The sequence below is a fragment of the Pinus tabuliformis genome, chromosome 3_1, assembly GCF_031772625.1.
Source record: "Pinus tabuliformis cultivar Carrire ecotype Pingquan chromosome 3_1, CPIR1, whole genome shotgun sequence".
Taxonomy (NCBI): domain Eukaryota; kingdom Viridiplantae; phylum Streptophyta; class Pinopsida; order Pinales; family Pinaceae; genus Pinus; species Pinus tabuliformis.
Window position 1 is genome coordinate 223,113,402 of NC_142301.1, and position 144,179 is coordinate 223,257,580.

Genomic DNA, 144,179 nt, shown 5'->3' on the forward strand with positions numbered 1-144,179 from the left:
GACCTTCTCCAACCAGAGTCTGCCCTTGCTGTTCAGAATTCCATATACGTGACTTCTCCTCCATAAAACAACGTATGTACGCGGATATGCTTTCTACAACACGCACACGTCATACACGCGACTTTCCCAGCATAAATCTGCGTATATACGCGGATATTCCTTACATAACTTGCGTATACCAACTTTTCTGTAGAAAAGACAAGCTTCAACAGCAGGATGAAGCATCAACTACTCCCAGCTTTTGTCTGAGATATTCAAAAGTTTCCCTGGGCAGTGGTTTTGTGAGAATATCAACAACTTGTTCCTTAGAAGGAACATACTCCAACTTGACCTTCTGCTCAAGCACTTGTTCCCGAAGAAAATGGTACTTGATTGGTATGTGCTTGGTCTTTGAGTGCATGACTGGATTCTTTGAAATGCTGATTGCACTTGTATTGTCACATAAGATAGAGACTGGTGAAGTGCAAGTGATTTGAAAATCCTGCAAGGTTTGCATCATCCAAAGAAGTTGTGTGCAACAAGATGCCACAGCCACATATTCTGCTTCAGCTGTAGATAAGGCAATCGAACGTTGTTTCTTGCTGAACCAAGATACTAATCTGGAGCCCATAAAGAATTCACCACCACTTGTGCTCTTCCTGTCATCCACGCTTCCGGCCCAATCTGCATCTGTATAAGCATGAAGTGTGAGATCTGTATCTCTAGGATACCATAATCCATAATTTTGTGTCCCTTGAAGATATTTGAAAATTCTCTTCACTGCCTGAAGATGAGTCTCCTTTGGATTTGCCTGAAATCTCCCAACTATTCCGACTGCATGCATGATGTCTAGTCGGGTACCTGTCAAATAAAGCAAACTCCCAATCATGGATCTATAAGTTGGTTGAAGAACTGCTGTTGATTCATCATTTGCACTGAGGCTGCATCCTGTAACCATGGGTGTACATACTGGCTTTGAATCTTCCATGCCATACTTCTTCAAGATCTGCTTGAGGTACTTGGTTTGAGACACGAAGATTCCTCCTTCATTTTGTTGGATTTGCAATCCAAGAAAGTATGTCAATTCTCCAAGTAGTGACATTTCGAATTCTTTCTGCATAACCAAGGCAAAGTTTTGACTCATAGTCTCTTCATTGCTGCCAAAGATAATATCATCTACATAAACAACAAGTATTAGCAATTTGTTATTTTCAACTTTTATATAGAGATTGCTATCTGCTGATCCTTTTGAAAAGCCTTGTTGGTGAAGATATTTGTCCAATCGATAGTACCAAGCCCTTGGAGCTTGTTTGAGACCATAAAGAGCCTTTTTCAATCTGCATACAAGGTTTGGATCATTCCCAAGAATGAAGCCATCTGGCTGCTCAATATATACTTCTTCTTCTAAGTCTCCATTCAGAAAGGCTGATTTCACGTCCATTTGAAATACCTTGAAGTTTTGAAAGCTTGAGAGAGCAAGGAACATTCGGATGGCCTCAAGTCTTGCAACAGGAGCAAATGTCTCTTCAAAATCTATTCCTTCTTGCTGCGCATACCCTTTACAAACAAGTCTGGCCTTGTTTCTAATTACTTCTCCATTTTCATTCAATTTATTTTTGAAGACCCATTTTGTCCCTATGACATTTTTATCTTTTGGTCTAGGAACCAATTCCCAAGTGTTGTTCTTTTCGATCTACTCAAGTTCTTCATCCATTGCTTTGACCCAGCATTCATCTTTGCATGCCTCTCTCACACTTTGTGGTTCAGTGGAAGAGAGTAATGCCAAATAGCTTGAAGCTTCTGCAATTCTTCTTCTTGTTTCTACTCCTGCTTCTTTCTGCCCCACAATCTGAGATTCTGGATGATTCTTTTGAACATATCTGGATGGAGTCTTCTCTTCTATTCTTGTCTGCTCCTCTGGTTCTTCTTGAGGTTCTTCTTCTTCTCGAGGTTCTTCTTCTTCATCATTCTGCCTTTGAGGGTAGCCTTCATCTTCTTCAATGTCTTCATGATGAACTTGCCTAGGAATATATCCCTTCTCATCAACCACTACATCAATGTTGTCAACAATTCTGCCAAGTCTTTTATTGTAGCACTTGTATGCTTTGCTATGTGGAGAATAACCAAGAAGAATGCCTTCATCTGCTCTTGGTTCAAGTTTGCCAAGTTGCTCATCAGTATTCTTAATATAACATTTGCTCCCAAAGATTTTGAAGTGCTTCACTGAAGGAGTCTCACCACTCCAGAGCTCATGAGGTGCTTGAGTGAAGTTTACTCGGACATTTGTTTTGTTAAGAATAATAACCGCAGCATGTGCAGCTTCACCCCAGAAAGTTGCGGGAGTACCTGATTCATCAAGCATATCACTAGCCATTTGTTGGATTTTTCTGTTCATTCTTTCCACCACCCCATTTTGCTGAGGAGTTCTAGCTGTAGAGAATTCTCTTCTTATCCCATGTTCTTCACAGAAATCGAAAAATTCGTTTGAGGTAAACTCCCCACCTCTGTCAAATCTGAGGCACTTAATTTTGTGTCCTGATTCATTTTCAACCAAGGCTTTGAAGGATTTGAATTTTTCGAATGCTTCATCTTTGTGCTTCATAAGCCCCAACCAGACAAACCTGGAGAAATCGTCAATGAATAATATCAAATATTCTTCTCCTCGAGGTGTCCTTTTCCTAAATGGACCACATACATCTGTATGGACTAGCTCAAGAGGTATGCTGGCTGATCCTTCCTTCTCTGGAAAGTTAGTTCTGGTTTGCTTCCCAAACTGACAAGATTTGCATATAGTGTTGTCTGGAATTTTGATATCTGGAAGACCACGAACTGCCTGATATTTGCATGCTTTCCTTATTTGTGAAAATCTTAGATGCCCCAACCTCCGATGCCATAGCCAGTGTTCATCATCCTTACTCAAATAGCATTGTTGTGGTCCTTCTTCAAATATGTATAGATTATTTGGAGTCCTTCCTTTGATCACTGTTTTACCTGTATCAAGATCACGAACACAACATCCATTTGATCTAAATATTACCTCTGTTCCTTGATCCCACATCTGACTGACACTCAGAAGATTATGCTTCAATCCATCAACATACAAAACATTTCCAGCTTTGACCTTCTCTTTCAATGGAGCAACACCTTTTCCTTTTATGGCTGCAGAGATATCGTTTCCAAAAGAAACTTTCTTCCCCTTTTCTAATGCGGTATATGACTCAAGCTTTTCTTTGTCCCCTGTCATATGCTTCGAACATCCGCTGTCAATGTACCATAGACTTTCTTGACCTTCTGCATAAAAGGCTATCCCACATCTTTCTGGTTGCGGTTCCTTTATTCTCCATGTTCTGACATTTGAGGTTTTTTCCTTCAGTGTTGTCTTCCGGAACCTGCTCCTGCATTCAGAGTCTTCATGACCAAAGTTATTACAAATAGAGCATTCAATTTCATTTTCAAGAACCGAAAAGTTGTTATAAGTCCTTTCATGGTTCCAGTCATTCTCCCTTGCTTTTGAGCTTCTCTAGTCATGATTGTCTTGTAGGCAACACATTGAGCTGCTTTGTGACTGAAGTTATGGCAAGAAAATCATTGGCCATTAAAGAAACTTCTGCGATAATCAGATCTATCATCCAACCGATTGTAGCTTCTATTCACATTCATTCTTGGAGCAAATTGGGAAGATTTTACCTGTGGCTGATTGTAGCTTCTGTTTGTTCTTAAGGCAGTTTGTCCCCGAATTTCTTGATGGTCTTTATTTGTTCTTGAGGTAAATTGTCCTTGATTCACCTGATGACTTTTATTTGGCCTTTGCTCGCTTCTCCTTGCTGCATCAAGATAACTTTTAGAGGTAGAGGCTTGAGATGTTTCTCCATTATATCCAAGACCTGTCTTGATCAGAGGAGATCGCTGCACATTGATAATCTCATCCAAGGTTTCAGATCCTTTAACAAATTTAAGATTAATCGCTTTTGTTTTCTCAATCTCTTTTCTAAGACAAACAATCTCACATTCCAATTTTTCAAGATGTTTTTCCTTTTCAGCTAGTTGACATTGTAGAGAATCAATAATAGCACTCTTCTCTTCTAAGCAAACTTTGAGATCTTTCATTTCTTCACAAAAGCCTTCTACATCTATAGCATCCACGTAGTCATCATCTTCAAAAGCCATTAAAAGTTTATATCTATTACCTTGTTCATCTTCATCACTATTTGAAAGACCATCACTATCTTCATGAGTGTAATAGCTTTTCTTCTTTTCATTTTGTTTCTTGTTCCATTTAACAGGTTCCTTTCCCTTGTCATTCTTATCTTTGTGAGGACATCTAGCAGAATAATGACCTACTCTTCCACAAGCAAAGCATTTAAAAGGTAACTTACCTCTGAACCTTCCAGAACCCCTTTGAAGATTTCTGACAAAATTTGATTCTTCTTCTTCATCTTCTGGCATGTGACTTGCTTCATAATAATCTCCTTTGCCTGAAGCCTTCAAAGCAGCTTCTCTTCTGTCTGATGGACCTCCCTTTCTCATTTCATAAGCAGTTAGAATTCCATGAAGCTGAGACATAGTAAGAATTCGTAGATTTTCCTTTTCTTCTATTGCAGACACTTTAGATTCAAATTTGGGGGACAATGATCTTAGAACCTTTTCAACCACAATAGCCTCTTTTATTGAATCTTCACCCAAGTTTTTCATGCAATTAACAATCTCATCAACTCTAAGGAAATAGTTAGCCACACTTTCATCATTATACATTCTGAGAGTCTCATACTTAATCCTGAGAGTTTGAAGTTTAGCACGCTTTACCTGTTCGTCTCCTTCATAGCTCGTGACAATATTGTCCCATATTTCTTTTGCAGATTTATAGTGCATTACCTTCATGAATTCTGATTGGGATATACATCCCAATAGAGTACTGACTGCTTTCACATTTGTTTCATATTTCTTTTTCTCATCTGCATCTGTAGGAGTAGCTGAAGGAAAAGTGTAGCCTGTCTCTACGATGTCCCAAACTTCTATACCGAGAGATTGAAGATAGGCAGTAACTCTTACCTTCCAATAATTGAAGTTTGTCCCATCAAAAACCGGTGGCCTGATTGATGCTTCTCTCTCATCGTTTCTCATGATGAACGATCTACCTTCAAGCGATCAAGCTTCTCTGAAGGACCTGCTCTAATACCAATTGTTGGAAATAATACTGAGAGTGGGGGGGTGAATCAGTATTATCAGAAAAACTTTTTCATTTTATGCTCAGAAACATATACGCTACTTCAGTTAAGTGAAACAGCGTGTACACGCTACTGTGTCTAAAGAAACCAGCGTATATAACAAGAAAACTTATGATTCAGTAGCTTATCTTCAGTAAATACATCAGGACATTATTAACCATGATAGTAAAACAGGTGCAGTATAACAGAACAGATCATCACACAGAAAACACACACATGAACACCATGATATAAGGTGGAAACCCAATGTGGGTGAAAACCACCTGCTGCAAGTTGTCTCTATCTTTCTTTAATATGAAACTTCAGTTTACAATCTTTTGTACTGGTGCAACCTTATACCAGTACGCAGGCTACAACCTGCTGAAGGCTTCAACCTTCTCTCGTTCTCTAAACTTCCTTGGAAGGGAGCTCCAACCCCCTTTGCTCTTGTACTAGCTAAGATACTAGTACGTAGGTGCTGGCCTACAATCTTCCTTCCTTCAGGTACCACTTTTCATACATTTTCAGACTGGATATTCCTGAAGCACAACATTACAATCTGAAGACCACAATTCATTCAACTTTCATAACAGATCATTGAAGCACAAAACAACCAATACTAGCATCATCAATCTTTGAATCACTGAATCACTGAAACCCTGTCAACACCAGTCACCAGAACACAGAGCAGACTACAGAACTCTGCAATAGCAGTCAGACCCAACTGCAACCCCAAAAATCAAACTTCAAAAGATATACGCTACTTCAATGAGAGAAACCCGCGTATACACGCGCTTTTACCAAAGACAACCTGCGTATAGATCTAAAAATAAATTCTCTTAACTTACAGCTGTACCAGACATCAGTTAGACCCAGAACATAACATTGCGTCAGTATGCAGATACGCATAATCAACCATATCATAATAGTGCATTTCAAACCATTAGATCCTGATCTGTCCTTAGATCTAGTCTTCCATCAACCGGTGTGATCTGTCCTTAGCTTAGATCAAGCAACCCAGAACCTGCATACCAGATCTCTTTCTTTTTCAGATATTCAAGACTTTTCAATTGTATTTGCCTAATGATCTTCTTCTCCTTATATAGCCTTAGGCCTTGCTCAATATCAAGGGCCAAAACCATAGAAATCCAATACCATCAACTTCAAAACTAGGGATCAACACGTCTGACGAGATACTTTGGTCCAAAGACATAGGCTCAAGTACCGAGGACTAACTACCACGGACCAAAGGGAAGCTTCTCGACATGTACGCCCTTTTCTGTTCATGAAGTTGTGTGCATACGCGACTTCGTATATAGCGGACCCGCGTATCCGCGACTTAGTATATAGCGTACCTACGTGTATACGCAACTTGGGCTTAATGAACCTGCATATATGAAATTTCTCTTCATACTTATAGTCTGGACTGAGATATGTCATCAAAGAGAGTTGCCATCAAGGACAACACCTGTATCGTAGCGCCACACCTGTGCCAAAATGCCAACAATCTCCCCCTTTGGACTTGATGGAAACCCCAAGATCCTTAGAACCATTCTCCCCCTTTGTCATCAAGGGCAAAGGGTTATGCTCCCCCTCAGTACATGCTGATATCTCTGCTTGGTTGTGCTGAAACATGCTCCCCCTGACTGTAAGCAATATCTGCAAAAGATGTTCTTCAAAAGAACCAAGACCTTCCTATCACCAAAAGACTCAATACATATATCCATACTCCAAGAGGGAATATATCAGAAAGTTACATATAACAACCAATTATATTACATCATTCATCCCAGGCATAGTGGGGAAACCAACATAGGTCGTTACATGACCTTGACACCATAAAAGAGATAAAAGAGATACATGACATAGAGACAACAAATCTAGACCAGGACTTATGAAAGTCACAAGCAGCATCTGATAAACATCTTTTAGATCAGCGACCAAGATTTCCTTCTGAGCTCCTTCTCCTAAAATCAACAACAGTTGTGTACTAGAACCAAAAGCATCTAAATGCCAACAATGCTTTATGAGACTTTAAGTTGTTCCCCCTGAACCTATGCCTGCTGCACCCCCTGAAACTGTGCCTGAAAAATTCTGGCATACCCATCTCAGACCTTCTCCAACCAGAGTCTGCCCTTGCTGTTCAGAATTCCATATACACGACTTCTCCTCCATAAAACAGTGTATGTACGCGGATATGCTTTCTACAACACGCACACGTCATACACACGACTTTCCCAGCATAAATCTGCGTATATACGCGGATATCCCTTACGTAACTTGCGTATACCAACTTTTCTGTAGAACAGACAAGCTTCAACAGCAGGATGAAGCATCAACTACTCCCAGCTTTTGTCTGAGATATTCAAAAGTTTCCCTGGGCAGTGGTTTTGTGAGAATATCAGCAACTTGTTCCTTAGAAGGAACATACTCCAACTTGACCTTCTGCTCAAGCACTTGTTCCCGAAGAAAATGGTACTTGATTGGTATGTGCTTGGTCTTTGAGTGCATGACTGGATTCTTTGAAATGATGATTGCACTTGTATTATCACATAAGATAGAGACTGGTGAAGTGCAAGTGATTTGAAAATCCTGCAAGGTTTGCATCATCCAAAGAAGTTGTGTGCAACAAGATGCCGCAACCACATATTCTGCTTCAGCTGTAGATAAGGCAATCGAACTCTGTTTCTTACTGAACCAAGATACTAATGTGGAGCCCCATAAAGAATGCACCACCACTTGTGCTCTTCCTGTCATCCACGCTTCCGGCCCAATCTGCATCTGTATAAGCATGAAGTGTGAGATCTGTATCTCTAGGATACCATAATCCATAATTTTGTGTCCCTTGAAGATGAGTCTCCTTTGGATTTGCCTGAAATCTCCCAACTATTCCGACTGCATGCATGATGTCTGGTCGGGTACCTGTCAAATAAAGCAAACTCCCAATCGTGGATCTATAAGTTGGTTGATGAACTGCTGTTGATTCATCATTTGCACTGAGGCTGCATCCTGTAACCATGGGTGTACATATTGGCTTTGAATCTTCCATGCCATACTTCTTCAAGATCTGCTTGAGGTACTTGGTTTGAGACACGAAGATGCCTCCTTCATTTTGTTGGATTTGCAATCCAAGAAAGTATGTCAATTCTCCAAGTAGTGACATTTCGAATTCTTTCTGCATAACCAAGGCAAAGTTTTGACTCATATTCTCTTCATTGCTGCCAAAGATAATATCATCTACATAAACAACAATTATTAACAATTTGTTATTTTCAACTTTTATATAGAGATTGCTATCTGTTGATCCTTTTGAAAAGCCTTGTTGGTGAAGATATTTGTCCAATCGATAGTACCAAGCCCTTGGAGCTTGTTTGAGACCATAGAGAGCCTTTTTCAATCTGCATACAAGGTTTGGATCATTCCCAAGAATGAAGCCATCTGGCTGCTCAATATATACTTCTTCTTCTAAGTCTCCATTCAGAAAGGCTGATTTCACGTCCATTTGAAATACCTTGAAGTTTTGAAAGCTTGAGAAAGCAAGGAACATTCTGATGGCCTCAAGTCTTGCAACAGGAGCAAAGGTCTCTTCAAAATCTATTCCTTCTTGCTGCGCATACCCTTTACAAACAATTTTGGCCTTGTTTCTACTTACTTCTCCATTTTCATTCAATTTATTTTTGAAGACCCATTTTGTCCCTATGACATTTTTATCTTTTGGTCTAGGAACCAATTCCCAAGTGTTGTTCTTTTCGATCTGCTCAAGTTCTTCATCCATTGCTTTGACCCAGCATTCATCTTTGCATGCCTCTCTCACACTTTGTGGTTCAGTTGAAGAGAGTAATGCCAAATAGCTTGAAGCTTCTGCAATTCTTCTTCTTGTTTGTACTCCTGCTTCTTTCTGCCCCACAATATAAGATTCTGGATGATTCTTTTGAACATATCTGATGGAGTCTTCTCTTCTATTCTTGTCTGATCCTCTGGTTCTTCTTGAGGTTCTTCTACTTCTCGAGGTTCTTCTTCTTCATCATTCTGCCTTTGAGGGTAGCCTTCATCTTCTTCAATGTCTTCATGATGAACTTGCCTAGGAATATATCCCTTCTCATCAACCACTACATCAATGCTGTCAACAATTCTGCCAAGTCTTTTATTGTAGCACTTGTATGCTTTGCTATGTGGAGAATAACCAAGAAGAATGCCATCATCTGCTCTTGGTTCAAGTTTGCCAAGTTGCTCATCAGTATTCTTAATATAACATTTGCTCCCAAAGATTTTGAAGTGCTTCACCGAAGGAGTCTCACCAATCCAGAGCTCATGAGGTGTTTGAGTGCTATTTACTCAGACATTTGTTTTGTTAAGAATAATAATCGCAGCATGTGCAGCTTCACCCCAGAAAGTTGCGAGAGCACCTGATTCATCAAGCATAGCACGAGCCATTTGTTGGATTGTTCTGTTCATTCTTTCCACCACCCCATTTTGCTGAGGAGTTCTAGCTGTAGAGAATTCTCTTCTTATCCCATGTTCTTCACAGAAATCGAAAAATTCGTTTGAGGTAAACTCCCCACCTCTGTCAGATCTGAGGCACTTAATTTTGTGTCCTGATTCATTTTCAACCAAGGCTTTGAAGGATTTGAATTTTTCGAATGCTTCATCTTTGTGCTTCATAAGCCCTAACCAGACAAACCTGGAGAAATCGTCAATGAATAATATCAAATATTCTTCTCCTCGAGGTGTCCTTTTCCTAAATGGACCACATACATCTGTATGGACTAGCTCAAGAGGTATGCTGGCTGATCCTTCCTTCTCTGGAAAGTTAGTTCTGGTTTGCTTCCCTAACTGACAAGATTTGCATATAGTGTTGTCTGGAATTTTGATATCTGGAAGACCATGAACTGCCTGATATTTGCATGCTTTCCTTATTTGTGAAAAGCTTAGATGCCCCAACCTCCGATGCCATAGCCAGTGTTCATCATCCTTACTCAAATAGCATTGTTGTGGTCCTTCTTCAAATATGTATAGATTATTTGGATTCCTGCTTCCTTTGATCACTGTTTTACCTGTATCAAGATCACGAACACAACATCCATTTGATCTAAATATTACCTCTGTTCCTTGATCGCACATCTGACTGACACTCAGAAGATTAAGCTTCAATCCATCAACATACAAAACATTTCCAGCTTTGACCTTCTCTTTCAATGGAGCAACACCTTTTCCTTTTATGGCTGCAGAGATATCGTTTCCAAAAGAAACTTTCTTCCCCTTTTCTAATGCGGTATATGACTCAAGCTTTTCTTTGTCCCCTGTCATATGCTTCGAACATCCGCTGTCAATGTACCATAGACTTTCTTGACCTTCTGCATAAAAGGCTATCCCACATCTTTCTGGTTGCGGTTCCTTTATTCTCCATGTTCTGACATTTGAGGTTTGTTCCTTTTGAGTTGTCTTCCGGAACCTGCTCCTGCATTCAGAGTCTTCATGACCAAAGTTATTACAAATAGAGCATTCAATTTCATTTTCAAGAACCGAAAAGTTGTTATAAGTCCTTTTCATGGTTCCAGTCATTCTCCCTTGCTTTTGAGCTTCTCTAGTCATGATTGTCTTGTAGGCAACACATTGAGCTGCTTTGTGACCGAAGTTATGGCAAGAAAAGCATTGGCCATTAAAGAAACTTCTGCGATAATCAGATCTATCATCCAATCGATTGTAGCTTCTATTCACATTCATTCTTGGAGAAAATTGGGAAGATTTTACCTGTGGCTGATTGTAGCTTCTGTTTGTTCTTAAGGCAGTTTGTCCCCGAATTTCTTGATGGTCTTTATTTGTTCTTGAGGTAAACTGTCCTTGATTCACCTGATGACTTTTATTTGGCCTTTGCTTGCTTCTCCTTGCTGCATCAAGATAACTTTTAGAGGTAGAGGCTTGAGATGTTTCTCCATTATATCCAAGACCTGTCTTGATCAGAGGAGATCGCTGCACATTGATAATCTCATCCAAGGTTTCAGATCCTTTAACAAATTTAAGATTAATCGCTTTTGTTTTCTCAATCTCCTTTCTAAGACAAACAATCTCACATTCCAATTTTTCAAGATGTTTTTCCTTTTCAGCTAGTTGACATTATAGAGAATCAATAATAGCACTCTTCTCTTCTAAGCAAACTTTGAGATCTTTTATTTCTTCACAAAAGCCTTCTACATCTATAGCATCCACGTAGTCATCATCTTCAAAAGCCATTAAAAGTTTATATCTATTACCTTGTTCATCTTCATCACTATTTGAAAGACCATCACTATCTTCATGAGTGTAATAGCTTTTCTTCTTTTCATTTTGTTTCTTGTTCCATTTAACAGGTTCCTTTCCCTTGTCATTCTTATCTTTGTGAGGACATTTGGCAGCATAATGACCTACTCTTCCACAAGCAAAGCATTTAAAAGGTAACTTACCTCTGAACCTTCCAGAACCCCTTTGAAGATTTCTGACAAAATTTGATTCTTCTTCTTCATCTTCTGGCATGTGACTTGCTTCATAATAATCTCCTTTGCCTGAAGCCTTCAAAGCAGCTTCTCTTCTGTCTGATGGACCTCCCTTTCTCATTTCATAAGCAGTTAGAATTCCATGAAGCTGAGACATAGTAAGAATTCGTAGATTTTCCTTTTCTTCTATTGCAGACACTTTAGATTCAAATTTGGGGGACAATGATCTTAGAACCTTTTCAACCACAATAGCCTCTTTTATTGAATCTTCACCCAAGTTTTTCATGCAATTAACAATCTCATCAACTCTAAGGAAATAGTTAGCCACACTTTCATCATTATACATTCTGAGAGTCTCATACTTAATCCTGAGAGTTTGAAGTTTAGCATGCTTTACCTGTTCGTCTCCTTCATATCTCGTGACAATCTTGTCCCATATTTCTTTTGCAGATTTATAGTGCATTACCTTCATGAATTCTGATTGGGATATACATCCCAATAGAGTACTGACTGCTTTCGCATTTGTTTCATATTTCTTTTTCTCATCTGCATCTGTAGGAGTAGCTGAAGGAAAAGTGTAGCCTGCCTCTACGATGTCCCAAACTTCTGTACCAAGAGATTGAAGATAGGCAGTAACTCTTACCTTCCAATAATTGAAGTTTGTCCCATCAAAAACCGGTGGCCTGATTGATGCTTCTCTCTCATAGTTGCTCATGTTGAACGATCTACCTTCAAGCGATCAAGCTTCTCTGAAGGACCTGCTCTGATACCAATTGTTGGAAATAATACTGAGAGGGGGGGGTGAATCAGTATTATCAGAAAGCTTTTTCATTTTATGCTCAGAAACATATACGCTACTTCAGTTAAGTGAAACAGCGTGTACACGCTACTGTGTCTAAAGAAACCAGCATATAACAAGAAAACTTATGATTCAGTAGCTTATCTTCAGTAAATGCATCAGGACATTATTAACCATGATAGTAAAATAGGTGCAGTATAACAGAACAGATCATCACACAGAAAACACACACATGAACACCATGATATAAGGTGGAAACCCAACGTGGGTGAAAACCACCTGCTGCAAGTCGTCTCTATCTTTCTTTAATATGAAACTTCAGTTTACAATCTTTTGTACTGGTGCAACCTTATACCAGTACGCAGGCTACAACCTGCTGAAGGCTTCAACCTTCTCTCGTTCTCCAAACTTCCTTGGAAGGGAGCTCCAACCCCCTTTTCTCTTGTACTAGCTAAGATACTAGTACGTAGGTGCTCGCCTACAATCTTCTTTCCTTCAGGTACCACTTTTCATACATTTTCAGACTGGATATTCCTGAAGCACAACATTACAATTTGAAGACCACAATTCATTCAACTTTCATAACAAATCATTGAAGCACAAAACAACCAATACTAGCATCATCAATCTTTGAATCACTGAACCACTGAAACCCTGTCAACACCAGTCACCAAAACATAGAGCAGACTACAGAACTCTACAATAGCAGTCAGACCCAACTGCAACCCCAAAAATCAAACTTCAAAAGATATACGCTACTTCAATGAGAGAAACCCGCGTATACACACGCTTTTACCAAAGACAACCTGCGTATAGATCTAAAAATAAATTCTCTTAACTTGCAGCTGTACCAGACATCGGTTAGACCCAGAACATAACATTGCGTCAGTATGCAGATACGCATAATCAACCATATCATAATAGTGCATTTCAAACCATTAGGTCCCGATCTGTCCTTAGATCTAGTCTTCCATCAACCGGTGTGATCTCTCCTTATCTTAGATCAAGCAACCCAGAACCTACATACCAGATCTCTTTCTTTTCAGATATTCAAGACTTTTCAATTGTATTTGCCTAATGATCTTCTTCTCCTTATATAGCCTTAGGCCTTGCTCAATACCAAGGGCCAAAACCATAGAAATCCAATACCATCAACTTCAAAACTAGGGATCAACACGTTTGTCGAGATACTTTGGTCCAAAGACATAGGCTCAAGTACCGAGGACTAACTACCACGGACCAAAGGGAAGCTTCTCGACATGTACGCCCTTTTCTGTTCATGAAGCTGCGTGCATACGCGACTTCGTATATAGCAGACCTGCGTATCCGCGACTTAGTATATAGCGTACCTGCGTGTATACGCAACTTGGGCTTAATGAACCTGCGTATATGAAATTTCTCTTCATACTTGTAGTCTGGACTGAGATATGTCATCAAAGAGAGTTGCCATCAAGGACAACACCTGTATCGTAGCGCCACACCTGTGCCAAAATGCCAACAAAATATCCATAGATGATAAGATGGAAAACATTCTCACCAAGCCTCTATCAAGAGCAAAGTTTGTATACTTCAAAGACAAGCTTGGTGTGATATAGAATGTCTCCCTTGTTGAGAGGAAGGATTGATGTCTTTGTAGGATCGAGGAGACCATCTCCTAAAACTATAGAAGGACTTAGCTAGGTCATGTCGATTTTAAAAGGGGATATGGATACATTCACCTGAGAAGCCATAAGGATTTGGCTGATTCATACAAATTTGACTATGGGTGAATGGTCCAAGGAAATTAAAGGATTGGACAGATCTTCTCCTAAGAAGCTAAAAGGATTTGGTTGGGCCATTTTGATTTGACTCGAGGAGGTAGATATAATTCACCTGAGAAGCCATAAAGGACTTTGGTTGGGCCAATTAGTTAGGGGTGAATGGTCCAAGGGCAAATATTCTCCTCATAAGCCATAAAGGACCTTGGCTAAGTCATGCTAATTTTACCAAAGGATATTGATAAATTTACTTTAGGAGTCATAAAGGAATTTGGTTGGTCCATGCTAATTTTCGAAGGGTAAATGGCCCAAGATACCCATATTGCCTACTCCAAGATGGAGTGATCTATAGACATGCATGTTAGGATTCACATTTCCTACTCCGGATGGAGTGATATATAAACATGCATCAACATAGCAAGCTTATGAACTTTTCTTATGAATGGGAAATTTTAGCTAAGGGGAAATTGTTGCATCCAAGGAGAATACCTCCCTTGCTAAGAGGGAGTTGTGTTTTTGTGTAGCATCAGGAGGTATTCCCACATGCCAAAGGTCACCTAAGTTAGCCTAGAAGAATTACGAAAATTAAAATTTTATTTTTTGGGAATCATGTAGGTTCAAAAAGTCAAGTCATCCCCACCATGAAAGGGTGTTTCTTATGGTCAAAATTCACCCATTTGACTTGTATCTACGAATGTTGTGACACTTCACTTTGACCATTCATCACATAACATCCTCTCTCTTCTAAGCAGTCACACATGTGAATAGATAAAGGCTAAATTGACTGAAAATTGAGTTTGAATGAGTTTGACTATTGACTAAAATTGCCCACAGTATGGATATGACCACTAGCTGAGTTGACTGCAATTCCGAGCTTGACTGTAGGTCAAAATGTTGACTATTGACAAGTGTTGACTTATGCTTTTTTGGATGGTTTGATTAGTGTTGACTTGTTGGATATTAATTGGGTTTGATTGGTATTTGGACTTGAATTTTGGCATAGATTTATAAACAAATTTGGATTTTTAAACTTTGTTGAAGAATAATTTCTCCTAGAAGAAACGTTGTTGGGTTTTCTCCCAAGTTTCAGTTTCCTAGGGAAAATTTGTTGTCTTTGTTGTGCATGACTATCTCTTTATTATCTTACTATTTTCACTACATTTATTGTTGATATTTCCTTTATACATTTTCTTAATGATATTAGTGGCATAAGATAAATTGTTAAAGATCATTAGGTAGTAATTATCATATCATAAAATTGGCTTCTATTGTTCATCTTGTATAAAATTCAATACCTTGTTTTTCTAATGCACACCCTATCTTGGATATCATTGGTCTATTGTTGTTATTTCCAATGTATTGTTGGTGTAAGTGTTGATAATCCATGGGTTGTAAGTTCATGTGTTTTAGGTAGTGCATGTTATATGAGTATGCCTTTGTTGTCGTTGTGACAACCACCCTCCAAAATTTTGCTTACACTTGCATTTTGGAGCCTACTGAGGAAATCACAATCTATTTTCCCATGGTAACTTCATGGTAATCTAATGTTTTGCAAATTATTAAGTCTTCTTTTAAGTGCCAAAGTCATTTGCTCACACATGTTTTTTCTTTGATGAATTCACAAATAAACATCCTTCTATGCAATCCTAGATAGGCATTGCAGATCTCTTGAAGGTAAATCTTGCACAATTAGTAGTAATAGTGACTTTGCAATCCATAAGCATGATGCACTGCATATCACATGATGACAGTCATTGCGCACTCTCCATTGACAATCTTCCTCACTTCGATTGCAATTGTACTTCTATTTCAGCGAGTTTTCTCAACTGTTGCTTTGGCACACTTTTTTTTTGCAAGTGTCACTTTCAAATATGTGATTGTTGTTCTTGCTTGCTTTCACTCTAACAAGTGTCATTTTCATGTTACATTTGTTCTGGCATGTGTCACTTTCATTTTCTTTAAGCCTTTGCAAGTTTCTTTTGCAATTTTCTCTTACTTTCGCAAGTGTCCTCTTGTGGTTGGGGAAGTGTCACATCTAGTCAAAGGGAGTCATTTGTACATTCTTGAAGGGTAGTTCTAATGAATTCTCCTACACTAATGTTTTCCATCTATCATAATGGCATGCTTTACACACATTCCCCAAGTTTTATGCAATGTTCTATTGGTGTCGTCATTGTCGTTGCAAAGTGTATCATAAGTGTTGCACTTGGAGGAGGATGGCGTTTTGTCATTGCATTAAGGGAATCATGTTGATTATGAGTGTTGAGTATTCAATGTTATGTCATTGATTGTTATGAGTGTGTGATCATGTTAAGGTCCTACCTTGGTTTCACCTCTGCCTCACTAGTCCCACACTTAGTCAAATTCTGGAAAATTTTCTACCTGGCCAACTTGGACCCTCATAGCCCCTCTGAACTACGCACTGTGCAATAATAGTGCTCAAATGTTGCCTCCTCCTCCTCATAATTTCAAAATATTTCCTTCTAGTCAGTATTTCACTATGCATTGTGCAATTTCAATCAACAATTTCTCTCTCTATCTATCTAACCTATGAAACTGTGCAATCCAGTGGCTCAATATCTCCTTTGAATTGTGCATTGCACAATCTCAGTGAGAAATCACTTCCTGTTTTCCTCTTTGACTTGCTCTACTGCACACTATGTAGTCATTGGCCTCCCTGTGTTGTGCATTTCATAATCACAATGATAAAGCCTTCCTCATTGTCTCACTAAGTTTCCCAACTACACATTATTTTGCCTCTATCTCCTAGAACTGTGCATTGCACAGTTTCAATGAGAAAGCTCTCATTGTTGTCTTCCCAACTCTCTCAAATGCGCAATATTCCTTCTCCGACCCATAGATGTTGTGCATTGCACAATCACCCTCACTAGAGCCTCACTCTTTCCTCTTGGAATTCTGCACTTCACAATCCCTAACCCTCCTCCTTAGCCCAATACCTTGTTTTGAATCAACCAGTGCATTGCATGAAGAAAGTTAGACAAGGAGATTTCCAAACCAATGGTGTCTTATCATGAGTGAATTTCATCTGCATGTACTAAATCTTAACATGAAAATATTATGTTCAAGGAGGATGTGAAGGAAAACATATGAGAAGACACTTGTGAAGCAGGAACCATGAAGGAGTCATCGAGCAAGAAGATGAAGGGACATTAGCTTATGGCAGAAGATCAAAGATCAAGATTGCATGAAGACTCCATACTGATTCAATACCCTTTGGAGGGTGAAGATGAAGAAAAATGTAGATATTTCATGAAGATGAAGTACTGAATAGATCTCTCCCAAAGATCAAAGACAAAGCAACAAGAGGAACAACTTGGCATTGCCACCTCATTATGAAGTCCATGTTATTATTCTCAAGTTGTGACTTAAGAAAGTGTCATCATTGTGTCATGTGTGTCCATGAGTCTTTCCACATCATTTGTGGATGTAATGATGTAATTATCAAAAGGAAAGGACAAAATTCAACGCGTGGAAGTCCAAGAGTCATATGTGGAATATGAAAAGTCACATAGTCATATATGGATAAAAGAGTCTTTAGGAAAAGTTCAAAAGTCATATAGAAGTCCAAAGGTCATATTAGAATTCCAAGAGTCATGAGGGTAACTCAAGAGTCATAAGGGATATGAAAGGTCATCCCTCTTGTTATAAATACACCCTCATAACTCAAGCAAATGGCTTTTGGGAGACTTAGCCTTTGGAGACCTAGCCTTGGCTTCTCTAGCTTAGCATAAAAGAGAACATTCTTTGGAGAAGTAAGAAGTGACTTAATGTTCCATTATTGGAGCTAGTGGATCACCCTTGTAACTATGTACTTGGATCTTTCACCTAATAATCAGAAGTTCGATGAGCCAACACATTTTCATGCATGTATTGTGAATATAGTAAGATTATTCTTTACATGTTTGCGGTATGTGTTTTGTTCACATGTACTAAGGAAATTCAATTATTTCGGTGGCTTTGGTACTTATCTTCTTGAATGTGTGTTGTATTTCACTTATTTATCATTGTGTATATGTGAAATACTTCACTAGATAACTAACGAATCCCTTCATGCGCTTGTGTGCCTCTATTAGGATAGTACAAATATATCTATTTGTGACCATTTTAGACATATATTATGTGATGTGAGATCATGATGTTTCTTATGTATATACTTTTATATGTATTAACATGAAAGTTATATAGTCCAAATATAGGTATACAAGTTTATGTTAATAATATGCATTTTAGAGTATATGATTTAGCATTCATATATGATTTTGTGAACTGATATGTATATAATCCCTATAGGGATGTTGTCATTATGTTCATACTTATGTACACATATTAATGAACTAAACTATAGCTTATGACTCTATGGGAGCCTAGTGACAATAGTAATTAGGCTATCAAACTTTTATCGTGTGATATGATCCTTTTATGTTACTTGGTGATTGTATCATGCAAGATACATGGGGATATCCTAAGAAAGTTAATGGACTTCAGGGAAGGGTGTTCTAGTGTGTTTAGGGGACAAGAAACACAAACCCTATGATGTGAGTATGCTAGGATATTCTAGTTTGTTGAACAACAAAAACCCATAGGATTGGTGGAGTTTGTCATTAAGTATCTTCCAATGGTAGTTGGATAAAAAATTGGAGAATTAAGGTCCTATTTTTCCCTAGAAAAATTAGATCAATAACTAATATCCTTACTATAAGATAAGAATAAATGGGTATTTTCTAGTTATTGCTCCATTTGAATTGAGGATCCATGCCATGGCAAGCGTAAATGGGACAACATAATTGAAAAGTTGTTGTTTAGCTCAATTTTTTTAGAATCTCAGACTAATGGTCCATGTGTCTTTGCTTTGTGGTTATACAAATAGACATAAACATTATGTGAGAAGTATAAATGCAAGATATTAATTAGACAACCTAACAATAAATACTAAGTCCTTTCTTCTTACAAAATAGATTTTAGATATAGATATGTGAGGATACTAAGAAATGTCTACCCTAGTAGTCTAGGTAGGAAGGGAAAGTGCAAGAATGAAAAGTTTCTATTAGGCACTATACTCTTTTATGTGTAAACTAAGATAATTTCTTGAAAAAACAAAAGAGGGAGTTGGCCTACAAGAGAAAAAGGTACTACATACCATACAAATAAGAATAAAAATTAAAAAACCGATAGGATTGAAAATTTATATATATCGATTTTGAACCTATTGGTTTTGTAATTCATATTCTTATTTCTCAATTAGGTCTAGCCTAGGGAATTGATAGGAGTGTTATCCTCCCAGTGTAGGACCATTTCCCACAAACATGTTGAATCAATTTCTACATTAAAACCAAAGTCATAGGGTTCATCAAATTTTACCCTCTAACTTTGAAATTTGTCGAAGCTCAACCAAAAGGTCAAATTGTTTAAGTTCGATTCATGAAATTCATTGATTTTAACATGAGCTATCCAATTCTAGTAATTTTCTCTTGTTATTGGTATCAATTTGTTAATCATGTGGAATCTCTCTAGAATCCTACAACTAATGACACAATGTTTTACTTTACTCAAATGCAAATAGACACCACCAAGATATTTCCCTCTAAACAACCTACTAACTCTGACCTATGCATTTCTTCCTTGCCAACAACTTTCTAACTCTAGCATTTCATTCCATGTATTAAGTTTCCTTCTATGTTGGTTGGTCTATCTAATTGTAGTATGTAACCATGTCATTTAGGTTATACATTTCCCTTTCTGGTGTGTATTCATTCACATCTTGACCATAGATGATTTATATGAAATTTTCTTTCATAAGTATAATGCACTAGTAGTAGCTTAGTAACGAATTCCCTCTTTTCATAAAACTTTATTTTCATTTATATGGAAATTGGAAGTTTCATTTTTTTAATTTTTACAAATTGTAATTTTTTTGTGTACAACTCCATCGCAATCCATTTCACATAGTCATGGATCTGATCGATTCTAGCTAATTTTAGAATGCAACTATTTCATTAATCCTTTGCTTATGCACAAACAATTGAAATCTAGGTTTTAGAATAGTTTTGCAAGAAAATATTTGTTTCTTGCACCATCATGCATGTTCTTTGATTTGTTATGGTCATTTCATGAGATTTTTGACAAGTGACTCTACTTCTTCTAGAGTTTTGAATCATCTACATTGATTCATTAGTACTCAAAACATCCTTATGTATTTCTAATTAGCATGGTCACAAGTTTACCCTCTGTGAAATGTCAAGGTTTTATGTCAAGTTCGCTCTTTGCCCATATTTATTTGCTTTGTTTGTTCTTCTTGTTATTTTTATGTAGCTCTCTTTACACTATATGAAATTGGGAGTCCAAATCTTCTAAACACTTGTACACTGTAAAATATTTTAACCTTGTAGCTCATCATTTCATACAATTCACAAACATTTCACCTGGCTACTCATTTGTAGGTTTCAAATTAATTTTTCTAAGAAATATTTCTTGATCCACCAAATCTTGCAATCTTAGGTGTGAGTCTAAGACAACCACAATTGATTTAAAATGATTTTTTTTTGTTTTTTTTTGTGTAGAGAAAATATTATTATTTAAACTTGGATGCACAATTCTTGAAAGGGTTTAATAAATAATTTCTAAAATTCAAGTTTCTTACTTATCGTATCATATGCATGTATGTCATCATATATTTAAAATCGTTGTTGGATTGTTCCATAGGGATTTGCCCCCTACACTTCCCACGTCCTCAAAATGAGGGAGAGTATTTAGAAAAACATTTTACCACCCCGCATTTTGCGAAACTAAGTGAAATACACAAGAAAATGTTTTGCCAATGTACGGGACATGTTTCACAAAATTGGGGACTTCTGGGCAATGTGCACCCTTATGGCCCCCAACCTCCCCTTCCCTGTTACTGCATCCACCAAACCTAACCCCCCTAAAAAAAATAAAAATAAAAAACCATTACAAAATGATGAATTGTTATGTGGGATATTTTTTTAATAATTTTAGATATGGGGTTTCTTACACTATCCCCTCATCCCCATGAATTTACCTAAAATTTTAGGGTTTTCTCTAGACATACCCGTGTATGTTTCCTCTCTCCCACACTTATACATCTTAGAACTTGGTGGAAAACTATGTCTTTGCATTTCTTTTATACAATATAAAGAAGGATATAATAATAATAAATGTTATATTAAAAAAAATAAAAAAATTACAACTATTGTTTTGACATACAACATTAAGATTTAAGCATAAAATGAAAGCAATGTTTAAAGTAGAACATCACATAAAAATGTCTAGACTTGAAAGGTAGGACATCAAATTCCAACCATGCATAGAATGGCCTTGTTTAATAACAATTTATCATTTTATTTTTATAAACCATGAATATACTAAAATTTTCTACATTTGAAAAGTAGGACATCAAATTTCAACAATGCATAAAATGACCTTGTTTAAGAACAAGATATCATTTTAGTTTCGTATTCTAGGAATATACTAAAGCTTTAGGAAGCTTGATAAAATAGTTGTATACACTAAAGGATAATTGAAGAATATGAGAAGGATGACTAAAGAATTTGAGAACGAACAATTGTGTACATTAAGAGATCAACTAAAGAATTAAAATTTGAACATCAGATGAAATGAGTGTTTAAATTAGAACTTCTCATAAAAAATTCTTAACTTGTGAGGTAGGATATCAAATTTCAACCCTATATAGAATGACCTTGTTTAATAATAGAATACCATTTTAGTTTTCTAACCCAGAAACATATTAAGGTTCTTAGGAAGCTTATAAAACAATTGTGTACTTTAAGAGATTCTTGAAGAACTTGAGAAGGACAAAAAGAGCAAGTTGTTCCACATAAATGTCAATTACTTTTGGTAATTCCAACATGATAGGAAACATGTATGTATACAGTTTTTCTTTTGTGGTTTCTTCAATTATTTTAATGATTAGCTCTCAAAATGACTAAACTATTGTAACAAATTTACTTCAAAAGAATTGAAGAAGAAACACAATAATTCACAAAAATACAATCATAACACACATAAACACATTGAATTGTTTATTCCATTTAGTTCAAGGTGGATTTAGACTTGTAGGCTTTTGACTAAAGATAAATATACTATTCCATTGAGACTTCAAGCCAACAACTTAACTCCACATTCTAATCTAGGAAAAAATCTTGCTCGAGAGAATCTCTCATATCCAACTAAGATTCAACAACCTCCACAATCATAGACAATGCATATATGTGTAGATAATTAGGAACACTCATTAAGCACACCAACAACAACTATTGAAAAATAATAAATCAGCTAGCAACACTAGAGTCATATTTTCTAAGAAAACCAATATTATCATTCAATATTTCATAATTTAACTACTGTGATTTTGCTTGTGACAAACATGAAGCACAAAAGCTCATATTTTCATAATTTAAACGTTGTGATTTGCTTGTGACAAACATGAACCATAAAAGCTCATATTTTGAAGTATATGGCTCATAAAGTTGGTTTCAAATATCGTTTAAAGACTTGGATACCTCTAGAATAAAATTGTAGTGAAAGTAAATATAATATCGAACAATTTGTAAGGTTCCAAAGGACAGTTGGTCAGAAAAGACTAATGAAAATTTTAGGTAATTTCAATCAGTGAATTTCAATTTAGGGATGAAGATAAAGATAAGGATAATGTATCATTTTATTCTAATATCATTTTTTGATCAGTGAATTTCAATTTGGGGATAAAGATAAAGATAATGCGACTTTCTAGAGATTCCGGTGACGGAATCCGGCGGAAGAAATTGAAGTTAAATCTTGATTTGTTGCAGTTAAAATGGTATTTTCACTGCATATTTGGATTCAGCACCCTGAAAAACCCCTGGGACACTTTGATTGTGCAGAAACTAGCTATCAAACTTGCGATTCCAATAAATTGCTGCCGGATTTTGACCGGAAAAACCCACCGGAAAAGCTTCCAAAAAGTCTCATTATAGACAACTGCTAAAAATAATAATGATGAAAAACTTCCAGTAACACTAATATGATCTACCATAACTAAAAAGATAAAAATAAAAATTGAGATTTTTTAATGCATTGCTATAAACATCATATATTAAATGATGTAAAAACATTTTCGAAGTGAATATAAACATAAATATCAAATTTGTTTAAGGAAATCATGGCTAAAATATATCGCATTGTTTTCCTAAAATTGGGTTTCAATTCTTGGTTCAATGAGACGTTCATAGCAGTGTAGGTGTTGAGTAGAATTTGAGATTCAAGTCTTGCTTCCCTGCTTTCCCGCCTCTGCAGAAAAGTCTTGCACCAATGCGCAGATAGTTTGGGATAACGCTTCAAGTTGTCGTTGAAGTCCACATAATGAAGACCAAAACGCTTAGTGTAACCACCCAAAACTTCAAAGTCATCTAGGAGAGTCCATATAAAGTATCCACGGATGTCTGACCCATTCCTGCCACAATGGATAAACGTTTTAGGTCAGAGATATTTCTCATTTCACAAATTCCTTGATTTCATCAATTGTTTAAGAAATGGTGTGCCTGGAATGAAACAGTGTATGCTCTTTGTATACCTTATTGCTGCAAGCACATACTGAAGGACATCTTGATGGAGATCCATCCTGAATTGGTCATTCAAGGCCTCAGAAAGGGGAATAGAAGAATTATTAGGCTCTAGAAATCCTGTCCAGACATGAAAGCTGATATTGTAAGTCCAGAGCAGAGCAGATAATCAGATGGTCAATAATCAAAAAATGATATTAGCAGTAGCACCAATCTATATGTATATTTTCTTGAACCAGCATAAATCCTTAAGTGTACAGAGAATTCTCATTGAGGACTTGAAAACCTAACTTGTGCTAAAGGAATAACATAACAAGAGTGCCCACCATTTTCATACACAATAATAGGAATATTATGGGAACGGTCCCTAATATATTCAAGCGCTGCTGGCATGCTTTGTGGTACAACTGGCATACCAGAGAATGATTTCTGCCACAAATTTCGGCATGATGTAAATATTTTTTTGTCAAGATATAAACATACTTAGAACATAATGTTAAAAATTTATAAAAATTATAGTCGAATTTTTGGATTCTATTTGTCTCTCGGTTTAGAATTACGTTTCTAAACTAAGGCAGAGTTTAAATCCAAAATTTCTATCGAACTGTAAAAATCTACATACGGTATATTTATAAAAAGACTTGTGCTAAAAAGAAAAAGAAAACATATGATTATAATAGGACATGTGATTCTTCGAAATCTTCTTACATTGAGGGGAATTCCATCTCGCTCCACTGCATTTATCAAGCAGTACAGAACAGCCATAAAATGTTCTTAATAACAATGTTTTTGCAATGTATGAGTATAGAAAGGCTGTTAGAAAATGAGATTTATTGAGTTAAATCTATTTGTGAAAATGACTCTTGTACCTGCAATTCCAATGGACATATCTTGAGTATAGTCTCTTGACATGAGTTCACCTTTTCTTGGAACATCAAAACAATAAATGGTAGAATAGTGATTGACACCAATGAAGTCCAATGACCCTTGTAACTTTTGAGTCTGTTCCTTTGTAAATGAAGGTAACCGAGAACCCACTATATTCCTCATGCTCCCTGGATAGTCTCCAGAAACAAATGGGTCTAAAAACCTGGATTTTAGAAAAAGAAATTAATTCAGAGTGGTTGTCTGCCCTCAACCAAACAAAAGTACACCTATTTGCATCCACTTCAACAATATAGCTGTTAATTATTTGAATCACTACGAAAACCCCAACTGAAAAAGAGAAGAAATAACAATTGATGAGACTGCTCAATGGCACTGAAGCTTCTGGTTGAAGCATAAGTTAACTTGAAATACACTGTTAAAGAAGTCACTCACCAGCCCACCGTAAAATCATTTCCTCTTTGAGTAGCAGCCACATCTGTGGATTTATTGGTAAGAGGTATCATCCTATCTACTAAAATTACTATTCCAATCCAGCCCTTCTGCTTTACCTGGATTCATCAAGAAATTTAGAAAATCTCATAGAATAAATGGAGAGGAACATAGATCAGAGAGGAAAAGAACCTGATAGTTTTTCCTGTACAGCTCCACAACAGCTATATGTGATAGCAAAACATGGTGGCCAACAATATAAGGCTCAACAGTTGAGTTTCCAGCAGTACAATTTCCAAATGGTTGGGAGCATCGTTGAGGTGGGAAAAAGCCTTGATCATATCCTGCAATAGCAAATATATTGGGCTCATTGAAAGTGGACCAATATTTCACTCGATCACCAAACTCTCTGAAACACACATCTGCATAACCTTTAAAATCCTCCCTGCATAAGATCGAAGTAGATTAGAGAAATCTGCTTCTCTAACCATAAGATTATTGATGCACCAATAAATTAATGCTTTGACTTGTGTGTCAATCGGAAGAAAATCAAGAACAGGAGATGACATAAGATGTTTACACAATCTGTGGATTTAAGAAACCTCCATAGGAATCTTCCAGAGCTTGGGGCAGATCAAAGTGGTACAATGTAACATGTGGTTGAATGCCTGAGACATGCATTGTGTCACGATTAACACTTTTGAGGATGACAGTCCCAGGAATAAAACCAAAGTAGAGAGACAAGTTTGTCAATGAATAAAACAAGAGCCCGCTGCCCTACCATGGGACAAAAGCTCATTAATGAGGTTATTATAGTACTCAACGCCTTTTGGGTTGATGGGTCCTTCACCATCTGCATCAATGCATCAATACATGTAAAATAGTTATTTCCTACCATTGCCCATTGAGCGTTTACTAAATTTTCAGGATTAAGCATGTGGTCAGAGCTCAAACAGAAACATACTAGGAATAAGCCTGGGCCATGAGATTGAAAATCTATATGCATCTACTCCCATCGCGGACATTAGATCAATATCCTCCTTCAAAGCCCACATGAAATTTTGCATCAGGTTGATACCCAAATCATTTAGGAGTTTATCTATTGATGCATTAGTATGAAAACAACAATAATGGGGTTGGACATAGATATAAAGCTTGAGGATGGCTTACGAGTAGCCACTCTATATCGGTTTGTGCTAGTGACATTTATTGTTCTTAGATTTGCAGATAATAATACCTTGTAACGATGGTATTGATCAACAGCTACATCTCCAGTAGCTCCATCCGGAGTAGTCCCGGACAATACAATTGAAAAACAAACAACAGCTCACTTTCAGCCTTGGCCTTGAAAGTCCCAAAGTAAAGTAAGGAACTGTGTAGAATGCAAATGAAGGGATGAATGAAGATATGTGATGAAACAGACCTTCCCTGTGAGTGAAAGTGTCAAAGATGCTTGGTTTCCGACCATCTTCTGCTGCAGCTCCTTCATACTGCACAAAACCAATTGCGGATTTTTCACATTAACATCCCACTCTATGAATTGGGAGATGGGCATGTCTTCCTCATAATCATTGAATGAATGAATGTATACATAAATATATGAATGATGAAGCAGAAAGAGACCTGGTAAGCAGAGGAACCAACACCAAATATGAAGTCTGGAGGAAAGTCGTTTCGAGAGAGCTGTTGTGCAGAGGCAGAAACAGTAGACAGACTCACCAGGATCAGCAGTTCTATAATCGAACCTACCATTCTCATGTCTGCTAAAACAGTACTGATTGGTTGAAGATTGTGAGCTTAAGCTTAAGTACAGACAAGAACAATGAGAATGAAATTGGGGATGAAATATACTAATGTAACCAGCTCAACATTGGTGAGATCGGAAATTGGTTCATCTTTGACCTCGATTCCAGAAGTAGAAATTGGTTCATATTTGACATCAATTCCAGAAGTGAAGTAGTTGGTTCATCTTTGACGTCAGTTCCAGAAGTGAGACGTGGGCACATTCAGAAAGGCTAATTGCACTGAGAGGTTCACGAGTTTACCGCTGGTTTTAACCTTTTCTTCAAGGAAGTCAAACCATTATTTCCATCCAGATCTTTGGTACGTTAGAAGGGTAAAGTTTTGTAAGGGGCGGAGTCCTACGGGAGTGTTTTCAAATTTCTGGACTCTTATTAAGTTATAAATCTCTAGTGTTCTGGCTTTTACTAACTTCATTGCTATGATGAAAACCAATCGATTCATTGTGATTATAAACTTCTTTCCCATATTTGGGATGTAATCTTAAATCCAAAAAATTCCCCCAAAACAAAGCCAATTCTAACGGAGCAATTGTAGTTTTTTAATTGAATTATAAAATTCAGTTAAGTGAATTATTTTAAATTAATTTATATTTATTTTAATTTTAGATTTACCAAGTATGGAGAGGGATTAAATGTTTTGAGCTTAAAGCAGTGGTCTACAAGTGAGACTTAAAAAAAAAAAATTATTGATTTTTTATTTAATTTATTTTATCAAGTATCTAGAGGGATCAAACGTTTTGAGCTAAAAGTGATTGTCTATAAGTGAGATTTTTTGACAAGTTTTCTTGTTGATTTTTGGATCTAATTTGTTTAGAATCCGGTAGGATTCATTGACATCACAAATTTGACAAGTGAATTCTCACAATTAAAGTGTTTTAGAGGTTTTTGAGAGTGCCAAATCCATATATGTAATCAAAAAACCAGTTCAAATAACAAAAATCAAGATTTCACCACATTTTTTTCCCTAAACAAATACAAAGGAAATCCTATAATACATGCATCCTAAAATAAAAATAAAATGATAATATAAATTGTAATATAAATATTACGATAATATAAAACAATAGCATACTCTTATTACTTTTTAATATTTCTATAATTAATTATTTATATTAATAGAAATATTAATACAATAAATATAAATATAAATATGATGTAATATAATATTTAATATTAATGTTATATTATATACTAATATTATAATAATTATAATATAATATTATAGTTTATTATATTACTAGTATTATAATTAGTTGAGAAAAAATAAACTAGATATTAAATATAAATATTATTAATATAACATAGTTTTAAAAATCTTAAAATATCAAAATCAAAATAGGCGTACAATATTGAATTTATAGATATATTTTTATATATTTTGGAAAAATATTTTTAAAAAATAATTTAAAAATACCTCAAATATTTAATATTCTAAAAATTTTAGAATCATCGTAAAATTATAAATATATCTTTTAAAAATCAAAATAATCGTACTTTACAAGTAATCAATATAATAGTCTAAGATACCATAAGATGTAATGAAGATAATAGTCTAAGATACCATAAGATGCCATATTGTACAGTGAATTAAAAGCTTGGAAAGATACCACATATATTGTACATCGAATTAAAAGCTTGGAAAGATAAGTTGACTTTAGTAATGTGGATGAGAAATGGAGCCATTTAATAGGTTGGACATCTCCTAGGAAACGCATGACATGATGGGTGGTAAATTAGTATATATTTAAAAATGATATGTTATGCTAAATATTTTTATTGGTTTTATAGGTTATTTGAGAGAATTTTTAATTGGAGTCGTTTACGAAGTAGAGGAATTGTCAGGATAGCTAAAAGTGGTTGGAATCTGGGCAAAAAAATTTCAAAAAAACTTGTAAAGGCAACATTTGAGTTATATTTTTTATGGTGGAAATGGATTCAACACCATCAAAAATTTATAGAACATTATGAAATTTGACAAGTTTTACTTGGATTTACAGCAATAGTTTTTCAAAATATGACCTAAATTTCTATAACTTTCAAGGCAAAAAAGCATAATCATTAAACTACGACAAGTTTCTATTTATAGTGAGAGAAATTTTAATTTAATAGGTTTCTATTTATGGCATGGATGTCTTCAGGTCTTGTTTAATGAGAATTTTAGAAAAGTACATGAATGTGGAGTGAGTGTGATTCAAGTTGAATGTGGAGTTAGTGTAATTGAAGTTGAATATTGAAAATATTGCTATGTTTCTAGACGTAATTTCATACCATACATATATAATTCTATATAACTCATACATGTATATTTATTTATTAGTAAAGGTCATTTTCTTTTTTTAATTTTGTTTTTATATGTATTTAAAGTGGAAAAGAGTTTGATGTTAAGATTTATTAGTTTAATTTATGCTTTAACAAATTCAATTATAAGTCTCTATATATAACAACAAACAAAAAAATAACTAGCAAAGTGTGTGGGGAGGCATTATTGAAATTGAAATTAAATAATTAGGGGTGTGTGGGGTGTAGGCTTCCAAGCAAATCCTCAACTTGGAGATTCTAGCATATTCTAGCAGGGAAATTGTGAAGATTAGAGCAATGAAATGGAAAACTAAGTAAAAATTTTAGATTTTGAAGAATCTAGCACCTAAGTGAAAATCTCGGAATTTTGATGGTGTGGGAAAATGATGAAAATCCTCCAAAAGATATGCTTCAAAATATAGTAGCAAAAATAAATAAAGCTCAAATGTGATTCATACTAAAACAAACTAATAAAACATTGTAAATAAAATAAGAAAATATAATTAATATTTATCCAAACAACATTGATTTTCAAAGGTTTGCACTTACCTCAATTTGTTTGTGTTCATAGTATTGAGGCCCTGCAACTAATTTTTACCTGCTCCCACTTATTCATGTGCACAGACAAAATCAATGATTATGTGATTAAGAGATTGATTGTATGTTTTATATTTATACATTTACTTTTAATGTTGAAGTTGACATTAAATTGGCTTTTTTTTAGTTATTATTATTATTAGTTATAATATAGCTAACATTAAAAAATGTTGACATACAATCTTTCTTACATTACATCTAACACATAGAAATCTCCCCCATACTAGGTTGTAGAGTGCCCCTCGGTGCAATGAGTAAAATTATATATATATATATATATATATATATATATATATATATATATATATATATATATATATATATATATATATAGACACACACACACACACACACATATAATCTCAAGGGTTAGCTCAAGTGCTCTAGAGTAATATATGAAGTTATTTGATATTGTTGCTAGTTATTATTGATCACAGGTTTGACTCTCTTCGATTCCCTTGGGGCGAGGCCTTGTAATCAAGGTTGATAGTTTACCTAGTTTACCATCCATAAAATGTGGGGAAGTACTCTGAGGTTTCTTTTGCTTTCATTCCAAATAATATGTGTGTGTGTGTGTGTGTGTGTGTGTGTGTGTGTGTGTGTGTGTATCGGATGAGGTGTGATCAGGGGCGTCATCATCTCTCACAATTAATGTTGTTGAGATGCCCCCTTCAATTCTTAATTGTTAAGCATGTAGTCAACTCCAAATATTTATGATATTGGGTGGAAGGTGTTAATACTCATGCTAGATGTTTTGATGTTGAGGTTGCTTGTATAAGGGCTTGTCTGAATCGCGTCTGAATGGCGGTGGTCATTACTCCTACCCCATCATTTTCAAAGCAAGCCAAGTTCTATGCACACATTACCCTCTAGCTTTGATGCAATTTCTAGCTATTTTTGTTCTGGAAAATCAAGAACGTATGGTTTCCTCCCTCGCAAATATTTCACTCTATTATTTCTCTTATTCTTAGTCTCTATCACAAGCTCTCTCCATGAGTGAAGGGGAGCATCCTCCAAGGCGGGTTTTTCCCTATGATTTCCTTATTTGAAAGACTTAGCTTGTTGGATGCCCCAGCTCTAGTGCTTTGTAGATTCTATAATGGTGAGACAACAGGCTTGTGTTCATCATGGAAATGATAATTGAGGGGAGCAAAGGAGTTCTTGTGCTCATTTAAGGGTTGAAACGTCAATTCGGGCATTTGCGAAACAAATTCCTGAGATGGTGCATGAAGAGATTTAGGAGCTGGATTTAGCTATAGTAGTGGATCATGTCAACACGTTAGACTCTATAGATATCTCAAATTGGGTTCCATATTAGGCACACTTGAGGAATAAAAAATCCTTCCTCCTTACATTGAGCTATATTGGAAAATAAAATTGTTGTTGGGGAAGGTCATGATGGACTCGAATGAAGTTGAAGAGGAGATCTTGCTAATGCTAGATAAAGTAGTGTTGAACTAGAAGGAGATGAGGCTTCACCTTAGGCATATTAAAGACAAACTTCCTCATATCCCAAGTCCCAGTGGTTGCAACAAGGAGCTCCCTAGCCCAATTGAAGTGGATGTTTCAAATTCTCCTTAGTTTATATGGCTTTATTCTCTCAATTTTCTTGGCTCATCATCTATACAAGATATCTTTATGGTGGAACAACAAATCCATGTCACAACTAGAGTGCACAAGTATGAAAATCCTAAGAGTGTTACTTCCATACCAGAACTTGTTATCCTTACAACCTGATGGTCTTCTTCATTTTGATAACCCATCGTTGAGAAATGTGTGACCTCCTCCTAAAGGCGCACTTCATAAGGCTACGGATAATCCCAATGTAAGGGCCACTCACAACTACAACATTGTGGAGGATATGGCACAACCATTTGTTGTTATATCTACACTCAAAACTTTGCAAAGTTGCCCCACACAACACAAAGCACTTCTAACTTCCATTGGTGGAGTATATCCCTCATATTTAAATATCATCACCTTCGATCCATCCTCATGGAAACATCGCCTTCCACATCATCTGGCCTTCCATATCATAGTCCACGTCTTTGGAAAACACATTCATTGGATAGCCTTGGACGAAAGGGGAATCTACTTGTATTATGTCATCAAAGTGTTGGAAGGCTCTTGGATCATCGACTTTTTCACCACCTAAATCTGCATTAAAGGCCTATAATGGGAATACCTTGCAACCTTAAGGGGTTTTTCCTACTTCGCCTATCGAGATCAAGGGTAAAACGATATCAATAAAAGTCAAGGCCATCGATGCCCCATTAGAATATAACCTCCTACTTGGGTGAAGTTGTTTTTATGCCATGACTACTATTGTTTCATCTTTCTTTTGTCATGATGTTCCCCCACGAGGGAAAAATAGTCTTTATCGACCAACTGAACTTTTGCAAGCCTGATTTTTTTATCATGATAATCAGTTGATTCCATTTATAGGAGATTCCCCTTCTATTGCTAAAAGCATTGGAGAATGGATGTTCAAATTGTCTTTGTTAATGATAACTTTCCCCTTGCTTCCCCTTTGAAATGTCACAGACAACCAATATTATTTACATGATCACTTCTCTCACTTATGACTCCAATAGATCTGATGAGCCATGGATAATCCCTTCTTGTTCAAGCATTGACATGTAAAAGAATCAAATGCCTTTGAGCCTCATTGAGTTGGCTTATCAAGATATCAAAATGGTGAATATTAACCCTAATCCAAGTCTCTCACATGTTGTGGAGCTTGATGCTTATTCCTCACTCACATGGGTTGTCAATAATTTAAGTTCCCATGACTTCGTCGATACTATGATGCTATCTAATGAAGCCATCTTGGAAGCCATGGAGATCTTAGATCCACCTTGGGAATAATCTCACAATCGATAACTTTTCCTCCCTTGTTCGAAACACATGCAAAATGATGACTTACACCACATCGTTTCATTGTGAAGTGTCAATTGGGTGCAAGATCCTTTCATGACACATAATGTGTTTTTTGAAGGGAAATTAGCAAACATTTCTCCAATAATTCCCATTGATATTTTTGTGAAACTTGAAGTCGTGGAAAACATTATTATTATAGTGGATTTCACTCTAAACAAGATCATTACCCATATGGCTCTTTTCAAATAATTCTGTGACATTTTCGCTGGGCCCTATGAAAAAAAATTCTAGCATCAATCCTCAAATTGTAGAGCATCAAATCATCACTTACGAAGGATCTAAGGCAGTTCAAAAACAACTTCGTTTGTTCAATCATTGCAAATCTTCTACCATCAAGGTGAAAGTCGAAAAATTGCTCAAAGTTGAGTTCATCTATTTGGTTCCCTTGATGGAATGGGTTTCTAACATCGTTCTTATCACCAAAAGCAAAGTACCATTAGTGTTTATGTCGACTATAGGGATATTAATTAGGCATGTCCAAAAGATAACTAGCCAACCCAATTCATTGACTAGATCATCCATGAATGCACCAATAGTGAGATTGTTTCCTTCATGGACTGTTTCTCCGCTATGACCAAATACATATTAAATTGGAAGATCAACACAAAATGTCTTTCATTTTTCCTTGGGGTATGTTCACTTATAGGAAACCACATTTTGGTCTTAAAAATGTCGGGGCCACTTTCCAGCAGACCATGTGTTATGTTTTTCATGACAAGTGAATTGTGGTGGCATACTTGGATGATCTCGCTACTCAATCTCCTCAATAGGCTTATCATCCTATGCATCTACGATCCATCTTTATGCATTATATCTACCATAATGTTCATTTGAATCCCTGCAAATGCATCTCTTATGTCATTTTTTTACAATTGTTAGGCTTCATCATGTCCATGTACGAGATCATGGTTAATCCTATCAAGGTTGAGGTGATCATCAATCTTCCTCCTCCTTTCCCTATTAATTAATCTTAGGGTTTGCATGGAAAACTATAACCACTTGTGGTTGAATTTTCATGTAAATAAAATAAAAACCAAGTTCATGGGATGCATATTCCAGGTTGAATGGTGCATAAACATTGTAGTGCGAATAACTTGTGATTTATTAATGGTTATGGAAATTGGCAAAGGCATCAATAAAGGAAAAGAGGAAATAATTGGAATTTAATTAAGGAAATACAGGAAAATAGGAGAAAAGGAAGATGAAGAGACGAAAATATGCATGCAAGGGAAATTAGAGAGAAATTAGAGAAAAATGAAGAAAATGGAAAAAGGAAAGGAAGAGACTAGACATCAATGATAAAAAGTCATCAGTGAAACAATTCACAGTTTTTTTTCATTTCTAACTTTTGATCACTTTCAGAAATAGAGCTCTAGGAAAAGAGAGAGGAAGCACTTGGACAAGCAAGCAAGCAAAGGAAAGAAAGGGAGAAAAAGGGAAGGTTGGAAAAGAAGCTACAACTGGAGTTCATTGCAAGTAACAAGTTGCATGTGTGATTTCCTTGTTGAGATTTAGATGCATGGTACATACATGTGGTTCTTTGGTCTGGATTGAGAGTTATTTCATCCTTGCCTTACCATTTCCTAGATATCCAAGATGTAGTGGGCTCTCTATTTTGATTAAGCTTTGGATGGTCGGTAGGCTTGGATCCCGGTTGAGGTGGTCTCAGGAAAATTTCCAAGGGTCAAGGGTGGAGATGAGCTTTCTCATATAACTCTTGACGAATGGGTAGATACAGGAAAATTCCTCTGGAGCTGATGAAGGATGTCGAAGGCATCCAAGCTTGTTTTGATGTGAATGATTTCTGGACCGGTTTAGGTGAAATTGCTATGGTTTAGGGTTAAGGTGATTTGGCCTATGGAAGCGCTAGTTGGTTCTATTTTGGTTCAACCCATATTATCTCACAACCATGCTTGGAATATGGCACGTGGGTGATTGGCTAAAGAGAGATTTGGTTCAGCCCAATCTATGGTCCGGTGGTACGTGGAGGTCCCTAACTTGGTTAGATTTTGCATGTGATTAATATGAGTTAATTTCCTATTGTGATCTATGAGCACATGTAATGGTTATTATGTTGATATTATGATTAGTTTGTCATGTATTTTATTCTTGTTATATGTTGCTTAGAGGCATGGTTGAATGAAGTATTATTGCCATGGATCTTGTTCATGATTTAGTTATGGAATGGTTAATGTATGCATGGGATAACAAGTTTTGTTGCAACTATCTTGAGAGGGAATTGGGCCTTCTTGATGATTCTCTAACAAAGTTAAGAGGATCATGATCAGATATGCATTTATGACCTATAGCTACTATGTTTACTACACTCTTGACGAAATGTTTATCATGTGACTGGTATGTTTGAGCAAGTTCTAGCCTTAGTATTCATCATAAATACTTGTTGTTATTCTAGAATGAGTTCTAAAGAGATTTGGGTGGTACTGGCACACAACATATAGGTTAGCCTTGAAAATATGGCACATATATCACAACTGCACCCTCTGAACTAGAGAATTTTGGTTATAACCGCATGCAGGAAGGCTCATGAGTGTGGTGGGAGCCTTCCAAATGCATGCACAGTGTGTCAAGCATTCAATTGGGGCGTAAAGTATAAGAAGTGAAAGTTCTAACTTAGGGATTGATCGCCACTGGTTTTTGTTAGCCAACTGTGTGATCTTTCTAGTTAGAAGACCCCACTTCCATGATTGGAACTTGGAGGTTGGGCCATATCATAGTAACACTTAGCTCATGTTTATCCTAGAGAGCTTGTAAAAGTGGGTAAATGTGGGATGGGGTGGTTACAGAAAAGAAAAATTCTTACAATAATTCATTTCCAACTATGTTGAGATCATAAAGGGTTTCATGTGCCTTCTCAAAAATGATATACCATTTGTATGGGATGCCTAAGCACAATGATATTTTGATGCCTTGATGTCAGCCTCGTTACTGAACCCTCCTAATTATGGTTAGGACTTCATTTTATATCTTGCAACCTCTTATTCGACTCTCAACATCATTCTTGTCCAAGAGGAAGAGGACCACAATGAGCATGTCATCTACTACCTTAGAAAATGATTAGTAGGGGAAAGCTTTGTTATTCGTACATTGAAAAGTTGGCTCTAGTTTTCTTCTTCATTATTTAATGGCTTAGACACTATATCCTCTTGCGTATTTCATCTTCATCACTAACTCCAACCATGTGCACCATTTTCTTAGTAGACAAGTCAATGGAAGAAAGTATTTCAACTGGATTGTTATCTTTCATGAGTTTGATGTGGAGTTTATGGTCGTCAAATCTAAGTAATAATTAGTCTTCGGAAAGAAGTTATATGAACTCCCTCCTACTAGTGCTTGAAAAATGGTTACTGATTCATTTCCTAATGAGACTTTGCTCTTTATTATCTCTTCTAATCCATGGTATGGGGATATATTGATCTATCTCTAGACCCAATAGTTTCACCCTAAGTTGTCTTGTGATTCCCATTGGAACATATGCCACAACACCAAAAAATAACTCATTGTAGATGATACCCTTATGGCCATGGGGTTGACTTAGTGTGACATCGATGTTTAACACATGACAAGGATGAACATGTTTTAAATAAGCATGTGGTGGTCATCTCTCTGGGTTAGCCACTACCTAAAAAAGCTTACACATTGGTACTTTTGGCCATCGATCTTCAAGGAATGTATGGTTGTGGTTTAAAGGTGACATCCCTATCCTATATTTGTAAAATATGCACTCATCCTTCTCCCCTTCATCTTGTGGTTATTTTCGAGACTTTTGCAAAATGGGGTATCAATTTCATGTTAGTGGGTCCAAATCATGTTGAGTGCCTATGGTGAACATATTCTCGTTCCTTGAAAAGTTATGTGATATCTCGGTACCAACAACGGTCTTTGTTATAGGAATCACAATGTGCAAGTAAGATGCCTTCAAGGTATCACCCTTATCAGCTCTGGAAAGCATGGGTCACTTTAAGTATGACACCATAAGACTTTCAATGCAATGCTTCATAAAAAACTTTGCAATTGCCCCTATATTGTACCAAAAAACCCACTAAAATTCTCTATTTTAGTTTACAAGAATGGCAAGGACCAAATCTTACAAGGTCAATGAAGAAAAAAAATAAAGCTTTGAAATACTCAAGGCTACATCATATTTCAAGAAGTTTCCTAATGCAATGTAAAAAGCAACTTCACCCCCTATAGAAAGATTCTCATTTCCAATTACTCCTGAGAAATATGTTATTAGAGATGGTGTCAGTCCAATGCTTGTATTGACCCCTGCATAATCATGTAGATATTGAAGCTCAACCTGTCAAATTTACAATATATAATGTAAGCAAAGTTAAAGTGTAATCTGTGTCACAAAAAATTTACAAAGTACTTTTATCACTATAAAGCATGAAGAATGTGCATATAAGCTACCATTTTTCAATCGGTGACCATTTTTCAATAAATTGGGATGAGATAGTGTGCAAAAACTATAATAAATTGTGTTGTGAGGCAACAATTGAACTCTAAAAGTTGAACTGAAAGACACCTTAGAGGTTTAAAATATTAATTTCTTAGGAATCAATGTTTAATTTCATAACAAGATAAAATAATAATGAAATGGCTAAAGCACATATATCCAATATTCAACAGATATATTTTTAAGTTTTACAAAGGTGTCCCAACATAATTTATGTCATAGTTTGACACTTGATCAGTTCCAAATATTGCTTTTTAGGCAAGGATCAAAGCCCCCCAAAAAATTTCATGTTGGTTGGATTTATGAATATAGGATTAATCCTCTAATGCTACACTCCTTTCAGAATTTAAAACTAATCTTGGACAAGTTTTCCTTGAGATGTCAAATAGAATATATTGATGCTGATGATAAACAACAAAGAGAAAGAGAGAGGATGGAAGACCTTAACTAAGAATCATAACACATATCAAGGGTCAAGTTGTCAACAATAAATATGTACTTAATTTTTTTTTGCACTACATCAGCAAACTTACCAAAGATTATGCACAATGTTCTTTTAGAAGTTCAATCATGGCATGTTGATTAGCATCCTATGCATTTGTAAATTGATGCAAAAGAAATTGTATCACTTAAGTCCTCAAACTAAACAATGCACATATTGGATTCAGTATCACTCAGTTTCCAAAATTGAAAACAAAAACAAATTAATTAATACTCCAAACAAAAAATACTTATTGCAACAAAATATTTTGAAGACGAAAATTGCACTCCTTGCTCTTGATTTATAAAACAACCTTTCAATTTGCAATATACAGTGACACAAGAGATGAGAACTATAGGAAAGCTCAAGTGGAATTGTATAATGAGAAAGAAGAGGCATTCAATGCCAAGATGATAATTTGAAGCACTTTTATCTAGGAGTGGATGGAGGTAGCCATCAAAACTCTTATCTCACCTATCTCAAAGGATCTATGATCGTGAATCAAGACCAAGAGGAAAGTTTCCTATGGAAGAAAGGAAAATATTAATTAATGTGAAATGATACAAAGTGTGCTTTTGACTGCCTTGCAAAGCATATTCAAAGAATACTATGGTAGCATATCAAATTCTCGGTGAATCTATTCTTTCACCTCTATAGAAAAGTCTATTGGAATTATCGACACAAAAAGAATGAACCCTATAGAAAAGACAATACAAATAGGTTAGGGAAAACAAGTTGAAGGAAGATCCTATAATGAATAATTGTGGCTTTGAGCTCAGAAATGATATTCAAGCCCAAAATCCACAAAGGGATACAAACAATGAAATTGTGGAATCCAAGAAAGAGCTATAGCCTATATTATGATACTGTTGGAGGAGCTTTGCACATGTGTGTGTCAAACCCTCTCCAGTAGGAAGTTGGCTACCTAGAGATAGAACCAAGATATAAACTACTTTTTTTCTCCAATAGTCTTCTCATTAAGGCAATGGTTGGAGCAACAACAGGAGGAGTTGCATCCATCACTAGCAACTTCAAGACACACTTGCACACATAAAACAACCAGAATATCTTTACTCTTCCTCAAGAAATTAACCTCCTCCTAAGCTATAGTTCAACATACAAAAGTTACAAATTGAAATCAATAAAATGGCAAAGAAGAAAAAGGAGAAAATGAATTGCAAAAAAGTCCAAGATTTTTTTCAATCGAGATAAATGATGCCCTAAGACACAGATTTAAACATTGTATAACACAAATAGCTACAAAAAAGGAACGGAAAAACTGAGAGCAACTTATTCCAGTGAGAGTAGCTTATTCCACTCCTAAGCTTCATCTATATTGCCTCTGTCAATGTTGTCGAGGTTTTTGAAATTCACTAATAACCACATCATCACAACAAGAAATGGAAACCAACATTGTAAACATTGGCTTAGCCCGAAGGCAGGTAGCTCCCCCTCAAGGGGACTGACTTGAAAAATTTAAATAGTGATTACTTGGTATGACTTTAAATACTTATTTTTTTCAAGTTGTGCATATGCATCTTGCTTACCTGCTTGACTCAATTCCTTCTTCAACTTTGTTGTAGTTTCAACAGGTAATTGCACTCTGGAAATTTCCTCCATAGAATACTTTATTGCTTCTAATGATCTTCCTGGGTCACAAAACCAATCAATTAATATAGCAGCACAATTTGATTTTGGGAAAATGACCTTCTGTATAATGTGTTTCCACATCATTACAACCATCTATGGATGAAGGTTGGGATTTAAAGAGACGATGGAGGAGGAGCTCTCGCAGGCGACAAGAATGGCGGACCCTAACTAGGGTTTGACACAGGGTCCCCTTCCCATGGCGACTTGCACCTGGAGTTTCTGGGTATCGACAGCACTGACGGCCTGTTCACCGACAGCGATTTTGGGATTCACGGAGGCATTTGTCTTATTCTGCGGTCCCCTCCCGGTTCCGTTGGCGCACTGACCCTCCCTTCTTACCGCTGACGGTTTCCGGATCGATTCCTGTACCGGCTCTCCCTGCACCGACATTCAGAATGGGCGATGAAGACTTGGTAGATTACGAGGCGGACCCCACGCCTCACCAGGAAATATGGGCACACTCAAATAGGCCCCTCATGATACCGCGGAGCGTCGCTCTGGGTTTTGAGACAGGTGCTACATCACAGCAGCGGCATTTGCCGATATCAGGGAAGAACAAGGCTACTGACTTCAATCTTGCGGATGCCTCACCTCTGGAGTGCCCTCCCCTTTCTCCTGCGACGTTACAACTTCTGGGTACAAGCTTCCTGAACTCGCCTACACTGGACGCTCCGCTACAGATTCATAAGCGCCCTGCATTACCTCCGCCTCCTCCGCCTCCGCCTCCATCTAGCTCACATTCACCCTCAGTTTCCTTTATGCCGCAGGCCCAACGGCTCCCCCTCCACTCCTCCCTTGACTTCCCTCCGGGCACTAGCTCCTCGGCTCCTCGCTCCCCGATTCGCTCGGGATGCTTCACTACTCCACCAATACCAGTTCGCTCCACGGGCTCTGCACAGCATAGCTCATCTGATCCCTGTCGCAAACTTCTGAAGGAGACCCCCATCGGCAAGCACTCTGAAAAGGTGACGAAAGGCAGATGCCTGCAAGCCATTGACTCGGACTTTAGCGTATTTTTTGGGCCAGAAGCTCCACTGCCAGATGTGATGGCTGCTTCTCACAAGGTACTGGTTGGCAGGGTTCGTGGACGCACCTACACTGCGGAGCGACTAAAGGCTTGGGTGGAGGAAATATGGGGTTCACTGCTAAAAGAATTACCAAAGGTTATGGTTCTCACCAGGGGCTGGTTTGCCTTACACTTCCATTGCCCTGAATACACCCAGTGGATCCTCTCCCAGTTTTGGCACATTGAGCTAGCTCCAGTCCTGCTCAAGCGATGGGATCCTCTATTTGATCCAGAACGAGAACAATTGGGGGCTGGACCCATCTGGGTTCGTCTACCAGGTCTGCCATGGCAATTTTGGAGCCCATATGCCTTCAAGAGAATCGGGGACACACTTGGTACATACTTGGAGCACGACAGATCATACGAGAAAACGGGCACTAGGACTATGGCGCGAATTCTAGTTCACTTGGACACCAGACCTGGTCTAGAGGGGAATATTACACTGCACCATAATCATGTCTCCCGCAAACAGCTACTGGACTACGAAGGCGTCCCCTTTCGCTGCCGAAGATGCCATAAAATTGGCCACCTGTATAAGGATTGTCCGTTGATCTCGGGGGTGACTTCTGCGGAGACTAAAGGACCTCGACAGAAGACTACTATGGAACAAAATGCAGGAGCAAACATCTCGACAGCTGGTGATCAGGCTCAACAGGAGACTCCTAACAAGAAGGCGGGTGATGGTGCTAAGATGAACACTCGGAGGAAGGCAGCGCCCTCATCAGGACCGCCGCGTACACGCTCAAAGACAGCAGAGGATGCTACCAAAACGGCGGAGGCTGCACCTTCTCATTCGGGTAATGCATCCACTCCTATCTGTACTCCTTTTTTTTCTGATGAATTGCAATCGATACTGCACTCTTCATATCGGACTTCCTTCTCAGAAAATGTCACTCTCCCCTCCATACTGTGCACCATCGCCCCTCCTCCACCCACTTTTTCCACCACCCCCCCCTCCCATAATCCGGCATTGGGTTGTCCTGACTCTCCGCCCTCTCCGGCCGGTTCCGGCTCCCATCATTATCATCTGAGATCCCGGGCTCGTCCTAAACTTCTGGGACTGGGATCATCCCCTGGTCGGCATCGCAAGCAAAAATGCGGTAGACCATCCAATATCTCCTCTGCAAAGCTTAATGCGGTTGCGGATGTTGCTATGGGGTGACAGTTTACTATTGAACGGGCACTTAGAGCAAATGAGCCCCTGATCTGTGGTTCCCCATGATCTGGCTCTCCTACAATTGCAGGGGACTAGCCAACCCCAATAAACGACTGGCTCTAAAAAGACTCCTGCAAGAGTCTAGATGTGACATCATTTTCCTTCAGGAAACCCTCTGTACTGCCGAGGTGGCGGTGAAAAGTCTTCAAGCTATGCTCCCGGGATGGGTTTTACATGGACTGGATGCCTGTGGCCGATCTGGTGGTCTTCTCATTGGTATAAACCCCAGAAAATGCAAGCCTCTCTCTGCTTGGGGGGGCAGTGGCTTCCTGGGGATGGACATTATCATGGGCGAGTTGGGCATCCCAATCAGAATCATAAATATTTATGGGCCTAACCAGAATAGACTTGCATTCTGGCAAAATTTCTTATCTAGCAGCCATATCACTCAGCATACAGTAATTGGGGGCGATTTCAATTTCTCCCTGGGGTGGGGGAATCCTGGGGTCATCATCCGCAGTGTGACCCTTTGGCGGAGCAATTGAACATGCTTCTTGATGCTCACCATCTTGTGGACATTCCCATGAACAAGAAACTCCCCACTTGGCACAACCAGCGTACTGGAGAGGCTGCTCTGGGAAGGCGATTAGACAGATATATGATGCATGAGGCATTGATACAATTATTTCCCTTATACAGACAGTGGGTCAGCACTAGGGGACTATCGGATCATCATCCTATCCTTCTACAGATCAGTGACAATAATTTCAAGCCACGCTCTCCCTTCAAATTTTTTGCGGGCTTTCTCCAAGAACCAGACTACATCAAGCTGGTTACGGATTTTTGGGCATCCCAACCCCCGCTAAGAGATCAGAGGAAAGCATTGGATTTCTGCGAAAGACTAAAAATGCTCAAAGTGAAGACGGAGATCTAGGCAAGACTTAAGCGGAAAAGAGATGACCAGATTCTGAAGGATACTGAAGATCAGATAGCGCTTTTGACTGATGAAAGAGGGGCTGGATATCAAACCGACGCCATAAAAACACTTCTGTGTCAGCTGCTTGGGCAAAAAACGAAGATATTGCAAGAAAAGGAGGAACTATGGAGACTCAAAAGCAGAGCCATTTGGCTCAAAGCCGGGGACAGCAATACTAAGTATTTTCATAACCTCGCAAATGGCAGAAAGGCATCAAATACCATTTGGAAGCTGTTGGTCGCTCTAATTGTTTTCACAATTCGAGCTCCACATAAATTGTCAACCCGAGAAGGTGTTTTTATTCCAAAGGTAATAGCGCACTGGATATGCTCAATTTCAAAAGCAGTTCAATGTTGTAGTAAAAGAAAGTCACACACATTTGTTAAATTCATCAATCTATCAATTCACAGTCTACTTAATTAAAGCTGAAGTCAATTAACTTATAGCAGACACGATTTCTCTGTTACAGCAAAGGGAAATAGATGTATAAGAAAAGAAATCATTCAACCATAACAGGAACAGGACCCTATTCCTTGGTGGGAACTTCAGCACCTGCTGCCTGGCACTAATCACACTGTAAAAGAAGTAACCTCAAGAGGTCAAGACCCTATTCCCAGGAACAGGAATCTTCAGCACTTGGCCTCTTGTTTCTAATCACACTGCAAGTAAAAGAAAGCAATCAATGGGAGCAAGACCCTATCCCTTTGCACAGGGATCTTCAGCACATGCTCTCATCATCCACTCGTGCAATCAATACATGTAGCGCTAAGAAACAGAGTATCACAAACCATGTAACTAGTGTTTCAGCAACAGAATCAAATACAATGCAAATACATAAGAAATAAACAACTACAGGAATAAAGGGGTGGATCTTGTGAGGAAGGCGGGCCCTTTCCTTCTCACAAGATTCCCCAAGAGAAAGAATTAAACTAGAATGCTCAAAACAAGTCTTTATTCATCTGTCAAGAAACTGATACAGTACAAAAAGGGAGGCTAGCTCCTGTCTCTCACAATAATGTTCTGTGAATTACCATTCGATCCCCTCTAATGATGATGTCTCCTCTTTTTAAAGAGGAGACATCATTTACAATTTTACACAAGAGCGAAGATCTCGATTCTGTTCTAAACAAAACTATTCTGTTCTTTCTTAAAAAGAGATATTGTTACAACCGAGACAACAGATATGCTATCTTCAAGATAATCCAGGTAACCGTATCTTCTGGCTGCTGCTATTATCCACAAAAAGTTCTTCCAGAATCGCAAAAAACGCATAGCGGGAGTTGCGTGCTTTGACGGCTGTTTCAGCAACTGCGTTAGCTGTTTCAGCATCGGGACCAGCTGTTTCAGCAACGGGACCAGCTGTTTCAGCAACGGGACCAGCTGTTTCAGCAATGAAGTTCAGCTGTTTCAGCAACGACCGCTCGTTCCCAACAAGGCATATATTATCTGCGATCTTTGACTTATGTTAGCAACAATGCACTTCAATAATTGATAAAATATAAGAGTATTATGGAATTAAATGTAAGACAGATTAACCATATAATAAAGAAGAGGTTTCCATATACCTTGGGATAAAGTGAATGAAAAAGACATTGAGGTTCATGGTTCTAAGAGTAAAGTGATGTCAAAATATATAACAAAAATGGTACATATTGGAGTCCTAACATCCCCCCCAGCTAAAAATGTTGCATGTCCTCAGGCAACCCCTTCGTCTGAATCAGAGTCTGAGTACTGGGACTGGCAATGCAAATTACTCAAGCAGTAGCTGGAGAAGGTGGTGTCTGTAGGAGCTCGGAACCCGCTGTTGGTCTGCAACTGTTGCCATGCCGAGGCTTCCTCTTCGTCAGTCAACTGGTAATGACTTTGATATTTTTCTGAAGGCAGCCATAAGATTGGAAAACGGAAATGATACCCAATCCAGTTGACTCCACAATGCTGAATGCAATCAATATACTTAGGGACTCTATACAATGCAGCGTGAAAATTGAGAGGGTTAAAAGGATGATAATCCTGTCTTTCCTTATCTGATTGCTGCCAAAAGAGATCATTGGCCTTCAGTGCAGCAGGACCCTTCATTCGAATATGCTCTTGACAATTAAAAAGGATTGAAGCCTGTAATTGCTCTATGTGCTCGTTGATACCTGGCTTCTGCAAGAATTCATAGTACTGTGCTATAAACATGGCTGGGCTTACCGGCTCTGGTCTAATCCACAGGAGTTTATTCTCCTCATTATGACTGCTTGCATTGAACGCAGTCTGCCAAGTGAGTTGATTAGACAAAAATGAAGCAAATGCCCTAATTTGTATATCACTTGCAATTGGAATAAGATTAATTCTTCTTTCTTCAGGAATGGCTTCATTATGAAGGTAGAGTTCGCACAGCAGATGCTGGTCGCTTTCAGGGGCCTCCTTAAAGGTCTCAACAAACTTTTCTGAAGTCAGTACTTCATGTGGTCTACCATGTGCTATTGATTTAATTTGAAAATAAGCTAGTCGTTCAGCAAGAAAAAGAGCGTAGTTTACAGAAGGTTTACGTGTAACCATCAACTTCCGCACCAATGAAAACATCAAGGCTATCCGTTCCTTAGACTGTCTGGCTTCCTTCTTATATTCCCTGTGCTCTTGCAGTAATTGCTCCCAGTTCTCCCAGTTAGTGTATACATAGTTTTGCCATTGCAACTTATGCTGTTGTAATACTATATCCTGTTTCTCAGCATGTTCCTTCTTCCATCTGTTGAATTGTTCCAATGGGTCCCATAGCCGAGTCTGTGTCTGTTTAACAGAAGTAGTAGGTTTGGACACTATTCCCTCTGTCTGTATGGCTGCCTCAGAGGGAATGCATTGGGGCATTATTTCTTCTGTCGGGATACTTGCACCAGTAGTGTGCTGAGGCAGTGTCTCTTCTGCCGAAATAGCTGTATCAGTAGTAGTGTGCTCTGGCAGTGTTTCTTCTGCCGGGATAGCTGCATCAGTCCCCAAAGGATGAGATATCTCTTGTTCGATTTCTTCTTCTTCTTGCATCATAGGGGGTCCTACTGGTTCTTGTGGAGCAGTGGGGCATTCCTCTTGTGTTCCCTCTGTCATAATTGTCTCAGGGAGTGGAATTTCAACTACTTTATAGCCTGCATTCTGATAAATGGTGCCACACTCTTTGCACATATATTCTATACATGTCTCCCTGCTTTGCATTGAGGCTACTTGTGCTAATGTATGGAGATTGAGTTCTTTTTCAAAAGCCTCTTGAGCCATGGCTAACTCAGCTTTGTAAGCTTCTATTTCAGACTTCAGGAACTCATTTTCCTGCAGTAGAGATGTCATCGTATGTGGGCCTTGTATGCTGCTTGTTTCTGCTGGGATATTTTGCTGATGCACAGTGGTAGCTGGTTGTTGCACCACAATGGGTGCCTCTTGTGTTTCATCCATCGTGCCAGGAATGGATTCTTGTTCTCCAGTAACTAGATCAGATACCATAGTAAGTGGTCCTTGTGTTCCATCAGGAATAAGTTCTTGTTCCTCAGTAACTAGTTCTGATACCACAGTAAATAGTCCTCGTGCTCTATCAGGAATAAATCCTTGTTCCTCAGCAACTAGTTCTGATACCACGGTGAGTGGTGCTTGTATTTCCTCTATCGGACCAGTCATGAATTCTTGCTTCTCAGTGACTAATGCTGGTACCACAGTGGGTGGTTCTTGTGTTTCATCCACCGAGTTAGGAATGGATTCCTGTGTTTCGGTTTCCAGTTCTGGTACCACAGTGGGTGGTTCTTGTGTTTCATCCACCAGGTTAGGAATGGATTCCTGTACTTCAATCTCCAATTCTGGTATTTCAATCTCCAGTTCTGGTATTTCCATCTCCAGTTCTGGTATTTCAGTCTCTGGGCATTTCCCACTATCATCTTGCTTGTTGTGTTCCTGTGCCTCAGTGACTAGTTCTTGTGGAACAGTCACTGGGCATTCTTTACTATCATCCTGCTCTGTAAATTCTTGTGCCTCAGTGACTGGTTCTTGTGGAACAGTCACTGGGCATTCTTCAGTATTGACCTGCTCTGTAAATTCTTGTGCCTCAGTGACTGGTTCTTGTGGAACAGTCACTGGGCATTCTTCACTAACAACCTGCTCTGTAAATTCTTCTGCCTCAGTGACTGGTTCTTGTGGAACAGTCACTGGGCATTCTTCACTAACAACCTGCTCTGTAAATTCTTCTGCCTCAGTGACTGGTTCTTGTGGAACAGTCACTGGGCATTTCCCATTATCGACCTGCTTGGTGTATTCTTCTTCCTCAGTGACTGGTTCTTGTGTTACAGTCACTGGGCAAGTGACTGGTTCTTGTGGAGCAGTCACTCCTTGATCCATAACCAATGTCGTATTATCCCGAGGCACTGATTTTTGTGTGACAGTGTCTTCGGACGAGACCGGCTGGGGAGTTCGGGATGGGGATAAGGGTTTCAATACAATAGTGGCAGGGTTAGGGAAAATGGAAGTGGATTCTGCCTCAACAGTCTTTGTCCTCTTTCTTTTTGGTAGGAAGGCAGCAAAATCGCTGCCTTTCCTTTTCCTTGAACGGGAGGGCTTTTTCTTCGGGACAGGGTTTTCCAGAGGGGTAGGAATTTTGGATGTGGACCTTGTCCGTGGTCTAGAACTTGTGACTGCTGGGGTTTTCCTCTTTTTCTTAATGGGTGAAGAAGGGGGTGTTGGAGAATCGTCACTAGGGACAGGAATAGTAGAGGGTGTTAGCTCTGCTAACTGAGGCGAGCTCGGGGTTGGGTTGACGGGAGAATTCAGGGTTTCCTCCTGTTGTTCTTTATGAGGATTTTCAGACGGTTGGGACGTTTTCTCTTGCTGAGGAGTTTCGGGTGGGGCTTGCAAAGGGACTTCAGGTGGTTGGGGAATTTCTGGTGGGGCTTGCAGAGGGACTTCAGGTGGGGCCTGCAAAGGGGGATTTTGCTGAGCAAAACCCCTCTGTATTAGCAGCTGGCATAAGCGGTGATGGGTAAGGGATGACATTGGAGATTTGGCTCGCTTACAATAATACGACATGTTTTTAATACAACCAAGCAGATAATAAGGGATATTAATCAATCTTCCATTCCTCAAATGATTCAGCAGAACAAAGTCATGATTGTACACTACCTGATAACACCCTTCGCATGTTAGGTAGTGTTTGACGAATTCTGCCACTGATGGCCATGGTTGAGGAAGTGAATGCAGACTGACCCCGCGGCCTCTAGGTTCCACTTGCTCGTCCGGGCGCAAAAAGTCTTGCTGCGCGTTAAGAACGACCTGCTTCCTCCTAAACCAGCGAATGCCCTCAGCTGGCAACCCTGATACCTGAACTATGTCATCCTCTGTCACTGAAATGCGAACCCCTCGGACCACTGAGAAATTGTCTTCAAAGTTATGTGCAAACTCTAATACTTCTTCTGCGTTAAAATCTCCCAACCTTTCAAAATATGCTGTCCACCCTGCTTGTTGGAAGATCTGATACACTTCAGGAAAGAGCTGTAGAAGACTTATGGAGCCGGGCTCATTTCTAATGGCTGCCTTTCCCATGGCTAAAGCTCTGATTTTTTCCGCAGAGGCACAATTCAGTATTCTCAGACCCTGATCAGACTAGTTGTTGCAACAACGGCTGCGTAGTCTAAATGACGGCAAAAATGGATATGATAACAGGCGGCAGGTTGGTTCATGCGAAATAATCATTCCATTTTTGGAATTCCCCCCCCCCTACGTATGGTGTAATAATGATTGGACGTGGGGAGATATGCAATCATTATGAAATGAAATCCTCTCTTTTAATATGATTTAACCGAATTACATTAAAACCATATACCTTATACTTTACCTTTAATTAATAATTCGAAGTGTCGGTTGCAATAGCCTTGAATGATCATAGAAGGGTCTGTGTAATTGATTCTGGTATATGCCAAATAATTTTCACCAAAAGGATCTGAAGTATGATCGTGAAGGACCAGAAAGCTTATATGTCGACAAAGAGAGATGCTGCTTTGATAATAACAAGTTGCTGAGACTGATGTTTGAGCAACTGACAAATGAACGATACATTGCTGAAGCAGGTGTTTCATCAATCGGGGGAAATTGATAATGTATTGCTGAAACAGGTGTTTCAGCAATGGGTAGAATCAATGATATGTTGCTGAAACAGGTGTTTCAGCAACGGAAAAAGTTGGTGTTACGTTGCTGAAACAGGTGTTTCAGCAACGGGAAAAATTGGTATTACGTTGCTGAAACAGGAGTTTTAGCAACGGGAAAAATCAGAAAATTGTGATAACTGACTTAGGTCTGTGAATGATAAGGGATTATTTTCAGCAGTAAGGGATGGGTAACACAGACTGAAGGAAGATATTTCGGGAGTGGTGGGAATGATAGAAATAATGGAGGGATATTACTTTAGGGGAGAGGGTAAAATGATGGGAGGAAGCTTCTTGATTTAAAGCTTCAGATCTTCTCATGATGAATCTGTCCTCCTTATTGCCTTTCCAGAATCTGCAAAATTCAATTGTAACATGCCAATCCTTGACAGGGATTATTAGTGCTAAATCTAATCTACTTCTAAAAATATAGTGCAGAAAATTAAGTGTTGTGAGGAGCAGAAGACTCCCCTGGAAAAAGATAATGAATATCAGTCATGCAAGCAGTCTTGAAATCTTCTTTAGAAACAGGGCGCTCATATAAACGGAGCCTATGGCCATTGACTAGTAGAGGTGTTTTAGCATCATCAATTGTTACAAGTCTTACCGTTCCGTTTGGAAAGACATCTTCTACTTCATACGGTCCAAGCCAACGTGTACGTAGCTTTCCCTGAAAATTTTCAAACCGAGAATCATACAGCAAGGCCCAATTACCTTTTTGGAACTGCTTGTGTTTGATAATTTTGTCATGCCATTTCATCCTTTGTTGCTGAATCATGTTTGTTTGGTGAATGGCATCCAATCTCTTTTCATCCAACTCCAAAAGTTGCTGCAATCTAGCTGTCTGCACATCATTCAAATCAAGATTAACAGCTAAGGCAGTCTTTAAAGTTTTAATTTCAAATTCCACAGGAAAAATAGCATTTTTACCATAAACCAATTCATAGGGAGAAAAACCGGTAGTGTTTCTCCAAGTAGTCCTGTAAGCCCATAATGCCTCAGGGAGCCTTTGGGACCAATCCTTTCGGTTGTCCTTCACTGTTTTAGTTAGAATGGCCTCTAAAACTTTGTTTGTGCTTTCCACCTGCCCATTGGCCTGGGGGTGGTATGGTGTAGTCATTATATGTTGAATATGATATTTGTGAAGGGTAGATTTAAAACCATGAGAACTGAATGGAGGTCCCCCATCCGTGACTAGCTCTCTGGGGATTCCAAATCTAGTGAAAATATCTTCAAATAAGAAGGCCAAGACAACCTCTTCATTGGCTCTAATAAGTGCTTTGGCTTCCACCCACTTAGTCATATAGTCTGTGCAGACTAATATATAGGTTCTTTGATTGGATGGAGGGTTAATGGGTCCTATGAAGTCCAAGGCCCATCTTTCAAATGGTTCAGAAACTACCTGGGGGTTTAGTGGCATTTGGTCTCTATGATTGGGTTGACCCATTCTCTGGCAGCTATCACAAGCCCTTACATACTTCTTTGCATCCTTAAATAATGAGGGCCAATAGTAACCCATCCTCAGGATTTTATGCGCTGTTCTTTTATCAGCAAAATGGCCTCTACAAGGGCCATCATGACAAGCTTTCAATATGTCATACACTTCATCTTCTCTAATGCATCTTCGGATCTCCTGATCAAGCCCAGTATAGAAGAGACATCCGCTGATCCAGCTATACCTGGCACTTTGTTGAACAATTCTTCTCTTTTCCCTATATGACAGGTGTGCTGGTAGTTTTCCTGCAACCAAGTAATTAGCAATATCTGCATACCATGGAGAATGAGCAGAAACTGCAAACAAATATTCGTCAGGAAAACTATCATCTACTGGAATATCATTATCAATTTTTAACCGTGAAAGAAAATCAGCCACCACATTTTCCTTACCAGGCCGATCTACAATTGTAATATCAAATTCCTGCAATAGTAACAGCCATCTGGTAACTCTAGCATTTGTGACAGATTTGTTCATTAAGTATTTAATAGCTGAATGATCAGTGTGCACAAAAGTAGGGTACCCAGTAATATAGTGTCTGAATTTATTAATGGCATATATTACTGCAAGGAACTCTTTCTCGGTAACTGTATAGTTAAGCTCAGCAGAGGTCATATTCTTACTGATAAAGTATATAGCATAAGGAAGATGATTTTCCTCTTGTCCTAGGACTGCTCCAATAGCCACATCTGAAGCATCAGAGGATATGTGAAACGGAAGATTCCAGTCAGGCCCCCTCAAAATAGGAGCAGTAGACAGCTGATGCTTCAATTCTTCAAAAGCTTTTTGACAAGAACTAGTCCACTTGAATTCAGCATTTTTCATAAGCAATACAAACAATGGAGAAGCTATTTTAGAGAAATCTTTAATAAATCTCCTATAATAACCAGCATGTCCTAAAAAACTTCTCACATCAGTTTGAGTTTTAGGAACAGAAAGATTCTGAATGACTAATATTTTAGATGGATCTACCTGAATACCTAGAGATGAAATAAAATGTCCAAGCACTATTCCCTCACTCATCATCATGTGGCATTTTTCGGTACTTAAGGAAAGGTGGGCTTGAATACATCTTTTAAGTACTTTCTCAAGGTTTTGTAATCCCTCTTCAAAAGACACACCATAGGGGGTAAAATCATCCATAAATATTTCCATACAGTCATTCAGCATATCTGAAAAAATTCCTATAACAGCTCTTTGAAAGGTTGCTGGTGCATTGCATAATCCAAATGGGAGAACTCTATAGGCGAAAGTTCCCCAAGGACTGGTGAAAGTGGTCTTGTCTTGATCCTGGGGTGCAATTTTTATCTGATTATAACCACTGAATCCATCTAGAAAAGAGAAGAATTTCTTCCCTGCAAGACTGTCCAACACCTGATCAATGAAAGGTAAGGGAAAATGATCCTTTTGGGTAGCTTTGTTTAAAGCTCTATAGTCAACACATACCCTCCATTTCCCGTTTTTCTTAGGGACAATTACTAACGGGGAAACCCATTCACTGTCAGATATGGGGTATATAAACCCTGCATTAAGCAATTTTTGAAGTTCTTCTTTAACAATTTCTCGTAAATTAGGATTCATTCGCCTTTGGGGTTGACAAATAGGTCGGCATCCCTCTTTAATGTAAATTCTGTGAGTACATAATTCAGAAGAAATACCTTTCATGTCCGTGTAATCCCAGGCAAATGCCCCCTTATATTCGTGTAATAACTTCATTAACTGCTGTGTTTCAGCATCTGTTAGATCAGGATTTATGTTTAATGTCTTACCGGGTTCAATTTCAACTGTTACGCTCTTAGATGGGATCGTGTTTAAAGTTTGAGATGAATCTTCAGGTTCAATCTTTTCTTGTATATCAGTTTCAAAAATTGCAGTTAATTGATTGTGTGTTTCAGCAATAACAGAAGAAGGTTCACAAATAAAATTATTGATTATTTCATCTTCTGTATTGTCTTTAAGAGTTAAAGCTTGTCCTATAGTTAGAATCGGCTGAACAGCATTATCATCATAATCCATCCATATAGAATCTTCATTATTAACTACTGGCGTAGCGTGAGGATAAAGAGTTAATTGTTTTGTTTCATAACCATTAGAAATTGTCATTGAACCAGATCTGCAACTTATAAATGCATCAGCTATGGCCAACCATGGCCTTCCTAGAATTAAGGGATGTCCCCCCAGCTTTGTTTTAGTTTGCAATACAACAAAATCAGCTGGATATTTCCAGGATTCAACTGAAATGAGCAGGTCTTCAACAACCCCTTCTGGCTTAATTGTGGAACGGTCAGCTAACTCTAAAATGGTGGGTGTATCTCTGATTGTGTTATTCAGCTGTAACAATTGTGAAGTTTCCAGAGTCATTATATTAATTGCTGCACCTAAATCTACCAAAACTCGGGGGATTACTGCTTTACCAATCTGAACTGTGACAGTAGGATGGCCAGGATCACCATATTTTACAGGAGGGGCTTTTCCGAACATTAATGTAGACAAGTCTCCCATCACATGTACTGTAAGGGGATCCTTGGTTTTCCTACCAGGTTTCTTCACACAAATATCCCTTAATGTTTTGGCATAAATTGGTACATCTTTTAATGCTTGTAAAAGTGGAATTTTAATATACAAATTTTGCAATTCCCCCATAAAATTAAAAGTAGGTGTTTCAGCTGTTTTGGTTAAAACCAAACGCTCGGGGAATGGAGGTTCTGTTAATTCAGCATTTTTGTTAGGAGGTGGTTGAGCTTCTTTTTGCTTTTCGGTTTCATTTTTATCTGAATCAGTTATATCATCAATAATAGGTTCTACTACTCTTCCAGATCTCAAGTGAATATCATTACATTGCATAGTAGGAAATATAGACTGATTCTGAATATCAATGACTTGCACAGCTTTATTATTGGGGTTAGGATTTGGTTGCGCAGGTAGTTGGGGTCTCATTTGGTTGTTTGGTGGGGCATTTGATGGCAGAGAGAGTGATTGTTGGAATTGAGGCATCTGATTTGGGTATGGAAGTGATTGATTATTCCAACTTGGGTTCCAAGGATTGAAAGGCGGTGGTTGCTGTGGAGGCCAAGGAGTCCACATTGAAGGGTCAACAAAGGGAGGGTTTTGCATTTGCATGGGTGGGAAATTCATTTGACTGAAAAGTGGATATTGCATTTGGTTGAAGGGGGGGTAGCTTGTTTGGCCAAAAGCAGAATAATTGTTCCAACGATTAAATGGCATACCAGAGTTCGTACCTTGCCCTTTAGGTTGCCATTGTCTTCTTTGAGTTAACAGGTAGACTGCTTCAGCTTCTTCCTCTGTTGGCTGCATCGCTGCTTTTATCCCTGGTAGAGATGGACATTGTTCTGTCTCATGATCTTTCTCACAAAGGGTGCAAACTGGTACTTTATCTCTTGGACACTCCCTTAGTGGATGTTTATCTCTACATTTCGGGCAGTAGACAGCCAGAGTTGCTTCTGCCTCAGCCTGCTTCTTCTTAACCTGCAAAGTGTCAATCTGCGAAGCAAAAGAACTTAGCATTTCGGTTTTAAATTCTTCAAGCAAATTACCTATCTCTGCTCTTGTTGCTCCTCCATTGGCTGATTTCTGTACCCTTGAATAGGTGGAATCTCTTATTCTGTTTCTTGCAGCTCCCCTAGAACATCTTTTAGCAAGTTCACAAATCTCATCATATGATTCTTTAGATATATCTCCCTTAGCAAGCATATTTAACATATTTAAACAATCATCCCTTAAACCTCTAAGTAATATTGTTTTACGAATTTCCTTACTTATATCTGGATGATCGGATCTCTGTATGTTGTATTGCAATCTTTCGATGTAGTCCTCCAAGCTTTCATCCGATTTTTGTGCCATATTGAATAATTCATCCTTCTTCTCTCTTGTCCGGCAGTAGTCCTGATATTTAAGCAGAAATTTTTGTTTCATTTGCTCCCATGTTGTGATTACCTGACTCCCAAGGCTCATGAACCATCTCAAGGCATTCCCTTTTAAGGTGGCTGGAAACAGTTTCAACTTTTGAGCATTAGTAACATAATCATAGCTTCTGCATAAAATATCAAATTCAAAAAGAAACTCGTCAGGATCCTCAGTAGATAAACCATGAAAGTTAGGTAGGGCAGACAATGGGATATTTTTCATTGTTCCTGCAGGAAGATCACTGATGGGAAATCCCAAGGTAGAAAGAGAATTTTCATCCCTTCTTTCTTCTTCAGGACCTGTACGTCCTCCTCCAAAGAGGAAATTATCATTGTTGTCTTCCATTGTTGGTCCTCCTACTGCACTTTCTCGATCGTCAGAATCCTCTATTGGTTCTTCAATGTTTCCTACCGGTCGTCCAGCGCTTTCTACTATCTCCTCGATATGTTCTTCTATTCTGCTACTTTCCTCTGACTCTTCAGCGCTGACTGCTAGTTCTTCTGTATTTTCAGGACCCACAACTTCTTCTGTTCTGTAATCTGACTGAGGGGAACGCTGAAGTTTTGACTTCCGAGAACTCAATCTTTGTGATGATTCAGCCTTTGATACAATCTCGTCAATAAACGTTTTTCGTCCTCCCCAGCCCTTGCCACCTGCGCGGTTATTTTTCTTCTGGTTTCCTCGTCCTCTCATACAATCTGCACATTAGGAAAAATAGATAAATTCTTTTTGGAATCTATAATTACCTTCCCCGGCAACGGCGCCAAAATGTTGGTCGCTCTAATTGTTTTCACAATTCGAGCTCCACATAAATTGTCAACCCGAGAAGGTCTTTTTATTCCAAAGGTAATAGCGCACTGGATATGCTCAATTTCAAAAGCAGTTCAATGTTGTAGTAAAAGAAAGTCACACACATTTGTTAAATTCATCAATCTATCAATTCACAGTCTACTTAATTAAAGTTGAAGTCAATTAACTTATAGCAGACACGATTTCTCTGTTACAGCAAAGGGAAATAGATGTATAAGAAAAGAAATCATTCAACCATAATAGGAACAGGACCCTATTCCTTGGTGGGAACTTCAGCACCTGCTGCCTGGCACTAATCACACTGTAAAAGAAGTAACCTCAAGAGGTCAAGACCCTATTCCCAGGAACAGGAATCTTCAGCACTTGGCCTCTTGTTTCTAATCACACTGCAAGTAAAAGAAAGCAATCAATGGGAGCAAGACCCTATCCCTCTGCACAGGGATCTTCAGCACATGCTCTCATCATCCACTCGTGCAATCAATACATGTAGCGCTAAGAAACAGAGTATCACAAACCATGTAACTAGTGTTTCAGCAACAGAATCAAATACAATGCAAATACATAAGAAATAAACAACTACAGGAATAAAGGGGTGGATCTTGTGAGGAAGGCGGGCCCTTTCCTTCTCACAAGATTCCCCAAGAGAAAGAATTAAACTAGAATGCTCAAAACAGGTCTTTATTCATCTGTCAAGAAACTGATACAGTACAAAAAGGGAGGCTAGCTCCTGTCTCTCACAATAATGTTCTGTGAATTACCATTCGATCCCCTCTAATGATGATGTCTCCTCTTTTTAAAGAGGAGACATCATTTACAATTTTACACAAGAGCGAAGATCTCGATTCTGTTCTAAACAAAACTATTCTGTTCTTTCTTAAAAAGAGATACTGTTACAACCGAGACAACAGAAATGCTATCTTCAAGATAATCCAGGTAACCGTATCTTCTGGCTGCTGCTATTATCCACAAAAAGTTCTTCCAGAATCGCAAAAAACGCATAGCGGGAGTTGCGTGCTTTGACGGCTGTTTCAGCAACTGCGTTAGCTGTTTCAGCATCGGGACCAGCTGTTTCAGCAACGGGACCAGCTGTTTCAGCAATGAAGTTCAGCTGTTTCAGCAACGACCGCTCGTTCCCAACAAGGCATATATTATCTGCGATCTTTGACTTGTGTTAGCAACAATGCACTTCAATAATTGATAAAATATAAGAGTATTATGGAATTAAATGTAAGACAGATTAACCATATAATAAAGAAGAGGTTTCCATATACCTTGGGATAAAGTGAATGAAAAAGACATTGAGGTTCATGGTTCTAAGGGTAAAGTGATGTCAAAATATATAACAAAAATGGTACATATTGGAGTCCTAACAGAAGCTACCAAGGGAACCGGATGGCTGGGCTACCACACACCAGCAAATTGCGAGAATGGGGGTCTCACACTTTAAGAGACTCTTCACGGCACCAAATACAGTAAATCTTCCAGACATTATCAGACTAGCTGGAAAGTTCCCTCGGTTTGTTGAGCAGGATGACATTGAAGACCTCAGCCAACCGGTTACTACACAAGAGCTGGAAAGTACTCTCAAATGGTTCAAAAAGGATAAGAGTCCGGGACCAGATGGTTGGCCGGTGGAGTTCTATCTGACTTTTTATGAATTGCTGGCAGAGGACCTATTGGCTGTCGTTGAGGAAAGCAGGATCACAGGGCACATTCATCCTCCTATGAACCAGACCTTCATTGCCTTGATACCAAAATCTGATGACCCCACATCCTTCAATGATTTTCGCCCTATCTCCCTCTGTAACTACCTCTATAAAATCATTGCCAAAATCATTGCTAACTGCATTAAGCCTATCTTGTCCACACATATCTCTACGGAACAATTTGCTTTCCTCCAAAATCGCCACATCCAAGAGGCCATTGGCACTGCCCAGGAAGCCTTACACTCCATAAAGCTGAAGAATCTGAAAGGTATCTCATTAAAGATCGACCTTGCAAAGGCTTTTGATAAAGTAAATTGGCTCTACCTTAAGATGATCCTCACTCATTTGGGATTCCCCCTCTTGCTCATAAACAGGATTATGGGATGTGTTTCCTTTGTTTCCTTTGATATCCTTATCAATGGTGCAGCCTCGGACCGCTTTAATATAACTATGGGGATCAGGCAAGGCTGCCCCCTTTCCCCACTACTCTTTCTCATTGTTATGGAAGGATTGAGTAGGCTCATTGCCAAAGCAAAAGGGAATGGTGATCTCTGCAGCCTCAAAATTACTGAACAGTACTCTCTTACCCATTTACTGTTTGTTGATGATATTTTAATCTTCCTTAATGGAAGCATGCGAGACATAACTGCATTAAATGATATATTTCTACTCTTTTGTAAAGCCATGGGCATGGAAATCAACAGGGACAAATCCACCAGATCTATGATGCGATGCTCTCAACAGGAATCTCAGCTGGCGACCCAATATTTCCCCTATTTGGAAAGCCATATGATGGATGGTATCAAATATCTTGGATTCAGATTGCGGCCGGATGGATACAAAGTGGCACACTGGTCTTGGCTCATAAATAAAATTGAAAAAAGAATTATATGCTGGCAGCATCGACTACTGTCAAAAGCCGGTAGACTACTACTGATCAAATCTGTTCTTGAGGCTACCCCTGTCTACTGGATGTCACTCACTTGGATTCCAAAGGGTATCCTTCAAAAAATTCAACAAATATGTAACAGGTTCTTGTGGAATGGCAATAAAAAGGGAAAGATTTTTGCTTGGACCAGATGGTCCCTTGTATCCTTGCCAAAGAGATGGGGCGGATGGGGAATTAAATCTCTCTCTGATTTTGCACAAGCTTTAACAGCGAAACAGGGTTGGTCACTCCTCAAGATGGACAGCTTATGGACGGAAGTAATTCACCAAAAATATATCTGGCCTTCCAACATTATTGAATGGCTTCGCAGACCTACTTGGAATCACCATGGCATATCCGCGATCTGGAGAGCCACTCTAAAAGCTATGCCTCTGATTCGGGATAATCTGCTTTGGAAAATTGGGAATGGTGCACAGGTCCGCATTGGATTAGACCCTTGGCCTGGTTCAGGGAATGCTCATCTTCTGCTGGAAGGCTTGATCCGACATCTCAACAATGCGGGCATCAAATATCTGGCTCAGATCGGTGATCCCCATAGATCAACCATTTTTACACAAGCCTGGGTCACGGATCCGCAATGGCATATACCTGATGATTGGACTGCTCATTGGCAAGGATACATACAGGCACTTACCGAAACACACATTAAGCTACATGAGGAGGATGATGAACTTATTTGGGCGCCAGCTAAATCGGGTTCTTATGCACCAAAGCTCGGCTACCTAAAGCTTATTGAAGCTAAGAAACCTGATATTTTAAAAAACTGGTGGAGAGACATATGGCAGCTACAAGCACAACCTCGTGCCAGACTTCTTATGTGGAACATAATTGCTGACAAGCTTCCTACTGGAGCCAATCTCAGGAAGCGTACTTTTAATGGACCATCTTGGTGCGTTCTCTGCAACAAAGAGGAGGAAACAACGCCTCACTTATTCCTTACCTGTGTTGTCACAAAGGAAATTTGGCAACAAGTCACTCGGGCCCTCAACATTATCACAGTCTGGCACGGTGCTGATATACCCTCTACCTGGGATCATTGGTGGTCTGCGGTGCCTTCCGAAAAAGCCAGGAACCTACCTCCTGTGTTGTCCTGGTATATATGGAACAAACGCAATGCTATTATCTTTGAGGATTACAGAGTCAACTGGCAACTTCTTCCGCCATCCATCTGCGTGGCCTATACGGAAATCCCCTTTGAGAATAAAATCATCACTCCCAGACACATTCTGCCTGAAAACATCAACAAGGATATACCTTGGGCCTATTTCGACGGTGCAGCCCCAATGCACGGATGTGGGGGGGGGTATTGTTTTTCATCTCTCAGAAACTCATTATTATCACCTGAGATTGGGACTTGGGACAGGCTCAAACAACCATGCTGAGCTTATCACTCTGAGACATCTCCTCTTCTTTGCTCTATCCAAACAATGCCGACAAATACAAATATTTGGGGATTCAAAGATTGTGGTTGATTGGGCAAACAATAAATCTATATGTCATGCATATTCTTTGAAACACATCTTGGAAGAAATTGTTTTTTTAAAAACACATTTTGACCAGATCACTGTTTCTCATATCTACAGGGAAAGAAATGCGCTTGCTGACCGGCTCTCGAAAGAAGCGGCGGATCGGCCTATAGGAGACTGGCTGATTGAAGAATACACTCCTGAAGGGATGCACAGGTTCTACCATCGACCATATATTGATGGCCAGCAACGGGAGGAAATCCCTTCCACCTAAAATATTTTTGATCTACATGATTTTCATATTTTTGTTTATACTCAGCATTGTAATGATCGACACTATACTTCTCCTTACTGCATGAGGGCTCATAGACCTCATCTCTGTTTATTTACGGATATATGTGAGACACTGCTATGTATATATTTGGTTGGATACAGTCCACTGTATCCACAGCTGCACTTACAGGATATTTCATTGATAACTTTTTTGTACATTGGTTAAACCACACTACAGCATATGCTACGGCATCAACAACATGTAATCTCTATTATCATCTTTTTAATAGAAATTACGAACTCTGTTTTCCTGGGAAAAAAAACCATCTATGGATCATCTGCTTCAAGGTAGATATTTATTGCCATAACATAATTATCATAGAGAGGAAAAAATTCATTCTTAGTCATTGCCCGAAAAATGCTCGATCCCTCCTCCACCTTTTTTCGATCCCTCCTCCGCCTTGTGGGTAGTGACAAAGGCCTTCAAAAATGGTATTGTAAGTCTTAAAATCAGGAAATACACCATTAAAAACCATCTCATCCAACAAAAGGTCAACAAAATCTTCTTGCATCGGGATTGCACTGCGAGAATAAGTGGGAGAATCAAGGACAATACCATTTTCCCTCATAAAGGATTTGCAGTGTATTTTGGAAGAAGTCTAGATTGGGAAAACACTTCCTATTACTCATCATGGCCAGATACCTCGATGCCTCTTCAAATCAAGAGCCACTGACCAGAATGCTCAATAAGGCATTATAAGTCGATATGTTGTTCGACAACCATCCGATGCGGCTGACCATTTCTCCAAAGGTGATTCTAGCATTATTCACACCGCCTATGATCTCTCGTCCCTCCAGTAGCAACACATATGTGTTAGTATCCAGGGTGATCCTCACCTTCATTCTATCGAGCAATTCCACTGTTGCTTTCACCTACTTGTGCCTACACAACGCACTGAGAAGACAATTTAGTTTGTAGTCGTTTTTTAAATTTTGTTTGGAAATGATTAGTCATCCCAGGAAGGAAAAATGGAGGCCTTTGAGCGTTTTAATATAAAATAAGTGTGCATGCAGTCTCAATGTCACACATTTTGGAATCCATGATTGTGCACTATTCCTCCCCTTCAAAAACAAGGTGTCAAGACTGAATGAATGCATGAATGTAGCCTTGTCTTACACTGACCATCCCATTAGTGCACTCACATCCCTCCACCACATCAAACACTGTGATGGTCACTCAGTAATCTCCGTCTTCAATACCAAATTCATAATCCTCTCACTTTTTATGGCCAATCGAAGTGATACATTAAGCATTTCTTTTGGTATTGTCCCTCCCAAATAACAAATTCATGGTTCTCATACTTATAATTGTCTGAATGGAATCGATATATTTGTGGTTCTCATACTTTCTAATATCTAAATGGAATCGATATATTAAGTGTTTGATTTGGGTATTCTAAATGTTTCATTTTTTAGTGATCTATGTTGGATTTATAATTGATTTGGCCCTTTACCAGTTTATAGATCCTAATTATCTGACTTCAAATCCACTTCCCAAACCAAGTGTTGTGTCAATTCAATCCATTCGAAAGAAAGGGAAGCTGCCAAACTCACCAAAGCTAGATCGAACGAACCCAGGGCCAGGGTTAACAAAAGAACAATTCGAAGGAAGTACGATTCTATTTTTTACAATCCATCCATAGTGACAATGAATAAACCCCCAACTAAGGTGAAACAATTAGAACAAGAAAAATGATAGCGATATGTAGATAAAGCAGGTTTAGCAATGATTTTTTCTTATTTACGAGCATCCACTGAGAGGGGTCCAAACTAGGCTCTTTGGGCGCTCGAGGAGGCAGTGGCGAGTGAAACAAGGGCTTCATCGAAGGGGGCACCATGGAATTCCATAAGGAAGAATAAAAGGATAATGGATCAAGGGTATTGTGTAATGAAGCTTCCATTTTAGATGAATGATGAAGCTTCCATTTTAGATGATAGATTAGGGTTATTGTGTAATGAAACATCCATTTAGATGAAGGATTAAGGTTATTGTGCAATGGCGACTACTGCTCATAAGAGATAAACCTCAATTCAAACAAAGCATTGGGGTTACAAGAGTTTCTATACCTGCTTCAAACAGAATCTCGTGTTCTAGGTTTTAAACCCCATACGCCTGTGCTCAGAGTTCGTGAGGCTTGGATAGTGCTTCGATAATCCATACAATCAAGATATTCAATGTGCAATGTCTTTGTGCAAGTCTTTGAGTCAACAACTAAAGCACGTAGGCTTCCCCTGGTTGGGCGCATCTATGGTAAAGCAACACCGTGAACCCCCACGCCCTATCGGAGCTATTGCTATTGGATCAACTTAATCAACTGAATGTTTTTCTACCTTCCACACCTTTCCCTCTACCTATGAGTTGTGATTGTGGGTGGGATATAATATATCTGTGTCTCTTTCAATGATTGATGCCTTTATGATAGATAGGGTGTAAGAATTGAGAATGCACTGGAGCAATGTCGATTACTTCACGAGAATGCATATACATGAGGCTAGGTGCCATGCCATTAATCTTATTTTGAAGTAGAATGCCTAGGCCAAGTTGAGTTGAACTTCATTTACAAAATGTTCTCATTTGACGGTTTGCCTCTCCCTTATGGCTGGGGAAGTAGATAGCTGCACTCGCCTCTTCCTATCATGAGTGTTTAAAGATTGTTCCCATGTTCAATTCAAGTCGAATCGCTCTCTACAAAAAAAAAAAAAACTTGGGGATCGACAAGAAGTGGGGCAACTAGGCTGGATAATGAAAAGTTGGGATAAATATGGGAAGGCAAAGGCACAAGATGAAAGAAATTCCTATACAGTCCATAAGGATTTTCATTTAAACCACAACAAAGGATAAATTAAATTTCAAGGCCACCCCTATCTTCATTGTTAAAGTAGGTATAACAAGTGGAACTTATTTTGGTGTATTGATGAGGAGGGTTCAGACCTAGGGGTAAAGTATGATGTGTTAAGGTGACTGGACATCAAAATGATCTCAAAAGGATATTGTTAGTGTTCTCTTTACAAAAAAAATAAACTATAAATAATCAACAATATTTTCTAGATCCATTTTAACTTCCAATCTACCAAGCTTTAAGAGGGATCAAATCTCTTTTCACTATAAATGAGGTTTGCAAATCAATAGATTTGATCCCTCTCCCCTTGGTGTTAAGATGGATCTAGGTTGGTTTAATTTTCCCCCTTATATTCTATATGAATACCATACCATGGGTCAATACCATGGAGTAATACCATGGGCCATTTTTATTTTTATTATTATTTTAATTTTATAGGGTTATTTTAATTTTTATTTACATTACATTAATGTTTTTATTTAATTTTTATTTTTACGTAATTTGACTTAGTCAAAATTTTAAACTTTACATTACAACATATCTATCATACCGGTTGGAGAGCATCTCTCAATGCAATAACTCATTGTTTACATAGCCCATAAGTCAATATGTAACCATATAAGTATCAATAAATGCCTTAGAGAATAGTTACATTTCAAAAATCTACAAAAATCGTCAAAACATCTTATCTAAGATCAGAGAGTTATAAAGATAGTATCTAAGGCCAACAAATTAGATATGCTAAGATATTATGAGTTGAAAACCTAACATAATAACATGTACACTATCCAAAAGATAAATATATCCATCAAAACTAAAAGCCCCAAAGCATAAAATTGATCCAAGAGAGATCATCAGCATCCCTGTGTGAATATTCCTAAAAGACCACCTTGCTAGATGTAAAGAAGTGTAGAAAATGAGATCATAAACCGTGTCAACAAAAAGCACCTCCAGAATGAAATCATCGAATGTGAAGCATTGAATGAATCATATATATGAGAATTAACCTCTTCATTGTATATTGTTTTTTATAAAGTATGTATAGTATATCTCACCAAATGGCAGCTTGAGACCATCTTTTGATAGCTTGTCAGCAACAATATTGAATTATCTGTGTGTATTAGAAAAATTCACCTCCTTGAATTGTTTAATAGTCACTCAGATCCTCCTCATCTAGTTGTATAAAATAGGTGTATTGAAAGATTTATTTTTTGTTGCCCAATCTAGCACCATCTAGGAGTCACCGAATACCTCCAACATCTCAATATCAAACCTTTGAGCACAATATAATAATCCTCAGAGAGAAAAAACTTTTTTGCAGGTATTAGATCCCTTGTCACCATTCCAACTAAAATGATACATTGTACCCAGTAAAAAGGATATGTATGCACCGCATTCGCACATCACCTCCTTCGTGGGTCCATCAAAAAACCCACACAAAATATTATATGAGAGATATGTCTCACAGATGATAATTTGCCTCCAAACCTTGCATCTATGTAAAATGATACAATCCTAATGCGCCGACTCCAAATAATAGGATTAACGTTCACAAATATTAAAGAATTGTGACTCCTCCAAATAATCCACATTATATATAATGGAAGAGTACCAAGATGTTATATATAATCCAATCTCGAAGGCAGTCTTACACTAAAGAGAAATTCCAATCCGCTTACATATTCAGCAAATTTAGAACTCTAATCCAAAGCGATTTGGTAAATGAACAACTAAAAAATAACGACCTTACATAATGGGAAGACACTTCGAGGTAAAAAAATGATCACAACAGTCTTAAATACTTTTTGGAACAAAGATTATCTTTAGAAGAGCAACAAAAATGGGTCTCAAAGATGTTTGGTTATGACTTTGAAATCATCTACAAAAAAAGGAAGCAAAATGTTGTTACAGATGCATTCTCAAGAAAGGGATGAGGATGTGGAAGAATTGTTCTGTGTGATTTATATTATCGAACCTCATTGAATAATTGAAGCAAGGGATGAATGGAAGAATGACGAAGGGGTATGGACACTCATTTAAAAGTTGTGGCAAGATCCCAATACATCTGATACATTTCTTTGGAAAATTGATTCATTGTGTTACAAAGATCATTTATATCTCTGTAAGAATTCCCAACTCAAACAAAAGATTTTTTTGGAATTTCACACGCCCACCTTAGGAAGGCACTCAGGATATTGTGCCCAAAAATATTCCATACCCTACACTTGTATTTCCTTCAAGGACGATAAACATTTTCCATTGATATCCATAATTTCCCATATGGTGTTCTTGCCTTCTCTTAGAGGCATAATTATGAATGAATTGTGTATTCTTGTCTCCCCCAATGATCCAAATGGGCTAAATCTTCAACTGCCATTGCTCCTCCTAGAAATTAAGAATTTCCTTCTTATGCCCTTCCAAAGAAGTATCCTATAAGTGTTGAGCTACTGCAAAATAATATTTATGGGATGGAGATGCCATAACATTGAGTTTCAAATTGATCTCTTCAATTTCTTTTATACGCCTCTTTTTCTGAATCTAAACCTAGTTACAAACAGTCTCCTTGAGTGTTTGGAGCTTATGCCCAATAAGTTCGAGGGGAGAGGTGATCAAAGGATCAAAGCCTCATGCCCAAATTGTGTGATCCATTGTATCAAATCCAAGTATTTTTAAATTAAACTTAAAGGGAAACCTTGCCATTCATTGTAAGCCCACCAATGTAAGATGATAGGGTTATGATCTGGTAACCCCAAAGGAATAATCCTTGAATGGATAATTTCAAGGCATTCAACCATGTTTTCAAAGTTTACAAAGGTTTTCCTATCACCTTGGCCTAGGTTGTTTGGCTACAAAGAAATGAAAATAAAAATAAAAATTGAGAACAAGGACACTCTACCCTTCAAGTGCACTTTCCAAAGTCTAAATATCTTAAGCACTTTTCCCCAATTCTCTCCATCCCTCATCATGCTCAAACCTCTAATATGAACATAAACACTCAAATTCCATGGGTATTTTTTGATGGAGCACTCCAAAAATACTCACTTGGAAGAAGAGCATGGAGCTTACTCTACCTCACACAAAATCACTCCTCAACTTCAAATCCAATACTAGCCATCCTTCAAACAACCATAGTGAATTCATTGCCCCTACATTGGTTCTACTACTTGCTCTTGAAAAAGTAATTTCTCAAATACAATTCCTAGGGGATTCCCTCCTCGTGTCCCCATGGATGAAAGGTGATGTTGAGTGAAGAAAATTCTTGTTACAACCCTTGTTTCAGACTTACAAGACATCAAGAAATTGAAATCTTTTTTATTCACCTCACTTTCATTTGTGAATACAAGGAAAATAACAATCAAGTTGATAAGCTATCCAAGGGTGGCTTGGAGCTGCAAGAAGACACTTGGGGGATCAAAGAATCCCGACAGAAACAAACCTTTTATTTTCATCAATCATGGTTTTAGGATTATGACCGTGTCTAGGCTAAGCTACCGTGAAGACATTAAATAATTTATTTGAATGCTACAAAGAGAAAATGTATGCTTTATGTTGCACTGTGGTATTGATGTTTCTTGGTTATAGTGGCTGATAGAGCGACATTGTAGCCCCTAGAATAACAATAGCTTCATGTATTTTTTTTATTTTTTGGCTCCACATTGATTTCACAATCAACCAATCTTTTTTCAGAAATGTACAAAAAAATTATTTGAATATAATAATTATTTTGATTTTTTTAAAGTTATCAAAGGTTATAAATGTTTTAATATTTTTAAAAAAGAAAGCTAGTTGATTTGCAAGCTTTTTTTTCTCATTTTTTTTTTCATTGTATATGTCCAGTCTAGATCCATTTTAACTTTGTACCGAGAGGGATCAAATCTCTTTTCCTCTAAAATAGTTTGCATCTTAAGAAAGATATTCCATTCCTCCAACTTGGTGCTTCATAGATCCAGAGTTAAGATGGATCTAGGTTGGTTTAATTATTAATTATAATTATAGTTATAATTTTATTTTTATTTTCATTTTAATGAAGTCAAAATGTTAAAGAGGACATCACAACATCTCTACCATGGGAGAGGAATTCAATAATTATGGAGAAACCCTATAGGCCCATGGAAAAATTGTAGGCAGAGAAAGGGGTGTGGAATTTCTAACTAGAGTGAGCTGTAGTTTTGACGAAGAGTGAATGGGCTTTGGACAATGTCAAGCTCTGATATCCTTGTCAAAATGAAAAATGAGATTAAATGATAACCATGATATTTTCTTCACGTGATGTATATTTTTTAAGTACAGAGGTCGTCACCATGATAAACCCTTTGAACACAACTACCCATCAAATATGTTTTTTTAGATGAGATGTTGGTTTCTTACTATCAGACCCACCTAAAGGAGGAGTTGGTGAATTATGCATTGGAGGAGGGGGTTTTCAACAAATTTGGGTTAGCGCAAGGATTTTATCCATTCACATTTGGAAGTTATATCAAAAGGTAACCATGCCTCAATTTTCAGGCCTACCAGATCTTTAGAAAGCAAAGTTAATAATTTGATAAGGTAGTCATCTAGCGATTTAGAGGCCCTAACCCCTACTCCAATTGTGCATTGTTCGAGGCCTCTAGTTTTGGACAGCCCAAGGCTCGAGCCCATTTGTGAGGGGCCGCAAAACTCTTCTTGGGGTTCTCTAGCTTTGAGTTTAGTTTCCCTTTCATACTAGAGATGAGAGAAAGATATGCAATGTGTTATGAATTTCTTATGGTTTTAAGAAGTTGCAGAAGTTACAAATTTCTCTGATTTATTTTATTTATTTTCTTTCATCTCAAGTGCCATTAGCCTTGCCCTGCTTGGATGATCTGGTGAAGGCCAAGAGCCTTACCCCAACGGTGAAGGAATGTCAAACTGATGTTGAGAATATCTGAATCCATCTGCAGTGTTAAAATTTAGAGACAAAAGGGTATTCATAATTTTAACATTATAGATGGATTTAGAGACCCGCTTGTCTCTAAATTTTAACATTGCAGATGTATTCATAAACCCCTTTAGTGAAATGAAACACTTTAATATCAAAATTGTATTTCTCCATTTCCGGAGTGACACAATTAAAAATTACTAGCATAAATGACTAATTCATATACTTGTTGTACTTATTATTTGGTCATATGTTTATTCTTGGACTATAGTAGTCATTTACATTAATCATTATTAATTTTTTCACTTTATCTAGTCATATATTTTAGTCCTGGACTAAATTAGTCATTTCAATTAGTTGCTTTTAGTTTGGTCACTTATTATCTAGTCCTATATTTTATCCCTAAACTAAATTAGTCATTTAAGTTAGTCATTTTTAGTTTGGTCACTTAAAATTGCTCAAATTTAGTAGTAATTCACTTGAAATAATTGCGGTGACGAACCTTTTTAGTCACCTAGTCACTAATTTCATCATTTTCTACTTGTGTAGTGGATAGTGAGGCCACCCACAACTTTATTGATGCTCATATGGTGGAGCATAGGGGATTCCAAATAGAGACATTTGAGGGGTTCTTTGTGATGGTGCTAGGAGACCAAACCATGCAGTACACAAAGTATGTTCTTAGACTGACTGTGAGGATAGGGAACTACTCGCTTGTTGATCACGTTTTTATAGTTGATGTCCAAAACACCAATGTGGTGTTGGGTATCCAGTGGTTGTATTCATTGGGGAGGGTCACCACTAACTGGTATAAGCTGGAGATGGAGTTTATGGGGCTAGATGGGAAACTAGTGTTATTGAGGGGAATGCACTCTTATCCACCACAGACAGTTTTAGCTCACCGGATGGAGGAAGATCTACGACATGGAGACATTGAGTGGGTAGTTGAGTTAAGGATCTCGTAGATAGGGGCTCCGAAACATCTTGTGCTTCCAAACATATTTGCCTTGTTGGAGAGGAACGAGGGGGTTTTTGGGGAGATCCCACCAGGCAGACTACCAGATCGTGGGTTTGAGGACACTATTGAGTTGGAGGATGGAGTGAACGCAGTCATCACCACCCCATATAGGCACCCAAAGGCCTATAAGGATGAGATAGAGTGGGCCATCTAGAATTTGTTGGGTCACATCAGGCCTAGCTAGATTCCCTTTACTTCTTCCATGGTGCTAGTGAAGAAGAAGGATGGGACACTACGCATGTGTATTGACTACAGGTCTGAAGAACAAATATACCATCCCACGCATTGATGAGTTGATGGATAAGCTTAGAGGGGGGAAATACTTCTCTAAGATAGATCTGTACTCGGGATATCATCAGATCCAGGTAAGGGAGCAAGACATCCCTAAGACTGCCTTTTGTTGCCACTATGGACATTTCGAGCTTTTGGTGATGCCCTTTTGGATAACCAACACTCTAGCTACATTCCAGTCATGCATGAACCATGTGTTTTGCGGGTAGTTGAGGCATTTTGTCCTTTTTTTCTTTGACGACATACTCATTTATAGTTGGACTTGGGAGGAGCACCTTCAACACTTGGAGGTAGTGCTTCGCATACTTGAGGAACAAAATTGTATGCAAAGATGTCCAAATGTGAAATTGGTCTAACAGAGATGTTGTACCTTGGGCATGTGATTGGGGACGACGGAGTGAAGGTACACCAGGAGAATATCAGAGCCATACTGGATTGGCCCACAACCAGGAATGTGACATAGTTGAGGGGGTTCCTGGGAATTTGCACATACTATATGAGATTCGTGATGAGATTCTCACATCTTGTAGTGCCCCTCAACTATCTAGTGAAAAGGGGAGCTTTTGAGTGGACGCAGGTGGCACATGAAGCCTTTGAGTGCCTCAAGAAGGTTATGAGCAATTGTCATGTCTTAGCTTTACCAGATTTCATGTGGTCCTTTATGTTGGAGTGTTATGCTCCAGGTGAGGGAGATGGGGCTGTGTTGACATAGGGAGGCCATCCTATTTCATTTGAGAACAGGAAGATGGTACCCCATGAGTGGTTGTACTTGGTGTATGACAAGGTGATGTTGGTTGTGATGCATGCACTGGCCAAATTTAGGCAGTTTTTGGTGGGCAACCAATTCAAGGTGAAGACTGTTCATAACAGTATTCAATTTTTCCTGGAGCAACAATCATTAGAGGAGAGACATCAGAAATGTGTTAGTAAGATCCAAGCTTACGATTTTGAGATCAAGTATGTGAAGGGAAAGCATAACATGGGGGAAGATGCCATCTATAGGAGGCCTGTAGTACTATCTCTGATAGACCTTACACATGACTGGAAGGCTCAACTCTTGGTTGAGTACTCCAAATACAGGAAGGCTTGCAATTTTTTGGATGGCACCCATAGGGATAACAGATTTTGGGTGATGGATGACTGGTCTACTACAAAAATAGGATATATTTGGTGCCATGATCTCAGCTTAAAGAGAGTATTATGCAGGTAGCTCATGATTCCCCCTAGGAGGACACCCGAGCTTCCTCAAGACATATCGTGCTATTAGAGAGAGATTTTCATGGTGGGGGATCAAGGGAGATGTGTTGAGGCACATGCAGGAGTGTGTAGACTGCCTAAGGAATAAGGTGGAACTGTGACATCCATCTAGTTTGTTATAGTCACTTCCCATTCTGGAGAGGAAGTGGGAGAGTGTTTCCATGGACTTTATCACGGGGCTCCTAGTTGCACATGGGCGAGATTGCATTTATGTGGTGTTCAATAGATTGACCAAGTTTGCCCATTTCTTCTCCATCTTATCGAGATCTTCAGCCTCCCAGATGGCCGATTTATTCTTTTGGGAGATCTTTCGATTACATGGTCATCCTAAGACCATTTTTAGTGACAGGGACAATAGGTTTATGGGGGCTTTCTGGTAGGAGTTGTTTTGGCTGGTGGGGATAGAACTTACACCCAGCACTAGCTATCACCCCCAGACAGATGGGTAGACCGAGATCATGAACAAGTGGTTGGAGGGGTACCTGCGCAACTATGTGATGAGCCAACAAAGAGCGTGGGTCAAGTGGCTTCATCTAGGGGAGTTCTACTACAATACCACTATCATATGTCGATCGATATGTCTCCTTTTCAAGCACTTTATGGATATGATACACTCTCTTTTTCTAACATGATGTTTGGAGATAGCAGGGCCCCAGGGCAAGGGATTGGGTTCAAGAGATCCAGGAGATTCTCCAAGATCTCAAGAAGAACTTGTAGATGGCTCAAAATCAACAAAAGATGTATGTTCAAGAAACTTGGGAAAAGTGGGTCGATGTGCATCTTAGTGAAATGTGGGGGCCACATACCCACAAATAATACACACCCCATGGTAGGAAATTTGATTTTAGTAAGTAAGGTCAAAATTAGAGATGGAACCCACATGAGACTCAAGGCCAACAAGCATAAATAAGAGAAGAGGAGCAACATTTGGGGCCTTTTGACAATTTGACAACTCATTGTTTCTTTGGTTGTTTAGCTGAGCTACAATGTGTTTCTTAGTACAAGAGGTTCCCAAGGAGTGAAGCTCACCCTTTCTTTGGTAGACATCGAGTGCCACCCTAGAAAGGTATTCCTTTTCATTTGGAGACAAAGAGCGACATATCCTACAGGGAATCACATTGTCACGGTTCAGCAGGGACGCAGTAGAGGAAGCCACACAGTCTTGGAGGAGCAGATATGTTGGGAATTGGGTGTGAAGTGTTGTCGGAGTATTCCTTGATCGATTACCATCCTAGAGGAGTGAATCTTGAACAAGAGAGGGAGCATAGCACCCAAAATGATTTATGCGCTCAAAGGACTACGTCATCCCCTATATGACTGCAAAATCATTAGTGTGTGTTGTCCAGAGGGAGTTTTGGGCTGAGGACTAAGGAGTTGGGTTGTTGGTATTTTGGTTGGAGGCTTATTTGGAGGGGATTTCTAGCATTTTGGGAGAAAGAAATAACAGACTTAGCTACAGGTGTAGATTTCTAGTTTTGGAGGAGGGCCAAGCAATGGGAGGTTGAATTTGGAGGGTCAAAAATAGAGAAATCCCTTTTTGGGTTTTTCTGGGTTTTTGGCAAGGAGTCCGCCCCTAATTTTATATAATTTTGTGGGAAGTTTTGAGGGGTAAAATTAGTGTTTGAAGTCAACTAGCAGTGGATAAACATAGGGCCAACGTAGTTTTCTGGAGAGCAACACTTCTACAGTCATTGGACACTTTTGTACTAATCACCTAAGGCTTTAGCTTGCCTTGTGCAAGCCCAGGTGCATTCCTTCCATCTTCTATTGTACTCCAACAATTATACTTAATAAAAATTGGCCAATTTGGTGTTCTAGGCAGAATTTTTGCTATGTGTGTGTTCACTGAGTAAATTTATGTTTTGAAATTATTGCATGTCTTTTTTATCACTACATATTTTCCATTAGGAATATTACAATGGGGCCAACATACTTTTGGCATGTAACACTCTCCTCCCACGTCTACCCAAGCAACCAACCAGCCAGGGTAAACATATGATGAGAGGCCACTATGATATGATTAAACCTCCTAAGTTACATTAAAAAGTGGAACTGATGGAAACACACCATACAAACATTCAATATCAACCTTAAGACCCTCAAGAAACAATCCAACCTTGTTTCCAACCAACCCTTGGGTCCCACCGAGATTTTGAGCCACTTGACCTCTGGATGCTCCCATGCTATGGGCATGCCAGCGTCAAGAGAGCTTTGGATGTTCCCACAAGCATGCATGCCTGTTTCTAGGGACTATTTCCAGTAGACCTATGCAACAGTCTGGAGATTTTAAGGCACTTTTCAAGCCTAGAATTTCGGCCACTACCCAAAACTTGTTGTAACTTCTGGAATCCATTAAACACATGATGAAAAGACTAATAAACCAAAAACTAACTCCAAGACTAGGCCCGACCATCCCCAACTAGGACTGACATTCTATCAAACACTTGTCATATATGTAATCTACAGGTGTAAATAACAGATCTAAGCATAGGGTTCTCATACCTATCTGAGATTCACTATGAGACATTGTTTCATTATCGCTTTAGCTACAGTTTCATTCATTGGGCCATAGATACATTGTTTATTCATATACAAGTAAAAACATGATGGGAGCCATACATAACCACTGTCATAAAACATATACGTAGCCAACATAATAACAACATAAATACCAAGGAAATCACAGCCATATAATCCACATATAAACCAGCATAATACTCATAGAAATACAAGGAGAAATAACCTCACATTGATGATGCAAAATCCAAACCCGTGATGGGACTCCCACGTTCAACCCGACCGTAGAATGGCTGAGCCAAATCTCTCTTCGGTCGTTCATCCCTGTGCCATATTCCAAGCATGAATGTGGGATCTCATAGAACACATCAATCCAAAAACCATCCAGGGCTTCCAGAGGCCATCCACCTCAACCCATCACACAGTGATTCCACCTCATGGTTGGATATCACAAAACCATCATTAGATTGGTCTCTATCGAAGCCTTCCAGGGCTCTAGAGTGTTTGTCCCAACCAATTTTCTAGGACTACTAATTCAACCCATAGTTGTTCTCGGGTTGCAAAGCATTTGTCCAACCAAGGCTCCAGGACTAGTTACTCAACCCACAACTACTGCTAGGCTCCAGAGCATTTTTCCAACAAAGGCTCAAGGACTAGTAACTAAACCCACCAAGGGCTCCAGAGTGTTTTTCCAACAAAGGCTCAAGGACTAGTAACTCAACCCACCAAGGGCTCCAAAGTGTTTGTCCAACCAAGGCTCTAGTACTAGTAACTCAACCCAAGATGTTATAGGGCTTCCAAAGCATTTATCCAACGAAGGCTTTAGGACTAATAACTCAACCTAAGATGTTACAGGGCTCCAGAGAATTTGTCCAACCAAGGCTCCATGAACTATTAACTCAACCCAAGCTAAGGAAACATGAGAACCAACCACAACAAAACAAGGAAATAAACCCATAATCTCCATGGTTATCCAGGAAATGGCAAGGTCAAGCAAATCCACTGTCAATTCAGGAAATCCTCCATGGCAGTGACAGATCATGACTAATTAACCACATGCATATACCATGCATGTCAAAACTAGTGAGGAAAACATGCATGCAACTTGGTACTTGCAAGAAAAACCCATTGTAGTTGTTGATCTCGATGTCCTCTTGCACTTTCCTACTCTTCCTTTGCCTCCTTGCTCCAAAAATCCAAGTATTCCACACTCCTCCAAGAGTGCTCCATGAAAACTCTAAGTATCCAAGAGTATGAGAGAGATAGAGAATAGAGAGAGAGCTCCAAAACTGAATTGACCAAGCTTACATTGACCAAGCCTACCCACTAATCCTCAGAAGCCTTTTTATTAATGAGGCCTCTATTTTCTTCAATTCCCATTATTTTCTTTCAGTTTCCTCCTCACATGCAACCTGTGACCTTTCACCTTCCTTTTCTCCTAATTTCCTCTATTTTCATAAATAATATGCTAATTAATGCCTCATGCCTTTCCAAATACTTAGTCATTGCCTTTGCCAATTTCCCTAGCCATAATAAATTGAATGAACACCCACTAGGATGTTTTGCCCACCATTCAACTTGGAATACGTGTCCCATCAACTGTGGTCTTATATATTTTAAATGGATTTTTAACCAGGGTTGTTACTGAACCATCCCCCTTAGGGGAACACCGTCCTTAATGTTCAATGATACCTATAACCAACAAGACTACTGAAAACAAAACATACTTCCCATGGAGCTTTATAACACAACTCGTTGCATTATTTACAATGATCATTGTTGAAACATGACAATCATATTGTTTATTAGAGATTTATAACACAACTTGTTACGATTTTTACAATAATAACCACATATACACACATACACATTTGCTTCACCCAAAAAATAATAATACTCTCTATGGAGCTTTATAAATCTAGCTCGATACAATATTTAAAATAATACACACATATACACATATGCACATTTTCTCAACCAACAAATAAAAGAATGTGATGCCTGCATCCACAACAAGGGAATCTAGAGGCTCACACCTCCACCCTCAAAGTAATACCATGATTCACCTCCTTCCTAGGAAGTCCAGAATCTACCAAAAGTCAAATTTACATCCAATGTCCAATGCTATAATATTGCACCACTTTTCCTCTCAGTGAACAGATATCAACTCATTGTTCTAGGGCACAATCCCAATGTGCATTTGATTCCATCTAGAAATACTAATGACCAAAATAAATCCATCCCGACCTTCCCTTGTCTGCTACATAGTCCCTTGGGAAATCCGGTCACCCCCTTCCACGCAGTAACACACCTTCCAAATTCCACTGGCACCCCCATCTTGGGAAGTCCATCCCTTGGCAAGGCTTCCTCGCATGGGAAGATACAAAAACCAAGGCATATCCCTTCCTTAAAACCATCATAGCATGCTCATGGCAATCAATGGACACTATTGGGTACCAGTGTCTCACAATGGCCCTGCTCCTAAATGCTTTACCATCATATTGTTGCTTGTTCCAATTCTTTTCATTAATGCTTCTAATTCTTGCAATCAATTTCAACCAACCAACCGGGCATTTCCGTGCTTCCCATACCAAGAATATAATTTCCATTAGATTTAAAATAAATTGAAATAAACTCACATCATACCTCATTAGCAGCACATCAATAAGGTACACTTGCAATATTTTTTTATTTCCTGTCGCAACAAGTCAAACTAATTGTTTGATCAAATCATCATGAATAAACATATCACATTTGGTTAGCTCAAACTCAACCATCATAAATTAAAATCATGAATCACCTGTAACCATCATAAACCGAAATCATAGATCACATGTAATCATCATAGACCATAATCATAAATAACATGCATAATTAAACTGAAATAAAATACCGATACTTATCCTTTAATCAATCCTTGGCTTCTACCTTTGTCCTTATTCTATATGCATTCTAGATCAGTTGCCACACCCAAAAAACACCCAGTGCCTTATCCTTAACTATGTGGACATACACATAGTATACAAAAACACATGACATACAACACCATGCAATACCTACACCTACACCTGACATACAACACATACACCTACACCCAATATACAACACAACACAATACATACACCTACACCTGATGTACAACACAATACATATACATATACAGAGTACAACACCACATAATACATATACATACATAGAGTACAACACAATGAATACATAGGTCACGATACAACAACTACACAATGCAAATACATAGTACCACGTGCCCGCAATGCATGTATGGCATGCACACAATACCACACGTACACCAGTACCATATATACAACATGTACATAGTACCATCTATACACCGCGCCACCTACACAATGTGTGCACAACATCACATGTACACGACACCACCTGCATAATGTGTACACAGTGCCACATGTACACCACACCACCTGTACAACGTGTACACAATACCACATGTACACAGTACCACATGCACAAAATGTACATGAGACCACATGTACACAACATCACATGCACGACATGTACCGAACACCACATGCACAAAGCGCCACATGTACAACATGTACACAATACCACATGCTCACATCACCACTTGTACAATCATGCACACAACACCATATGAACATAGCACCATATGTACAACATGCACACAACACCATATGTATGTAGCATTGCATATACGACATGTACATAGCACCCTATCTACGTAACACTGCATATCCAACATGCACACAACACCACATATCCATCATGCGTACAGTACAATATGTACACAACATCGCATATCCAACATGTACATAGCACTATCTATACCCAACAATGCATATGCAACACTTTCACAACACTATCTATATGACCTTGTACATAACATTGCATAAACAACATTCACACACACTATATATGCACAACACCGCATGCGCACAACATCATAGATGAAACATGTACAACATATACAACGTATGCACAACAATAGTACCACACATCCAAAACCACAATATCTCTACCAAGAAGCCTTGCTTCTAGTATCTTATCAATGTCTGTCCCAGCATGTCGCAGACCACACCGCTTTCATTTTACTGATGTATCCCTCGGTATAGCTTAACCATAACATAGATATAATATAATCACATCATATCAACTCATAACCACATGATACTGACCTCATAGATTTGTCAGGGCTACTCCTCCCAATTGATTCATCGTAAGACTAGGAACCTATTCATGCCATTCACCTACGTATGCATGCATTCTTTCACAAGAATGATTCCTAACGACCCTATCAGACAACAACATACATACATATATATACATATAATTATTAGCATTAAACAATCATGATCCTGGCAGGCAACATCATACACACATACATATATACATATAAACATTATCATAAAAAAAATCATGATCCATGATGACCCTATTAGACATGACATACATACATACGTTCATGTATACATATATAGACATCAACATAATCATGATCATAACGTAATTACTAGAAATCATAAGGTCAATGTTAATATACCTCCCTTTATGCATGCAACACATGCGCAACATTGAGAACAACAATTCCCAACATAGCTAAGGAATCAGATGCCTCACATCCATTCACTTTAACTTTCCTTTTACCTTTCTCATGACTGTACTGCTAATACCCATTTACACCAATGGACTAAACCACTCCAACCGATTATCATATTCTTAACTTCAAATTCCCTTACTCATGTACCAAGCTTCATCTAGGTCTTACATTACCTGCTAGGTTTCATTCAACTCTCCCCGAGCACCATTAGCTTTCTTCTTTCTCAACCAATTCCCAAGACTCTCAAAACAATAAAGGCAAGACCGAGAAGCAAACAAGAAGAAAACTATGGTAAACCAACAAAAATATGACACCACAAACAAGGCGGCATGATCATGAACTAGACATAACAAAACAACAAATCAAGCGCAAGAAAATCACAAAATACCAAAAGCACAAGACTAGAAATAGACACCATGACTCAATCCCCATGGTTCCTAGTGCTTCCAAAGGAAAGCTCAACTTGAGCCTTCTCTAAGATTTTAAGGCAGTCTCTTTTCCATGCAATCCCCTACATGATATTGCCATAAACACATAACTGTCAGTGTCTAAATAAACATAAGAATACACCAGTTACCTTAGCTTTTTGTGTTAAGCACGTTGCTTACAACTAAACACATCCACACCATCTCTCAAGAGACTCCAATTCCCTTGAAAGATCCACCTATAACTATAGACTAGCTAATATACCTGTCAAATACATGTTCAAGCAATAATGTCAACCAATAATGTCAAACAATATTAAGGTTAAGAAGACTTCTTGTATGCAAAGCACTCATTCGTTTGGGATTAGGGTTTCCAAACATAGACAAATGAATTCTTGCCTAATTCCTTTTTTCTACCTTTTTACTTTGTTGGAATCGAGGCTTACTATGTGTTGTCACATCACCCAACAGTTAGTTATATAAAGACATCAACTATTACCTTATCATGCTAATACCAAGCATGTTCCTGCAACTCTCCACACATGTCAACCACACATTCCAAATATCAAGACAATCATATCTATCAATTTGAAATCAACCTTTAACAAGACTAATAATCATGTCATAATCCATATTCAACTCATAGTCATTAAACATAATGCTACAACTATCACCTACAACACTCAAGTACATATCAATTGTATCAACACATATGTATTAGTACAATCATCTTAATACAAGATCATTGAAACACATACTCATATTATGCAATTCATCAAACATTCAACCAACTTGCAAACATACCATGTTAATTAAATCAACTAGACGACATAATAGACGCCAAACACTCAAACACCAAATGGACTTTATAATCAAACATTCAAGCACAAAGTATATGACATAAGCAAATTCATACCTTAATGTATCTCAGGGGAGGTGATATTGCCTACACAATCAATCCAGATTAGCACGATACAACTTCAAAACATATCAACTCAACCCAAAATAAGGTCATGATATCCATAATAGTCACTAGCTAACATGTCCACATCATAAGCTCATAAACATTTATCATTCATACATAATAATCACATCTGCACAGTTTGTCTAGATTAGCACAACACAATGTCACAAATAAGTCAACTCATATCTAAATGTCATAACCCGAACCATCTACACATGCCAATCCAATTTAGCATGATACATATAACATCAAGATCTTAATATAATACCCCTAATCATCAAGTTACTATCATATAACAACAACAAGTTATACATCATGCTAATCAACAACATATAACCTAATCATCAAGCTAACTATCATATAACAACAAAAAGTTATATATCATGTTCATCAGCAACATATAACCTAATCATCAAGTTATCTAAAACAACAATAGCATGCATACAACCACATGTTACTATCATTTATGACTATCTGAGACATGTGCATATGACTACACTAATTAACTAGCATCTATCATGTATGTAACCATAACCTAAATAGAATGAAAGTCATACGCATGACCATAATGCATATAACAATCCTTAACCTACATACATGCATGCCCAACATGCAAACCTATATGACATCATGCGCTTGCCCCCAAATTCCATTCTTGCAACTTCACTTTAATGATATGTGTCTCCTGCTCTATCTCATCCAACACATTAGAATCATAACACACCAATATCATCATGATGGCCTAATTTCATATAATGACTTCACAATGCATATTTGACCTACCATACATGCATAACCATAACCATGATAATGCATGCATATATTAACCGACATGCATAAAAATGCATATACACCCATACACTCATGACGACACATACCACAACAACACCATCAACTTTCACATGGTGACATCACTACAACCATGATCAACACCATGCAAATGCAACAAGCACATGGACTACAAGCATAAGGAACACATATGCAATCAACATGAATGCATGACCAACACACAACCCATCCAGTTTGAGGGGTGAACCATGCTCTGATACTACTCTATAACACCCTCGTCCCACATCTACCCAAGCAACCAGAAAACCAAGGTAAACATGTGATGAGAGGCCAATATGATATGATTTGACCTCCTAAGTTATGTTAAGGAAGTTGAATCAATGGAAACACACCATACAAACATTCAACATTAGCCTTAGGACCCTTAGGAACCAATCCAACCTTGCTGCCAACCAACCCTTGGGTCCCACTAAGATTTTGGACCACTTGACCTCTGGACGCTCCCATGCTATGGGCATGCCCACATCTAGAGAGCTCTGGACACTCCCACAATCCTACATGCCTACGTCTAGGGACTATTTCCAGCAGACCTGTGCCAAAGTCCGGGGATTTTAATGCACTTTTCAAGCTTAGAATTCTGACCACTTCCTAGAACTTTTTGTAACTTACGGAATCCATTAAACACATGATGACAAGACTAATAAACCAATAACTAACTCTAGGACTAGGCTTGACCATCCCCAACTGAGACTGACATTCTGTCAAATACTTGGCATATATGTAATCTACATGTGTAAATAACAAATCTACGCATAGGGGTCTTAACATGAGGCATTGTTTCCTTATCACTTTAGTTGCAGTTTCATCCATTAGGCCATAGATACATTATTCATTCATATACAAGTAAAAACATGATGAGAGCCATACATAGCCACTACCATAAAACATATACATAACCAGCATAATAGAAACATAAATACCAATGAAATCACAACCATATAATCCACATATAAACCAGTATAATACTCATAGAAATACAAGGATAAATAACCTCATATTGATGATGAAAAACCCAAACTGGGGATGGGACTACCACGTTCTACCCGACCATAGGATGGCTGAGCCAAATCTCTCTTCAACCATTCACCCTCGTGCCATATTCTAAACATGAATGTCGAATCTCATAGAACACAACAATCCAAAGACCATCTAGGGTTTCTAGAGGCCATCCACCTCAACCCATCACACAGTGATTCCACCTCACGATTGGACATCACAAAACCATCATCATATTGGTCTCTACCCAAGCCTTCTATGGCTCTAGAATGTTTGTTCCAACCCAACTTCCAGGAATAGTGATTCAACCCATGACTGATGTCGAGCTCCAAAGCGTTTGTCCAACCAAGGCTCCAAGACTAGTAACTCAACCCACTGCTGTTGCTGGGCTCCAGAGCATTTTTCCAACCAAGGCTCTAGGACTAGTAAATCAACCCACCAAGCGCTCCATAGCATTTGTCCAACCAAGGATCCAGGACTAGAAACTCAACCCAAGTTGTTATAGGGCTTCCAAAGTGTTTGTCCAACTAAGGCTCTAGGACTAATAACTCAACCCAAGCCGTTATAGGGCTCCAGAGCGTTTGTCCAACCAAGGCTCCAAGAACTAGTAACTCAACCCAAGCTAAGGAAACATGAGAATCAACAAAAAAAAAAAAGGAAATAAACCCATAATCTCCATGGTTATCTAAGAAATGGAAAGGCTAAGCAAATCCACTGTCAATCTAGGCAAGCCTCCATGCCAGTGACAGATCATGACCAATAAACCACATGCATATACCATGCATGCCAAAAATAGTGACGAAAACATACATGAAACTCGATACCTGCAAGTAAAACCCGTTGTATTTGTTGATCCCCATGTCCTCTTGCACTTTCCTGCTCTTCCTTTTCCTTCTTGCTCCAAAATCCAAGTATGCCACACTCCTCCAAGAGTGCTCCAAGAAAACTCTAAGTATCCAAGAGTATGAGAGAGAGAGAGAGAATAGAGAGAGAGCTCCAAAACTGAACCGACCAACCTTACATTGACCAAGCCTACCCACAGATCCTCATAATACTTTTTATTAATGAGGCCTCTATTTTCTTCAATTTCCATTATTTTCCTTCAATTTCCTCCTCACATCCAACCTGTGACCTTTCACCTTCCTTTTCTCTTAATTTCCTTTATTTTCATAAATAATATACCAACTAATGCCTCATGCCTTTCCAAAGCCTTAGCCATTTCCTTTGCCAATTTCCTCAGCCATAATAAACTGAATGAACACCCACTAGGATGTTCTTCCCACCATTCAGCTTGAAATACACATCCCATCAACCATAGTCTTATATATTTTACATGGATGTTTAACCAGCGTTGTTACATGGCGCTTCATCTCCTAGGGTTAGTGTTTTGGATGTTTAGGTTTTTCCATTATTTCTAAAAAATAAATAGGCCCCTGATCCTCATTGTAACAATATTCAGAAGGCATATAACCACCACATCTCTTCTCAGAGATAAGCTACCATCACCTGAGCTAGTTTATTTCCATTTTGCACGTAAACAATTTTTAGTACAATGTTATTAATGAATTGAAGTTTTGTTTTCATTGTATCTCTATGTTTTCTATTTATATTTGTATTTCATTTCATTCCTTCATAAATGTGGATCACTCTTACCTCCCTCTAGTGAAAGTCTATTACACATTACAATTGGTGTTTCATAGTATCATCTTATTTGTTGATTTCAAAGGTTATGTGCATACCCACTTATGTTATCCATTGCAACTAAGGAAAACCTTAATTTATGGTGATTGGGACGATACTCGAGATGGGGCTCCTACTCCAAATGGTGTGAGGTCTAATTAGGACTTCACATCAGGTAGGCCCACATGGTTGACATATTTCTAGCACCGTCAATAGGTCCCCACATTTTGAATCCTTGTCAAGAAATATTATAATTATGTTTTCAATATAGCTCAAGTCAATTCCTTGTTTACAAGGAGTTAACCAAACTCATTTACATTTATAATATAGTACAAATATATCTATTTGTGACCATTTTAGACATATGTTAAGTGATGTGAGATCATGATGTGTCTTATGTATATACTTCTATATGTATTAACATTAAAGTTATATATTCCAAATATAGATATACAAGTTTATGTTAATAATATGTATTTTAGAGTATATGATTTAGCATTCGTATATGATTTTCTGAACTGATATGTATATAATCCCCATAGGGATGTGGTTATTATGTTCATACTTATGTACACATATTAATGAACTAACCTATAGTTTATGACGTTGTGGGAGCCTAGTGACAATAGTAATTAGGGTATCAAACTTTTATCGTGTGATATGGTCCTTTTATGTTACTTAGTGAGTGTATCATGCAAGATACATGGGGATATCCTAAGCAAGTTAATGATATGGACTTAAGGAAAGGGTGTTCCAGTGTGTTCGGGGGATAAGAAACCCAATTCCTATGATGTGAGTATGCTAGGATATTATAGTTTGTTGAATGATAAAAACCCCTAGGATTGGTAGAGTTTTTCATTAAGTATCTTCCAAGGGTTGTGGGATAAAAAAATTGGAGAATTGAGGTCCTATTTTTCGCTAGAAAAATGAGATCGATAACTAATATCCTTGCTATAAGATAAGAATAAATGGACATTTTCTAGTTATTTCTCCATTTGAATAGAGGATCCATGCCATGGAAAGCATAAATGTGACAACATAATTGAAAAGTAGTTGTTCAGCTCATTTTAGAATCTCGGACTAATGGTACATGTGTCTTTGCTTTGTGGTTATACAAATAAACACAGACATTGTGTGAGAAGTATAAATGCAAGATATTAATTAGACAACCTAGCAATAAATACCAAGTCCTTTCTTCTTACAAAGTAGATTTTAGATAGAGATATAGGAGAGTACTAAGAAATGTCTACCCTTGTAGCCTAGGTAGGAAGGGAAAGTGAAACAATGAAAAGTTTATATTAGGTACTAGACTCTTTTATGTGTAAACTAAGATACTTTCTTGAAAATGCAAAAGATGGAGTTGGCCTACAAGAGAAAAAGGTACTACATACCATACAGATAAGAATAAAAATTAAAAAAACCCATAGGATTGCAAACTGATATATATCGATTTTAACCCTATTGGTTTTGTAATTCATATTCTTATTTCTCAATTAGGTCTAGCCTAGGGGATTGATAGGAGTGTTATCCTCCCAGTCTAGGATCATTTCCCACAAGCATGTTGAATCAATTTCTACATTAAAACCAAAGTCATAGGGTTCATCAAATTTTACCCTGAAACTTTGAAATTTGTCGAAGCTCAACCAAAAGATCAAATTGTTTAAGTTCGGTTCATGAAATTCATTGATTTTAACATGAGTTATCCAATTCTAGAAAGTTTCTCTAGTTCTTGGTATCAATTTTCCAATCATATGGCATATCTCTTTAGAATCCTACAATTAATGATACAATATTTGACTTTATTCAATGCAAATAGACATCGCCAAGGTCTTTCCCTCTGAACAACCTACTAACTCTAGCCTATGCATTTCTTTACTTGCCAACAACTTGCTAACTCTGGGATTTCATTCCATGTATTAAGTTTCCTTCTATGTTGGTTGGTCTATCTAATTGTAGTATGTAACCTTGTCATTTGGGTTATACATTTCCCTTTGTGGTGTGTATTCATTCACATCTTGACCATAGATGATTTATATGAAATTTTCATTCATTAGTATAATGCATTAGTAGTAACTTAGTAATGAATTTCCTCTTTTCATCAAACTTTATTTTCATTTATATGGAAATTGGAAGTTTCATTTTTAAAAATTTTACAAATTGTAATTTTTTTGTGTACAACTGATCCATTTCACATATTCATTGATCTAATCGATGATAGCTAATTTTAGAATGCAACTATTTCATGAATCCATTGCTTATGCACAAATAATTGAAATCTAGGTTTTAGAATAGTTTTGCAAGCAAATATTTGTTTGTTGCACCATCATGCATGTTCTTTGATTTGTTGTGGCCATTTCATGAGATTTTTGACAAGTGAGTCTTTTTCTAGAGTTGTGAATCATCTGCTTTGATTCATTAGTATTCAAAATATGTAGAGATCCGTATGTATCTCTAATTAGCATGATCACAAGTTTGCCCTTTGTGAAATGTCAAGGTTTTTTATGTCAAGTTCACTCTTTGCTCATACTTATTTCTTTGTTTGTTTTTCTTTTTCTTTTTATGTAGCTCTCTTTACACTATATGAAATTGGGAGTCCAAATTTTCTAAACCCTTGTACACTATAAAATATTTTAACCTTGTAGCTCATCATTTCATATAATTCACAAACATTTCACCTGGCTACTCATTTGTTGGTTTCAATTTAATTTTTCTAAGAAATATTTCTTGGTCCACCAATTCTTGCAATCTTAGGTATGAGTCTAAGATAACCATAGTTGATTTAAAATGATTTATTGTTGCATTTTTTGTGTAGAGAAAAGATTATTATTTAAACTTGGATGCACAATTCTTGAAAAGGTTTAAAAAATATATTCTAAAATTCAAGTTTCTTACTTATCATGTCATATGTGTGTATGTTATCATATATTTAAAATTGTTTTTGCATTGTTCCATAGGGATGTGCCCCCTACACTTCCCACGTCCTCAAAAGGAGGGAGAATGTTCAGAAAAACATTTTACCACCCTGCATTTTGTGAAACTAAGTGAAATACACAAGAGAATGTTTTTCCAATGTACGGACATGTTTCAAAAAATTGGAGACTTCTAGGCAACATGCACCCCTATGGCCCCCAACCTCCCCTTCCCAGTTACCGCATCTGCCAAACCTGTCCCCTGAGAAAAAAAATATAAATATAAATATATATAAAAAATAAAAATAATATCCATTACATAATGATGAGTTGTTATGTTTGGATTTTTTTTCTTAATAATTTTATATATGGGGTTCCTTACACTATCCCCTCATCCTCATGAATTTACCTAAAATTTTAGGGGTTTCTCTAGACATCCCTATGTCTATTTCCTCTCTCTCACACTTACATCTTAGGAACTTGGTGGAAAACTATGTCTTTGCATTTCTTTTATACCATATGAAGAAATGTATGAAATTTAAATGTTTTATATAATAATAATAAATGTTATATTCAAATTAAAAAAAATTACAACTATTGTTTTGGCATACAACATTAAGATTTAAGCATAAAATTAAATCAAAGTTTAAAGTAGAACATCATATGAAAATTTCTAGACTTGAAAGGTAGGACACCAAATTCCAACCATGCATAAAATGACATTGTTTAATAACAAGATATCATTTTATTTTTATAAACCATGAATATACTAAAATTTTCTACATTTGAAAAGGACATCAAATTTCAACCATGCATAAAATGACCTTGTTTAAGAACAAGATATCATTTTAGTTTTGTATTCTAGGAATATACTAAAGCTTTAGGAAGCCTGATAAAATAGCTGTATACACTAAAGGATTATTGAAGAACTTGAAAAGGGTGACTAAAGAATTTGAGAAGGAACAATTGTGTACATTAAGAGATCAACTAAAGAATTAAAGTTTGAACATTAGATGAAATGAGTATTTAAATTAGAACTTCTCGTAAAAAAATTCTTCACTTGTTAAGTAGGCTATCAAATTTCAACCCTACATAGAATGACCTTGTTTTATAATAGAATACCATTTTAGTTTTCTAACCGAGGAACATATTAAGGTTCTTAGGAAGCTTATAAAACAATTGTGTGCTTTAAGAGATCCTTGAAAATTTTGAGAAGGACAAAAAGAGCAAGTTGTTCCACATAAATGTCAGTTACTTTTTGGTAATTCCAACATGATAGGAAACATATATGTATAGAATTTCTCTTTTATGGTTTCTTCAATTATTTTAAGGATTAGCTCTCAAAATGACTAAACTATTGTAACAAATTTACTTCAAAAGAATTGAAGAAGAAACACAATAATTCACAAAAATACAATCATAACATACATAAACACATTGAATTGTTTATTCGATCTAGTTCAATGTGAATTTAGACATGGGGGTTTTCGATTAAAGATAAATATACTATTCCATTGAGACTTCAAGCCAACAACAACTTAACTCCACATTCTATTCTAGGAAAAAATCTTGTTGGAGAGAATCTCTCATATCCGACTAAGATTCAACAACCTCCACAATAATAGACAAGGCATATATGTGTAGATAATGAGGAATACTCATTAGGCACACCAACAACAACTATTGAAAAATAATTAGCGAGCACTAGAGTCATATTTTCTAAGAAAACTAAGATTGTCATTCAATATTTCATAATTTAAGCTGCCGTGATTTTGCTTGTGGCAAACATGAAGCACAAAAGCTCATATTTTGAATTATAGGACTTAAAGTATTTTGAACTATACGACTCATAAAGTTTGTTTCAAATATCATTTTAAGACTAGGATGCCTCTAGAATGAAAAAATATAATATTAAACGATTTGTAAGGGTCCAAAGAACAATTTGGGGAGAACTAGTGAAAATTTTAGAAAATACCAATATGGTGATGATGAAGATAATAAAAAAAAACGTCCATGAACACTCATATGATCTATCCTAACTTAGGAAAAATAAAAAAATAATTGAGATTTTTTAATACATGGTTTCCTACCATAAACAGCATATATTAAATGCTATAAAAGCATTCTTGGAAGTGAATATAAACATAAATATCAAATTAGTACGAGAAAATCATGCCTAAAATATACCGCATTGTTTTCATAAAATTGAGTTTCAATTCTTGGTCCTATGAGACGTTCATAGGAGTGTAGGTGTTGAGTAAAATTTGAGATTCAAGTATTGATTCCCTGCTTTCCCGCCTCTGCAGAAAATTCTTGTACCAATGAGCAGATAGTTTGGGATAACGCTTCAAATTGTCATTAAATTCCACATAATGAAGACCAAAACGCCAAGTGTAACCACTCAAAACTTCAAAGTCATCTAGCAAAGTCCATATAAAGTATCCACGGATGTCTGACCCATTCCTGCCACAATGAATAAACGTTTTATGTCTGAGAGATATTCATCATTTCACAAATTCCTTGATTTCATCATATGTTTCAGAAATGGTATACCTTGTTGCTGCAAGCACATACTGAAGGACCTCTTGATGGAGTTCCACCCTGAATTGGTCATTCAAAGCCTCAGAAAGGGGAATAGAAGAATTATTAGGCTCTGAAAATCCTGTCCAGACATGAAAACTGATATTGTAAGTCCAGAACAGATAATTAGATGGTCAATGATCAAAACGTGTAGCACCAATCTGCGTATATTTTCTTGAACCTGCATAAATCTTAAGTGTACAGAGAGCTCTCATTGAGGACCTGAAAACCTAACTTGTGGTAGAGGAATAACATAAGAAGAGTGCCCACCATTTTCAAGCACAATAATAGGAATATTATGGGAACGGTCCTCAATATATTCAAGCACTGCCTGCATGCTTTGTGGTACAACTGGCATACCCAAAAATGATCTCTGCCACAAATTTCAGGATGATGTAAATATTTTTTTTGTCAAGATATAAACATACTTAGAACATAATGTTAAAAATTTATTAAAATTTAGTCGAATTTTTGGATTGTATTTGTCTCTCAGTTTAGAATTATGTTTTTAAACTAAGGCATAGTTTAAATCCAAAATTTCTATCAACGCTCCTGCTAAAAAGAAAAAGAAAACATGTGATTATAATAGGACATGTGATTCTTCAAAATCTTCTTACATCGACGCTGATGGGAATTCCATCTCGTTCCACTGCATTCATCAAGTAGTACAGAACAGCCATAAAATGTTCTTAATACCAATGTTCTTGCAATGTATCACTTTTGAATTTAAAAAAACATAAAACTCCAACGGATCAAAACCATTTTCCTTTATGATTTCAAGACAGTAATGTTATTCTTCATAAATTTAAGGAGGCCAAGTTGAAAGGCTGTTAGAAGATGAGATTTATTGAGTTAAATCTATTTGTGAGAATGACTCTCGTACCTGCCATTCCAATGGACATATCTTGAGCATAGTCTCTTGACATAAGTTCACCTTTTCTTGGAACATCAAAACAATACATGGTAAAATAGTGATTGACACCAATGAAGTCCAATGACCCTTGTAACTTTTGAGTCTGTTCCTTTGTAAATGAAGGTAACCGAGAACCCACTATATTCCTCATACTCCCTGGATAGTCTCCAGAAACAAATGGATCTAAAAGCCTGGGTTTTGGAAAAAGAAATTAATTCATGTTGGTTGTCTGCCGTCAACCAAACAAAAGTACACCTATTTGCATCCACTTCAACAATATAGCTGTTAATTATTTGAATCACTACGAAAACCCCAACTGAAAAAGAGGAGAAATAAAATTGGTGAGACTGCTCAATGGCACTGAAGCTTCTGGTTGAAGCATAAGTTAACTTGAAATACACTGTTAAAGAAGTCACTCACCAGCCCACCATAAAATCATTTGCTCTTTGAGTAGCAGCCACATCTGTGGATTTATTGGTAAGAGGTATCATCCAATTTACTAAAATTACTAATCCAATCCAGCCCTTCTGCTTTGCCTGCATTCATCAAGAAATTTAGAAAATCTCATAGAATGAATGGAGATGAACATAGATCAGAAAGGAAAACAACCTGATAGGTTTTCCTGTACAGCTCCACAGCAGCTATATGTGATAGCAAAACATGGTGACCAACAATATAAGGCTCAACAGTTGAGTTTCCAGCAGTACAATTTCCAAATGGTTGGGAGCATCGTTGAGGTGGGAAAAACCCTTGATCATATCCTGCAGTGGGAAATATATTGGGCTCATTGAAAGTGGACCAATATTTCACTCGATCACCAAACTCTCTGAAACACACATCTGCATAACCTTTAAAATCCTCCCTGCATAAGATCGAAGTAGATTAGAGAACTCTGCTTCTCTAACCATAAGATTATTGATGCACCAATAAATGGTTGCTTTGACTTGAGTGTCAACCCGCATGGGAAGAAAATCAAGAACAGGAGATGTTTACACAATCTGTGGATTTAAGAAACCTCCATAGGAATCTTCCAGAGCTTGGGGCAGATCAAAGTGGTACAATGTAACATGTGGTTGAATGCCTGAGACATGCATTGTGTCACAAATAACAGTTTTGAGGATGATAGTCACAAGAATAAAATCAAAATAGAGAGACAAGTTTGTCAAGAAATAAAACAAGAGCCTACCATGGGACAAAAGCTCATTTATGAGGTTATTATAGTACTCGACGCCTTTTGGGTTGATGGGTCCTTCACCATCTGCATCAATACATGTGAAATAGTTATTTCCTACCATTGTCTATTGAGTGTTTACTAAATTCTCAGGATTAAGCATGTGGTCAGAGCTTAAACAGAAATATACCAGGAATAAGCCTGGGCCATGAGATTGAAAGTCTATAGGCATCTACTCCCATCGCAGACATTAGATCAATATCTTCCTTCAAAACCCACATGAAATTTTGCATCAGGTTGATACCGAAATCATCTAGGAGTTTAACTATTGATACATTAGTATGAAAACAACAACAATGGGGTTGGACATGCACAAAAAGCTTGAGGATGGCTTACAAGTAGCCACTGTATATAGGTTTGTGCTAGTCACATCTATTGTTCTTAGATTTGCAGATAATAATACCTTGTAACGATGGTATTGATCAACAGCTACATCTCCATTACTTCCATCCGGAATAGTCCCTGACAATACAATTGAAAAACAAACAACAGCTCACTTCCAGTCTTGGCCTTGAAATTCCCAAAGTAAAGTATGGAACTGGGTAGAATGCAAATGAAGGGATGAATGAAGATATGTGATGAAACAGACCTTCCCTGTGAGTGAAAGTGTCAAAGATGCTTGGCTTCCGACCATCTACTGCTGCAGCTCCTTCATACTGCAGAAATCCAATTGTGGATTTTTCACATTAACATCCCACAGTATGAATTGGGAGATGGGCATATCTTTCCCATAATCATTGAATGAATGAATGTATACATAAATATATGAATGATGAAGCAGAAAGAGACCTGGTAAGCAGAGGAACCAACACCAAAAATGAAGTCTGGAGGAAAGTCGTTTCGAGAGAGGTGTTGTGTAGAGGCAGAAACGATAGACAGACTCACCAGGATCAGCAGTTCTATAATCGAACCTACCATTCTCATGTCTGCTAAAATAGTATTGATTGATTGAAGATTGTAAGCTTAAGCTTAAGTACAGACAAGAACATTGAGAATGAAATTGAGGATGAAATATACTAATGTAACCAGCTCAACATTGGTGAGATCGGAAATTGGTTCATCTTTGACCTCGATTTCAGAAGTAGAAATTGGTTCATATTCGACATCAGTTCGAGAAGTGAGAAGTAGAAATTGGTTCATCTTTGACATCAGTTCCAGAAGTGAGACGTGGTCACATTCAGAAAGGCTAATTGCACTGAGAGGTTCACGAGTTTACCGCTGGTTTTAACTTTTTCTTCAAGGAAGTCAAACCATTATTTTATTTCCATCGAAATCTTTGGTATGTCAGAAGGGTAGAAGTTTTGTAAGGGGTGGAGTCCTGTGGGAGTGTTTTCAAATTTCTGGACTCTTATTAAGTTGTAAATGTCTAGAGTTTTGACTTTTACTAATTTCATGGGTATAATAAATTATAAATTCCCTTCCATATTTGTAATGTAATCTTAAATCTAAAAAATTCTCTCGAAAAAAAATTCTCATGCCAATTCTCATTAACAGAGTAATTGCAGTTTTTTAATTGAATCAGAAAATTCAGTTAAGTGAATTATTTTAAATCAATTTATATTTATTTTAACTCCAGATCTATTAAGTACGGAGAAAGATCAAATATTTTGAGATAAAAGTGATTGTTTATAAATGAGATTTTTTGAAAAGTTTTTTTATTGATTTTCTGATCTAATTTGTTCTACCAAGAATCCAGAGGGATCAAATGTTTTGCGCTAAAGCCTAAAAGTGATTGTCTACAAGTGAGACATTTTGAAAAGTTTCCCGGGATCTAATTTGTTTAGAATCGGGTAGGATTCATTGACATCACAAGTTTGACGGGTGAACTCTTCACAATCAAAGTGCCCCAAAGGTTTTTGAGGGTGCCAAATCCATATATGCAGTAAAAAATCAGTTTAAACAACATAAATCAAGATTTCACCACAATTTTTTTTTGGAAACTCCAAAAAGTCTCACATATACATAACTTCGAGGTAAAAGAGATTTGATACCTCTCAAACCCTAGATAAATATTGAATTAAGATAAATCTAGACTTAGTATAGTGGAAACGCTATAATACACTTATTCTAAAATAAAACTAAATAACAATAAAAATTAACATTTTGTTATTACTTTTTCCCCGGATGCGGGTGGCGGGACGGCAACAATGGGCATGCCACATGCTATGCATGGGCTGCCCCGTGTAGACAATACGGCCTCCATATGAAGGCCGTCAACCAGCACCTGAACCCACTGCTGCGTTTAATGGAGTTAATGGTGAGGGCGGTAGGTTTATGGGGCTGTACAGGGCACTTAATGCGCGCCTGTATCGAGAGCATGAGGCAGAGCATAACAAGAGCAATGGAGGGTGCAGGGAATGTATGTCGGGCGAATTTGGGGAAAGAAGGAATTGCAGAGAGCCGAGGCGGTGGCAGCTCCATCCACTTCATCGTCGGGTGTCTGGTGGTTACTATCGCTGCCATAGCCTCTCTGGTTGCTGGTCCTGTAGCCGGAAGCACTTGGCTCAATTGCTGGGTGAGAACCGGAATTGGTCCACCTTGCCACCAAGGAACGGGTCTCAGAGAGGAAATTGGGCACCAGAGAAAGATTTGGGAGGTAATTGGTTCAGTCTTCGACTCCAAGCTCACCTGCACACACACAAGAGCAGAATCAGTTTCACCATGGCTAAACTCCGTCAGCGACAGCCGTGTAGAAGAGGTCCAGCTAGAGGCTCTTCCTCGCGAGCTCCAGCAGTGGATGAACATCACCACTGTTGTTGCTGCTACTGCCATCGAAGAGCCAAAGCCACTCCACTTCCAATCAGCCAGTTTTTGGAGGTTGGAAGTGCTGAAGAGGACAAATCAGAACTTCCCTCCTTTGGCTCAGTGGTTTTCACATTGCCGAGGGCTGAGAGCTTCCCAGGGCTCAGTGCCCACATCTCAATTATGTTCACCAGAACTCTGGAAGGAAATGGGGAATCTGCCCCTCAAGACCCGCAGAAGAAGCAAGCGGAGGGCAAAGGCAAAGAAATTGTCCATGGATTACCGGAGGCAGGGGAACATAGCTCCGCTTTGGAGCCACCAGCGTCTGAGGCTGGTCAGCATGAATCGTTTCCTCCGATGGGGCCTGCTCCTCAGGGTATTGATGACGAGACATGGCGCAAGATGTGGAAGGGTAAACCAGAGGGAGAAGGCTGGGCGTACATCGTGGAGGACAACAGCCTTGCCGAAGAAGCTGATGCCTTCTTCGCGTCCCTTCCTTCTTCCTCAACACATCGAGAGGATCAAAATTGACACGGGTAATTCTCTCTTGCGCTTTCGTTTTGATGGCTGGAAGTGGTTGCCTACCTATTCGCCTGCTGTAATTTTGTTTGGAAGCTGGTCGGGTCTCATTTTCAATGGGTCAATTCTCAATTTCAATTTTGTCGGGTTGCTCAATCAATCCCATCTGGTAATTCGCCCCTGGTTATTAAGTCAATCCCATCTGGCAATTCGCCCCTGCGTGGGCAGTAATGTTTTTGAATCCTCCTCCTGAGGCTCCAATGGGAGCCCGCTGATGTTTATTTCTGGTTCTGCTTATATGGTCTGGTGCTGCCCCTGCGTGGGAGCGTTATATCAGTGCTTGGTCTGTTTTGTTTTGTGAAGGCTTTCCCGGAGAGGGAGACCTCAGAATTTTGTTTTTGGTTCCCAGCGAGCTATCAGAAGCCCTGGAAGACTCGCCTCACAGTTTGTAATTTTCACTTGTACAGTTAATATATGAATTAGATAGCTTTTACGGAGAAAAAAAAAACATTTTGTTATTACTTTTTAACATTTGTTTAGTTAATAATTAGTTGTTTATATTAATATAAATATAAATATTATAAATATAATATAATATTTAATATTATAAATATAATATAATATTTAATATTATAGTTTATTATATTATTAATATTATAATTAATTGAGAAAAAATATACCAAGTAGCAATATGAAGCTATACCCTGATATTATAATTATTTAATATTAATATAAATATAAATATTATTAATATAACATAATAATAATATTAATATTATGTAATTTTAAAAATCTTAAAATATCACAATCAAAATAGGCGTACAATACTGAAACTATAGATATATTTTATATATTTTGGAAAAGTATTTTTGAAAAAATCATTTAAAAATACCTCAAATATTTAAGATTCTAAAATATCTGCACCATGTTGAAATCCTTGGCAGCTGTAAATACTTTCCAACTATATTTTTAAAAGGTAATTGTCAAAATCAAAATAAAAGGTAATAGTGTAAGATACCACATACATTGTACAACGAATTAAAAGCTTGGAAAAATATGTTGACTTTAGTAACGTGGATGAGAAATGGAGCCATTAAATAGGTTGGACATCTTATAGGAAAGGCATGAGCAAATGACTGATAAATTAGTATATATTTATCACTGACTTGCCATATAGAATGGCCAAATACTTCTATTTGAGAGAATTTTTAATTCACTAGGTTTCTATTAATGGCATATAGAATGGACAAATATTTTTATTTTTTTTTGGCTTCACATAGGTTTTTATTTAGTGCAATTAGTTTGGAATGTTGCTATGTTTTTGGACATAATACCATATAGTTATACATGTATAATTCCATATATATATTAATTAGTAAAAGTTTTTTTTTTTAATTGTATTTTTATATGTATTTAAAGTGGAAAAGAGTTTAATGTTATGATTGGTTAGTTTAATTTATGTTTTACAAAATTCAATTATAAGTCTCTATATATAACAATAAATAAAAAAATAATTAGCAAACTGTGTGGAGTTATTATTGAGATTGAAATTAAATAATTAATAGTGTGAGGAGTGCAGGCTGTCAAGAAAATCCTCCAGAAATTGGAGATTTTGGCAGGGACATTGTGAAGATTAGAGTAGCGAAATGGAAAGCTAAGTAAAAATTTTAGATTTTGAAGAATCCAACACTCAAGTGAAATTCTCAAAATTTTGATGTTGTGAGAAAATGATGGAAATCTTCCAAAAAGATATGCTTCAAAATATAATAACAGAAAGAAATAAAGCTGAAATGTGATTCATACTAAAACAAACTAATAAAACATCGTAAAATCAAATAGGAAAATATAATATTAATATTTATCCAAAGGACATTGATTTTCAAAGGTTTGCACTTACCTCAATTTGTTTGTGTACATAGTTTTGAGGTCCTGCAACTACTTTTTACCTACTCCCACTTATTCATGTGCACACACAAATTCAATAATTATGTGATTAAGAGATTGATTGTATGTTTTATATTTATACATTTACTTTTGATGTTGAAGCCGACATTAAATTGAGATTTTTTTAGTTATTATTATTAGTTATAATACAACTAACATTAAAAAATGTTGACATACAGTCTTTCTTACATTACGTCTAATGCATACACATCTCCACCATACTCGGTTGTAGAGCACCCCTCAATGCAATTATTAAAATCATATGTGTGTGTGTGTGTGTGTGTGTACATGAAGTTATTTGATATTGCTGCTAGTTATTATTAATCATAGGTTCAACTCTCTTCGATTCCCTTGGGGCGAGGTGATTCAGATTTAAACAGGAACCAACAAATTACAGAGATAACCATAAACACAGAGATGCAACAGAAATAATACTTCATTTCATTAACGTAAAATAATGAAATATGCTTACAAACATAAATGGAAATAAACCAGCTAGGGTGATGATAGCTTATCTTTGAGAAGAGATGTGGCGGCTACATGTCTCTAAACTATCTTACAATGAGGCTCAAGGGACTTTTTATTATTGAACAATAAGAGCAAACCCTAAATAACCAAAACCCTAAACCGAGGAGATGTAACACTAAGAGTTTATGGGCCCCGTTGGGGTGAGTTGGACAGCCAACTTCTCGGGGTTGTGACTTGGTCATATTATCTCCATTTGACGCGCATGATAACCCGTTGGAAAGATCTCTCTGAGGACTATGACGGAAAAGACGGTTTTAAACAAAAATTTATTGGTGGTAGATTTCCAAAAAAACGTCGTTTAGGGCCTCAAAACGGCTTCGGAAGTTTAGGACCTGAAAATTTGCTAAAAATAGTAAACTATGCTATAATTAAGGAAACTGAAAAACTGAAAGAAACAATGGTGGGGGTCCAAGTGGAATTGGCGAGTGGCCACCAATATCCACCTGGATCCTTCCTCCCCCCTTAGGAAGCAATAGTCCCCATTGCGTTGAGTTCCTCCATGAGATGAAGAAACTTTTGCTGAACTTGGTCCCTGGTGAGCCACTTGCCTTGGTGAAGGAGTTGGCTTGCTTTGACAACTCGATACAGTTGGATATTCTATTGGCGAGTGTGCTTAATCTGTGTGTCCATGATTCGATCAGTTGCAGTTTGTTCCATGCAATCTGGATTTAACTCTGTGGGTGTGAGTTGTTCTACAATGTCTAATGTGTCTAGTAATGGTGGAAAGTTTGGTCGAAGGCGATCCACATTGAACACTGGGTGCAGACCAAGGAATGGGGGAATGCTGAGCTCAAATGCATTGTCTCCCACAGCCTTGGTAATGGTGTAAGGACCATATCGGAGTGGTCTGAGTTTTCGATAGGCTCCGGTAAGGCATTCCTTTTGCAAATGCAACCAGACTTTGTCGCCCACCCGAAACTTGTGCGGCACTCGATGTTGATCTTGTTGTTGCTTGTAATTGGAATTTTATTTCTCCAGAATTTCATGGACCTACTGGCGAATATGTTTGATGTGCTCAATGAAGTTGTTTGCCTTATCTGTTTCGGACTGGACATGAGCCGAATCTACATGAGTAGTTGCAAATGGCATGGCCACATCAATGGGACATAGTGGCTAGAATCCCAAGCCCACTTGAAAAGGGTTATGGCCAGTCGAGCTGTGGAGAGCTTGGTTATAGCTGTGCTGAACATAGGGGAGGCTCTCATCCCATGTGCATGGATTCTTTGAGTTGTACATGCACAGAATGTGTACGATCATCTTGTTGACAACCTCTGTCTGGCCATCAGTTTGAGGATGGAAGGCCGTGGACTTAGTGAGTTTGGTGTCCAACATCGACTAGAGACTGGACCAAAATGTACCAAGGAACCTGCTGTCCTGATCTGAGATGATAGACTGTGGGATCCCAAAGTGTACCCACACTCGTTCAAAGAAGAGTTTAACAGTAGCTTCGGTTGTGATATTCTTCTTGCAGGCCTCCATAATGGCCATCTTCAAGAACCTATTGACGACCACAAAAACACATTCATTTCCATGCTTAGTGGAAGGAAGGCCTAACATGTAATCCATGGAGATGGATTCCCAAGGTTAACTAGGGGTAGGCAGCGGGGTATAGAGGCCTTGATTCTTGATGGTTGGTTTGGTAATGGCACAGGCAGTGCATGATCTGATGTACTTCCCGACATCCTGTCGAAGATTCGGCCAATAGAAATACTTTTGTAGTACTGCCACCATTTTCTCGACCCCGAAATGCCCAATAGCCTGACTGTAGTGTGCTTCCCAAATCATCTTGGCACGCTCACTTGAAGGAACACAAAGGTGACCCAGGTGGCATAACAGGGCATCCTGGAGGTGAAAATCTGGAACACGCTAACCCTCCAAGAGTGTCTGGTATGTGTGGCCGAATTCTTGGTCGCTTTTGTAGAGAAGTGGCCAATCAGAACTCTCGTGCCCACAAGAGTTGAGCACGGTGGTTAACGCCATGATCGGTGGTCGACTGAGGCAATCTGCAACATTATTGGTGCTGCCCTTCTTATACTTGATATTCAAATGGAACTGTTGTAGGTATGTAGTCCACTTCTAATGGCGATCATTCTGCAATTTCCCTTAGGTCTGTACGAACTGCAAGGGTCAGTGGTCTGTGTCGATGATCGTTTCCTTCCCCAAAATGTAATGCTTCCATTGTTGGCAGGTCTGCATAATGGAATACATCTCTTTGCCATAAGTGGTATACTTCCAGATTGTGTCTGAAAGTGTCTCACTGTGATATGCCACTAGATTCTCGTGTTGAGTAAGGACTGCCCTAATAGCATAGTCAGAGGCATTTTTCTCGACCTCAAATGGTTGTTTCAAGTCTGGTAATGCGAGCACTAGTGCAGAGCAGAGGTGATCTTTCAACTATGTGAATGCCTTCTGTTGAGATTCAGACCAAAAGAATTTTTGTTTCACTCCTCCCTTGGTGACTTGAGTCAAGGGCCAAGTGATATGAGAAAATCCCAACACAAACCTGCGGTAGAAGTTGGAAAGACCTAGAAAGTTGCAGAGCTTTGTCAGAGTGGCTGGAGATGGCCAATCCCGAATGACTTGGATCTTGGATGGATCCACATGCACCCCCTGTTCATCAATAATGTATCCCAAATACTGAACCTGAGTCATTCCAAAAGTGCATTTCTCCAAATTGGCACATAACTTGTGTTTCTACAGTGTTTGGAGAACTTGTCAGATGTGGTGGAGGTGCTCTTCCCAACTCTGGCTGAAGATTAGGATGTCATCCAAGTATACCACTAAAAATGAGTTGGTGAATGGCCGCAAGATGTCATCCATTAGCCTCGTGAAGGTTGCATGAGAATTCGTCAATCCGAAAGGCATAACCAACCATTCGAAAAGGCCCTCCTTGGCTTTGAAGGAAATCTTCCACACATCAGAGGATTTGATTAGTACCTGGTGGCATCTTGACTTCAAATCGATCTTGCTTAAATATTTTGCCCCCCTTTATTTGGTCCAGGAGGTCATCAATCCATGGGATTGGGTACCTATTACGGACAATGATCTTGTTCAACACCCGGTAGTCAATACAGAGTCTCCAAGTCCCATCCTTCTTCTGTACCAACACGATTGGGCTCCCACAGGGCGATGAAATCAGACAGATGTGACCTTTCTACAACAGCTCCTGAATCTACCTCTTGATTTCATTGTTCTCCAGAATGGAGCACCGATAGATTGGTCCATTGGGCAGTGGTGTGCCTAGGGTCAGATTGATGGAGTGCTTGACCTGACAGTGCAGAGGAACCCCTGCGGGGGAGGTGAAGATATCCTCGTACTCCTCCATGACCTTGTCCATCTGTAGTTGTTGTGCAGAGGGGCCATGTTTGGAGGTCATGGCCACCATCTTCTTCTTTCCTTGAGGGCGTATCATCAGGAAAACAAATTTCCCAGTTTTGGAAATGAGCTTACTGCATTGTTTCAAAGTAACAAGAGATGGCGGTAGTACCTTTGGTATCCTATACAACTTATTTCCCAAAGTAACAATAACAACATGGGGCCTTTATTCATACACAACATGTCGCTCACACAAGTATGGTTGTCCTAATAATACATCACAAACTTCAAGGGGAGCAATGTCACACAATACCTCATCCGTGAAGGACTTGATGTTGTATGGAAGGCGACACTGTTGGCTCATGCGAAGATCTCATCCTTGGTGAATCCTCCCAATGGTATACGGTTGTGGATTTGTTGTGGTCGGTAAGCCCAACTGCTTCATGACCTCTGCCGAAATGAGGTTCTTTTGTCTCCCACTGTCGACAATGAACTGTAATGGGGAGCCCTTTACCCACATTTGGGAGTGGAAGAGACGCTCCTCCTCCTCTGGATCTTCGAGTTCCTCCTTCTGGATCTTTGTGGTGGCAATGGTGGCGTTGGGCTCCGCATCGATAATTTGCTTTCCTTTTTCATTCCCCTTGTTGGGTTCTAACTAAGAGTCTGAACATGCATCTAATTCTGAAACCTTTAGCTCGGCCACCAGTGATTGCTTGGATTGACACTCACTTGTGTTGTGAGTGGAGCTCTTATGGAACTCACACCACTTTCCTATGTCCTTTTTCGGCTTCACAACACTATTCCTTGCTTGCAGCTTTGGTGGGTTGTCTTGGGTCGCCCCACCTTGGCTTTGTCCTTTGTTTTGTGGTTTGGGGGCACATTTCCCTTGCTTCAGTTTTGCAGATCCAAAGTCTTGCTTCTTCTGTTTAAAATTTTTCTCGACCTTGATGGCATATCGGTATGCCATGCCGAGCAAGGAGATGTTCATGAATTCTATTTCTTCCTAGATGTACTTGTGCAGGAAGTCGCGATATTTGAGTACCAAATGTTGCTCTGGATCCTTGATACCCAACTTTGTGCGAATGGTATGGAAAATATTGGTAAGCTCTAGCACGTCTTGGTACCTTCCCTGTCGCAACGTGGTCCACTTTATGTATTGATCCTCATAGCTTCCAACAGGGTAGTACTTCTCCTTGATGGCATCCCAGAATGAATTCTAAATGGGTGCGGCTGAAAATAGTGAGCTTGTACTTTCATCCTTATGCTTACAGTAGGTTTCCCACTAGTCCTTGACGTGGGGGGTTGCTTTGAGAAGAGAAAAGATAATATTTTCCTGACTGGAAAAATCATGAACAGAAAAATAACCCTCTAGCAGATTTAACCATTTATCGACGACATCTGGGTCTATCTGACCCTTGAATATGGGGATTTCAAAATTAACTTGTACCTTAAACGGTGTGGCATTTCCAGAGTAGATGTTGGAAGCCGATGCATCGCCCCTCGGTAGTCATTGAAGGATCTGGGCAAAGTTGTCCATCATCGCATTCCTTTGTTGCTCGAGGGCTTCTTTGAGCAAGATTTTGATAGGATCTCCTGCCCCCTCATCTTTCTTTTCATCCGCCATGGGAGGCCGTCGGGATTTGCAAGGCTGGTCTTACCAAGGTTCGATCAGTTCAAGCCCTAACTCCTTATATCCCGACCTCGTTGGGGACATGCAAAGAAAAACAAAGAAAAAAAAAGCAGATCGCTCTAATACCACTAAACTGGATTTAAACAAGAATGCAACAAACTACATAGATAACCATAAACATAGAGATGCAGTGGAAATAATACTTCATTTCATTAATGTAAAATATTGAAATATGCTTACAAATATAAATGGAAATAAACCAGCTAGGGCGATGGTAGCTTATCTCTGAGAAGAGATGTGGTAGCTACATGCCTCTGAATTGTCTTATAATGAGGCTCAAGGGCCTTTTTATTATTAAACAATAAGAGCAAACCCTAAACAAAAAAAAACGCTAACTTGAGGAGATGTAACACCAAGAGCTTATGGGCCTCATTGGGGTGAGTTGGACAACCAACTTCCTGGGGTCATGACATGGTCATATTATCTCCATTTGACGTGCATGATAACCCATTGGAAATATCTCTCTGAGGACTACGACAAAAAAGACAATTTTAGATAAAAAATCGCTGGCGATAGATTTCCAAAAAAACGCCGTTTAGGGCCTCAGAATGCCTCTAGAAGTTTAGGACCCGAAAAACTACTAAAAATAGTAAACTGTGCTACAATTAAGGAAACTAAAAAACTAAAAGAAGCAATGGTGGGGGTCTAAGTGGAATTGGCGGGTGGCCACCAATATCTACTTCGATCACGAGGCCTCATAATCAAGGTCAACAATTTACCTGGTTTACCATCCACAAAATGTGGGGAAGTATTATGAGATTTCTTGGGCTTTCATTCCAAGTAATATATATATATATATATATATATATATATATACTTTGGATCAGATGAGGTGGGATTATTTAGGGGCGTCATCATGTCGCGCAATCATTGTTGTTGAGACACCCCCTTCAATTCTTAATTTTTAAGCATGTAGTCAACTCCAAACATTTATGATATCAGGTGGAAGGTGTTAATACTCATGCTAGATATTTTGATGTTAAGGTTTCCTGTATAAGGGCTTGTCTAAATCATGTCCAAATGGTGGTGGTCATTACTCCTACCCCATCATTTTCAAAGCAAGCCAAGCTCTATGCACACATTACCCTCTAGCTTTGATGCAATTTCTAGCTATTTTTATTCTAGAAAATGAAGAACTTATGGTTTCCTCCTTGCTTTTAAATATTTCACTCTATTCTTTCTTATTCTCAGTGTTTGTCACAATTTCTCTCCATGAGTGAAGGGGAGCATCCTCAAAGGTGGTTGTTTCCCTATGATTTCCTTATTTGAAAGATTTATCTTGTTGGATGCCTCAGCTCTAGTGCTTTGTAGATTCTAGAATGGTGAGACAACAAGCTTGTGTTCATCATGGAAATGATATTTGAGGGGAGCAAAGGGGTTCTTGTGCTCATTTAAGGGTCGAACCTCAATTCGGGCATTTGCGAAACAAATTCCTGAGATGGTGTATGAAGAGATTTAGGAGTTGGATTTAACTATAGTAGTGGATCAAGCTTGCACATTCGACTCTATAGATATCTCAAATTGGGCTCCATATTAGGCACACTTGAGCAATATAGAATCCCTTCCTCCTTACATTGCGCTATATTGGAAAATAAAATTGTTGTTAGGGAAGGTCATGGTGGAATCGAATGAAGTTGAAGAGGTGGATTGGCACAGAGGTGATCCAGGTCTGGGTGTGAAGAAGGACCCTTCCAAGACCTTTTACTTTCATGATGTGTTAAAATTAATTTTCCAAGAAGAGTAACATAACAATCATCACCACATGAAAACAAAAGCCGTTGATAATGGAGTTCATCCAGGAGGGACTACGTCTCCGGGTCCCGGTGTCAAGATGGTGTAGGTCGCTGCATTAAGTGCTATCAATAATGGTGATGTACACAAGAGACGATGTCTCGATCGTACAAGGAAGAATTCCCTCACGCAGGAGTGGCTCTAAGAGATGTTCCACTACTAGAACTCTCAATCAAAAGACTCCTATCAGTATGACACAAAAACATGCATGGTGTGCATCCCGCCAACATGGCACAAAAGGGATGTCAAAAGCAAAACACATGCATGAGGACAACACGAGTATCCTAGCAACATACAACAAGGGACCTCAAAACATAACATGAAGAGTTATGATAGGGAGTACATCATATGAAAGATTCGGCATAACATGAAGCAAGGAATCATAACAACATGAAATAAACAAGATCTTGCATCAACATCAATCATGGATCTAATATCTATTTTGCCCTCTTACCACCAGAGGGGAAACTCACTTGATTCTGCTTCCCATATACACAACTTTCACAGAAATAAAAATCTAGATAGCTATTGCTCATACCTTCTACCATACCTTTACCATGAAGTATTCGAAGGCCCTTCTCTCCAATATGTCCAAGCCTTTGATGCCACAGCATGGTCTTCTCTCCAGAGACCACTAGATTTTCTGCTCCACTTTCAGGAACCACAGAGCTGTTGCACCCATCAAAAACAGTGCTACCTTGCAGCTTGTATAGAGTTCCAATCTGAACTCCCCACATCAATACTAGTGCTCACCGAACCATCTTGCAGGTATCCTTCTCAAACACTATTTTTACACCTACATCATCTGGCTTGCTTACAGAAATCAGAATTCTTGCCAATGCAGGAATATGTAGAACACCCGGAAGTGTTATAACCCTTCCACCTTGCAACTTCAACTTTACTTTTCCATGACCAACGATTCTAGCCTTCCTATCATAGCCTAAGAAGACATCATCACCATTGTATTTCTCGTACTCGCAGAGCCACTCTCTATGGGGAGTGAAGTGAAAGGATGCACCTAAGTCAATCAACCATGCCTCATGATCTACATGTGTACTTGAAGAAGCCAAGTACACATCCCCACCTTCATTTGAGGTGGTTCTCACCTTTGCAGAAGGAGCATCATCAGATCCCTTTCCTTTGTCAGGAGCTTTAGATTTACAGTCCCTCTTGTAGTGCCCTTCCTTTCCGCATTTCCAGCACACCACCTTTACAGGTTTTCCTGGAGATTTAGATCTCCCACTCGATGGCTTATTTTTGTTTTTGATCTGGGACTGTCTTCATACAGAGAAAGCATTACCATTCTAGCTCTCCATATTTTTCCGTCTCATGTCCTTCGTTAGCAAGGATGAGACTATTTCATCAAACTGCAAGGAAGTTGCATTGCTACCTATTGCAATAACCAGACTATCCCACGAATCTGGTAGAGAACACAACAAACTAATGCACTTATCTTCATCTGAAATTTTGATATCAACAGACGATAACTGACTTACCATATTATTAAATACATTCATATGCTCTGTCACCGAGTCTCCATCTTTCATCCTCAAGTTATACAACTTTTTCCATAGGAACAGTTTATTCACCAGAGACTTAGATTGGTAAAAAGTCCCTAACTTGTCCCACAAAGCCTTTGTCGTAGTTTCCCCTGATACATTCAACAATAATGAATCTGAGATACACAATTGTATTGTGTTGTTTGCCTTCTGATCCAACTTCTTTCATTCTTCATCAGACAGTCCTGTTGGTTTTTAGTACCCGGATCTACCGCGATCCACTGATATTTATCCACCAACAAATCCTCCATCTTGAATTTCCACAACTCAAAACTCTGACCATTAAATTTCTCGATCTTTATCTTTCCACTGCTCGCCATCTCCTTTCACCACTAGAATCGATCCCGTAGATCTCCCACTGAACAAGGTCTACCACGGGCCTAAGCGAAACCCCTCAGCAAAAAAGGCATTCCCTTGAAGCCAAAACAGCTCTGATACCAAATGTAGGTTTTAACCCCGTACAAAAATTACCTGCATACGAATTCTAAAACATAGAAAATAAACAATGCGAGAGCATAATACATAAAACACATATACACAAATATTTTCCCCTGGATCCAAAAACCGGGACTACCAACTTGATTTTCATTATTTTCCTTTCAATGTTACAATACATATTTATACATGTCGAAGCATCCAATACCATGGACTGAAAACCATCGCCTCCAAAACCATGGACCGAAAACCATCATGTCCAAAACCATGTGCAAAAAATCATGCACAAAACCACAGGTAGGTCCGCCCAACCTAATACAGGGTCCAAAAACAAAATTTTCCAGGGCCCCATAGAGTGGGGTTACCTGCACCCTCAAACCCCCTGTGACTCCCCCTGCTATGCAAACGACAAAATGAAGGAGGGGCTCCGCCCCACTTCTAACCCCCTGGTTAACTATGTGGGCTAGTCATGGAAAGAATATAACATGACCCAACATTAATACTATCGGAACTTCTTAGTGTATAATAGTTGAGAAGTTATGATACCCTGATGTCACGGTCCTCTGATATTTCGATGCGTCCATATGCTGACCTCCAATATTTTGATGCACTGATATGATGACCTCTGTCATTTCAATCCCTGATGGATGGTGTCTAGATTGTCGATATGTTGATGTGCTGCTATCTTGAACCTCCAATATGACGATACGTCGATATGCTAACCTCTGACATTCCGATCCCCGATGACTAGTATCTAGATCACCAATATGTCGATGCGTCGATATCTCGAACCTTCGATATGCCGATATTCCTTCCTAAGGCTTCACAACCCTAAACTTCAACAGACAATATCTTTTGATCAAGGAATCCATTTCTGAACTTCCGAATATTGTAGGTAAACTCTTCCAGAAAATTTTTCATTGGATAGCGTCTGATGCAAGCTTTGAGTAATTCTATTGCTTGGAATATGAATGCAAACTTCTCTTCTCATTGACTCTTTGGACAACTGAACTCACAACCACCATGATGATCATTTTATGGCTTCTTTAGTAAGCCTGCTACTGTGATGATTCTCTACAAGAAGCCTGTAGCTACCATGGAGTTCCATCTGGCCCATCACTATATTCATCATTTTTTGGCTTCTTCAGTAAGCCTACTACTATGATTATTTATACAAATCACTTCAACAACCATGGGATTCCTCTCAAAAATGCAATAATTGTGCTGACCCTTGTTTGACATCAATGCCAACACTTATACAGCCACCCATACACCATCAAATGTCCAACATGTCTCTTATATACGCTCCTTCGATAGTGGGGTAAGTCTCACTAATGATATCTATGTCCTTAATTTATTAAAAACTTACTTTAACTCATTAAAACTTTGTCTTAACATCCTGCAAGGTACTTCTCATTTCTATCCATCTCCTATGGCATGTTTCTCAACATTTCCATTTAAGGATCTTAAGACTACAAAATTTAATTGGCCCTAGTTTCTTTAATATTGATAAAAATGGGTACTCTCACCCCATCTAGAAATGTCACCTCCACTCTATGACTAATGGCACTAGTTTTACTTCAATTGGGTTCATAAATAGATAGATAATTATGTGACAAATATTATTTATCAATGTTATAAGGCCACAACTTAAAATGGGTAGAAATTCATGATATTTAGTCAATGTCTTATCATGACCTCAATTCCAAAATGCCACAACCACTTCGCTTCAATTACTAGTAGTTTAACTACAATCTAAGCATTCTATCAAACGATGTCTTATTTACAATACTCATAATTGTCAACAAAAAAATCTAGAATAAATTAGTTTAAATTGACAAAATCTTCACTTCTATGACTTTAATTTGAATGGATTTATTGTGAAATTGAAATTTTCAAAAGGAACTTAAATATGCAATTTGTTTCTTTAGATTTTAAATAAAAGACTATAAAAATTACATCGAGTATCATGGCCTTATTTTTTTTCCCTTTGAAAATCCTCAAAATAAATAAATAGATAAGAGAGAGGGGCTCTTTTTTTTCCACATTACCACTTCATATGATCCTTGGCTCTTAATAATCAAATTACAAACAAGATATTCAAAAAACATAGAAATTTCCCTTTAATTTATACATCTAAATACAAAGTAGGGTAATAATGATCATTTTATGGAATCATCAAATCTTGTTCACTTGCTTCTTTAAGGATGTAAGCTGAGTTAAACTCCAATACTTAATTCACGAAGACTCCATCATTTTATAGCTTGTTAGAAAACCCTAATGCTAATAATCTAATGCACCTTATTTAATGAGATCACATTACATTTATTCACTACTAAGTATCTATGTGTCTTCTTTAATAATAACAAACTTATTGGATTTAGTCCACTGACTTAAACGGTCACTATACTTACACTATTATTAAATCTAGTGGAGCCTTCAGTCCCCAGTGCATCTATAAAGAGGATCCTGCCATAATGTATTATTATTAAATCTAATAAGCCTTTCCATCTTCCATTAAGCAATTATGGAGGATTCCACCACAAGTTATTCCCTATGTAGACAGTGGAAGCACCACTTCCATAGGCATATGGATATAACTCATCAAAGCATTGAGTAATGACATGCCACATTGTTTTTCACTATTATTTTTGTTCTTAGTGTGCCACATTCTTTGATTGGAGACGAGGTGAGTGGGAAAATAATAGTGGATAATGTTTTGTTCCAACAGAATATTCCTTATAAATGCTAGCTACCGTGAAATGTATTTCTGAGAATTTGATTTCACTTCAACAACAAAATTAAATAATTTTATATATGGATCTTTCCATTATTACATCAATAACTAATGCTTTTTTATTGTATAACATGAATTAGCTAAATGGTTAACATGTTTTCTCTCTTAAAAGACTACAAATTCAAATTTTGTATATACACTTTAGTGGAAAATAAATTAGAGATATTCAATAGGTCAAAAGCTCTACCTTCTCGAAACTGATAAATCTTATATTATTGACTCATTTCTTCTTGTGGTCAGAAAGAAAGGTAAAATGAACTATTTTTCTCCCCTCACAATGAACCTTTGGTCTTGGCCATGCCTAGAATTTGATGCTTTGTAAGACTTATGTTTTCCAATTTGAACTACTTTTCTCCCCTCACAATGAACCTTTGGTCCTGGAAAGACCTGGAATTTGATGCTTTGTAAAATGCTTATTTTACAATTTGAAAGTGTATTTGACAATGAGTTATAGATTTGGAATACTAAAAATAACAAGAATATTTGACAGTGAGTGATAAATTTGGTAAGTTATATATTGTTGATTTGATTTTTAACAATTCAAGTAATAAGTATTAAATATAACTCCATCATATTATAATGAAACTACCACGGTGACTAATAGTGATGATGGCCCTATGCAACAACAATATTCTAAAATTTTAGAGGTGTACTAACTAATAGCCTAGATCCATTTTAAATCTAGATCTATAAAGTGTCGAGAGGTATCAAATCTGTCGAGGTGCAAACCTCTTTTTTGAGTGTGAAATTTGAGGAAAAGTTTGCACCTCAAGATATTTGATCCCTCTCGAAGCTTGAGCTTGATAGATGTGAAGTTAAGATGGATCTAGGCTGGCTTATATAAATGAATAAGATTGTTAGTTTTTAGTTTTACAATAAATATATAAACAAATTAAAAAAAGATAACCAAGTTAATTGTTATTTATTCCAACTTTGAAGTCGATTGTAATTTTCCACTAAACCATTCATCATATATGCTATTGTGCACTCGCTGCATGATTACCTAGCATCATAAACCTAATTTTCCACATGTATATCCTCTATACATGTGTGTGAACATTACAATGTGTCCATGTAGTCTTTGTACAATTCTTGCTAGTGGTAATCATGTCACTTCACTTGAGGCTTGGATTGCTTAAGGCTCAAATAAATTATATACTTTACATCTAAAAGTAACATCTCTCTCTTCCCTCTCGCTCTCCTCTCTCCCTCACTCTCTCTCCTTCTCTCTCTCTCTCTCTCTCAATTCCTCTCTCTCTCCCTTTTTGTCCCACCTCTCTCTCTCTCTCTCTCTCTCTCTCTCTCTCCCCCCCCCTTGTCATTCCCTCTTTCTCTCCACCTCTCTCTCTATGTCTTTATTTTTCCCTCCCCCCCTCTCACCCCCCCTCTCTCCTCCTCTGTCTCGAATATCTATGAATATCTTTAGTAGTGGCTGAGACTGAGGGTTTAAATATATATCAAAAGCAATTATAACATCTTTTTTCTTGTAGATTTAATTAAAAAAAGTTATAAAATTAAATTATTTTGATTGTGAAATGAGTTATAGTTTCGTATTAATAAGCCATGGTATTGTAACAAAACCTATTTACAAGTTAATAATATCCATAGTTAAAAGTCTTGTTATGTTGTAATTTATTGTAAGTATTACATTTTTATGTGTTTATTAATTAAATTTAAAAATGGTTTTTGGACATTTGGTATTGATAAGTCATGGTTTTGGTCATGCTATTGTAACATAACATATTTACAAGTTAATAATATCCATGTTAAAGTGGGGGTAAATATGGATGGTTAAAAATCTTGCTATATTGTAATTTTATTGTAAGTATTAAGTTTTTATGTGCTTATTAATTAAATTTAAATATAGTTACGAAACCATTATTTTTTTTAGTTTATATGGATTTTAAGTTTTACATTTTGCATTACATTTTACATTTTTCATTTTTCATTATAGTTTTTACACTACATTAATATTTATACATGTTTTAATTCAAATATGAAGTGGATACTTAATTTTTTTTGTAATTTTTTCCTATATCTATCACTTCCAACATTTAAAATTACATTTGATTACTTATTTACATTACACACATCTCCCTTATACCAGTTTGTAGAGAGCCTCTCTCCGCAATTACATATAACTCTATTATACTATAATGCATTTTTCATAGTGCCTAACAATAATGGTGGCCCTAGGTAACAATAATAATGTTATAAGCTTAATGTAGTGAGCGTGATAATTGAGATTTTGATTAACTCTTGTAACAACCATATAATTTGGTTGAACAATAACCAACCTAGATCCATCTTAACTTTGGATCTACCAAGAGTCGAGAGGGATCAAGTCTTTATGCATCTTAATATATTTGCATCTCAAGAGATTTGATCCCTCTCTGCGCTTGGTAGATTCAATGTTAATGTAGAAATATGGTGCGTAATTGCAACTGCTCAAGAAATTTTAATCTAAATCAAGAGAAACAATTCTACTCTACTTCTTTGTGGAAATTAATTCACAATTTCCAACAACAATCTCAGATATGCAATAAGAAATAACACACATGCAAAATATTTTTCTAGGGGAAAGAAACTACTAAAAACCCCTTAAGCTTGCTTTCATTAATCAGATGAATAGAGAATGTATTACAATTGCTAGCTCGCTCTAAGCTCAACCTACAAGTGAATAACCTATCTCTCTGCTCAATGAGAAGATATGAACCAGACTTAGTCAATTTTTTCCCTGTTTAAGCCCCTATTTCCTTGTGTAATTCCTGAGGAATTAGGCCCCTATTATTTAGGATTTTTCCTCCAATTGATTGCACAATTCCCAAGGTTGATCATCTGGTTGCATGCAACACCTGTACACTCAAGACTAGTCTACAACTGATGTTACATTGCCTTGGAATCTCCACCATAGCCGGGGAACTCAAATTCTCTGCATGCACTAGCTATTTTGGGTTGATTGATCAGTTAACTAGATGATCATTGAGTTAGATTGTTGTCCCACTGCACAATTGACCTTCCAACTAGTTCTATCAACAATTATAACTAATTTAACTGAATACAATTGGAAATAACTGACCTTGATTGCTACAAATTAGCAATCACACATGCTTAACTGAACTCCAAGCCCTCTAACTCGAATTTATTGAGCTAATTGAGTGACAAGAGCCATGTCACACAAGTTAACTACCTCCAAGTTGTCTGTTGATGTGGAAATTCAATTTTTCTCAATTTGACCAAGGCAAAGTCAAATTGAGACTTTCTTGCTACACTTCTCAACAGTGAAGATGGATCTAGGTTGGTTTAATTACCCAAACCCTTCAAATAGGCTATATTCCACATGAATATGATGGGCAATATCATGGATTCTTGTAAACCTAGAGCTCATAAACCACTGGTAACTTGACCAAGTCAAGTTTGCCTTAACTACCCAACTAAAAATAATAATAACAAAGAAATTTTGTTTTAACATAAAGTTATTTTTATCTGCATTTCAAATTTAAATTAACTACCAAACAAAAATGGATAAAAAAATAATAATAACATCAATTTTTTATTTTAACATAAAGTTAATTTTAGTTTATTTTGACCAAATCAAAATGTTAACATATAACACAGGACAACATCTCTCACACACTGAATTAGAGAATATCTCTAGAGACAAAAACTCAACTTTTAATTCATTATCATAATCACAATTACTCTAATTACCCTTTACATTTTATATCTTTTCCATATTTTGTATATTTTTTTCATCCCTCTTTAAAGTATACTATAATAATAAAAAAAAACTCTGAAAATGAGTATACTATAATAATAAAAAAAAACTCTGAAAATGTTAATCAAAATTAAATATTAAAAAATAGTAAAAATAATTTAAAATATAATACTACAAGATAAATTAATATTTATGAATTTATATAAAATTAATATATATATTTATATATAAATATAAAATGAAATCAAATTTAAGAAATAAATTAAATGGATAATTCCAATTTAATTTATATCTAATTTAAAATAAAAACTTGAAAAACATATGATGAGATGACATTCCAACTCAGATACCAACTCAGTCCTTTTCTTTCGTTGATTAAATAAAACAAAACTGAAACGTAATCTGTGACGTTTTCATTCATTGACAGGAAGTACAACATTTATGTCTCTACAACATTAATTTTTATTTCAACATTATATTATATGAAATAAATTATATTATATATTAGCATATTTATATAGTTAAATGATTAATAAATACGGATAGACATAAATATGGAAACATTTATTTTGTGATATATTTTATATGTTCAAAACTTAAAAAATTTATAAAAATAATTAAATTATAGTTTTGTTTTATATTATTATGAATATTGTTAAGAACCAAAGTTAATTTTTATGAGCTCTAAAGTGAAACATGGTATTGCTTTATTTCCAAAATATTTTGGGACCAAAGAGATGTCATATTTGTAATACTAAGAGGGTTGAAAATGAAAAGTACTTTCTCTTGGATTCTTAGGCTCTTACTCACATCCATTCTAATTTTCACAAACAGAACTATTAGAATCTAGGAACACTTCTCTCCCTTTTTTTAAATCTTAGAAATAATATGTTAAAGAATCTCAAGTAATCCCTTATTTTTTAAAGCTCTGATAGACTTTATTAGTCATAGTGGACGTTAATCATCATTATCGTCATTAATTTTATTAATTATAAAAATAATTAATATATGCATTAAACATATATAGATTTAAATATATATGTAAGAAGATTCTTAACTATAGAGATTTACGTCACTTTATTATGAATATTCTTAACTTATAATACTATAGGCCAATATAATGTTTTATTAATATCACATACTTAGAAAACCATAACTTATTTTATAGTGAATTATTTTAATTTTTATATATTTTATTTTAATTTTATTTTGCAACAATTTTATTAATTAAATTGAAAAACAAAAAAACATAACTATTTTTAAGATTAATTTCAACCCTCTATCCTATCAAAAAAAATTCCATTAATATGATACATTATGTATCAATTAAACCATTAATTTTTAATTTTTAAAAACCGTATTTCAAAATAAACATATTTACTAACCTAATTTTAATAATTAAAACAAAATATAATGAATTAAATTATCTTTTTTAATAACCATTTGAATTTTACCTTGCCCTTTCTTTCTTCACAATCTAATATGCCCTTGACTCCACCAATATTTATATAGTTAATGTAACCATGTATATAAAATATGTTGAGGAACATTTTACTTTATTCCAATGTAAATATGATATATTAATACTCTCATTGTTGAGGAACATTTTACTTTAGTCATTGTAAATATGATATATTAATACTCTCATTTATTCGCGTTGTTTTAATTTAGTTCATATATTTTATTGTTAATTTATGGTTATTTTCAGAGTTTTAGTTTAATGTAATTAGCTAAGTGTACTTTTATGTTTTTTTTATGACATAATTTTTTTTCCTTAAATAATGCACATTGTATTATTAGTTCCTGTCTAGGACTCTTAGAAATTGATTGTGCATTGACGGCGTATTAATCTCCTGTTTGACCAAAAATATTGTTGTGCATCACAATTTTAACCAAAGTTTTCATATTAGAAAATAATATAAAATTTATTATGTAATTTTTGATTGGACAACAAAGTTGAGGGTCATATTGCCGGCTTCGCAGCTTTCAAGACATTATGTTCGGGGGTAAAAATAAGATATCCAAAGTTTTCAGATATGAAAAGTTTTTGTTATCCAAAGTTTCCTCATATTGCCGAGCTGAACATTTTATCAAAAGCACAACTTAGTTTGTCCTAAGTTTTTGGTACCTGTTCTCCGTGTCCTGCATCCTGCAAGTGCCCGCTGTTTGCATATGCAGAGGCGTCCATGGTGGTCTACAAATTCCTTGTCCGGAGTCCGGAGTAAGTTCAGAACAGAGAGTGTCGAGCAGCTAATTCTTCGGAGTAAGTTCAGAGCAGAGAGTGTGGAGCAGCTAGTTTGAGGAGCAGAGGAGCAGAGAGCGTTGAGCGGAGCTTCACCTTTACAACTTGTAAGTTCCATTTTACAATGACTTAACTGTTTCTGTTTCTGTCCTATATTTCAAATGGAAGGCATCCTGCAACATGGTTGAAGCTTGACAATCAGACATTTTCTTGCCGCCTTTTGTATTTATATTTTTGCTCCATCTTAAAAAGTACCGTGTTTGGTTCAAATTATATCATTGAATACAACAAATGCAACCTCACATGAGCAATAATTTCGTATCTACGGCTGCTGATTGCGAATGCCAAAGGTTCCATAGATTGATTAAACATGGTGCTTATTATCCAGTGAAGTTAAATGACAAATTGTATATTGAATCAGTTACTCATTTGTGTTTCTTCCTATGTTATGCCTGAAAGCTATGAAGTTCTGGAGGTGGTATTTCTTATTTGTTTTTTTCCCAATTTTCCCTAGTTTCAGATACATACACTGAAATGCTACATTGCAAAAATGAACTTCCGTGGGCTTAACTGCCAGATTCCACCAAACTATTTAGCACTTTCAACCTAGCCTCCTCTCTCTTTGCTACTCTGCTATAGACGTTGGGTTGGATTATAGGGAATTGCAATTATGGCATAGTGCTATACAAAATCTACTGATAACTAGCTATGATGAGAGAGCTTTGCTAATCAATGGACAACGTCCGTTATTAATTTCTGGCTCCGTACATTGCCCTCGAGGCACCGCAGAGGTTTGTATTGCATTTGGTATTATTTTACCTATGTTTCTGTTTATTGTTAACTGTACAATTTGCTTAAATTTTTTGCATGCTATTAAACAGATGTGATCCAATCTTATTGCCAGGTCTAAAGACGGGGCAATAAATTTTATTCAGACATATGTCTCTTGCAATGGGCATGAGCCAGAGAAACATCATGTAATAACCATTTAATATTTTAACAATCTTGAAATATATGTTTTACTTCGAACTGAAATTTTTGTAACGAATTACACATTGAATTTGCAACGCCATCCAAGCAGCAAGATCTTTCAAGGAAGATAGCAAGTTTGTTCGGCGAAGGCAGATTGAAGCTTTGTTGTTCGGTTTAGTTTAGCGAAACAGAATGGGTCTTCGTCAGAGGTCAGTTGCTTTTCCTTTCTCCAAACCTGCACTTTCTGCATATTTTTATCATAAATTACATCTGGTATCTGTGGACAGCAGCAAGGTTGTCCTTATTTCAACATATTCTTAAATGGTAACTCAAGAATATCTCTTGCTCTTGGTTTAAACAATCAATTATCAGATGTCATTCCTGTGCATCAAAAGGTAACTCGTTAGTTAATCACTGTATCCGTCTTGATATGCATATTCTTTTTCACTGAAAGTAAAGCTTTTTTCAGTGTAGCTTTAAGATATTAATGTTCAGAAGCTACTTCATGCCAAAAACTTATATATAGGACTTCCGATATAATATAGCGTTTATGTTTTTCAATTTCCATATATATATATATATATATATATATATTTCCATTTTCGACGTTGTGTACACACAAACTGTACCAATGGTAATGTCTCATACTGTTGATTCATAATTTGACCACAAATCACGATTGTTGTATTTATGACAATATTATGGCTATCTGTAATTTTTATAATGGTTCCTAGGGTTTCATACCTGACAATATCTTAAATCATGGTTACCTATTATACATTATTTCTAACTGTAATTGAATAAATGGTTAACTATGATTTTATATGATTAATTATAATTAACTATATTTAATTATATTTTTTTATTAATTATATAAATATGTATAACAATAATTTGTAAATATTATAAATAATCCCTACCGGATTGGTATGACTTCCGTGCATTGAGAAATTAAGTCTAATTAGTAAAAACCAACCTCAATAGTACTAGCTAGAGATTCATTAACGAACTACCAGGGTTTCACTCTTGACTTTTTATGTGATCTCAATCATTAAAATATGCTCTTTAGTTTGTGTATCAACAGTTTCAAGACCTATGCTACCCGATGGTGAGAGTGAGCTCGGCTCGTGCAGATCTCACTTAGACTTGGATTTGCCTGCGTTGCTAGTTCTGAGTTGCTGTGATGTTATAATAGTACACTTTCAAAAAATGGGTGCTATATCCTTTCCTGCATGATTTCCAAAAATGGTCACCACTTCTTTTCAATAAGCAACCCTACGCTTATATTGCAGTACATGCATATTGTAAACTTTCATATTAATTAGATAAGACCAAATACAATCTGTGACCGCAAAAGCAAAAGGAAAAGGAAAAGTTGCACCCTTCATAAGCTCTGTTTCAGCTAATCAGTAGGTCTAACTAAAACAAAATCCATAGGTTTCGAATACAACCATATGCCTATGCAACGAGAAATTGCAGCCTGTCACACTCAACTGCCAAAACCTCACTTGCAATCTAACACCAAGATTTTATTTAAGATTTGCCTCCAATGTCAGATAGACCACTTAATTGCACTGATTGCTCACTTAACTGCACCAATTGCATATCAAATTCCGCACATCACCGTCGATTTGACAGCTCTAGGTGAACTATTTCAGTTCCATTTCAAATCGGATAGTATATGTATTTATGAGTTGCATGCCATACCAGAAATCAGAGAGTGGAACTATGGAACTATGGGTATTTTTGTTTTATGGCGATCATTAAACACCGGTTTGCTCCAATAAATGCTCTTCATATTGGATTATATCCTCTCCCATCTGATCTTGAAGTATTTCAGCTCCATTTCAAATCAGTCCGTATATGTATTTATTACTGCACCTGTCAGAAATTTATCCCGCATTGAAGTGTTGCGATCTTGCATGCATTTCCCTATCTGGTTGTACAGGACTTCTCGGCTGCATCTCTTTTAGTGCTTAGGTTCTTTCAATATTTTCAAATGATTACCTCTTACCTGCAGTAAAATATTCCCAAAAACTTAGTTCCATTCACATTTAAAACCTGCTTGAAAACATGTTGACCTCTTTTATAAATTGGCAAAAGCATTACCTAATTTCTCCTACATATTGACATATATCTCTCTGCTTCACATAACATGGAATCCATTAGCATCAACCAACTTACTTAACTGGCAGCATTGTTTCTCTTAGCACTTGTTCTCATGACTCTTCTGATTATGGACATCCTAAAAGTAGAAGCACAAAGAAAAAAGAAACCAAGAAACAGCCACTAACAATAACATCTCCAACCAGGAGCATAGGAATCTATGGCAATCTATAACAAGTACATTATGGAGTATATTTGAGTTACAGCCACATTTTTGAGGACACATTGTCAAAATTCTGAATATCAGGCCTATTTCTGCATTATTTTACGGCTTGTCTCTGTTCTGATTTTCAGCCCAATCCAAGTATCTATCGCATTCTAGAATCGTGGCAATATTAATATTTCTGTGGGAGAATTTATGCCGCAGTTTCATTTTCTAAGTTGTTGTTGAGTTGTTCTTCTGTTTAATGTCAGAAAGCATATGACTATCTATCATAACTAATACATATTATGCACCATGCAGGCAGCAAGATCTTTCAGGGAACGTACCAAGTTTCTTCGACGAAGGCAGGTTGAAACTTTGTTCTTCTGTTTAATGTCAGAAAGCATATGGTCTTTTAATATGCTCACTAATAGCAACTATTGTACAACATCTGTGATCAGGTTTTTGATATCAACTGGAACCACTTCACTTCTTGGGCAATATGCCAGAGGAACCTTCTCTTCTTCAACTTATCATCTGCCTACTTTAGCTATGTCAGTTAGACAGGTTGGACCAACTGGTGTGGGATCTTCAGAACCACGCCTTCTTTAATTGAATCCGCATTCTAGTTTCATGACAATATTAATATTCCTGTGCATTGCAAAAACGTATTGTTTTAATATATATATATATATATATATATATATATTTTGTTCGAAACAATCATCTTCACTTGAAGTCTACACAGTTTGAAAAAAGGGGTTTTATAACCCAGTGAACAATTATACTATGCGTTCTCAGTAATTATGCTTTTCATTACTACTAGCACCAACAAGAAACTGACTCCTGATAAATATTATTGTTGACAGTTATTTCGTGATACTTTGGCTGTGTGTGTAAAGGAGTGTTTCACGATGGCTATCAAGTAGCTTGACCAAGAAAGAAAACAGGATTTTACATGTACCACTTTTTGTCATGTCCTTCCAAATCTGAGAACTCTTCCCAGTTTCCTGTTATAAATTTATTTGCTCTTCCTTCTCACTTATGGTTTGAAGACGCCTAATAAAAGGTCCATTTGGTTTTATTTTTTAACCTCACATTGTTCAATAGCTCTTGTCGGTTGATGAAATCGATAGCACCTACAAGTATGCTGATAATTGTTCATGACTGTTATTTAGCAACTGGTTACTTGATTTCTACTGGACATTTAAGAACTTTAATGAATAATGTATTTTTAGGCACATATTATGTTGACCAGGGTTTCACTCTTGACTTTTTCTGTGATCTCAATCGTTAAAATGTGCTCTTTAGTTTGTGTATCAACAGTTTCAAGACCTATGCTACCCGATGGTGAGAGTGAGCTCGGCTCGTGCATATCTCACTTGGACTTGGATTTGCCTGCGTTGCTAGTTCTGAGTTGCTGTGATGTTATAATAGTACAATTTTCAATTTTCAAAAAATGGGTGCTATATCCTTTCGTGCATGATTTCCAAAAATGGTCACCACTTCTTTTCAATAAGCAACCCTACGCTTATATTGCAGTACATGCATATTGTAAACTTTCATATTAATTAGATAAGACCATGTAAATAAGTTAATGGAAATACAATCTGTGACCGCAAAAGCAAAAGGAAAAGGAAAAACTGCACCCTTCATAAGCTCTGTTTCAGCTAATCAGTAGGTCTAACTAAAACAAAATCCATAGGTTTCAAATAGAACCCAATTGCATATCAAATTCCACACATCACCATCGATTTGACAACTCTAGGTGTTCCATTTCAAATCGGACAGTATATGAACTTGTAATCTCTATGTGGTTATTACACCAAATTTCCACAAATGTCTAATACATACAACTTTACAACAACAACCACGCTCTTATGCCGTTTCTACGGCCATCTAAGATAAATGCTGAATGACAAATGATTGATCTATTCTGCAGAAGACTAACAACAACAACTTTTCCAAGTTCTGCAATTCAGTCCAGCTCCTGCTTGATGCAATCCATTTGTGTTGTCCCTGCAGACCCGGCAGGGACTACTACCACGGTAGTGGCTCCTTGTTTAGATTTATGTTGCATTAGTTTTTCACGCTAGGGATTATAGTAATTGTTTTTAGTTTGTCAATTAATTGTGTATATATATATATATATATATTACCAAAGTTTTGTTTGGTTTTGATATTTTATCCAATGAAAAAAATCAACATTTTATTTGGTTTTATATCAAGGCAATATTTCACATAAACGTGAGCAAATTGACTAGCAATTGCTTTTTCTAAGTCCTTAATAAGGATTACTTAAACTAGTAGCTGGTATAATTTTCATCTTTGCAATTATTTATGTGTAATCTCGTTCTCATATGATATACCATATTGGTTTCCTGAACCTGAATATCATAAAAAAATTAAAAGCAACACCTCTTACTAAGTATACTTTGTTTCCTTCCATTTTCATGTTTTGAATGAATATAAAGCAAATCATTTACCCTACTTTTTTTAGCAGACCCTTTACCCTACTTTTTTATTTTTATTTTGTTTGTGATTTCAATAGGGGTAATGGAGACCCAGAAGCTAGTTCTATAATTGTTTAAGATATGCCTTGATGCCTCTATTTCTATTGCAAATGTTGGATCAATTGCGCTTCTAACTCATCTTGGTAAACAAGGTGGTGCTACCCTCGCCTCTATCTTTGATGGTGAAGCAGGGTGTTACCTATATTTCTTGTTTATTTATATTTTCATGTGCATTTGCAATTTTCCTTTTGGATTTTAAACTTTTAATTGAATATTATCATACTGCATTTCACTAAAAATTGAATAAAGTGTACATATCAATCTACATGGTTTGGTCATTTGGGAAGTTCGACCAGTGGTGTAACTATTTCTTTTTATCCATCTAAAATATTTTTTTCTACAAATAAAAAATATGAAATAATATTCTTCAAGCCCAAGGCCCGCTAAAGCAGTCATATCCAAAAAACGGTAGAAATTATCATAAAAGTAATCATTAAGGACATTGGCAGAAGTCATCGACCCACTTTTGGATATTTCAATTCCTCAACAATGATAGGCTCTTTGTTGCTTTATGGTGAGCAACCCAGATTCAGACGGACATTCAAGTGGCCTTCAATTCATTGTAGATGTCGATCCAAACCTTGACCCTTGATTCAAAGCTCGTCAAGCATCATCAACATATCTTGGTGAGCTTCATTTATGTCGAGTAGAACTCTCCCTGACAACATTTTCATGTGCATGTATTGATTAAGTCATCCTATGATGTGCCCAACTTCTAGTATCCACTCAACTAATTCACCAACAAGATCAATATTCTATGTTCTTATGTTCTCACAGGTTTGCATTGGAGAGTGTTTGGGGTCCTACGTGGTAAATTTTCTTATCGACGTTTCAGGCCAAGTATCACAACCCATCATCAGGAGATCTACGGAAGAATCCTAAATTTTCATTTAGCTTATCAACATATGTAGATAAATAATAACTAACCAAGAATTGCTAAAGATTTATGTCATCCTTCTTTGATAAATTTTCTTATCGACGTTTCGGGCTAAGTATCGCAACCCATCATCAAGATATCTACGAAAGAATCCTAAATTTGCATTTAGTTGATCAACATATGTAGATAAATAATAATTAACCTATAATTGCTCAAGATTTTACATCGGCTTTCTTTGATTAATTTTTTAATCAACGTTTCGGGCTAAGTATCACATCCCATCATCTAGAGATCTATGGAAGAATCCTAAATTTCCATTTAGTTGATCAACATACGTAGATAAATAATATTCAACCTAGAATTGTTAAAGATTTTATGTCGCCCTTCTTTTATAAATTTTCTTATCGACCTTTCGGGCTAAGTATCACAACCCATTATCAGGAGATCTACAAAAGAATCCTAAATTTTTCATTTATCTTATCAACATATGTACATAAATAATAATTAACCTAGAATTTCTCAGTATTTTACAAAAATTCCCTCTCCGTAGTGATGCCATGTTTTTCCTCATTGATCTCGTCCTGAATTTGAGTCAGGTTGTGAACTCTATATCTTTAAGTAGTAGTCACTATTTTTTGTTGGGCATGGAAGTTCATTTCCCAATAAGAAGCAACTCCCTGAGGTAGCCTAACATGTTGTCAATGGAATACTAGATTTCCACCAAATTCCAAGGTCAAAATTGAGATGTGTAAATGCGAGGACTAGACATGAGATAGATATTATAATTTGGACAGGAAGGACAAGGAGAGTGAAGGTAAGAATACAACACAGAAAAGAGGAGACTGAGTGAGAGAGGCCAATATTGCAGATGCAAAGAAAGGGCTACTAAAGCTTGACCAAAACTGATTTGACATCTTAGAAGCACTGTTAGGTGAGAACATAGAATCAAGTATAGGAAGGCAAAGGGGGTAGGGTATGCTAGAAGAACAAACAATGGTGAAAGAACTGGCTAAAAGAACAAAGGGAAGCCAACTTTGGAGCATGAATGGAGATCACAAAAGAGCAGTGGAAAGGTTAGAGAGAAGCATATTTTCAGCTGGAAACAACCATGAAACGGAGAAATGGCGAGAATGGTTGTCCAATTTATATCCAAAAATGTGATGAACCTATAACACAACCCAAAACCAAGGCGTTGCAACCATAATCAACAATAATGGAGATTATAATAGAGCGTAGCTTTGAAATTAAAACTTGAAGCATGTCGTGCCTAATTAACATCCCCATTATAGGTTCTCAATTTCTTGAAATGACAAATTGACATTGCAAGGCAGTATGGAAATGATTTGCAATGTCACATCGTAAACCCATCACCTATGCCACCACACCTTGGCATGAATGTGATGGTTCTGCTTTGAGCTTATGATGACACATTATCCTGAATTGTGTACTACCTCCCAAATGTACCATCCTCCATACTTCCACATACTTAAAACCTTGGGGAAGGGTTGGCTGCATCGCCCTCATTTATTCCCAATAGGATAGTGGCCATGCCCTCCCCCACCTATCCCTTCTCTGACACTTGATATTGGTTGGATACCACCAATGTTGGGCCAAGGCTAGTTAGTGCAATCTATGCACCATAAACCCTAACTTGGAGTCTAACTTTTCTCTCTTATAATCTTTCATGATTTCTCATTTATGTATGATCCAAACTCTATTTTGTTCAATATAATATATGGAAAATCATTAAATAATTTCAATTATTTGTAGAGGAACTCATAATGGATTTTCCTAATTATAACAAAAATGAATGTACAACTTTGAAGATAAAGGATCCTCTCTCTCCACCAAAATACACTTTTTCAATTGTAGTTAATCATGTTAACTACATTGAAAAATCTATAGTAGAGTTATCAAGGAGAAGTTGGAAGTAGTTGTATTCCCATAAATGAGAATTCCCCATATATCAGTGATCACAAGCCTCCTCTAAAGCATACCAAGTATATATGTCTCTTATATACGCTCCTTCGATAGCGGGTAAGTATTCCTAATGATATATATATGTCCTTAATTTATTAAAAAAATAATTTAACTCATTAAAACTTTGTCTCAATATCTTGCAAGCTAGTACTTCTCATTTCTATCCATCTCCTATGGCATGTTTCTCAACATTGGCATGCAAGGATCTTAAGGCTGCAAAATTTACTTGGCCCTAGTTTCTTTGATAATGATAAACATGGGTACTCTCACCCCATCTAGAAATGTCACCTCCACTCTGTGACTAATGGCACTAGTTTTACTACAATTGGGTTCATAAATAGAGCAATAATCATGTGACAACAATTATTTATCAATGTTGTAAGGCCACAACTTAAAATGGGTAGAAATTCATGATATTTGGTCAATTTCCTATAATGACTTCAATTCCAAAATACCACAACCACTTCGCTTCAATTTAATAATAGTAGTTTAAATACAATCTAAGCACTCTATCCAAAGATGTCTTATCTACAATACTCATAATTGGCAACAAAAAAATCTAGAAGAAATAATTTTAAATTGATAGTACCTTCACTTCTAGGACTTCAATTTGAATAGATTTATTTTGAAATTGAATTTTTCAAATGGAACTTAAATATGCAATTTGTTTCTTTAGATTTTAAATAAAAGACTATAAAAATGGAATAAATAAATACATAAGAGAGAGGTGTTTTTTTCTTCTTCCACATTTCCACTTATGACCATTGAATCTTAATAATTGAACTACAAACAAGATATTCAGAAAACATACAAATTCGCCTTTAATTTATATACCAAAATACAAAGTAGGGTAATAAAGATCATTTATGAAATCATTAAATCTTGTTCACTTGCTTCTTTAAGGATGTAAGCCGAGTTAAACTCCAATACTTTATTCATGAAGACTCCATCATTTTATAGCTTGTTAGAAAACCTTAATGCTAACAATGTAGTGCACCTTGTTTAATGAGATCACATTACATTTATTCAATACTAAGTATCTAGTGGGTCTTATTTAATATAATAAACATATTAAATTTAACCCACTTAATTTAAATGGTCACTATACTTACACTATTATTAAATATAGTGAAACCTTCAGTCCCACTACATCATTAAAGAGGATCCCACCACAATGTATTATTATTAACTCTAATAAGCCTTTCCATCTCCCATTAGACAATTATAGAGGATTCCACCACAAGGTATTCCCTATGTAGAGAGTGGAAGCACCACTTCCATAGGCATATGGATATATCCCTTCTCAAAGCTTTGAGTACTGACATCCCACATTGTTGTTCACTATTATTTTTGTTCTTAGTGTGCCACATTCTGTGATGGGAGAATACGCGAGTGGGAATATAATAGTGGATAATGTTTTGTTCCAAAAAAATATTATTTCTAAATGCTAGCTAATGTGCAATGTATTTCTGAGAATTTGATTTCACTAATGGATCTTTCCACCAATACATCAATAACTAATGCTCTTGTATTGTATAACTTGAATAAGCTAAATGGTTAAGAACATGTTTTCTTTATTAAAAAACTACAAATTCAAATTTTGTATATACACCTTAATGGAAAATAAATTAGAGATATTCAATAAGTTAAAATCTATACCTTCTTGAAACTGATAAATCTTCTTTTATTAACTCATTTATTTTTGTGGTTAGAAAGATAGGTAAAATGAACTACTCTTCTCCCCTCACAATGAACCTTTGGTTTTGGCCATGCCTAGAATTTGATGCTTTTTAAATACTTATTTTACAATTTGAAAGCATATTTGACAATGAGTTATAGATTTGGAAGATCAAATATAACAGGCATATTTGACAGTGAGTGATAAATTTGGTATGTTATATATTGTTGATTTGATTTTCAATCAATCAAGTAATAAGTATTAAATATAACTCCTCCATACTATAATGCAACTACCATGGCGACTAATAATGATGGTGGCCCAATGCAACAATAATATTCTAATTTTTTATAGGTGTACTAACTACTAGCCTAGATCCAACCTAGATCCATTTTAACTCTAGATATATAAAGCCCTGAGAGGTATCAAATCTCTCAAGGCACAAACCTCTTTTTTGAGTGTGAAATTTGAGGACAGATTTGCACCTTGAGATATTTGATCCCTCTCGGAGTCTGATAGATACAAAGTTAAGATGCATCTTGGTTGGTTTATATAAATGAATAAGATTGTTAGTTTTTAGTTTTACAATAAATACGTAAACAAATTAAAAAAGTATAACCAAGTTAATTATTATTTATTCCAACTTTAAAGTTGGTTGGAATTCACCACTAAACCATTCATCATATATGCTATTGTGCACTCATTGCGTGATTACCTAGCATCATAAACCTAATTTTCCACATGTTTATCCTTTATACATGTGTGTGAACATTACGATGTGTCCTTTGTATAATTCTTGCTAGTGGTAATCATGTCACTTCACTTAAGGCTTGGATTGCTTAAGTCTCAAATAAGTTATATACTTTACATCTATTAGTAACATCTCTCTCTTCCCTCTCGCTCTTCTCTCTCCCTCGCTCTCTCTCCTTCTCTCTCTCTCTCTCTCAAGTCCTCTCTCTCTTCCTTCCTCTCTCTCTCCCTTTTGGTTCCACTTCCCTTTGTCTCCCCCCATCTCTCTCTCTATCTCCCCCTTTTCATTCCCTCCACCCCGCCTCCCCCTTCTCTCCTCCTGTCTTTGGAATATCTATGAAATATTTTTAGTAGTGGCTATGACAGAGGGTTTAAATATATATCAAAAGTAATTATAACATTTTTCTTGTAGATTCAATTTAAAAAATGTTATAAAATTAAATTATTTTGATTGTGAAATGAGTTATGGTCTGGTAATAATAAGTCATGGTATTCACCCATTGTATTGTAACAAAGCCTATTTACAAGTTAATAATATCCATCCTAGAGTGGGGGTGAATATAATGGTTAAAAATCTTGTTATGTTGTAAGTTTATTGCAAGTATTACAATTTTATGTGCTTATTAATTAAATTTAAATATAGATTTTGGACATCCGATATTGATAAGTCGTGGTTTTGGTCATGGTATTGTAACAAATCCTATTTAAAATTATTGTAAGTATTAAGTTTTTATGTGCTTATTAATTAAATTTAAATATGCTTACGAAATCATTTATTTTTTTAATTTATATGGATTTTAAGTTTTACATTTTGCATTACATTTTACATAATACATTTTTCATTTTAGTTTTTACATTACATTTTATATTTATACATGTTTTAATTCGAATATGAAGTGGATAATTAATTTTGTTTTGTAATTGTTTCCCTATATACATTTCTCCCAATATTTAATAAATGTTGACAAAATTACATTACATTACATACATCTCCCCTATACTAGGTTGAAAAGCACCTCTCTATGGAGTTAAATATAATTCCATTATACTATAATGCATTTGTCATACTGCCTAGCAATAATGGTGGCCCTAGGAACCAACAATAACATTAGAAGCTTAATGTAGTGAGTGTGATAATTGAGATTTTGGTTAACTCTTGTAACAATCATATAATTTGGTTGAGAAATAGCTAGCCTAGATCCATCTTAACTCTAGATTTACCAAGCGTCTATAGGGATCAAGTCTTTCCGCGTCTTAATATATTCACATCTCAAGAGATTTGATCCTTCTCGACACTTGGTAGATCCGGTGTCAATGTAGAAATATGGTGTAGAATTTCAACTGCTCAAGAAATTTTAATCTAAATCAAGAGAAATAATTCTACTCTACTGCACTGCGGAAATTAGTTCACAATTTAGAACAACAATCTCAGACATGCAATTAGAAATAACACACATGCACATTATTTTTCTAAGGAAAAGCAACTACTAAAAACCCTTAAGCTTGCTTGCATTAATCAGATGAATAGATAATGTATTACAATTGCTAGCGCTCTCTGAGCTCAAGCTGCAAGTGAATAACCTATCTCTCTACTTAATGAGAAGCTTTGACCTAGACTTAGTCAATTTCTGCCTATGCTTGAGACTTATTTCCTTATGCAATTCCTGAGGAATTAGGTCCCTATTATTTAGGAATTTTCCTCCAATTGATTGCAGAATTCCCAAGGTTGATCATCGGGTTGCATGCAACACCTGTACGCTCAACACTAGTCTACAATTGATGTTACATTGCCTTGGAATCTCCACCATAGTTGGGGAACTTGAATTTTCTGCATGCACTAGCTATTTTGGGTTGATTGATCAGTTAACTAGATTATCACTGAGTTAGACGGTTATCCCACTGCACAACTGACCTTCCAACTAGTTCTATCAACAATTAGAACTAATTTAACTGGGTACAACATAAAATAACTGATCTTGATTGCTACAAATTAGCAATCACACATGCTTAATTGAACTCTAAGCCCTCTAACTTGGACTTATTGAGCTAACTAAGTGACAAGAGCCATGTCACACAAATTAACTACCTCCAAGTTGTCTGTTGATGTGGAAATTCAAATTTTCTCAATTTGACCAAGGCAAAGTCAAATCAAGACTTTATTGCTACACTTCTCAACAATTAAAATGGATCTACGTTGCCCACGGGGCTTTGGATTGACGGTGAATGGGTGCGCTGTTAAGGCACTCCTTGTGATAGGTCACTGGTTCAATTCCCCGTGGGTACTTAGTTTAGTCTTAACCTAAAAAAAAAAATGGATCTACGTTGGTTTAATTCCCTGACCCTTTAAATAGGCTATATTCCACATAAATACCATAGGCAATACCATGGGTTCTTATAAACCTAAAGCTTAAAAACTACCGGTAACTTGACCAAGTCAATTTTACCTTAAATACCCAACAAAAATTAATTAAAAAAATAATAACGTAGAAGTTTTGTCTTAACATAGGGTTATTTTTATTTCTATTTCAAATTAAAATTAAAATTAATTACCAAACACCCCTGATCAGGGTGTGCATAGACCTTGGATCTGAACGGATTGTGGTCAGGAGAGCCGGAAGGATTATGATTATGAAAAATGGCATAATGAAGAAGGTAAGTGGGTGGCTCATTCGACCCCACATGAAGGAAGGGGAAGAAGACATGGAAAGAAAGCAAGTGGAGGATGCCTCGAGATTGAAAACGGGTAGGTGGGTGAACAACCGGGAAAGAAAGGAGGGGAGATAGCTGGGGGAATGCATGCAAAGTGCAAGAGGAGAACGAGAGATAGGCACAATAGGTGAAAGTCAAGAGGAGAGTAGGAGAAGGGGCGATTTTTTCCATCTGGACTCCGCCTGCAGCAACCTGGAACAAAACTGGTATGTAAACCAAGCTCCCCTCAATGTAGATTTGGCACCAATGACACAAAATTGGAGGAGAGTCTGGAAAACAACGAGAGTGGTGTCGAAACTAATAGAAAAATGTTGGTCTTGTCTTAAGAAGATAATGTCTGGTTTCTTAATTGTTGAAAGAAATGAAAAAATACGTGAATTTGAGTTCAATTTTCTGGTGATAATGTCTGGACATGAATTGACTGTATTTTATGAAAGGCGAGGGGGGTGCAAAAAAGGGATCTGTGAAGGGTTTAGAGGGCCACTGAAACCGAGGGGAAAGAAATTGATATTTGTCATAGGGAGATTCTGCAGCCCGGGATTGAGAGAAGGCTATGACTCCTCTGTCAGCCTTCGAGGGTCCAATTGCCTCTAGAAACAATGGGGGGTGAGAGGGGTGAATGGGAAATGGAAGGTAGGCCTTGTTAGGCTAGTTTGGCTTCTAGGGGGATGCCTAAACCAATGGGGAAGAAAAGAGGTCTAGAGGAATAGGAAAGGGGGAAATCTAGACCAGTGGGGCTTTTCATGGTCAGGGGGAAATCTATTATCTATAACCCTGTGTAGTGATGGACTACAAAGGAAGGCTAAGTCTAGAAAAGCCAAGAGGAGGGGGGGGGGGGGGGGGGGGGGGGGTTGCATAGCAAGTCGAGAGGGTCCGCCCTGGTGGCAGATTTGGAGCCAAAACCCTGCTTTCCCGAAGTCAAAATTCCAATTCCTTGTCGGCTAGCTCACAAGAGTGGAGAGGGAACTTTGTGGGGACCCCAGGTGATGGGTATCAGGGGGGATTAGAGCTTAGGAGAGAAGAAATTACCTTGTTGTTGCTGAGAATTGGGGGCAACTGGGTTGCCAAGAAGAAAACTGGAAGTTTCAATGCTATAAAGCAGAATAATAAGGAATGGCAGAATGTTATGAAAAAAATTAGGGCTGGTTTTAATGAATGTACTTATGTTAACATTACAGGTAGTATTAATTCCTATACTCTTCAGTCTCTGACGCTCCGTCATCGGGAACAGGTAAGAACGCGTGAGGGGTGGGGATTGAAGAAACTGCTGAAGGAAAAGATGGTGAAAAAAGAAGGGAAACAGGGAAGAAAAGAAGGTCGACTTGCAAGTAAGCAGGCAAAGAAGAAAATGAAGGGCCCAGACGCGTCAGTGAGCAAAACATAGAGAAAAAGGGGAAGAAAAACGGGCGAGGAAAGCATGCAGAACTTAATGCATGCTTACCATGCAGGCACCCCAGCACAGGTAAAAGTCGTAATAACAACATGGGAAGCAGAGTTAAATGCCAACGTGGCAAACGAAGAACTCCCAATGGAAGACTGGGAGCCATTACTTAACAACCCGTACCATACTAAAGGCCGTCAAACCTTGTTTAGGCAGACCATACAACATTACTTGGTCATGGAAAATATGTTGGCTAGGGCAATGATAACATACAAGGACAGAGAAGAACCAGAGCGAGACAGGTAGGAGGAACCAAGTTTAAAGGACATCTAGAAGGAAATCCAGGCGGTGCAGGTTCAACAATATCACCAGAACCTTCGTTTTGGGAGAATGGAGAAGCACATCCAAACCTTGCTGTAGAATGAAGTGCATGGGTCAAGTGCCAAGGACTTGACTCCTATTGATTCCTCTGATGACTGAAGCAGAGAAACAAAAAGTTAATTTTTTATTATTATGTCGGATAACATTTACTTTATAAGTCAAAGCATTAAGTATATAGTAGATATAATTGCAAACTTAGCATGGATGATAAGGATCAAACTGTTTAAATTTTGGATAACTTTTGATGCTGATCGGTGGCCAACAGACCTGGTTTCCTTTGGGCAGGTTGAGGCTACCAAACATATTTTGTTACTTGCCTATAAATAATTAATAGAAAAGGGAAGACTACGAAACTTACACACAAAAAAATTAATAACCAAACAAAAATTAATTTAAAAAAATCAAATTTTCATTTTAATATATAGTTTATTTTATTTTATTTTAACCGAATCAAAATATTAACCTAACAACACAAATCACATCTTTTACACACTTAATCAGAGAATGCATCTAAGCACAAATATTCAAACTCAATTTTTAATTCATTATCATAATCACTATCGCGCTGATTTCACCATTTACATCTTATATCTTTTTCATATCTTCTATGCTCGTTATTTCCATCACTCTTTAAATATGCTATAATGATAAAAACAAAGTCTATACTCATTCTATGAGAATGTTAATCAAAATTAAGTATTAAAAAATAATAAGAATAATTTAAAATATAATAATACAAAATAAATTAACTTTCATAAGTGTACATAAAATTAATATATATATATATATATAATTAATATAATATAATATAATATGAAATCAAATTTAACAGATAAATGAAATGGAAAATTCGAACCTAATTTGTATCAAATTTAAAATAAAAATATTGGAAAACATATGATAAGATTTGACATTCCAACGCTCGCGGGTTTGATTGCTATTGATAGAATTTTTAATTAAAGTTAGAAATAGAAAATTTTAAATAATGGTTTTTATTAAAATTTTGAAGATTATTATTATTATTTTAAGTGTAACATTTTAACATGATTATATATATAAAATAAATTAGTTGAAATAATTTTTTATTATTAAAATTTAGTGATATAATTGTAAGTAAGAATATGAATTTTTTTGTTATTTAAAATACATTTTTAATATAAAAATAGATTTAACATTTTGAAAAACCCTAATTCTACAAATTAAATAATTTAAACTTGTTTTCAAAAATCTTTGCCAAAATTTAGTTAAAATTAATCCAATGAAAAAAAGCATTTCATATATATATATATAAAATATTTATTTAGATTTATAAATGACAATTTTATTAAATTTGTTGAGATAGACTAGTGTGAGTGTAGTGTCTAATAGAGGGATATTCGAACAAATAACTTGCTAACATGAATTTATCCAAATTCCCACAACGCCATTGACTAACTCAAATTTTCCACTTGTTATCTCACTTCCACTTTTTCAATTTTACTTACCTTGATGGAAGGGGAGCTCTCTTTGTCTTTCTAAATGTTATCCTTACTTCATCTTCTAACTTAATTAAGTTTCGTTAGTAAACATAAATTTTAATATTCATTTCCCAAGAAGGGCCTACTTTCAGTAATCAAAAAAATATTTTAACTTAATTATTTAAAAAAAAAGCAATTTGTTTCCAGGTAAGAAATGGTTTTTTTTTTGACATGATAGATGTTATTTCATCCAGGGAAACCATCTTCAAGTTTATCTTCACATCTCTAACTTTCCAATGAGCTCTTTGATCTGTTATTGAATGTTAGTTTTGTTGTGCTAATTTCAATTACAGATTTATAAACAAATGCTTGTCCATTGCTTCCTGTGCATAGGTTTCCTTAGGTTGTTTGTGAATGTAAACAAGTAATTTTGATCAAGTTTTAATGTGACATTCATGAGAAAAATAGCATAAAAGAACAATGCTGAACAACAACAACAAAAAGTATAGCAAACCATCAATTGAACACTTAACACAGTGTTTTGATGAAGGAGTTCACCCCTCCTGGGCTGCATCTCCTTGGTCCAGCTTCCATGGCTTGGGCCTCTATATTAGCTCAATATGAAAAAAATGTTGTTTACAAAGCTCTACTACTCCTGATACCTATTCCAATGTGTTTAGAATGTTGAAATTAGCTAGGAACACCTTTTCTTGAGCTCAATTTGGTCGAAAAATGCTCCAGTTATGACTCAAATAGTTTTTCCCTAGAAATCCTCCTCCAAAACTGGAGGAACTCCAGTTAAGCTCGCTAAACTTGGAGAAAAGGACGAAATTGGTGGGTTCTTCTAAAAGCGCCACCGATTTAAACTCGAGTTTAATTAAAGTTAATCTAGGGATTAATTAAGATAAGCACGATTAACTGAAAGTTATCACACTAATCACGTTTTATTAACCATTGCCCCCGTGGTTCAGAGAAACTAGACACATGGTGAGTTTAATGTCAGCAGTCATGGCTTATCACATTGTCCGTTGTTTTAATAAACCGTGACTGCTACGTTTTATGGCGTGTTCACATGGCATGAACCGTTGCAGTGTTGGAGCCACCGGAGGTTGCGATAACCATAACCACCATGTTGACTGGTGTTCACATAGGAAGGGATGACCCTCCTAACTGCCCACTCCGAAAACATTAAAGTTTAAATATATATGAAGCCCTATACAATTAAGAACCAATGTGTAGCAGAGACGATAGAGAGTCCTGGTCGTGGGGTCGAACCCCGATGCCTCCATAAATTTTGATAAACTTTGTCGAGCAAGGTCCTTTAGGGAGGGACATGTGGCAGCCTCCAGGCTTGCCACTTGTCCCCCCTTCATTGGTCATATTCTAAACCAATTACAATCTGTCACATCACCACCTCTCATCAACCAATAAGAATCTGACACTTGGCAAGTTTCGATTGATTCGTTGAACAAAGTTGACCCTGCACAGTCACCTGCCACGTCAGCAGTGCAGACTGCTGACTGTGCATTTTTTTTTTAATTTCACCTATTTGGCAAAACAAACCTAACTCAATAAATTCCTTATATGAACTCGATTTTTAGTGAAATGATTTGCGTTAGGATCGTTTTACCGAGACGAATGCAGTCATTCAAGTTTCGAGTCATTCTAAGAACATTGATTTTTGAGCTAAATACTGAGCGCTTGATCATTCCTCCCCACTAGAAGCCTTTTGGACCCCAATAGATACTATCAATTGTTCAACAAGTGAGGGTACAACTCCCTCACCTTCTCGATTTTCAACCATTTGGCTTTAGAAGGCTTTTGTCTCTTGAGTCCCACTTTAAGGTATTCAACTTTCCCTCTCTTCAAAGTTCTAATTCTTCTATCAAGTATAAGATCCTGCTGAAGTTCATCAAGATATTCTAGCGAGAAATAATCTATTGATGGCGGCTGAACATGTTATCCTTGATCATTAATCAAAGGCTCAAAAAATCTCAAATTCTCAACATTAACAACATAGTATATTTGCATATGAAGAGGCAAATCAAGCTTAAATGCATTGTTACTAATCTTTTCCAGAATTTTAAAAGGACCATAATGGATTGGCTTAAGATTTTAACCTTCCCCTTGAAGTCTCTCTTTGCTAATGTATAATCAAACTTCGTCTCTGACTTGAAATTTGTGATCAATGCGGTGTTTGTCATGCCTTGCCTTGTAGATACTTTGACTCTTTTCCAGTTGTTCTTACACTGTGTGATGTATCAACTAAATTTTATCTATGAACTTCCTTGCCTTATCAATGTCATTGTGACCATCGATGGCGACATATTTCTCAAATATGAAGTCTAATGGCGATCTTGGCAAGTACCCAAAACATGACTCAAATGGCGATGTATTTTTGTGTTTGTGGAAGAATTCTTTTCCCTGTTGTATGCATGTTGTATGTAATGCAACTGTTCATCCCACAACATGGGATGTTTGCTGCAATATTCTCTAAGAAGATGAATAATTGTTCTATTGACCACCTTAGTTTGTCCATTTGTTTGCGCATTAAAGGTTGTACTCTTCTTCAACTTTGTGTCCATCATGTCCCACAAATTTGACCAAAATTTCCCAACAAATCGAGAATCTTGATCACTTACAATAGAAGTAGGAGGACCAAAATGAACCCAAATATTTTGGAAGAAAAGATGAGTTGTTTGTTCAGCTATCATTTTCTTTTTATATGGTGTTAGTATATACACATTTTGTTGAACCTGTCTACAACTACATACAAGTAATCATGACCTTTCCTTGAAAACGTAAGACCTCCTACAAAATCCATTGAGATACTCTCCCATGGATGTGAAGGTACCGCAAGTGGAGTGTATAATCCTAGTTTCCTATTACTAGGCTTACTTGTTGCACACAAAGAACATCCTCTAATGAAATGAGATACATTATCAAACATGCGTGGCCAATAACAATACCTTTGAAGATTCGCTATTGTCTTGCCTACACCAAAGTGTCCAACAATCAATGAAGTGTGCGCCTCCCTTATGATATTGTTTCTTTCTCCCTGTGGAATACACAACTTTCCCCAAGTGATACAACAAATTGTTATGTACATGATAATCCAACTCTTCAATTTGGTTTCCTTGACTCATCTCGAAAGTCATTATCATATGCATATTTCTCAATGTAACTTTCATGTAACACAAAATTATGCTTGAGTATAACAGATGAATTTACAATAGGCCTTTAAAGTATATCAGCTACCTTATTGTAGATTCCCTTTTTGTACTTTAAAGCCAAATGAAATTGTTGCAGAAAACCCATCCATATGAAGTGTCGTGACTGCTGCAACTTTGACTGTGACTGTAAGTACTACAATGGTTGATGGCCGGTATGGATAATGGTCTCCTTCCCCATCAAGTAATGTTTCCATTTTTAGACACTTTGTACCAATGCATAAAGTTCTTTGTCATAAGTGGGATAGTTAGTTACAACTCCGTTAAAATTTTTAGAATGAAATGAAATGGGCTTACCATGTTGCATAAGAACTGCTCCCATGGCGTAATCACTAGCATTAGTTTGAATCTCAAATGGTTGTCTAAGATCCGGAAGAGCCAATACCATTGTTGAACTAATCTTTTGCTTCAAAGCATAAAATGATTTCTATTGTACATCTCCCCAATGGAAGACTTTCTTGACACTAGTCAATGCATGTAATGGAGCTGCAATGGAAGAAAAATTAGCAATAAATTTCCTCCAATATTGTGTTGCCCCTAAAAATCTTCTTACCTCTGTAATTGTATTGGGCTTGGGCCAATTCAGAATGACCTCAACTTTAGAGGGGTTTATCTTCAGCTCACCTCCTCCAGCAATGTGTCCCAAATACACTAAAGAATTCTTTCCAAATTCACACTTCGACATCTCTAAAAACAATTGCTCTTTTGTCAAGAAATCAAGTACTTTGTTTACATGCATGACATGTTCATCTCTGGATTTGTTGAATATGAGTATATCATCTAAGTACACAATGACAAAGTCATCTAGAAATGGTCTCAATACATCATTCATAACTCTCATGAAAGTAGTTGGAGCATTTGTAAGACTAAAAGGCATAACAAGCCACTCAAACAATCCTTGTTTAGTTTTAAATGTGGTTTTCCAAATGTCCTTTTCAGCTATTCTAACTTGATGATAACCACTTTGTAAATCTAGCTTAGTGAAATACTTTTCATATCTCAACTGATCAAGCAAATCATCAATTCTTGGGAGTGGATAACAATTATTTACCGTGATTTTGTTCAATGCACAAAAATCCACACACATGCACCAAGTCTTTTCCTTCTTTGGCACCAAGACAATGGGTGAACCACATGGAAAAGTAGATGGGCGTATGATATATTTGTTCAAAAATTCTTGAATTTTCTTTTTGATTTCCATGCTCTCCAGAATCGACATGCGATGCATACCAATGTTTGGAAGTGGAACATCCTGCTGCAGCTGTATCTCATTCTGAATTTCCCTCTTGGGAGGTGACCCCTTTAGTTCCTAAAACATCTCGCCATGCTTGCTTACCACATCAAACAAATCAGATTTCAATTTTTCATCACAACCTTCAAAAAATTCATAATCAATATCATTATTTTTCTTGATCATGAGAAGCACAAAAATTTTACTTACATTTACTAGTCTCTTCATCTGCCCTACATAAGTATTTGTTTTCATGGCGATAAAATATTGCTTTCCTATCATACAAATAAGGACTACCCAAAATGATTCCTGAGATCTCAAGTGGAACTACATCTAACTCAACTTCATCAATGAACTTTTCAGTAATGGCGAACTTGAATAAGCACTTCCTTGTAACCTGTAAATTTGCATTGTTGACTATCCAACCTAATGGATATGGTTTATGATGAGGTACAATTTCAAGGTTGAGCTTTCTAACCAAGTCCTCTGAAATTAAGTTTTATTGTAACCCACTATCGAATAATGCATCAACCTTTGTAGGATTTGAAATTACCCTTACATGAAACAACTCTATTCTTGATTCTTCATTTGGAGCATTGATTTGACTATGTGAGGAACTAGTACTTGCAACAACTTCTTTCTCTTTTGTGACCATGGCTGAAATCTTGGTCTCATCACCAGAATCGAATCCAAGGTCATGTTTTGTGGCAGCGGTCATCTGTTGTTTCCCCTTATTGTTTTGTTTCTTAGGACTTAGTTCGAGATGTAATTTCCAACAATGGGCTTCATCGTGTCCAACTTTGTAACAATGTTGGCATATGGTTTCTCCCCTTCTTCCTTCACACTTGTATTCTTCTTTTCCTTCCATTTCCTCCCTTCTCTTTCTCCTTACCCTTGAAAGGCTTCTTCTTACTACCCTCTTCCTGAATGTTCTTTCCCCTTGCTTCAAGGTGCGTGGCTTGCACACATACTTCATCCAAATTACTTGGATTGAACATAAGGATAGTATGTTTCAAGTAGGAATATAAACCCCCAATATATTTCAACAGTGTATCTAGGGAATTCAAATTTACTCCTAACAACAAATCCCTCTTTCTAAACACCTCGGTATAGTCTTGGACATTTTTTCCTTTAAGCTGTCTAAAATTCTGCCAAATCATAATGGTTTTTCAATATAGGCTAAAGGGTAAAACTTCTTTTAATTGCATAAACAAATTAAACCAAAGAAATGGATATCTTACCATGAATTTTGTTATGCTATTAACCTGCAAAAGATACCCAAATACAGAATATGCGAAGAAAGATACCCAGAACATAGAATAGTGAGAGACAACAACAAATAGTTTATTATTCAGAAAGCAATGTTCACTGGCCTCTTCGAGGGGGCAACCTCCAATAGAGCAGAGCTCGATACAAAAATAAGACATGATGCTCCTCGCAAGGAGTCTCTATCCTTTCTATATGACTCATACATGCAATACCATGGATCAATACCATGGGTTTTATTAATACCATCTATCTAATACTACGGCTCATTTGCAACTAACTATGGTCCTGTCATTAATTACGGGTTAACCACTTACAATTATTAATATGGGCTTTATTGACTCTTGACTATGACTCGATCCCATTACATAAATAAGGGGGTTAGGGTGGGACCCTAACATGCCCTCCCCCTTAAGACTAGCCTTGTCCTCAAGGCTAAAGATGTGGAAACTGCTGAAGAATAGTCGCTGGTTCCCAAGTTGCATCTTCCGGAGAGGTGTCTTTCCACTTGACGAGGACTTCCCTAATCATGCGACCCCGCAGGTGCCTGTCTCGTGTGTCTAGGACCTGTTCAGGTTGGAGCCAGATTGACCCTTCTTCATTCAATTCAGGTAGACTAGTTTGAATTCTGCAGTTGTTCCCAATCACTTTCTTGAGGCATGAGACATGGAAAACTGGATGGATTTTTGTAGTAGGTGGCAAACCCAACTTGTAAGCCACTTCTCCAATGCGCTGAAGTACTTGATATGGTCCGTATAATTTTGGAGATAGTTTCTGACAACCCTTGTCTTTGAGTGATGTTTGCTTATATGGTTGCAGCCTCAAAAAGACCTGATCCACTTCTTGAAATTGGCGCTCTGAGCGATGTTGGTCTACCTGTTGCTTCATGCGGTTTTGAGCTTGATGAAGATTCTCTCTAAGATGGGCGAGCATGGTTGCGCAATGTTGTAGGAGTTGATCCACTGCTTGTACCTTTGAGCACCCCTTGATATAAGAAGTAGGGGAAGGAGGGAGTTGACCATATACTGCTTCATAGGAAGTCATTTTGGTGGTGGCATGATAGTTGGTGTTATACCACCATTCAGCCAGAGGTAACCACTGTACCCAAAGATGTTGCTTTTCTGAAGTGAAACACCTAAGGTAGGTTTCCAGACATTTTTTGACGGCTTCAGTTTGACCATCCATTTTTGGATGATAGGAAGTACTGAGTTTTAGTTGAGTGCCTTGTAGCCTGAAGAGTTCCTGCCAAAAATTACTGGTGAAGATCGGGTCACGATCGGACATAATAGAAGTGGGCATGCCATGCAATTTGAAGATCTGATCCATGAAAGATTGAGCGACCAAAGGCAGTGTAAACGGGTGGGGTAGGGCGCAGAAATGAGCATACTTCGAAAGTCTGTCCACAACCACCATGATGACTAACTTGTTTGCTGACTTTGGAAGACTTGTAATGAAATCCATAGAAACCTCCGTCCATATTGATTTCGGTATGGGCAACAGTTGTAATGTGCCTGGTGCGTTGACGGTCTCCCCTTTGTGGCGTTGACAGACATCGCATTCTGCTACGAAAGTAAGGATGTCCTTTTTCATGCCTGTCCAAAAAAATGATCTTTTGGTGCGAGCATACGTCTTCTGAAAGCCTGAATGTCCTGCAATGGGGGACGAGTGCAATTTTGCCAAAATGCAACTTTTGAGGGTGGATGTTGGTGATATTACGATTCTGTCCCTGTAGCGAAGAATCTCATCCTGCCACGAGTAGCCCTTGGTGGAATTTGGATCCGCCTGCAATTGAGAAATGAGTTGGGAGAGCCCGGGATGTGAAAACCATTCCCTGCGAGCCTCTTCAATCCATTCTAGAATGGGGAGGGAAATTGCTATAGATCTGATATGAAAATATAAGATAATGCAAATAAACCCGGAAACAATAAGAGAGAAATAGATAGAAATGATTCTTTATTGATCAAACCCTTAAGGTAGGGCAACACCATACATTCACTCCTTAAGGAAGGAGAACACTCCACAAGCCATATACCTGTTCATACAATAATCCTTGATAATTCCTTGACGCCCCACAATGTGGCCCAAATACTCAACTTCTTCCATGCCAAACGAACACTTGGACATCTTAACAAGTAATTTATGCTTGCGGAGCAGTTGCAAGAGTAGATTTACATGTTGAAGATGTGCGGCCCAAGTGCAACTATAGATGAGGATGTCATCGAAGAAGACAAGGACAAATTTCCTGAGATATGGTTTGAGAAGGTGGTTCATAAGGCTCTAAAAAGTAGATGGGGGCATTACAAAGACCGAATGGCATGACCAGGAACTCATAATGGCCTTCATGAGTTCGGAAAGTAGTCTTTGGAATGTCGACTTCCTTCATGCGAATTTGGTGGTAGCCTGAGCGCAGATCCATCTTAGTGAAGAATTGAGCCCCATTGAGTTCATCCCGCAAATCATCAACCACCGGGATGGGAAATTTATCTTTAACTGTCAACTTATTGAGGGCCATGAAGTCTGGACACATTTGCCACTCCCCATCTTTCTTGAGCACCATGACCACCAGTGATGAATAAGGACTAATGTTGGGACGAATGACACCTGCTTCCAAAAGTTCCTTGATTATTTTTTTTTGTTTCATTCTTTTGGGTGAACGGATATCTGTATGGGCGCACATTTGGGGGTTGGGCCCCTGGAACCAAGGTGATGCTATGATCATGTTCCCCTCTCGAGGGTGGAAGCTCATGAGGCTTGTCAAAGACCGGCAGATGGTTATTTAAAATCTGTTGCATCTCAGGATGAATCGGTAGAGACTTGGTTGTGACTGCTTGGATATCATTAAATTGAGCTATAACTCCATGATGGCCCTTTTTTAGCAATTTTTCCATCCTATGAGAGCTGATGATAGAGGGAGCTCCCGCCTAGAGTCCACGGAGGGTATGTGTGGAGTTGTTCTGCTTAAAACTCATATATAACTCCTGGAAATCCATTGTGATTGGCCCAAGAGTGCGGAGCCATTCAGCGCCGAGGACAATGTTGCACCCTCCCATGTGTATGGCAAACATGTGGGTCTTCAACTGATAATCCCCCATTTGAAGTTTGACATTTTCACAGCGGCCTTCACATTTCATTGTGCCCCCATCCGCAATTTGGACTTGGAAGTTAGAAACTGCTCGTACAAAACAATGCACTACTTCCGCGACTTTGTGATGGATGAAATTATGTGTACTTGCACTATCAATCAAGACTACTACTGGGCGATGTTTAATAAAACCTCTGATTTTGAGAGTTTGAGGTGAAGAAATCCCTGCCAAAGCATCGAAATAACTGGTTCGTCGGGGACAATGTCCTTTTGGTTGTCCTCTTCTACGCCTCATGTTCCTCAAGTGGTGGATCTTCCTCCGATGAGTTGTAGTCAGTGGCATCAATTTGAAAAAATTTGGGCTCCTTGCATTTATGACCCGGGGAGTATTTTTCATCACAGCAGTAACATAATCCTTGCTTTCTTCTTTCGGCCATTTCTGCAGGTGACACCTTTTGGACCTTAAGTGTTTGAGTCGTGTTGTGAGCCTGTGGGGGTCGACTTCAGATGATTAAGTGATCCAGGTGGATATTGGTGGCCACCTGCCAATTTTACTTGGACCCCCACCATTGCTTCTTTCAGTTTTTTTGTTTCCTTAATTGTAGAACAATTTACTATTTTAGCAGTTTTTCAGGCCCTAAACTTCCGAAGCCGTTTTGAGGCCCTAAACGACGTTTTTTTGGAAATCTACCGCTAACAATTTGCTGTTTAAAATCGTCTTTTCCGTCGTAGTCCTTAGAGAGATCTTTCCAACGGGTTATCATGCACGTCAAACGGAGATAATATGACCAAGTCACGACCCCGGGAAGTTGGCTGTCCAACTCACCCCAACGGGGCCCATAAACTATTGGTGTTACATCTCCTCTAGTTAGGGTTTTGGTTGTTTAGGGTTTGCTCTTATTGTTCAATAATAAAAAGGCCCTTGAGCCTCATTGTAAGGGAGTTCAGAGGCATGTACCTGCCACATCTCTTCTCAGACATAAGCTACCATTGCCCCAGCTGGTTTATTTCCATTTTTGTTTGTAAGCATATTTCAATATTTTACATTAATGACGTGAAGTATTATTTCCGTTGCATCTATGTGTTTATGGTTATCTCTATAATTTGTTGTGTTCCTGTTTAAATCTGGATTAGTGGTATCAGAGCAGTCTGCTTTTTTTTCTCTGTTTTTCTTTGCTTGTCCCCAACGAGGTTGGGATAGAAGGAGTTAGGGCTTAAACTGGTCGAACCTTTGCAAGACCAACCTCGTAAATCCCGATGGCCTCCCATGGCGGATGAAAAGAAAGACAAGGGGGCAGGAGATCCTATTAAATTCTTGCTCGAATAAGCCCTCAAGCGACAAAGGAACGCGATGATGGACAACTTTTCCCAGATCCTTCAGCGGCTACCTAGGGGCGACGCATCGACTTCCAACAACTACTCTGGAAACGACATACCATTTAAGGTACAAGTTAATTTTGAAATCCCCATATTCGAGGGTCAGATAGACGCAGATGCCATCGATAAATGGTTAAATCTACTAGAGGGTTATTTTTTTTGTTCATGATTTTTCCAGTCGAGAAAAGATTATTTTCGCCCTTCTTAAAGCAGCCCCCCATGTCAAGGACTGGTGGGAAACCTACTGTGAGCAGAAGGATGAAAGTACAGGCTCATTATTTTCAGCCGCACCCACTTGAAATTCATTCCGGGATGCCATCAAGGAGCAGTACTACCCTGTCGGAAGCTATGAGGATCAATACATAAAGTGGACCACGTTGCGGTAGGGAAGGGACCAAGACGTGCTAGAGTTTACCAATATTTTCCATACCCTTCACACAAAGTTGGGTATTAAGGATTCAGAGCAGCATTTGATACTTAAATATCGCGGCTCCCTGCACAAGTACATCCAGGAAGAAATAGAATTCCTGAACATCTCCTCGCTTGGCATGGATACTGATACGCCGTTAAGATTGAGCAAAAGTTTAAATATAAGAAGCAAGACTTTGGATCTGCGAATTCGAAGCAATGGAAAGGTGCCCCCAAATCGCAGAACAAAGGACAAAGCCAAGGCGGGGCGGCCCAAGGCAACCCACCAAAGCTGCAAGCAAATAACTCTGTCGCGAAGCCGAAAAAGGACACGGGAAAGTGGTGTGAGTTCCATAAGAGCTCCACTCACAACACAAGTGAGTGTCGGGCCAAGCAGTCACTGGTGCCCGAGCTAAAAGTTTCAAAATCGGATGCATGTTTCGATTTTGAGTCAGAACCCGACAAGGGGAATGACAAAGGGAAGTAGATTGTTGATGCGGAGCTCATGATCTAGGTGGATATTGGTGGCCACCCGCCAAGTCCACTTGGACCCCCACCATTATATCTTTCAGCTTTTCAGTTTCCTTAATTGTAGCACAGTTTACTATTTTTAGCAGTTTTTCGGGTCCTAAACTTCCAGAGCTATTTTGAGGCCCTAAACGACGTTTTTTGGGAGAACTGGGACCAACATGGCTCTATGGACCGATGTTGTTCTTCCCAAAGTTGTAGTTCTCAGATAGATATTTTTAACGAGATAATGTACGCATCAAATGGAGATCGTATGCAAAGTTACGACCCCAGGAAGTTGATGTACCAATTTACCCAAACGGGGTCCACAGTTTGGCGTTTCATCTTCTAGGGTTAGATTTTTGGATGTTTAGGGTTTTCCATTGTTTCTCAACAATAAATAGGCCTTCAAGCTTTATTGTAACACAGTTCGGAGGCATGTAGCCACCACATCTCTTCTCAGAGATAAGCTACCATCGCCCTAGCTGTTTATTTCCATTTTCATACCTTCATGAGGCTAATGGATGACATCTTGTGGCCATTCACCAACTCATTTGTAGTGGTATACTTGTATGGCATCCTGATCTTCAACTAGAGTTTGGAAGAGCACCTCCATCACATCCGAAAAATTCTCCAAACACAGTGGCAACACAAGTTATGTGCCAATTTGGAGAAATGCACTTTTGGCATGACCCAGGTTCAGTATCTGGGATACATTATTGATGAACAGGGGGTGCATGTGGATCCAACCAAGATCCAAGTCATTCAGGATTGGCCCTCTCCAACCACTCTAACGGAGCTCCGCAGCTTTCTAGGTCTTGCCAACTTCTACCACAGGTTGGTGTTGGGATTTTCTCATATCACTTGGCCCTTGAGTCAATTCACCAAGGGAGGAGCGAAAGAAAAGTTCTTTTGGTCTGAACCTCAACATAAGGCATTCATAGAGTTGAAAGACCGCCTCTACTTGGCACCAGTGCTCGTATTGCCAGACTTGCAACAACCATTTGAGGTTGAGACAGATGCCTCTGACTATGCTATTGGGGTAGTCCTTACTCAACACGGGCATCCAGTGGCATATCACAGTGAGACACTTTCAGACACAGTTCAGAAGTATCCCACTTATGACAAAGAGATGTATTCCATTGTGCAGGCCTACCAACAATGGAAACATTGCATTTTGGGGAAGGAAACGATCATCCACATAGACCACCGACCCCTCCAGTTCATATAGACCCAAGGGAAATTACAGAATGATCGCCATCAAAAGTGGTCCACATACTTGCAACAGTTCCATTTGAATATCAAGTATAAAAAGGGCAACACCAATAATGTTGCAGATTTCTTCAGTCGACCACCAATCATGTCATTAACCACCGTGCTCAACTCTTGTGAGCACGAGACTTTTGATTGGCCACTTCTCTACAAAAGTGACCCAGACTTTGGCCACACATACCAGACACTCTTGGAGGGTCATCATGTTTTAGATTTTCATCTCCAGGATGCCCTGTTATGCCACCTGGGTCACCTTTGTGTTCCTTCAAGCGAGTGTGCCAAGATGATTTGGGAAGCACACTACAGTCGAGCTACTGCGCATTTCGGGGTCGAGAAAACGGTGGTAGTACTATAGAAGTATTTCTACTGGCCGAATCTTCGATAGGATGTCAGGAAGTACATCAGATCATGCACTACCTGCGCCATTGCCAAACCGACAGTCAAGAAGCAAGGCCTATATACCCCGATTCCTACCCCTAGTCGACCTTGGGAATCCATCTCCATGGATTACATGTCAGGCCTTCCTTCCATTAAGCATGGAAATGACTGTGTTTTTGTGGTCGTCGATAGGTTCTCAAAGATGCCAAGTCCACTTGGGCCCCCAGCATTGTTTCTTTTTGCTTTTCAGTTTCCTTAATTGTAACACAGTTTACTATTTTTAGCAGTTCTTCGGGTCCTAAACTTCTAGAGTCGTTTTGAGGCCCTAAACGACATTTTTTGGGAAAACTGGGAGCAAGATGGCTCCATGGACCTATGTTGCTCTTCCCAAAGTTGTATTTCTCGGATAGATCTTTCTAACGAGATATTGTATGCATCAAACGGAGATCGTATGCCAAAGTTACGATCCCGGGAGGTTGATGTACCAATTTACCCAAACGGGGCCCACAGTTTGGCGTTTCATCTTTTAGGGTTAGGTTTTTGGATGTTTAGGGTTTTACATTGTTTCCCACCACATCTCTTCTCAGAGATAAGCTACCATCGCCCTAGCTGTTTATTTCCATTTTCATACCTTCATGAGGCTAATGGATGACATCTTGTGGCCATTCACCAACTCATTTCTAGTGGTATACTTGGATGACATCCTAATCTTCAACTAGAGTTGGGAAGAGCACCTCCAGCAGATCCGAAAATTTCTCCAAACACTGTGGCAACACAAATTATGTGCCAATTTGGAGAAATGCACTTTTGGCATGACCCAGGTTCAGTATCTGGGATACATTATTGATGAACAGGGGGTGCATGTGGATCCAGCCAAGGTCCAAGTCATTCGGGATTGGCCCTTTCCAACCACTCTAACGAAGCTCCACAGCTTTCCAGGTCTTGCCAACTTCTACCATAAGTTCGTGTTGGGATTTTCTCATATCACTTGGTCCTTGAGTCAAGTCACCAAGGGAGGAGCGAAAGCAAAATTATTTTGGTCTGAATCTCAACAGAAGGCATTCACAGAGTTGAAAGACCGCCTCTGCTCGGCACCAGTGCTCGCATTGCTAGACTTGCAACAACCATTTGAGGTCGAGACAGATGCCTCTGACTATGCTATTGGGGCAGTCCTTACTCAACACGGGCATCCAGTGGCATATCACAGTGAGACACTTACAGGCACAGTTCGGAAGTATCCCACTTATGATAAAGAGATGTATTCCATTGTGCAGGCCTGCCGACAATGGAAACATTACATTTTGGGGAAGGAAACGGTCATCCACACATACCACCAACCCCTCCAGTTCATACAGACCCAAGGGAAATTACAGAATGATTGCCATCAGAAGTGGTCCACATACTTGCAGCAGTTCCATTTGAATATCAAGTATAAGAAGGGCAACACCAATAATGTTGTAGATTCCCTCAGTCGACCACCAATCATGTCATTAACCACCGTTCTCAACTCTTGTGGGCACGAGACTTTTGATTGGCCACTTCTCTACAAAAGTGACCCAGACTTTGGCCACACATACTAGACACTCTTGGAGGGTCAACATGTTCCAGATTTTCACCTCCAAGATGCCCTGTTATGCCACCTGGGTCACCTTTGTGTTCGTTCAAGCGAGCGTGCCAAGATGATTTTGGAAGCACAATACAGTCCGGCTACTGGGCATTTC

At 37.6% G+C, this 144,179-nt stretch overlaps 2 protein-coding genes and 1 pseudogene across 2 annotated transcripts; all 3 read right to left on the minus strand.

The window, feature by feature from the left end:
* Positions 1 to 23,290: 23,290 nt before the first annotated feature.
* Positions 23,291 to 27,260, minus strand: LOC149186599 (coniferin beta-glucosidase-like). Its single transcript, XM_089411065.1, has 13 exons — positions 26,746 to 27,260; positions 26,549 to 26,612; positions 26,360 to 26,415; positions 26,087 to 26,162; positions 25,904 to 25,975; positions 25,703 to 25,790; positions 25,315 to 25,567; positions 25,126 to 25,241; positions 24,675 to 24,895; positions 24,514 to 24,539; positions 24,132 to 24,234; positions 23,817 to 23,925; positions 23,291 to 23,696 (listed from the first exon to the last, which is right to left on the minus strand). Exons 1-13 carry the CDS (start codon positions 26,878 to 26,880, stop codon positions 23,333 to 23,335), a joined length of 1,683 nt encoding a protein of 560 aa, XP_089267191.1. The 5' UTR covers positions 26,881 to 27,260; the 3' UTR covers positions 23,291 to 23,332.
* An 11,933-nt stretch (positions 27,261 to 39,193) lies between these two features.
* Positions 39,194 to 60,303, minus strand: LOC149186600 (uncharacterized; annotated as a pseudogene).
* A 26,441-nt stretch (positions 60,304 to 86,744) lies between these two features.
* On the minus strand, positions 86,745 to 90,588 carry LOC149186601 (coniferin beta-glucosidase-like). Its single transcript, XM_089411064.1, has 13 exons — positions 90,151 to 90,588; positions 89,951 to 90,017; positions 89,765 to 89,823; positions 89,492 to 89,567; positions 89,317 to 89,388; positions 89,124 to 89,211; positions 88,740 to 88,992; positions 88,551 to 88,666; positions 88,101 to 88,321; positions 87,835 to 87,866; positions 87,488 to 87,590; positions 87,191 to 87,299; positions 86,745 to 87,100 (listed from the first exon to the last, which is right to left on the minus strand). The coding sequence occupies exons 1-13, from the start codon at positions 90,283 to 90,285 to the stop codon at positions 86,863 to 86,865; spliced, it is 1,569 nt and encodes a 522-aa protein (XP_089267190.1). The 5' UTR covers positions 90,286 to 90,588; the 3' UTR covers positions 86,745 to 86,862.
* Positions 90,589 to 144,179: the final 53,591 nt, after the last annotated feature.

What these genes read in the sequence shown, in the direction of transcription:
- LOC149186599 (XM_089411065.1), bottom strand. Translation starts at nt 26,880, where the DNA reads ATGAGAATGGTAGGTTCGATTATAGAACTGCTGATCCTGGTGAGTCTG. An exon ending in ATGGCCCAGGCTTATTCCTA is followed by an intron (nt 25,976 to 26,086) that starts GTATGTTTCTGT and finishes GCATTGATGCAG; the next exon opens with ATGGTGAAGGACCCATCAAC. An exon ending in TAATGAGCTTTTGTCCCATG is followed by an intron (nt 25,791 to 25,903) that starts GTAGGGCAGCGG and finishes TGCATGTCTCAG; the next exon opens with GCATTCAACCACATGTTACA.
- LOC149186601 (XM_089411064.1), bottom strand. Translation starts at nt 90,285, where the DNA reads ATGAGAATGGTAGGTTCGATTATAGAACTGCTGATCCTGGTGAGTCTG. An exon ending in AATGATTTTATGGTGGGCTG is followed by an intron (nt 88,322 to 88,550) that starts GTGAGTGACTTC and finishes TCCAAAACCCAG; the next exon opens with GCTTTTAGATCCATTTGTTT. An exon ending in TATGTCCATTGGAATGGCAG is followed by an intron (nt 87,867 to 88,100) that starts GTACGAGAGTCA and finishes TGATGAATGCAG; the next exon opens with TGGAACGAGATGGAATTCCC.